The following is a 107,956-nucleotide window of genomic DNA, read 5'->3' as shown; positions in this document are numbered from 1 at the left end:
CATCGCCCATGCTCTCGGGAAGTGCAGGCGTGAGACCCCCACGAGACGGTCAGACGTGCCGCTCCCGCCGCTCTCCCTGCCGTGGGCACCCCCCGAGGTGTACAGCACAGACCCCCAGAGGGCCCCGGTGGGCGCTAGGCCGCACCCCCATAATGCAGGCGCCTCCCAGGTCCTCCGGCGTTGCTGGACGGAGGCCGTCCCCCAGCCCCAGCCCTTCGCGTGCACAACCTCAGCCCGCACAGCCCTCCTCCCGGCCTCGTGGCTGCAGGGTGAGCGCCCTGTGCCTCCCAGGCTGTCGGGTTGCAGGCTTGGCGTCTGCTCACCGGGTGCCAGGAGCACCCCACCCCCGGGGTGACAGCCGGTGGACACCGCCATCGTTGTCGGTCCCGCTTCCCTCGTCACGGGCCCTTCCGGGCACAGTGGCCGCGCTCTGGCCTGCCGAGACCTCTCCCCAAGCCTGGGACCTGCAGGAAGATACCTTTGGGCCCCTTCAGTGCTGTTTCCCCCCATAACGAGGGCAGCGCCTTACACGGAAAACCGCTGACTTGTGAACAAAACACACGAGCAGCCGTCCTCTGCCCGTGTGAGTCGTAGGGTCGGCGGGCGGCTTTCTTGGATTGTTGGGTCTTTGGGATCCCTCTCAGAGTTAGGCGTGGCGGAGTCACTGCAGCGAGCACAACGGAGAGGCGTCCAACATTCCCACCTAGATTGTGCCGGAAACCTCGGCAAGGGGCCTGGTTTCCGGACCTCCGGGGCAGGCCGGGAGGCGGGCCCTGGCAGGAGAATGCATCTCCAGGGCACGTTCACAGGGGGCTGCCCGCCCCAGCCCCTGCCAGACAAGCCCATGGGGAAGGAGGGGAGACCCCTCTGCAACTTGAGAAGCTCAGCCGGTTTCTTTCAGTGGGAGCCCTTCCCCTGGCTCCCCGCTTTGAAACAAGTTTACCTACTCGGATGCAGACCGATGCAGACTGCAGATGGACTTGCGCTCATTTCCGAGGCCCGCCTGGGGGAAGAGAACTCTCATCAGCTTGGGGGTGGGCCGAGGGCTCGGCGCGCGTGACCCGTGGGACCTGCGTCCTTCGGGGAGGCCCGGGTCTCCACGCCGGCCCGTGGCTGCCCTTGCGGGTGCACAGGGTGACAGCAGGCTCCCCGCCTCCCAAAGCCCCGCTGGTGGCTTGGCCGCGGTCCCCAGTGAGCCCACGGCCCCGCGGGAGCAGGACCCCTGTGTGGCTGCCTGCCGACACTAAAGAGACCTTGGAACTGGGCTGAGAGCGCACGGTGTTCCGGGACAGGGATGGTGGGTCTGTTTGTCCCCCAGCCGTTGAGCACCGCCCTCTGAAATCACATTCATGTTTGTTCCCCGGGGTGAGCAGACAGCTCTGCCCAGAGCAGTAGAGGGCAGAGAGCAAACTCGTCGGGGACCCGGGACAGACCGCCAGCTTCCGGGAGCTGCTGGATGTGTCTGGATTCCGTCACAGCCGTGTGCAAAGGGTCCCTCAGCTTAAAGCAGGGCGTTTCCTCGTGTTATGCTGTTCCTGAAACCCGTGGAAAGGAAGAGGGAACCGGGACCTTCTGGGAAGGAGGGATAATGTCCAACAACGGGCCCAGGCGTGTCCAGAGCCAGCAGAGCATCTGTTGCTGCTGACCGTGAAGGCAGGGGCTCTTCACCACTGGTGTGCAGCAGGTCACCCGTGGAGCCGACAGGACACACAGCTGGCCACGCTTTCACGGTAACTCGGACTTTACACACCAGCATGCCGGATGTAAACACCAAAACCCAAGAACCATCTCAGGCCCTAGGGCACAGGTCAGCCTTGGAATCATCTAGGGTGTTTTGATAGGCATGCAGCATCATAGAGGTGTGAAGTTTTAAAAAAATTGTAAATATCTGTTGCTTAATTAATTTAAAAACAATAAACCCACTATCAGCCAGCTAGCTAGACAGATGCCAACTCTCAACGGACTCCTGCAACCAGAAGCCTTGGAAGTCATCCCGAAGAGACTAGACCGATTTCACAGAATTACTATTTCCGGCCACCTCAGGGCCTGCTGGGGCTTCCCTGGTGGCTCAGGTGGTCAAGAACCCGCCTGCAGTGCAGGAGACCCAAGTTCAATCCCTGGATAGGGAAGATCCCCTGGAGAAGGAAATGGCAACCCACTCCAGTATTCTTGATGGGAGAATCCCATGGACAGAGGAGTCTGGCAGGTTACAGTCCTTGGGGTCCCAAAGAGTCAGGTATGACTCAACGATTAACATTTCCACTTCGGGGCCTGTTGCACTCTGGCCATGCACTCCTCTGGTCATTGTCCCCATGAGTTCAGGTGTGAAGACTGTCTTTTTTCTGAGAGACAGGTGAGGAAAGTCATGAGTATCTGATCCAGCATTCTCATCCTGATAAAGGTCCTCTTGTAATCAAATTTCAATGTTATGAGAGAAATTCCAAAGAGTTCCATCATGACATGAAAATGATGCCTCCTGCTATGAGCTCTCCCAGGCTGCAAAGACCAGCATCACTTCACACACAGCGGGCTTTCTGCCCACTCTCAGATTATTAATACCTTTGCCTAAGATATCACTGGGGCTTCACTGGTGGCTCAGTGGTAAAGAACCCATCTGCCAATGCAGGAGACCTGAGTTCAGTCCCTGGGTCGGGAAGATCCCCTGAAGAAGGAAATGGTGACCCACTCCAGTATTCTGGCCTGGAGAATCCCATGGACAGAGGAGCCTGGAGGGCTACAGTCCGTGGGGTCATAAAGAGTTGGACACGACTGAGCAACCGAGCACACACACATGCGGGAAATTACTGGGCTGGGGTCTTGCCTATGAGACTTAGCACCTGAAAAGATGCCTGGTTCACAGGGGAAACAGCTCGAGTGGAGGTGGGCGGGCCCACTGGGGCGTCGCGGCTGTGCTGCCAGCCTTCACAGCGGGCTGACCCCCCAGGCTGCTCCTGCCGAAGAGCACAGACTGGCACACTTACCCAGCCCAGGGGACCGGCACCTGCATCTCACCCACCCGCCACTGAAGGCCTTGGCTGGTGCTTTGGCAGAGCCAAGACACCTGGAACGCCTTGGACGCTGACTGCCTTGGGCAGCCCCAGCCATCCTTGTTGGCCCTGGAGGTGCCTTGTAATGACAGTATAGCGACTGTGGAGCTCACTGCTCTGGAAAACAGGTAGGTGGGTGGAGCATACGCACACAGGTAGGTAGACTGGTGCAGCCCCGGGGGGACCATCAGTCCCAGGCGGTTGAGCAAACGAAGGCAGAGGATGGAAGGTGGGAGGAGGCCGATGGGGACTGAGAAATGCTCCCTCCTCCAGAACGTCTGGGCCAGACAGCCCCAGGCAGCCTCCACCAACGTCCCAGGCGGTGACGCATCAGGAGAACTCCTCATCATGTCCACGTGTCCCAGACCAGACGCCTGACCCTCGGCGGGATCACTGTCCTGCACATCAGTCGGACAGGTGGGCAGAGCTGGCACGATGGGTGAGCCCCGGGGCCTGGCAGTGCCCTGACCCTGGGGACTGGGTGGCCCGCAGGCTCCGGCCGCCTCGCCTTGGAGGGCTGAGCACAGACGGCCTCCGCGCATCCTGTCAGTTCAGCTCAGCTGAGAGCCAGCCGAGCTTTTCCTGAGACGGTCACTTCTTCGAACGGGGAACCTCCGTACGTGGATGCGGAGCTGCTTCCGACCCGGGGCCCTGTAAGTACACGGGTCCTGCCGGGTTAGGCAGGAGCGCACACTGGCCCCCTGGCTGAAGCCCCAGGGTGATCAGCGTTTGGGGGGTTGTGTAAATTTGCTACTTCCTCTTGTAAGTTTGTTCCCTTTAACCCGTACTGTGCATCGGTACCGAATGGCCCACGTGGTGTGTGCTACCGCCCTCTACAGGGCTTGGGCGGTAAAGCACACACAGCACAGCCACGTGTAGAGGGCGCACGCACGGACAACATAACACCACACACGTGGACTCACTCACGGAGCTGGACGTGCACACGCAGGTTTCCACCTGTGAAAACCCAAAGCTGGAAGGTGCGTCGGTCGGGGACTTACAGTCTAATACAGAAAAACAGTGCAGGAATCCCCTGCGGGCCAGCGCAACAGGGAGGTCACGGCCGGCGGCCCCCACCCCACCCCGGGCCGAAGCCCCCCCCCCATCCCCCCCTAGAGGCTGCGACCCGGCCGTCACCCCTTCCGACCCAAGGCCCGGGGCTCCGCCCTTTCTCCACGGCTCTCTCCTTCGTTAGAGGCCGAGGCCCTCCCCGCAGCCGTTCCAAGCGGCCTCCCCTTGAGTATGATCCACGCGCTTCCGTCTGTCAGGGGTCCTGATCTCTGGGCTGCTGGGCTGCTTCCTCTTGCTTTTGAGTTTAGTTCTCTACTTAGCTGCTGAACGTGGAGTCTGTCCTCGATTATTCTCATTGCTTGGCTCAGGGGACAAGATTGAAGGATCTGTCCATTTGGCCTCTTGAAACTAGAGCCCTATGAACGTTCCAGGAACAAAGCTAACACTTGCACGCGTACAATCCCTTACCCGTAATCTCTACGCCCACAGAACACTAACGCCTGAAGTGTCTTCTAAAATTATTTGGCAGCAAAGCTTGACCAGTGTGAGTGAATCTGGAAACAAAACCTCTCAGGCATTGACCTGACTCATTTTAACCATTTTTATGTACCGCCTCCCCCGCCTTTGTTTTAAGAATCGTCTTGTACTTTGGTTTTGGCTGTGCTGGGCCTTTGCTGCTGCTCGCGGGCTTTCCTCTGGTTGCAGGGAGCAGCGTCTGCCCCTAGCTGTGGGGCCCTGGCTTCTCTTGGTGCGAAGCACGGGCTCGAGGTGCTTGCGCTCCAGGACGTGGGCTTAGTTGTTCTAAGCGTGTGGCGTCTTCCTGGACCAGGGAGCCAGCCCGCGTCTCCCACACTGGCAGGCAGGTGCTCAGCCATGTCCCTGGCTGACCCCTGGCTACGCCTGTTGACCCCTCTTACTCTGAAGGTCGACGTTTCCGAGCAGGAGTGGTGCTGTATTTTCCGTGAGTGTCACAGACTTGCTCTGTTAGAGTGTCCTGTAACAGAGGGCTGTAAGGAAACCACTTCAAATTGATAAACAGTGTACACAAACCCAGCCACACTTAACATTACACTTAGTGGTAAACTGCTTGCTACCAGAAACCTGGAAACAGGTGAGGATGGTTCTCACCACTCTTACTCAGGATAGTACTGGGAACCCCAGCTGCCACAATGGGACAAGAAGAATCGATAAAAGACGTTGGAGAGATTGGAAAGAAAAAAACCATATTTGCAGATACCGTGACTTTCTATTTTAAAAGATTTTTTCCCCTCAATTTTCAGCTCTGCTTCGTCTATCCCAGATTCTTCTATTTATTTAATTATTACGTCTCGTGGGATCTTAGTTCCCTGACCAGGGATCGTACCCAGGCCCCTGGCAGTGAAAGCACCAGGTCCTGACCACTGGACCACTGGGGAATTCCCAACATAACCGCTTCTTTAGAAAGTCCCGTGGAACTGGGTTTTCAAAACAACCGTGTACAATAAAGGGAGAGAATACCAAGGTCACAAATACCAGATCTACACAGAAGCCCGGCTGCATTTCTCTGTGCTAACAATAAGCTTGCTGAAACGGAACTTGAAAATGCCATGCCATTTAAAATAGCTCAAAAGAGGGGCTTCCCTGGGGGCTCAGTGCTAAAGAATCTGCCTACCAATGCAGAGGATCTGGGTTCAGGCCCAGGTAAGGGAAGATCCCACATACCCTGAAGCAACTATACCCAGGAGCCAGGAGTCCTGAAGCCCGAAGGCCCCAGGGCCCATGTGCTACAAGAGAACCCACGGCAATGAGAAGTCTGCACACCACGGCCGGAGAGCAGCCCCTCACGCTGCATCAGAGGAGAGTCTGTGCGGAACAAAGGCCCAGCAGCACCAAAAACAAACCAGTGGTTTTAAAATAGCTGCAAAGACAACGGAGCACCGAGGTGTGCAACTGAACTACGCACAGGCTCTGTACGCGGAAAACACGAATTCTGATCAAAAAGTGCAAGTTGCTAGTCGTGTCCAACTCTTTTTGACCCCATGAACTATACATACAGTCCACGGAATTCTCCAAGCCAGAATACGGGAATCTCCCCAACCTGGGGATCAAACCCAGGTCTCCCGCATTGTGGGTGGATTCTTTACCATCTGAGCTATGAGGGAAGCCCCCCAAAAGTGAAAGAAGACCGAAATGAATACAGAAACACAGCATGTTCATAGATTTGAAGACTCAACACAGTGAAGATGCTATATCTTACTAATGGAGGGGGAAAGTCTAATGCAATTCCCATCAAAATGTCAGCATGGCTTTTGGTAGAAATAGACAAGCTTTTTCTAAATTGTGTATGGAAAGGCACAGGCCCTAGAATAGTTTTAACAATCTTGATAAAAAAGAATACAGTTTTGTGGCTGTTAAACCAGATTTATAAAACAAGGTATATTCAAAGAAACATTGCGCTTCTGTGTTTAATGAGTGGAAAGTCAAGGCAGCCCCTAGCATCTAACCTAACAATGAGACAAAGAGGGACATTGTACAAAATTTTCAGGGAGGTCGGGTCTCAAGGATGGACATGTACCCGTGATGAGCGAGAGAAGAATAACAAACATCCACAAGCTCACGGAAAACTCTAGTCTTGATTTCTGTCTGGTGCCATGGGCTCTGCTCTTTCCAGTGGCAGAGGAAAAGCAAAGGGCTTCAGGGAGAAAAGGCCAGAGGACTGTCTGATTTTCCAGTCTCTGAAAAGAGATTTTCATCCCGGGACTTCAAATCCAGTTGTTCCAGACAGGGCTTAGCGCGTTCAAATCTCTACCTGGACCTGCGTTTCTGGTCTCAGGAGACGTTCCCACTGTCTACCCCGCTCGCCTGGGCCGCCAGCACAGAGGCCGTCCGCCTCCTCTCTCGAAGCACCTGCTTCATCAGCCAATTACGGGAAGTTTCCATTTCACCTGGAAATTCTCCTAAAATCCCTCCGCGTCCTCGCGGAGTGTAGGGACTAGGAGAACGGCTCGGGTGCTCCTCCTGGGAACCCCGGCTCCTCGATGACCTGTTTCTCACCTCGCCTCCGCCTTGCACAAGGCAGTCTCCGCAGATCGGATACCAGGCTTGACGGTCAGCCTGCAGCCTCCGGCAGGAGACGCCGGTGCCCAGCAACGAGGCCTCCGCTGTGTCCCCGCCTTCGCTGCAGACACTGGACGGACTCTCCGTCCACCGGCGTCCCTCTGTCTCACTCTCCGTCCCCCGTGACTCTCCCCGTCTCCTGCGGCGGGTTGGGGAGACGCCTCCCCCAGGGGCGCACGTCCGGCACCCTCGCGCCAGTGGCCTCCTTGCTGAGCGTCTCCGCAGTGGACCTGGAGCCACGGGGCGCGCTGACCGCCTGCCCCGCGCGGCCGCCCTCGGGTTCTCCTCGCGCCCTTCGGTCCCGGGTGCTGCTGGAACTCAAGCTCAGGGCGATGACCCTAACCCTCCGGTTCCTCCCCGCAGCTGAGAGGCGTCTGCGTGCAGAGGCGTCCGACCCGCTGTTCCCTCCGCCTCGGCCCGGCGTCGGGGGACCTGGGCGCCTCCTCTCGCGGGGATGGGCTCCCCGCCGCGCTCCAGGTGAAGGCCCCTCATCCCGCAGCCCATGGGCCCTCCAGGCGCGGGCTTCCTGAGGCCCCCTCGCCGCTCCCCGTCCTCGGCCCGGAGCCTCCGAGGCCTCCCGCCGTCTGTCGCGGTCAGCCTGGGGCCCTCGCCCGGGGCGGGCGGCCTCGAGGGTCCCCAGACCTGCCCGGGACGGCAGTCCCCCAGCGCGGCGTCTGCCCCGGCCCGAGCCCGCCTCGGCCCAGCACCCCGGGAAGAAGGGCGGCCCGGTGCCCCTCCTGCCCTGTTCGTGGCCGCAGGCCTCTAGGAGGCAAAGTCCACAGGCATCCCTCTGCGCAGAGTGAGGCGGGCGGCGGGGCAGCACGGAGCCCCGCTCCCGCCGCCCGCCCGCCGGGGCGCTCCCGGGTCCCTCCGGCGCCTGCCCCGCCTGCCTGCCGGGGTCACGGGCGGTTTCCTTGTCCTTTCAGCCCCCGTCTCTCCTGGAGAAGAGTCCTGTGCGTCCTTTTCCTGCCATTTGTCTCATCGGGTTTTGCTCCTCCGGCGAAATACAGAAATAACTTCATATTCGAACGCAGAAAGCTGCCTCCAAACCCGCGCAGGTCTGCCTGAGCGGGGCGGTGGGGAGGGCGGAGGCCCCTTCTCCTTTCCGGGCTGAAACGCTGCAGCGCCGGAGTCCGGAGCGCCTTCTCTCCGGGCGGGGCCCCGAAGCCTCGCTCTGCCCGCCCCCACCTCTTCCCCTGGGCCCCCAACAGGTTTGACTGGTCGCACCTGACGCCCCGCGAGCTGAAGAACCGCTCTCAGGGGATACAGGCTGAGGAGCGAGCCGGGCGCAACCCCTACTTCACGCTGGAGGGCCACGAGTTCCTCATCCTCGGGGGCTCCGTACACTACTTCCGGGTGCCGCGGGCCTCCTGGAGAGACCGGCTGCTCAAGCTGCGGGCCTGCGGCTTCAACACCGTCACCACGTGAGCGCGGCGCGGGGCCTCCGACGCGGGGTCCCGTGCGTGCCGTTCACGGCTCGTGCGGCTCAGCCGTCCTGCTTAGGTTGCCGGGCTGCGTCCGCGGGTGGGGCTCACGGGGAACAGGAAAGAGGCGGCTTCGCTCAGGAGCCTTCCCAGTAGGAGGGCCCCGGGCCCTGTAGGAGAGCTGCTTTGTGACAGATGCTCAAAGTAGACTTCTAGGTAAAGGCTTGTTTTTTTTAAACACCAAAACCATTTTGCATCGGGGTATGGCTGATTAACAACGCTGTGATACTTTCCGTGAAGGGACTCGGCCATACGTATCCGTGTGTCCATTCTCCCCCGAACTCTCCTCCCGTCCAGGCTGCTGCAGGACAGTCGGCAGAGTTCCCTGTACTGTACAGCAGGTCCCTGTTGGTTATCCATTCTAAATACAGCAGTTTGTATGTGACCTTCAAAGTCCTCAACTATCCCTTCCCCTCTAAATGCATGTTGTTTTAACAACAATTTTTATGTCTATGAGATGAGCGCTTAGAGGAATGAGTGTGCGTGCTCAGTCGCTCACTCGTGTCCCACTCTTGCGACCCCATGGACTGTAGCCCACCAGGCTCCTCTGTCCATGGGATTCTCCAGGCAAGAATCCTGGAGAGGGCTGCCATTTCCTTCTCCAGGGGATCTTCCCAACCCAGGGAAGTTTGCCTCTTAAGATCGCATATTAGAAAAAGGCCTGTCTTAGTGCCAGCGCGTAAAAGTACCCAATGGTGGTGTCATAAAGAAATGCAAGCCCAGCTTAGTCAGCGTGGTGTTTAACCTGACTGTGTGCTGAGAGGCGATGTGGTTAAGGTGTACTGACGACGATAGGATTTCTAAGCATCTTTGTGGCCTTACGTGGTCCTGACAACTGTGGGTGTACGGTCCCTACCCTGAGGGCTCTGCCAGCCGGGTTCCAGGGTCAGTTTTGCCCAGAGACCTGCCACAGCCCTCGGGGGTTTGAGGCTGCCTCCGAGGAAGTGGAGCAGAGGTTCCTGCCTGCAATCACCTGGCTGGTGGAGAATAAACCACGTCCCAAGTAAAAGCCGTATTTGAAAGAGGAAGAGTGGCGGTCCCTTCATAAGGGACCATTTCCACAGATGTCCTGAAGCTGAGAAAAGCAGGAGCTGATGACGATGGGGTGACAGTGAGTCCAGAGGGAAAGTCTGTGGATGTGGCCGGAACGGACTCTCAGGAGCTCCAGGAACATGCGCCGAGGGTCCGGCAGGCAGGGAGGCCCTCCTGTGGAGCCCAGAGCCCCCTGCCCCAGGACACGGGCCCGTGTCCCCCACCCTGGGAAGAGGGGCCCAGGGCGGGGAGCGTCGTCGTGGCCGCGGAGGGCCTCCTGGAGGGTCAGGCAGGTCCCAGGCCCTGCAGCTCCTCAGGACTGGACTCGGCTTAGGCAGCGGGGTTACCTGCCTGGAGCTTGGCACCCCTTCCTGTGAGGTTTTGTCCTCACAAGTCCAAGTGCCCTTGGCAGGGTATTTCATCATTTTATGATGCAGATTGTAGTTTTCTGGTTTTCTTATCTCTTCAAAGTGACAGTAACCTAAATTTATTTCCTATATTATCTTCTTAAACATCATTACCCTTGACCTAAAATCTTCTAATTGTTGGAACAGGGACTAACTGAATGAGTTATTGTCGGTTATTTAGGTCAGCGATCCCTAAATAGCTATTCAACTTTATTTTTACTTATTTAATTAAAAATATCTTTTCTTGGCCGTGCTCTGCGGCATGTGGGACCTTAGTGCCCCAGCCAGGCCTGACCCTGTGCTCCCTGCATCAGAAGCCCAGTCTTAACCACTGGACCCCCAGCTCTAAACTTTATTTTTCTGTTTCTTGATGAGACATATGTCACCAGCAATTCGAAAGGTCTGTTGTTTTCATGTTCAGGCTTTGGGGTTTTGTTTGGTAACGTCAAGAAAAAGTAAGGGCTGTCCCGAGAATCTAGGACTTCGCGTATATAGAAGGAAAGAGAAACGTGGTAGCAGACACCCTGGGGTGCCGTAATTTAACGTCCACATTGGTAACTGCATTCGTTACATTCATTCCAAAAGATTTCCATCCGCTTGCGTTCCTGGGTTAAGCCTCCACCAGTCGTTTCGGATGATTCTTATACCACATTGAAGTTTGGATGAAGCAGGGACCACTGGATGTTCCCATACCTCTGACCGGTCCCAGCTGGACCCAGAGCAGAAGCCCTTTGCACCCGAGTGTCCCCACCGCCCCCTTGTGGCAGAGCTAAGCATCGCACTCACTGAGGGGCCAGGGCTGGTCAGCACCAACCTGACCAGCACAGTGGACTAGAGGCTAGGAGCAGTAAATTGATAACTGGCTCATCTCATGTGCAGATACTTTAATAACAAAGTATTGCTGAGTTCTACTGAGGTCTTCCTGCATGCACTGAAGGGATGATACGGTTTTTCTTCACTCTTCTGTTAAAGCAGTAGTATTAGTCGCTCAGTCATGTCCGACTCTATGCGACCCTGTGGACTGTAGCTTGCCAGGCTCCTCTGTCCATGGGCTTCTCCAGGCAAGAATACTGGAGTGGGTTGCCATTCCCTTCTCCAGGGATTTTCCCGATCTCCTGCAATGCAGCCAGACGCTTTAGCATCTGAGCCACCAGGGAAGTGCGTTAAAACAGTAAGTTACATTGAAAAGTTTATTTCCTGATATTTAGCGCATCCACGGCTCTGGGATGAATTCTGCTTGGTTATGAGACATGCAGCTGTGGCACACACATGCAGATTGCTGAATTAGATTTGCTAGTGTTTTATTTCAGAGATGTACCTTTATGATGGTAACTAAACTTGACTTAAAATTTTATTTCTGAATGTCTTGCTCAGTTTCTAAATCAATCTTACAATACACTTGTGACCTGACTTTATCTTCTTTTTTTATTCACTGAAAATATTTTGCAAAAGAAGTATTTTTACCTTGAATGTTTCTTAAAGTTCACTTGTAAAACTCTGTGACTACTATCTTTTGTGGTTGTGTGGTAAAGGTTTTAGGGACAGTATAACTCTCCTGAATAGTTATTATTTAGTTCATGTTTCTAAAGGGCTTCCATCATAGCTCAGCTGGTAAAGAATCCATCTGCAGTGCAGGAGACCCCAGTTCAATTCCTGGGTCGGGAAGATCCCCTGGAGAAGGGATAGGCTACCCACTCCAGTATTCTTGGGCTTCCCTTGTGGCTCAGCTGGTAAAGAATCTGCAATGCGGGAGGCCTGGGTTCGATCCCTGGTTTTGGAAGATCCCCTGGAGAAGGGAACAGCTGCCCACTCCTGTATTCTGGCCTGGAGAATTCTATGGATGGTATAGTCCATGGGGTGACAAAGAGTCGGCCAGCACTGAGCGACTTTCACTTTTCTATTCTAACATGTTTCCTATTTTGTTCTATACTCTTTTTTCCTTTCCTATTTCAGATTGACTGGGACTTAAAAAATTCTTTCTTGGAAGTTATACATCATCCAGAGTTTGGGGACTTTTTTTCCTGAATCTTGTATAAACTTTAAGTCTTTTCAAAGAACTAGCTTGTAGATTTATGAATCTTGTCTATATAAACTTCTAATTTAGTTGCGTTTGGTTTATGAATCTTGTCTATATAAACTTCTAATTTAGTTGCGTTTGCCTGGGACCGCAGACTAGGAGGCGGGACTTGGGCCTGGCTGAGACCTCGCTTGTGTGTTACAGCTGCACCTCGCGTTCGCGTGCTAAGTGCGTGCTCTGCACGGTCGGCCGCCGCGCTCTCCACGTGTTCACTAGAGTCAGTTTTTCACCTGTCTTGTTCAAATCTATGCTCTTACCTTTCTTTTTTGCTCTTGTTGTCTTTGTTTTGTGGAGAAGTATTTTAACTCTTTCCACTGTGGCTGTGGATGGACCCTTTCCCCCTCTGGTTCAGTAACCTTCTCCCTGAAGCTGTGTATTCAGAGCCTACAACGCCGTGATTATCACATCCTCTTGAGGCTTCATTCCTTTTATTACTACTTGATGCCTCTCAACCTCTATCTGTGAGGGGTTTTCTTTGCCCTAAAATCCACTTTGCCTGCTATTTAAGAATGCTACACTAATTCTTCCTCATGTATATCTTTTTCCATATTTCTGTTTCAACTATTTTTTAGAAGTTTTCTTTAAATCACTTGTAAGCATTATTTAGCAAAACTTTTTCATTCTGTTCTCTCAATGTCTAGGTATAAACTTTTCCAGGCATATTTAGTCTTGAGCAAACCAATTTTTCATTCCTTCTCACAACAGGAGATCTTGAAATGCTTAGTCAGTTCTGCCATCACTTCAATTCAGTTCAGTTCTTGGAGGACCTTCCCCGTGGAGGACCCCCTCTTTTGCCGTTAACCCCACCCACCATAAAGCCACCAAGCATCACCTGCCTCACAAACAGCAGAGGAATTGTGCAAGTGAAAGTCGCTCAGTCTGTCCAACTCTCTGTGACCCCACAGACTGTACAGTCCATGGGATTCTCCAGGCCAGAATACTGCAATGGGTACCTGTTCTCTTTTCCAGGGCATCTTCCCAACCCAGAGATGGAACCCAGGTCTCCCACATTGCAGGCAGATTCCTCACCAGCTGAGCCACCAGAGAAGCCCAATTACACCAAAGAAATTCAATTTTACAGAACAATTGCACCAAAGAAGTTGTCGCGCTGTTAAGAAAGTTCTAGGACCCACAACAGACTTCCCAACCTGGGGATCTGGCAAAGGGACTGAGACTCCCCAGGGAATCTGACTTTGGAGGCCAGTGGGATTTGATTACAGAACTTCCACAGGACAGAAAACAGACTCTCTGAGGGCACGAACAAAACCTTGTGCCCACCAGGACCCAGGAGGAAGGAGCAGTGACCCCACAGGAGACTGAGCCAGACTTGCCTGTGAGCGTCCAGAGGCTCCGGCCTCAGGCCAACAACAAGGAGGGAACACAGCCCTGCCCACCAGAACAAGACCCAGTTTTCCCTCAGTCAGTCTTTCCCATCAGGAAGCTTCCATAAGCCTCTTGTTCTCACCCATCAGAGGGCAGAGAGGATGAAAACCACAATCACAGAAAACTAACCAACGTGATCACATGGACCACAGCCTTGTCCAACTCAATGAAACCATGAGCCATGCCAGGTAGGGCCACTCAAGTCAGCCAGGTAATGGTGGAGTTCAGTTCAGTCGCTCAGTCGTGTCCAACTCTTTGTGACCCCATGGACTGCAGAATGCCAGGCTTCCCTGTCCATCACCAACTCCTGGAGTTTACCCAAACTCATGTCCATCCTGTCAGTGATGCCATCCAATCATCTCATCCTCTGTCATCCTCTTCTCCTCCTGCCTTCAATTATTCCCAGCATCAGACTCTTCAAATGAGTCAGCTCTTCGAATCAGGTGGCCAAAGTATTGGAGTTTCAGCTTCAGCATCAGTCCTTCCAATGACTATTCAGGACTAATTTCCTTTAGAATGGACTGGTTGGATCTCCTTGCAGTCCAACGGACTCTCAAGAGTCTTCTCCAACACCACAGTTCAAAAGCATCAATTCTTCGGCACTCAGCTTTCTTTATAGTCCAACTCTCACACCCACACATGACTACTGGAAAAACCATAGCTTTGACTAGACGGACCTTTGTTGGCAAAGTAATGTCTCTGCTTTTGAATATGCTATCTAGGTTGGTCACAACTTTTCTTCCCAGGAGCAAGCGTCTTTTAATTTCATGGTTGCAGTCACCATCTGCGGTGATTTTGGAGCCCCCCAAAATAAACTCTGACACCGTTTCCACTGTTTGGCCATCTATTTGCCATGAAGTGATGGGACTGGATACCATGATCCTCGTTTTCTGAATGTTGAGCTTTAAGCCAACTTTTTCACTCTCCTCTGTCACTTTCATCAAGAGGTTCCTTAATTCTTCACTCTCTGCCATAAGGGTGGTGTCATCTGCATATCTGGGGTTATTGATATTTCTCCCGGCAATCTTGATTCCAGCTTGTGCTTCATCCAGCCCAGCATTTCTCATGATGTACTCTGCATATAAGTTAAATAAGCAGGGGACAGTATACAGTCTTGACATACTCCTTTTCCGATTTGGAACCAGTCTGTTGTTCCATGTCCAGTTCTAACAGTTGCTTCCTGACCTGCATACAGATTTCTCAGGTCTGGTATTCCCATCTGTCTAAGAATTTTCCACAGTTTGTTGTGATCCACACAGTCAAAGGCTTTGGCATAGTCAATAGAGCAGAAGTAGATGTTTTTCTGGAACTCTCTTGCTTTTTCGATGATCCAATGCATGTTGGAAATTTGATCTCTGGTTCCTCTGCCTTTTCTTAATCCAGCTTGAATATCTGGAAGTTCACAGTTCACCTAATAGTGAAGCCTGGCTTGGAGAATTTTGAGCATTACTTTGCTTGTGTGTGAGATGAATGCAATTGTGCAGTAGTTTGAGCATTCTTTGGCATTGCCTTTCTTTGGGATTGGAATGAAAACTGACCTTTTCCAGTCCTGTGGCCACTGCTGAGTTTTCCAAATTTGCTGGCATATTGAGTGCAGCACTTTCACAGCATCATCGTTTAGGATTTGAAATAGTTGAACTGGGATTCCATCACCTCCACTAGCTTTGTTCGTAGTGATGCTTCCTAAGGCCCACTTGACTTCACATTCCAGGATGTCTGGCTCTAGGTCAGTGATCACACCATCATGGTTATCTGGGTCATGAAGCTCTTTTTTGTACAGTTTTCTGTGTATTCTTGCCACCTCTTCTTAATATATTCTGCTTCTGTTAGGTCCATACCATTTCTGTCCTTTATCGAGCCCATCTTTGCATGAAATGTCCCCTTGGAATCTCTAATTTTCTTGAAGAGATCTCTAGTCTTTCCCATTCTGTTTTCCTCTATTTCTTTGCACTGATCGCTGAGGAAGGCTTTCTTATCTCTTCTTGCTATTCTTTGGAACTCTCCATTCAGATGCTTATATCTTTCCTTTTCTCCTTTGCTTTTCACTTCTCTTCTTTTCACAGCTATTTGTAAGGCCTCCTCAGACAGCCATTTTGCTTTTTTGCATTTCTTTTTCTTGGGGATGGTCTTGATCCCTGTCTCCTGTACAATGTCACGAACCTCAGTCCATAGTTCATCAGGCACTCTATCAGATCTAGTCCCTTAAATCTATTTCTCACTTCCACTGTATAATCATAAGGGATTTGATTTAAGTCATACCCGAATGGTCTAGTGGTTTTCCCTACTTTCTTCAATTTAAGTCTGAATTTGGCAATAAGGAGTTCATGGTCTGAGCCACAGTCAGCTCCTGGTCTTGTTTTTTCTGACTGTATAGAGCTTCTCCATCTTTGGCTGCAGAGAATATAATCAATCTGATTTCGGTGTTGACCATCTGGTGATGTCCATGTATAGAGTCTTCTCTTGTGTTGTTGGAAGAGGGTGTTTGTTATGACCAGTGCATTCTCTTGGCAAAACTCTATTAGTCTTTGCCCTGCTTCATTCCGTATTCCAAGGCCAAATTTGCCTGTTACTCCAGGTGTTTCTTGACTTCCTACTTTTGCATTCCAGTCCCCTATAATGAAAAGGACATCTTTTTTGGGTGTTAGTTCTAAAAGGTCTTGTAGGTCTTCATAGAACCGTTCAACTTCAGCTTCTTCAGCGTTACTGGTTGGGGCATAGACTTGGATTGCTGTGATATTTAATGGTTTGCCTTGGAAACAAACAGAGATCATTCTGTCGTTTTTGAGATTGCATCCAAGTACTGCAATTCAGGCTCTTTTGTTGACTATGATGGCTACTCCATTTCTTCTAAGGGATTCCTGCCTTAGTAGTAGATATAATGGTCATCTGAGTTAAATTCACCCATTCCAGTCCGTTTTAGTTCGCTGATTCCTAAAATGTCAACATTCACTCTTGCCATCTCCTGTTTGACCACTTCCAATTTGCCTTGATTCATGGACCTGACCTTCCAGGTTCCTATGCAATATTGCTCTTTACAGCATCAGACCTTGCTTCTATCACCAGTCACATCCACAGCTGGGTGTTATTTTTGCTTTGGCTCCATCTCTTCATTCTTTCTGGAGTCATTTCTCCACTGATCTCCAGTAGTATATTGGGCACCTACCAACCTGGAGAGTTCATCTTTCGGTGTCCTATCTTTTTGCCTTTTCATACTGTTCATGGGGTTCTCAAGGCAAGAATACTGAAGTGGTTTGCCATTCCCTTCTCCAGTGGACCACATTCTGTCAGACCTCTCCACCATGACCTGCCTGTCTTGGGTGGCCCCACAGGGCATGGCTTAGTTTCATTGAGTTAGAAAAGGCTGTGGTCTATGTGATCAGATTGGCTAGTTTTCTGTGATTATGGTTTCAGTGTGTCTGCAGTCTGATGCTCTCTTGCAACACCTACCGTCTTACTTGGGTTTCTCTTACCTTGGACGAGGGGTATCTCCTCATGACCGCCCCTCCTGACCTTGAACATGGAGTAGCTCCTCTGAGCCCTCCTGCGCCCAGAAATCCCATGTCTGTTGTTATTTTGATTAATTTTTAGCAATATTTGGTAGATATATATAGACGTTTATGGTTTTTACCTTTTCTTTGAATTTCTAATGGAAATGACAAAGGATAGGATGGTGAGTGGGATAATTTATGGATAAATTCAAGGGATTTAGAATCATAGGATTATTGGCAGCTTAGAACACAAGTGGATGACTAGAAAGGACCTACTGAAAATAACCACTGTGTGTGTGACAAGGTTTAAGTACCAGCGGAAACTTCAGCTTTTTCCACAACAGAGCTCTCTCAGGGCTTGGGACTGACCTGGCAGTTTGGAGGAAAGAAATAAAAGCATGCTGTTTGTACTTCCCTCTTCCCTGCCACAGCTACGTCCCGTGGAACCTCCACGAGCCGGAGAGAGGCACATTCGACTTCTCCGGGAACCTGGACCTGGAGTAGGCTCTGTGACCCGGCCGGGCGGGGCCCCACGGGGCAGAGGGGGCCGCGGGGGGAGCCTGTGCCGGCCCCATGCCCTCCATCATGACCCCGCCACCCCCGGGGCGGGCCTGCCCCCCCTCCCCGAGTCCAGCCCTGCAGCCGTCCCCAGGTGCCCGGCTCGCAGGGTGGTCCCTGCTGGGCTGGGTGCCTCGGGTCAGGCCCTCGGTCAGGACTTTGTGCCCCGGGGCGAGGCACTTCCTTCTGCTCGTGCCCCAGAGCAGCCGCGCCAACGTCCCAGGCTGGGGGCTTGGCGGTGACCCCGGGAGGTGTCTCTGCTCTGCGGGGGGTTGTCCTGACCTCAGAGTCCCCAGCCCCCCAGGGAGGGCCGGGCCGGCAAGGGGAGGGGGCACTGGGCGAGAGGCCCTTGTGCTCCGCGAGCCCTGAGAGTTGGTGACCCCAACCCCCTAGGGCCTTCATCCTGCTGGCGGAGGAGGTGGGGCTGTGGGTGATCCTGCGTCCAGGCCCCTACATCTGCAGCGAGATGGACCTCGGGGGCCTGCCCAGGTGAGCAGGGCCGGCCAGGAGCTGTGGCCTTGGTGGGGCTCTGCTGACCCTTTGGTCCAGTCGAGGACAGTGGCGCCTGTTTTGGGTCTCGCTGTCATCACAGCAACGCGGGTGGTGATGCTCTTCCGTTATCTCTGGAGCTGGTGGGCTCCCCGTGTGTCCACACTCCCTCCAGCGGACAGTCTGCCTCCTGGTCAGTGGAGGCTTTGCCCTCCGGGACGGGTGTGTCTGTAGTCCGGCTGAGGAGCAGGACCCACACCCTGCAGGTGACCTGGGGCTGCTTCATTCCTGCTGTCGGCTCCTCTCTGTCCAACTCCTCGGCCTCAGAGGAGCGCTAACTCTGTCCCTAAGCCTGTGCTCTGCTCACAGCACAGGTTTTTCATGAATTGACAAAGAAGGCAGGAGAGTGTTCATAGACCCTCACAACGCCTGTCCTTAGGACGCCGGTGTGCAGCTCCTCCTGGGACGGGTCCGAAAGCTCCCGGGGCCCTGGACAAGAGGGTGGGCCCGGGACCCCACCCCGCCTGCTGAACTTGCCACCCCACACCCCAGCTGGTTACTGCAGGACCCCACGTCGCAGCTGAGGACCACCAACCGCAGCTTTGTGAACGCTGTGAACAAGTACTTCGACCACCTGATCCCCAGGGTGGCTCTGCTCCAGGTGAAGACAGACGGCTGCATCCCGCGATCCTCTGCTGCAGGACCACAGCCGTCCTGGCTCGAGTCCGCAGAGAAGGGCGCTGACAGCCTGCGGCAGGAACTCCAGACCCCCCGCCCCGCGGCGCCTTTTCTAGAGCCAGCGTCCCAGCTCCAGCTCAAGAGTTGAGCGTGTGCCCCTCACAGGGGCGGCCGGGGGTCGCCCGGCAGAGCTGCAGGGCTGGAGGGGGGCGGCTGCCACTCTTCTCGCTGTGGGCTGGGCTTCAGGGAGCAGAGACTTAGAGTGGACGGCAGTGGGTGAGATCACCTTCAGCCTTGAAGGAGGTCTGCTCGCACGTCCGGGGCCCCGTTGGTGCTCAGCAGCCGACAGGGTGCTCTGAGGAGTGGGTGCAAGGGAGAAACAGAGGCTGTGAGGGCTGCCGGCGGCTCAGGGGCTGGGGTCCCTGGAGGGGGCTTGTGGGCGGAGCCAGTGTCCCCTCCGGCTCGCTGGGTGGTTTCCATGGATGGGAATCAGTGGGTCTGGTGGGGGAGGATGGGGAGCGGGAGCAGAGGGGCCAGCATGGAGCCCTGCCTCCCAAGCAGGTGGACGGCGGGGGGCGGATGCCCCCTGGTGGATGCCCGCGTGCCACGGGTTTGAGGCCCGTGAGTGAGCGGCTCCTGGACCGGGCTTGGGGGGCTCACCTGCTGGCCTGCGGTCCTGTCCCAGTACCTCCAGGGAGGCCCCATCATCGCGGTGCAGGTAGAGAACGAGTACGGCTTCTTCTACAAGGACGAGGCCTACATGCCCTACCTGCTGCAGGTGAGCCATCTGCCGCCCTCCGGCCGGGCGCCCACCCTCCGGGCCGTGGGGCCAAGGCTCAGCGTCCCTGTGAATCCGCCTGCGGTCAGGGCAGCCAGGGAGGCCGGGGCAGCGCTGGCATGGGGTGAATGTGCGGCTTCTTCCCTGCCATCTCAGGCTTCCTGTCGGAGCCGGGAGGGCAGGGGGAAGCAGGGTGGAGGGAGTGCCGAGTCCTGGGCAGTGACCGTGCCGCTGCGGCCTGTGACGTGGGCACCCTCTCTTCCGCTGTCTTTGCCGTCTCGGGGGCGTCTCAGGTCGGGGGGCACCCGTGGTCCCGGTGCTCTTCCCTGGGGTGAGACCCTCGGCCCCCAGCCCACAGGAAGCAACCAGGGCGTGAGTGTAAAGCGGGGGTCCCATGTGTCTTGCTCACTTCGGGCAGGCGCAGTGGGGGGGCCCTGCAGCCAATGTCACCCCCGGCCCCCCACGTCCGTCTCATTCAGCAAGATTCTGATTCCTCGATCTGTAGACTGTGCCTGTAGACTCACTGTGGGCCCCAGGCTGGCTTGGTGAGCGCAGGACGCACAGACAGGGTCCTCTGCCCGGGCGTCTGTCAGCTGTGTGTTCCCTGAGTAAGCATGGCTTCCAGATGGGACAGCCCCGGCCCACCTCCCCGGGAGGGTGTGCATCCCTGAGTCCAGACAGGACCCGGCTTTGCGACGCTCACCTCTCTCGGCCCGCAGTCCCGCCGCCCTCCCCAAGGCTCCCCTGTCTGTCTGTCAGTCTACACGTGTGTCCAGTGATGGCTGACTTCCTGTCGCATGTCCAGTGATTGCTCACTTCCTGTCGCGTGTCCAGTGATCGCTGACTTCCTGTCTGCCCCTCCCGCTGTCAGCCGTCTGTCCGTCATCTGTCTGTGTGTCTGTTGTCTTTCTGCCTGTATGTTAGCTATCTATAAATCTTATCATTTATCTATTATCTACCTGCCTGTATGTCATCTGTCTTTACATCTATTGTTTATCTGTTGTCTATAGGTCCATCTCTGTATGTCTCATCCATGTATCTCTCTCTCCACATCTCTCTGTCTCTCCCCCGATGTAGGAACCCCCATTCCCTCGTGGACTCAGCTCTGACCTCTTCATTTGAGCCACGGCCATAGGGTACCAGGGCTCACCCCCACCGTGTGCCCACCCCTGGGAAGACGGCAGGCTGGCCGGAGCCCCCAGCCCCCAGCTGCGGAGCGCCCTGTGCAGAGTGCCGACGCGGGCCTTCCTCTCTAGCACCCATGGTGCTATCTGAGCCCCGGCATATCTGCCTCCTACTTGCCTTGTATTTCCCTCTTTCAAGGAAAACAAGGGGGTGATGTCATCCTGTCCGACTCTCTCCACAGGCCCTGCAGCAGAGGGGCATTGGAGGGCTGCTCCTGACCGCGGACAGCACAGAGGAAGTGATGAGAGGACACATAAAGGGAGGTAGGAACCCAGACTTGTTTTAGGGGAGACGCGAGGCTGCGGCAAGACCACTGACTCCTGAAGGAGCCTCAGCAGGGCCAAGCGCACACCCACGCCCGACCCCAAGTGCCCAGATGGCGGGCCGAGGGTGATGTTGCCCTGGCGAGGACTCGGGGTCGGCGGTGGACATGGGCGTGATGTCGCCTGGTGAGGTCTTGGGGTCGGGGGTGGACCCGGGCGTGATGTCGCCTGGTGAGGACTTGGGCTTGGGGGTGGCGTGCCCGTGGGCGGGCTCCCGGGTCCTCACTCCTGACGTCTCCCTGGAGCCTCTTCCTCGCACCTTTCCCTCTTTCCCAGTTTTTCTGTGGCTTAGGGTCTGGGCTGGAGCTGGAGATGCTCAGAGTCAAGCGTTGCCCAGCCTAGGAGCTGTGTAGCAGCAGGAGGCAGTGCTGAGTGGGGCCCGGCCTCCAGAGCCAGCTGGGACCCCGGCTGCGGTCACCGCGGGCGCGCAGTGCCCCCAGGCAGCAGGTGGTGGGGGGATGTCGCCAAGCAGTGGAGGACAGAATCAAAAGGCTACAGCCACAGGGGCAGTGACCAGGGCAGCATGTGTCCAGGGCCCCTTCTTGGTGGCATGCCCACTCTGTTACTGCTGACCATGGACCCTGTGCTGACCGTGGAGTGTGCTGACCATGGAGTGTGCTGGCCGTGGACCCTCTGCTGGCCGTGGATCCTGTGCTGGCCACGGAGTGTGCTGATTTTGGAGTGTGCTGACCGTGGACGCTGTGCTGACCGTGGACGCTGTGCTGACCGTGGACACTGTGCTGACCGTGGAGTGTGCTGACCGTGCAGTGTGCTGACCGTGGAGAGTGTGTTGACCGTGGACACTGTGCTCACCACGGGTCTGGGGGTTCCAGGTCCACGTGAGTCATGTGACCTTGATCTAGTCCACTTCTCTTCACACAGCAGGCTGCTTTGAACTGCCCTTCTTCCCTCACGTTGTCCCCGAAGTGCCAGGGACGTGAGGGCATGAGTGGCAGCCCTTCCCACGTGCAAAGGGAGGAGCCGCTGCTGCCCCTTCCTCCGAGGGCGCCCCCCACCCACGTCAGGGGTGGCGAGCCCCAGCAGCCCCCCGTCCTCTCTGTCTCTGCAGTGCTGGCCAGCATCAACATGAAGGGGTTCAAAGTGGACTCGTTCAAGCATCTGTATAAGCTGCAGGTAGGTGGCGGCTGCGGGCCTGGGCAGAGCTGCTCAAGGACAGGCCTTGGGCCCAGCTTCCGGACCAGGGCCGCTTGTCTCGGGCAGTGCGGGGAGTGCCTCCCAGGAGGCCCCAAGGGACAGAGGGGGGTGAACGTGGATGCCTGGCATGGGGCCGTGGCTAAGAAGTCTCCCCGGAGGTGCGCTGGGCAGCTCTGCCCCCTGGCCCCGTGAGCCGTGCAGTGGATGGACACAGCGCCGGGCCGGCGGCCCCTCTCCCGGCTCAGCGGGGCCCGGTGCTCAGGATCAGCTCTGCTTCGCCAGAACTCTGCAGGCTCCCTGCGCCTGCAGACCCACCCTGCCTGCACCCCCTTCCAGGCTCAAACACCCCTGTTGTGGCCACAGCGCTCTCCCCTCAGCCTCCACCCTCCTCCACAGTCTTTTCTCTTTTTTTAAGATGTTTTGATGTGGACCATTTCTAAAGTCTTTATTGAATTTGTCACAGTATTGCTTCTGTTTTCGGTTTCTGTTTTTTGGCCAAGAGACATGTGGTCCCTAGTTCCCTGACCAGGGATCTCACCCACACCCCTTGCGTCAGGAAGCCAGGCATTGACCACTGGCCCGCCAGGGGCGTCCCCTCGGTTTTAGCCCTTTGCTCACTGGTTTCTGCATCTCCGGCCTCCTTGGAAGCAGGGAGCTGTGCTGAGGGCAGCGCCTCCCTTGTTGCTGTTTTCCTCTCGTTCCTTTAAAAGCAGTTTTATTGAAGAACAATTTATACACCGTTGAATCCGCCCATTGAAAATGTATGATTAGCACGGCGTTTTGCAACTGGCACCTGTCTGGAAGGCCTCCTCCTGCAGTCAGCTCCCTCCCTCCCTCCGTCCCAGGGAGCCGTAATGGGCTTTTCTGGACCTTTCATCAAAACGGGGCCTCGGGTATCCAGTCTCTCATACTGCCTGATGACTCTGAGGCCCACGTGTTGTGGCCTCAACTGCCACCGCGTCCCTCGTGACGGCGGCGCTGCGTCCCCCGAGGACAGCGGCCGCGTCCCTCCCGATGGAGGAGCTCCGGCCGCGCACGGACCTCAGGGCCCTGCTCCCCGCCTCGGTGGTGCTGACACAGGTCGCTTGCGTTTTGAATGCTGACCCCTGCTTGCATTCTGAGGCTGCATCCCCCTTGGTTGTGGGGTAGTCTCATTTTATATACTGGTTTCAGCTCGTTCAGATTTTGTTGAGGACTTTTGCTTCTGTGTTCGTGAGGAATGCTGACGCTTGGTTTTCTTTTCTCGAAATGCCTTTATTCGATTTTGGAATTAGGGTCATGCTGACCTCATAAAATGCCCTCCTTTTCTATCTCCTGGAAGAGATTTTGTAGAAATGTTAGTATATCTTACTCACCGTTTGGTAAAATTCACCATTGAGCGCATCTGGACTTGAAATTTTCTTTTTCAGAGGGCTTTTTATTTAGTTTTCCTGATGGATGCAGCATGGCTCAGGTTAGTCCCTCTTGAGTGAGTTCCAGTAGCTCGTGTCTTTATTCTGTCCTTTTTCACCTGTACTTTGAATTCATGACCGTAGAGTGTTTGTAATGATTCATTAATATCCTTTGAATGTCTTTGTTGTAAGTAATGATGACCTTTCTTCCACTCCTGTTATTCACAATTTCATGTATTTCTTCTTTTTTTAAAAATCTTGGTCAGTATGACTTGAAGCTTATCACTTTGTTGATATTTTCAGAGAACCGTATTTTGGCTTTTTTCTCTATTATGTTTTTCTTTTCTATTATTTCTGCTGTAATCTTTAACATTTTCTACCTTATGCTTCCTTAATGGATAGAATTTGCTCTACTTTTACTAGGGTTTTTTTTTTTTTTTTTTTCTGGTTGAAGCTTAGGTTACTGACTTGAGACTTTCTGTTTTTCTAATACAAGCATTTAGTGCTATGAATTTTCCTGTGTACACTGGTTTTGCTCCATCCCACCAATTTTGAAATGCTGTATTTTTTTAATTTTCAAGTGATGTTTTTAAAAATGTTCAGAGCATTAAACTTTCATTGGATTTAATTACTAAATTTTTGTTTCTTTACTCCATGTGTCCGTTGGAAGCATATTGTTTAATTTGTCAGCATTTGGGGATTTTCTAGATACCATTCTGTTGGTGATTTCTGTTTTAATGCTGTGAAGATCCAAGAACCTGCCTGGTGTGACTGTTCTTTCGTGTCTGCTACGGTTTGCCTCACGGCTTGTGCTGTGGCCATTCCTGGTGCGTGGCCCGTGCGCGTGCATGGCGGTGCTCTGCGTCTGTTTGTGCGTTTCCATCAGGTCAGGCTGGCGGGCGTCACTGCCAGGTAAGCTCTGCCCTTTCTGGTGATCAGAGCTCAGGCCATCGATTACTGACGGAGAGAGCTGACGGCTCTGGGCTTCTGCGTGGTCTGTTCCCCTCTCAGCCTGTCCTCACCAGGCCACAGGTCCCCGCCGTCCTTGTTGTGAGCGCAGGATGCCCTCGGCAATAGCCATCAGGCTATTATTTCCTTTGTTTTACTCTTTGGTTTATTTTCTGCTTTTTTCTGATTTCTTGAGATGGGTAATCAGCCCCCACCCCCGGTTTTATGTTTCTTTTTGTCCCTTTGTCTTAATACACGTGGGGTGTGTTTTTGGGCCTGTGGGGAACAGGAGCCACTGCTGTGGGTGGTTGCAGGGGTGCGCTGGGTGAGGGGCAGGGAGCGTCCATGCCCAGCAGGGACGAGTGGAGAGGGAGCCCCTCAAATGCTGACTTGTCATCTTCAGATCTTCTGATCTCCCTTCTTCCTGGCATCAGACTTAGCATTTGATTTGGTTTGTTCCTAGAGACACAAGCCCATTCTGATCATGGAATTCTGGGTCGGCTGGTTTGATACCTGGGGAATCGATCACAGGGTGATGGGTGTGAACGGTGAGTCTGCCGTGGTGTCTGACCTGCGAGGGTCGCTCACCTTGCCCCGCTCTTCGGTCAGCTCTCGGACCTGCACCTCCTGTGGAGGGGTTGCGGCCAAGCCTGAAGGCGTGGGGGCCTGAGCCACTGGCTCCACGCCCTGGAGGCTCGCTGCTCCATGGATGGACAGGTGGTTGGGTAAACAGTGATGAGTCCCCCACCCCTGACCAAGCAGGTGCGGGGACAGAAGAGGCAGGGCCAGCTGCCGGGGGGTCCCGCACGGTCTCTGAGGGCGGGATGCATCTCCTAACAGTCACAGAGGCCTCTGCAGCTGAGGGGCCAAGAGGTGAGCGTGACTGGAGATCCTGGAGCCAAAGCAGCAAAGCTCTCAGGCCCAGCTCTGTGGCCCCAGTGAGGTGGCCCCTGAAACCTCCTCCTCCCGGGAGCGCCATTGTCAGGATGAAGTGTGGCGATCTGGTAGACCGCCCAGAGCAGTGCCTGGAGGAGGCTGTTAATAGAAGTGTTTTTCTACTAACTGTATTTACAAAAGCAAGCTGACTTGTACTGGAAATAAAGACAACAATCGAAAGATAGTAGGTAACTGAGAAAGGCCTGCTTTGAACAGCAAAATAGGGAGCAAACAAGAATAACTCCAGACGGCCCCCAGTCAACACGGGTTTCCGACCACGTGTCTGTCGGGCACTGTGCGTGTTTCTTCCTATCAGTTAATTCTCATCCATGTGTGATGGGGGAGGGATGAGGACCCTGTTCAGCAGGCAAGGGAGCTGAGGCTCTGAGAGAAAGTGGGCTGAGCACGGCCAGATGGACAGCGAGGCGCACAGCCAGTGCTGAGCCACACCTGGCGAACTTCCAGCCAGGCTGCCTCCTTTAGGGCCGGCGAGGAGATGGCCGTGGGGCACAAATGAGACAGCGGCGGCCACTGCCCCAGAGGCACCATCCGAGCAGGTGGTTAGCAAGAATAGATGAATTATTTGTATAATTTCAAAAATTTAATGGACATGCGATCCTTAAGTGATGTAAAGGCTCTCAGGCTGCTATTTAATAGATGTAGCTCAGAGTCAAATTCTCTGGGAGAAGTAACTTTTGGAAAGGCTCTTAGTATTGGAGAAGGGAATGGCGAGCCACTCCAGTACTCTTGCCTGGATAATTGCATGGACAGGGGAGACGGGGGGGCTACAGTCCGTGGGACTGCAGAGAGTCGGACACAACTGAGTGACTAACACTAGCTTAGTATGGACAAGCTTAGTTTTCTAGGGTACTTGTGGTCGATTCCGCCTGCTGTCTGGTTAGAATCTCCGTGGACTCTGAGGGACACACGGTTGAGCTGGCTGTGGGGCAGCGCCAGAGAGGAGCGGCTTTCCCAAAGGTTCTGTCGTCTCTGAAGTTTTGACCTCTGCTATTTCTCGTCTTCCTCCTCTGCAGAAGTTGAAAAGAGCGTGTCTGAATTTATGAGATATGGCATCTCCTTCAACGTGTACATGTTCCACGGGGGGACCAACTTTGGTTTCATGAACGGGGCCACGAGTTTCGAGAAGCACAGAGGTGTTACCACGAGCTACGGCAAGTGCTCTCCGGCTCGGCCGCCCTGAGCCGGGGGCCCCGATCTACACTGAGCACCGAGAGTTCCCTCCTCTCTCTGCCTTCCTTCCCTCTGAGATGTGCACACTGCAGAGAGCAGGCTGACCTCGCCGCAGAGGGGCCACCGTGACCTCTCACTCTGCCCTGCCCGTCCTGATCACGGGCCCCTGACCTGGGCTCCCCGGCAGAACCCGGGGTGGTGCCGTGTGGGCCCTGGAGGCCTCCTGGGCGGCCGGGCTGGGGGCAGATGAGTGTCTGTGAAAGGAAGCGGGGAAGGCCTGGTGGCCGTGGCCTCAGACCCGGGCATGGCTGCGGGGATGGCCAGAGTGGTCTGGGCTGGGAAGTCGGCTCCCACCCACTTCGGGGGCCCCAGCCCAGCGAAGGCGGCCGGTGGGGGGGCCCCGGCCCAGCGAAGGCGGCCGGTGGGGGGGCCCGGCCCAGCGAAGGCGGCCGGTGGGGGGGCCCTGCCCAGAGAAGGCGGCCGGTGGTGGGGGGGCCCCGGCTCAGTGAAGGCGGCCGGTGGGGGGGCCCTGCCCAGAGAAGGCGGCCGGTGTCTTGCAGACTACGACGCAGTGCTGACGGAGGCCGGGGACTACACCGCCAAGTACTTCATGCTCCGGAGCCTCTTTGAGTCCATCCTGGGTACTCAGCTGCCGTTTTGCTGGGGGGCTGGCCATCCTCGGGAAGTTGTGGGAGTGGGTAGGAGAGGGAAGGGTTCCCTATGGGCAGAAACTTAAAAGTGCTTGTGAGGGCAGGGGCTGCCTTCATTCAAACCCTGGTTTTCCCACCTGAGAGCCGCGTTGTTTTTAAGCCCTTTAAGGGACAGCATCTTCTCTGTGAAGAGAGTGGTGCTTGTCCGCTAGAAGTTGGAGCGACTGTTGACAAAGCTCTCTGCATGGAGATGCCCTCATGCACCCCTGAGAGTCACCCTGTGAACTGTATCTGTGGAGATCACCTTAGGGGTGCGCCTCCCAGATGCCAGGGAGCCAGGCAGGGGCAGCGTCCGGCAGAGACCTCCCGCTCTGAGCTCCCAGGGGGTCTGGTCTCCCAGCGTCTCACAGCTTGAGGAACCCCGCCGGGCTGGGACCCCGTCTCCCGCGGCGTGAATCCGGGGAGGGCGGGGCAGCGTGGGGAAGGAGGGGATGCTTCCCGCTGCCCGTTTCCTTTGCAGTCAGGCCCCTGCCCCCTGTTCCGAGTCCCACTCCCAAGGCGGTGTACCCCTCCTTGAAGCTGTCTCACTACCTGCCACTGTGGGAGGCCCTGCCTTACCTGCAGAGGGTGAGCACCCTGGGCTCCGGGGACCGGGGGTGGCTACTGGGGACACAGGGGCTGGGGCCGGGCCGAGGCCACAGAGCAGGGAGGCCTTCAGGGCTTTCTGTGAAAGCGGGGACATGCTCCTACGTTTTGTCCACGTTTGGCACCAGCAGGCAGAGCCGGGGTGCCTCCTGGGAAGACCGTGAACGGGTGTGAACTGAAGAGTGGGGGGCCTGGGGGGGAGTGGGATCACAGAGACCCCTGCTCGCAGGCCCTGTCCTGAGCGTGGCCGAGCCAGCAGCCCGTGCAGCTGGGCTCCGCGTCCTCTCCAGCACCACCTCGTCCGACGGCGGGGCCCCCCAGCTCCCCCCAAGACTAGGGTCCGTGTCCGCGCAGAAGAGAAGGAGAGCCTTGCTTGGAAGATGCCGCTCTGCTTTTGTTCGTGTTAATCTGTTTTGCGTGTGTTGCTTTGGCCGTGCCAGGTCTTACTCGCGGCTCTTTGTTTTACTCGCCGTGCGGGGGATCTTTAGCCGTGGCACATGGGAGCTAGTTCCCTGACCAGGGACTGAACCCGGGCCCCCAACACAAGGAGCACAGCGTCTTAGGCCCTGGGAGACGTTCCCTCTTGAGCTCACAGGGTTTCTCCTGTGCTGAGCCTCCTGCCACTAGTGAGGCATGCCACGCACACTGTGGATGCGAAGTGCACGCTTGCTCGATGCGTTGCTTTGCTCCCTGGCAGTCGAGCTGGGACTCGGTTGTTGACGCTGCTGGTTCTCAGGATTAGAGCGGGGGCCCCTCTGCCCGCCCCCAGGCTCCTGGTCCGTGGAGACTAGGGCACAGGTGTCGTCACACGGAGTCTCATCAAAGGGCTCTTGGGGACCGTTAGGAGGCATAGCCAAGCTTGCCCAGGGTCTTAGAGAGAAGGGCCTGGTTCTCACCCCAGCTCCCTGCCCACCTCTCAGCCGGTCACCTCTAACGTTCCGATCAACATGGAGAACCTGCCCATCAACAACGGCAACGGCCAGTCCTTCGGGTTCGTGCTTTATGAGATGACCATCTGCTCCGGGGGCCGGCTCCATGCCAACGCACAAGATGAGGCTCAGGTGGGGCTGGGCGTCTGGCTGCAGGCAGGACATCAGCCCAGCTCCACCTTGGGGGCTGCCGTGGGCCCCTTTGCTGTTTGATATGCTTTTGAGCACCTCTGTGTGTGAGGCTTGACTGGGGTGGAAGAGGCCCACTTTACCTGTCATGCTGCAAGTCTGCTGGAGCCTCCGCTTCTGGCTGCCCGTGGACAGCAGGCTGGTGGCTGCCTTCCTGGAGACCGCCCCAACCCCGATCTCCCTGCCCGCTTCCTCTGGGTGGGCCTGTCCGTCTGATGCCAGCCCTTCTTTTGCAGGTGTTTTTGAATGAGACGAGTTTAGGGATTCTGACCGATGTTTATCGGGACATAGACATTCCTCCAATCACGGTATGTAACTCGAAAGTCGAGTTGCGGCCCTAGACTCGGGCCTCCAGCGCAAATGCGCTGTTTCTGAGGCAGACCCTCCCATCTCCCCATCTGCCGTGGGGTGATGGGCCCCTCAGGGTCCTGGCAGAAGGACTAGGGCTGCGAGTCTATGTGCACCCCCAGCCCTCATGTGTCCTGCACTTCAGCTTCTGCACTTGGGTGCCGGTGGACGTTTCCTGCCAAGCCCCTGGCTGGCGCTCTCACACCGCCGCTGAGCCCCAGGCGTCTGTGAGGGCGGGCCAGGCAGGACCCTCTGAAGCAGCAGCATTCAGGGCCCTTGGGGGGCCTCGGCTTCTCCCCTTCGCTTGTTTTCCCCCTGGGACTTTGAGAAGACTGGGCTCCAGGAAAGCCTTCCGTGGCCATATATCCCCATGAACTGGTCTGTCACAAGCAGGAATGTCAGCTTCTAAGGATCCTGGTGGAGAATCAAGGACGAGTCAATTTTTCATGGAAAATTCAAAATCAGCGGAAAGGTGGGCTCTGGTAACAGCCGTGCCCTCCCCGCCTCGTGACTTGGACCCGAAGATTGAGGGTGGGGTTGGAGGGAAGACTGAGCCCTGGCAGAGGTGGGGCCCTGGGTGTGGGGACCAGCGGCGTCTGTCCCCACCCTCCGTCCTGTCGACTCCCACTGCGGCGGGGGGGGCGTCCTGGCTGTCTGCAGGGGGACCCTGCCCCTCTGGGGAATTCCAGGGGAGGTTCAGGGCTTGGGTGGGAAGCTTTCCTGGTGGTTTGGAGACCCTCAGGCATGCAGGTCAGGCCAGTCCGTGCCCTCCCGGGCTGAGCCCTGGTCACTGATGACTCCGGACTGTGAGTCTGTGCTTGGACACCGGAGAGTGTCCTTACCTCTGCTGTCTCCCCGCTGCAGGATTGATCGGACCTGTTACTCTGGATAAAATCCCCCTGAACTGGTTCACCATTTATTCTCTGGAACTGAAAACGCAATTCTTCAAGAAGTACGTTCCTTCTAACCCTAACTCTAACCCTGACCCTGACCCTTGTCCTGGCCCTGGGTCTGGCCTAACCTTGGAGACCAGGGAGCTCGAGGCCTTCCACTCCTCCCTTTGCAGATGAGGGTCCACGATTCATGGCCCCAGAGTGAGGTGCTCAGGGTTATCTAGGATCCTGGTTCCAGCAGAGCCCCTAACAGAGAACCCCTGTCCTGAGGGAGAGGCCTGGGGTCAGCTTGTCCTGTGGGGGGGCCAGGGGTCATCCCATCCTGTGGGGGAGGTCGTGGGGAGGTCAGGGGTCAGCCCATCCTGTGGGGAAGTCAGGGGTCAGCCCGTCCTGTGGGGAGGTCAGGGGTCAGCCCATCCTGTGGGGGAGGTCAAGGGTCAGCATGTCCTGTTGGGGGGGCCCGGGTCAGCCCATCCTGTGGGGACCCGGGGTCAGCCCATCCTGTGGGGGAGGTCAGGGGTCAGCCCGTCTTGTGGGAGGCCCAAGGTCAGCATGTCCTGTGGGGGGGCCAGGGGTCAGCCCGTCCTGTGGGGAGGTCAGGGGTCAGCCCGTCTTGTGGGGGTCTGGGGTCAGCCTATCCTGTGGGGGGGACCAGGGGTCAGCCCATCCTGTGGGGAGGTCAGGGATCAGCCTGTCCTGTGGGGACCCAGGGTCAGCGTGGGCCTTGGCACTGGGAAAGGCTTTCCTGCCCCTCATGTGTGGCCCCCCAGGCTCCGCTCTGCACGCTGGAGGCCTCTCGGGGGCCCCTCCTCGAGCCCTGCCTTCCACCTGGGCACGCTGATGGCTGACTCCTCTCCACAGGACACCTTCCTCCAGCTGCTCGTGAGTGAGTGCCCCTCCACGCACGCCTGTCCTCGTGGAGTCTGGAAGGGAGGCCCCCGTGTTCTTTCCCTTCCTCATTTCAACCAAGGTTTCCAGCAGGTTTCAGTCTTCCTAACGTTTCATTGTTTAAGAAATAACACATCAGAGCACAGTGGAAAAGTTCAAACAATAATAATACGTAGACAGCAAAGATGTGGGTTCTCTCCCCGCCCCCCAGCTCCTCTCCACTTCCCAGAATGCGGTGCGGCCAATGGTTTCACGTGTGGTTTCACGAGTAACTGCCTGACACATACATGTCACCTTTTTACACTAATGGGATGTTCCATAAAGTGTATTCTCCAGCTTCCCTCCTTTCCTAGGATATTATTTTTTACCCGGTATATCCTCTATTTGTAAACACCTGCATAATACAAAGCACAAAACATGAATGCACAGATCAATAAATTATCACAGGCAACACATTATTACAATAGTGAACACTGTACGATCACCCCTGAGATGGACAATGAAACATTGCCAACACCCCTCCCAGCGTGCAGCTCCCCAACAGGTCCCAGTGCAGAGAGCAGCTAGTCAGTGAGGCTCCCTGACAGTGTTTCCAGATGAAACCTGGGTGTGTGTGAGGTGTGAAGGCTCCGCTCCGCTTCTCGCCTCCTCTTCCTGGGAGAGCCGGCGCCTCCCGTCCCGTTTCCCTGTCTTCCCCGGGGTGTTGGGCCTTGAATATCCTTGGATCACAAGCAGATGTCTAAAGCCGCATCGCTTTTATGGTTGTCAACCGTGGCGTTCATCCCTAGTACTTCGTCCTTGTTTCTGGAAGCAGAAGCCCTGCTGTTTGAAAACAGCACTGCCTGTCACAGGTTGGGAGTCTCGGGCTGCCCCCCGGGTGGCAGGGGCTCTGTGCCCCCTGGACTCCTCTCCGTGCTCCATGCCTGGGAGCCTCAGGCTGCCCCCCAGGAGCCTCGGGCTGTGCCCCCTGGACTCCCCTCCATGCTCTATGCCCAGAGCCTTGGGCTGTGCCCCCCAGGAGCCTCAGACTGTGTCCCCCAGACTCCCCTCTGTGCTCCATGCCCAGGAGTCTTGGGCTGCCCCCCAGGAGCCTCGGGCTGTGCCCCCTGGACTCCCCTCTGTGCTCCATGCCCAGGAGTCTTGGGCTGCCCCCCAGGAGCCTTGGGCTGTGCCCCCTGGACTCCCCTCCATGCTCCATGCCCAGAGCCTCGGGCTGCCCCCCAGGAGCCTCAGGCTGTGCCTCCTGGACTCCCCTCTGTGCTCCATGCCCGGGAGCCTTGGGCTGTGCCCCCCGGACTCCCCTCTGTGCTCCATGCCCGGAGCCTTGGGCTGTGCCCCCCAGGAGCTTCGGGCTGTGCCCCTGGACTCCACCCCCGCCCCGCGCTCCATGCCCAGAGCCTTGGGCTGCCCCCCAGGAGCCTCGGGCTTTGCCCCCTGGACTCCCCGCCGCGCTCCACGCCCGGGAGCCTCGCCTGTGCCGTGCAGTGGCTGTGTTCTCAGGTCTCCAGCCTGCTCCCCTTGCAGGGCTGGAATCGCGGGTGTGTGTTCATCAATGGACGAAACCTTGGGCGCTACTGGAATATTGGGCCTCAGGAAGCGCTTTACCTGCCTGGCTCCTGGCTCCAGCCCGGCACCAACGAGGTGGGTGGCCCCAGCCCCCCTTTTTGGGCTCAGACCTGCCCGCACCCCAGGGCTGCTCATCCTGCGCGGGGCTCACCCTTGCTTCCGCCGCCCTGCCTGTCCTTCCAGATCGTCCTGTTCGAGAAGGAGAAGAGCGGCTCGGGCGTCTACAGCACAGACGTCCGCAGGTGGGCGGGGCCGGGTCCGCAGGTGGGCGGGGCCGGGTCCGCAGGTGGGCGGGGCCGGGTCCTGACGGCGTCTGCACTGCCCGAGTCCATCCCCGGGTGCACTTTGAGGCGGAAGACAATATGCAGAATATCACACAGCATTGCCTACAGTAGCAGGAATTGAAAATATCCTAAAAGGCAACAGGGAAATCGTTATTTTATTGTAGTAAATTCATGTGATGCTGATTTCAGCCTTTAAAAGTCTCCACGGTCTTCAGTGATGGATGAGCCAGTTAGATGAGCAACCTGCAGCATGTTTTAGTATCTGCTCAGAAGTGCTTCTGGGGCAGATACAAATAAAGTAAAGGCATTCTATTTGCCTCTCCATACTCAGCTGGGAGAAAGGGAACTGTCTTTGGCCAAAGAGAGGGTGAAGAGAGAGCGTACTGTATGTTCTGTCTGCAGACTCCTGGTGTGTGTGTGTGCGCGCGTGTGTGTGTGTATTTGTGTGTGTATGCATGCATTTGTGTATGTGTGTGTGTGCGTGCGTGTGTGTGTGTATTTGTGTGTGTATGCATGCATTTGTGTATGTGTGTGTGTGTGCACGTGTGTGTGTGTAGTTGCAGGGGTGCAGGGGCAGTGAGCGATGTCTTCAGGCTTTTCGCTCCAGTCTCTGTGTCTCTGTGGTGGTCTGCTGGGTCATCCAGTCAGAGAAGGAACAACAGTGTGCTTGTTGGTTGTGACACGCGTGTGACAACCGTGCCTGGCATGGAGCATCCGTCTTTTGACTCCTGAGCCGTCTGTGTGTAGTCAAAGCTCTTACTGGTCAAGGACAGATATTGGTGACAGAAGCCCCACGGTCATGAATACTGCAGCCAGCTCTCTCAAATGGCAGCGCTGGGAGGCAGTCCCTTATGGCCTTCCCTCCATGTCTGAGGGGACTGATTCCAGGACCCCCGATGGTGCTCAAGTCCCTCACAAAACACGGTGAGCAGACCATCTGCATATGACCCACACACATCCTTCCCCGTACCGCACTTTCAATCCTCTCTGGATTACCTATAACACCTAACGCAGTGTAAGTGCTAAATACATAGTTACTGGCCCGTGGTAAATTTAACTTTTGCCCTTGGGAATTTTCTGGAATTGTTTTCCCGAGTAGGTTTCGATTCTCGGTTGGCTGAACCATGGATGTGTTACCTGTGGATGTGGAGGACCAACTGCGCTTATAATAAAAATACAGCACCTGGCTTGAACTCAAAGCAGAGCACCAAAACCAGACTTACCACTTTGTTATGCTGAGTAGAGGTTTCAAGAAGTTTAGCAAGTGATCTGGTGTCCAGAGGGAAGAAGGAACCATCCTGTTTGGCAGGAGGAGGAAGTGAGACTGCCTTCTACTCCACTGTTGGGAACGGCTGGTTCGACGAAGGAGAATTCTATCATAAACCACACAGCTTCTCCAAAGAACCTTATTCTCTGGGGCTTTAGACTCAAACCCATGCAGTCTGTGGAGAAAACCGGAAATCAGAACCATCAGATCACAAGAACGTATACCTCAGATACGATGTGCACATCATTTCCAAACATGAGACCTATGCCCAGATGGAAAACTAAGGCTCAAGGAGATGTGTCCTTTTTTTGATGACCATCATGTCTCTGATCCACTCTTCTGCTTTCCTATCTCTGCTCTAATTATTTTCTGTTGTTTTAAATTGTGTATCTAAATGAGGTGATGGAGGTTTACTAAACTTATTGTGGTCGTTTCATGACATATGTGAGTCAGATCATTACGGGGCACACCTTGAATGTGTACCAGGTTGATGTCAATTCTGTCTCAATAAGACCGGGAGGAAGAAAAGACGTAAGGGCCCATTTCCTTCCAGAACCCCAGTGGTGCCGGAACAGAGGCAGATGTGTCTCATCCACCAGCCTGTTCTCAGCATCCAACACGGAGCACCAGCCCAGCTAGGCGTCCGGAGCAATCTAACCACATCTCTGCTGGGTGTAAAGGACGTGAAGCATTTCAGGGGAGGGACGCAAGTGAGGGTCACTCAGTCTTGGTGTATTCTGAGAATCGCAAATAACCTGTTAGGAACGTGTCACGTCAGGACAGCTAGCCCCTCAAGCTGTGTTCCTTCCTCAGCAGGCTTAAGCAACGAACCCACTCACCGTTCCCACGTCCTCCTCTGTTGCTACTTGTATCTGCAGAGTGTGGTGGAAAAGCTCTAAAATAAAGAAGCAGCATAGTTACATTCATTATTGTCTAACACACTGTTGAACTTCAAGAAAACTTTTTGTACAGATATCTGAGATACAAAATATATATTTTGTAACATCACTGACAGGTATGTAGCAAAATATAAACTCAGGGAAAAGGTCTCCTGTATTTATATTTTGTTTCGTAGAAGGAACTTGGCTCTGAGAGTCACAGTCTGGGCAGGTGTAAGGGTCCCTTGGCAGCTGAAAACCAATTGGGAAGAAACTCAAAGATCCAACCAGTGAGTGCTAAGGGAAATCAACCCTGAGCGTTCACTGGAATGGCTGATGCTGAAGCTGAAACTCTAGTCCTTTGGCCACCTGATGCGAACTGACTCATTTGAAAAGACCCTGATGCTGGGAAAGATTGAAGGGCAGGAGGAGAAGGGGATGACAGAGGATGAGATGGCTGGATGGCATCACCAACCTGATGGACAGGGTTTGGGTAAGCTCCGGGAGTTGGTGATGGACAGGGAGGCCTGGCGTGCTGCAGTTCACGGGGTCGCAGAGAGTTGGACACGACTGAGCGACTGAACAACAAGGACCAAGCTCAAAGCTGTAAGAAATGGTCTTAAAGGACCGTGAGAACTGTGTCCTTCTGAAGCTGGTCCAGGGGGAGGGGATGTGCCTGCTCCTTGTTCACCACTTGGTCTCCGTGTGTTTATTTTTTCTGGATCAAACGCGATTCCTGATAGAGGCACCTGCACATCATCCGGGAGCTTGTCCCCTGCATCAAAGTTCCTCCCAATTTTATTAAGAATGGCAAGAATTCCAACGAAGAGCTTGTCTCCCAAGACACAAGGCTAAAATGAAATTAAATACTTAAATCCAGTTTATGAAAAGCTTGTTGTGTAATGTTAGGAAAGGTAAACACAAAACAATTCAACCATGATTAAAAACTGTGATTAAAACAATCTTTAAAAATATACCTTAATTCTTACCAATATCTTAAAATTTTACATTTTATGAATATCTAATGTCTATGTAATTTATATTTAAAAATTATATTTTAGATACATCTATTTCATATATCTCTTCTTGGTTCAAAAGGATGTCATAGTCTTCCGACACTTACAAAGCTACTGTACTCTTAACATTCCTGTTAGCTGTCAACTTATTTCCTAATGTGCTTAAGTATATGAAAAGGGGAAGAAAAGTTGCTCAGTCGTGTCCTACTCTTTGCGACCCCATGGACTGTAACCTACGAGGTTCCTCCATCCGTGGAGTTTTCCAGGCAAGAGTACTGGAGTGGGTTGCCATTTCCTTCTGCAGGGGATCTTCCTGACCCAGGGAACAAACCCGGGTCTCCCTCCTTGCAAGCAGATGCTTTACCCTCTGAGCCATAGTCCAGGCGGATAAAACTGTATGAAAATTCCTAATAGTTGTTTTTGTAGATGATATTGATAGTTTTCACAGTAATCTTTAACCATTGCTTTATTTTACTTCAACTTAATGCAGTTTTAATGGTTCACTTTGTGGCGTCTCCCACACACACACGCCTGCATTTGAAAGCGAATGTTCAGATATTCAGGACAGACTCGGAGGGCGCGGCTGGTGCTCATGCTGACAGCTCACACGGCTCATATCTGCAATCACTCTGTCACCAGGCAGGCCTGCTGCCGTGCGTGGCCCTGTCTGCTCACCCCGGAGCCCGCTTCCCTGGCCCAGCCCACCCACGACGGCCCCCAGGACGTGGCTGCAGAGATGCACCACGTCCATTCTGCTTCGCTGCCTTCCATCTCTTTAATCACGATCGCATATCCATGTCCAGTGCTGTGATTTCCTTCTCCCACCCGAGATGGAGATGAGAACTAGGCAGTGTCGTTGACTCAGGGTCATGAGCCACAGCCGCTTTCCCATTTCTCTATTCCTCTTGCCAGCAGATATCCTTGAAGGAGGCTTGTCTGCTTCCCCCCGAGGCCCCTTTTCCTCCCTAGCCCGTTCTGCTGCCCCGGCCCCTCCACACCCCCCTGCATCACAGTGGCCAGAGTCCTTGGTGAACCAAACCCTCTGCGGGTCAAACCAGCCGGCCTGAGCTGGGCTCCTGGGCCTCTGGACAGGCTGACCCTCCCAGTCTCCTCCATCCCAGGGATGGCAACCCTGGTTCCTCCTCTTTCTTAGGCCCAGCGTGACGGAGTAATTCTCGAACCTCCTTATTTTTCTCGCCCCACAAACGATCTAGGAATCAAAGAGTCCTCCCCATGCCAGGCTGCACTTGTCTTAGCGCACGGACGTCTGCAGTAGCCTCCAGTCGGTCCCCTTTCCTGTACTGCGCCCCACTCCTGGCATCCAGATGACCCCTGAAAACATGGTGGAGGGCACGCCCAGAGCCTGCCCTGGCTCCCTGAGTCCCTGAGTCAGAGCTCTGCTCTGAAAGGCCTGCCTGACAGGGTCCTGGTTCCCCCGGCCTCCTCCCTGCAAGCCTGCCCCCCTCCCGACCTCCCCGCAGGCCTGGGCCCCCGGGCATTGCCCCCTGGGGCCCTCTCTGCTTGGCCAGCCGTACCTCAACCCAGTACGCAGGTGACCGCTCAGGGCTTTGCTCGGCGACGCCCTCTGGGTGAGGTCTCTGTACACAGCACCCCCAACACCCCCTTTTCTCGTCACTTCCTTTATGCTGTGGATTCACTGCCTTGGAGACAGGCTGGGACACGGGCCTTTTGTGGTGTTTGTACCTGGACCGGCATCTGGAGCGACAGATACAAAGGAGCTGTGGCACGGGGCGAAACGTGACTGCGAGCGGGTGGAGCGAATCATCCACGAGGTACAGAAAGGCCACGATCCAGCTGCCGCTTCTGAGGTGCTGGGCGCAAAAGCGGGGTCCCTGCACACAGCACCACCAAGGAGGGGAGCGCCTGCTCCCCACACCCAGCCCACCCTGGACCAGCCCCCCAGGGAGGAGCCCCCTGTCACTGCTCTGGCTCCCCGAGCTGCAGCAGGGGCCCCGGTGGGCTCCCCGACCCCTCCTCTGGCCTCTGGTCCATTCCCGCGGATTAAAGAGCCCAGGGTCGGTGTCGCCTTGAACACACAGGACTGATTTGTTTGTGCATTTTTGCTGTTCCACTTCCTCAGCCGGGGCAGACATCTCCGAGACAGGGGCCACTGAAGCCTCCCCAGCACCCAAAACAGTGCTCCGCACACAGCGAACCCAAACGCTGTCGATCCCGTCTGGATGAACGGACGCTATTGAGTCAGATCTTGCTTTTCAGTCGCCCAGAGGCTGAGCTGCAAAGTGGCCTTTGGGAACCGCCCAGGCCAGCACTGCAGCCGGTGTCGCCCCGGCAAACACACAGGCCCCCAGTGCCCGGATGTGCCTTTCTGGGTCGGCCTTGACTGACCGTCCCGACTCGGACCCATTTTCCTTTCTCGCTTCCCAAGGACAAGGATTTTCTTCTTTTTTTTTTTTTAATTTATTTTTTAATTGAAGGCTTATTGCTTTACAGAACGGTGCTTGTTTCTGCCGAACAGCAGCATGAATCAGCCACAGGTATATACGTGCCCCTCACGGACAGCAGTTTTCCGCGTTCTTTTCGTCCGGGGCTAAGATGACGCTCACTTACTCCCAGGAGTCCCCCATGCTCCCACCACTCATGGTTTCTTGGCTCCAGACTCTGGCAGCTTGACATGGAAACTGGGCTCCTCGTCCTCTCCTCGCTTCTCGTCCACGCCTGTCTCTGCGGGGGACAGCAGGAGAGTCCTGGGAGAGGAGGAGGTCAGCAGGACCCTGTTCTTTAAGGAACACGTGTTTTGTTGTGTTTTCTGCACACCCGGCAGGAGGAAGTTGGCCTGTGCAGGTTACCATTGCGGGTATTAGGTACGATCTGCCCACACGCTACTGTTTACAGCCCCATTGGCCGGGTCACTGAACTGTAGCCTCCCTGCCCAGTGATGTGAGAATTTCATGTTCTGCTTAGGGTCAAGAGCAATCAAGCATTCTGCAAAGGAGTATCTTGAAGGCACCTCTTGCTACTCTTTTAAAAACCCGAAGTCTTGGCTCCTCAGCAAACACGTCTGGAGCAGCAGCAGCTCTGCAGTACAGTCCTGGTATCACTAAATCCTGATGAAGGAAATGTGTTCTTAACCCAGGAGTAGGGTGCGTCCACAGGTCTGTAGTTCTCAGCAGGTTAAGGGGTAAGGATTTCTTCTGTAGCACTGAGTTATTCACATTTTCCCCCATAAATAAAAACAAAGGACACAGGGCTGGCCTAAGGATTTCATGGTTCTTATAGCCCATCTGGAAAAAAAAAGGAGAATCTGGTACTGTTTAAATAGCTTAAGGATGCCCTGGTGTTTAGTGGACTGTGCTATTTATTCATTTATTACTTTTGCAATAATTTGTGTGACTCCTAGCTCACTTAAACAATATATTTGTTTATTTGGCTCGGCCAAATTTTAGTTGCTGCTTGTGGGATCTAGCTCCCCGACCAAGGATCAGACCCGGGCCCCTTTTATCCAGAGCATGGATTTCTCGCCACTGGATCAGCAGGGAAGCCCCAAGGACTGTGCTATTTGCTGCTCAGCAGCATCACCAGGAACCAGGGCAGGTGGGGCGTCTGGGACGTACCTGCATAGGCGGAAGGGGGCCTCACCTGTGACACCTTCCCCGTGTGTCTTGAGGGCTGTCTCTCATTCCAATTATACCAACACACTTTTATCAAAGACTTAACACCTATCAGGCAATTTTATGTCTTAAAAACAGTGGATAGAAGACACTGGCTTTGGGGAGTGTGCTCAGGGGGAGAGACTGCGCCCTGGAGACTTGAGGCTGGCTCCGGCCCTGGGCCAGCCCAGCCACCCCTCCCACTGCCCCAGGTCTTTCAACTTCCTGTTTGTCTCTTCCTTTCTGTCTCTCCTGGGTTTACCTTTCTCTAGCTGACAAATATTTGCTTGATGCTGGAAAAAAACTCTTCAAAGTAAATGCGCTTGTCCTTGTTCCAGAAGTAACACCTCACTGTGTTCCAGCAGCTTTCAATGTGCAGAGCTGCGCGCAAGTGCAGCATACAGGTTCAAAACATGCAGCGCCGTGTGTGCCCGCGTGTGCATTTTCTAGACTCTGGTGCTGTGGAAAACATCAGCCTCCCTAGACACGTTTCATATTTTCTTTCAGTAAACTCTGAATTTTGTTCTTGGGATGAGTTGGGTTTGTGATTGCTAGAAAGCATAAATTTGCCCTAATATCATACAACTTCCTTTGTGACATAATTCTGTGCCAAAATAAGACTTTTATTCGTCTTTTCCTAAAATGTGAGGTTTATCTGGACTTTTTTAAAATTAAAAAATTGAAAGTGGTAGGAGTGAGGACCAGAACAAGACCTGTGGACCCAAAGGCGGAGGATATTTTGGTTGGCCCCTCGCACCCGTCCCCATGCCATTCAAGTGTGTGCCAGACACACTTGTCTAAAGAAAATCCACAATGCTGTAGCTTTTCACATGATCAGTTCAGTCGCTCAGTCGCGTCCGACTCTTTGCGACCCCATGAACCGCAGCACGCCAGGCCTCCCTGTCCATCACCAACTCCCAGAGTTCACTCAAACTCATGTCCATCGAGTCGGTGATGCCATCCAGCCATCTCATCCTCTGTCGTCCCCTTCTCCTCCTGCCTTCAATCTTTCCCAGCATCAGGGTCTTTTCCAATGAGTCAGTTCTTCACATCAGGTGGCCAAAGTATTGGAGTTTCAGCTTCAGCATCAGTCCTTCCAATGAATATTCAGGACTGATTTCCTTTAGGATGGACTGGTTGGATCTCCTTGCATGTAGTTCAAGGGACTCTCAAGAGTCTTCTCCAACACCACAGTTCAAAGCATCAGTTCTTCAGCGCTCAGCTTTCTTTATAGTCCAACTCTCACATCCATATGTGACTACTGGAAAAACATAGCCTTGACTAGACGGACCTTTGTTTTTAATATGCTGTCTAATATGCTGGTCATAACTTTCCTTCTAAGGAGCAAGCGTCTTTTAATTTCATGGCTGCAGTCACCATCTGCAGTGATTTTGGAGCCCAGGAAAATAAAGTCAGCCACTGTTTCCACTGTTTCCCCATCTATTTCCCATGAAGTGATGGGACCAGATGCCATGATCTTAGTTTTCTGAATGTTGAGCTTTAAGCCAACTTTTTCAGTCTCCTCTTTCACTTTCATCAAGAGGCTCCTTAGTTCTTCTTCACTTTCTGCCATAAGGGTGGTGTCATCTGCATATCTGAGGGTATTGATATTTCTCCCAGCAATCTTGATTCCAGCTTGTGCTTTTCTTCCAGCCCAGCGTTTCTCGTGATGTACTCTGCATAGAAGTTAAATAAGCAGGGTGACAATATATGGCCTTGACGTACTCCTTTTCCTATTTGGAACCAGTCTGTTGTTCCATGTCCAGTTCTAACTGTTGCTTCCTGATCTGTATACAGGTTTCTCAAGAGGCAGGTCAGGTGGTCTGGTATTCCCATCTCTTTCAGAATTTTCTACAGTTTGTTGTGATCCACACAGTCAAAGGCTTTGGCATAGCCAATAAAGCAGAAATAAATGTTTTTCTGGAATTCTCTTGCTTTTTCGATGATCCAGAGGAAAGTGAAAGAGGAGAGTGAAAAAGTTGGCTTAAAATTCAACATTCAGGAAACAAAGATCATGGCATCCGGTCCCATCTCTTCATGGCAAATAGATGGGGAAACAATGGAAACAGTGAGAGACTTTATTTTGGGGGGCTCCAAAATCACTGCAGATGGTGACTGCAGCCATGAAATTAAAAGACATTTAAATTAAAGAAATTAAATAAATAAAAGACAATTAAATTAAAGAAATTAAAAGAAATTAAGATTACTCCTTGGAAGAAACCTAGACAGAATATTAAAAACCAGAGACATTACTTTGCTAACAAAGGTCCATCTAGTCAAGGCTATGTTTTTCCAGTAGTCACATATGGATGTGAGAGTTGGACTATAAAGAAAGCTGAGCACCGAAGAACTGATGCTTTGAACTGTGGTGTTGGAGAAGACTCTTGAGAGTCCCTTGAACTACATGCAAGGAGATCCAACCAGTCCATCCTAAAGGAAATCAGTCCTGAATATTCATTGGAAGGACTGATGCTGAAGCTGAAACTCCAATACTTTGGCCACCTGATGTGAAGAACTGACTCATTGGAAAAGACCCTGATGCTGGGAAAGATTGAAGGCAGGAGGAGAAGGGGACGACAGAGGATGAGATGGCTGGATGGCATCACCGACTCGATGGACATGAGTTTGAGTGAACTCTGGGAGTTGGTGATGTACAGGGAGGCCTGGCGTGCTGCGGTTCATGGGGTCACAAAGAGTTGGACACGACTGAGCGACTGCACTGAACTGAACTTTCAAGAGGCTCTTTAGTTCTTCTTTGTTTTCTGCCTTAACGGTGGTGTCATCTGCATATCTGAGGTTATTGATATTTCTCCCTGCAATCTTGATTCCGGCTTGTGCTTCCTCCAGCCCAGCATTCCGCATGATGTACTCTGCATATGAGTTAAATAAGCAGGGTGACAATATGCAGCTGTGAGGTACTCCTTCCCCAGTTGGGCTTCCCTGGTGGCTCAGCTGGTGAAGAATCCGCCTGCAATGCAGGAGACCTGGGTTCGATCCCTGGGTTGGGAAGGTGCCCTGGAGAAGGGAGCGGCTACTCACTCCAGTATTCTTGCCTGGAGAATTTCATGGACTGTATAGTCTACGGGGTCACAAGGACTTGGACACGACTGAGAGACTTTCACTTTCACATGACAAGTCACTATTTAAAAAGCTTTTCTCCTCAGCATTTGAACTGCTTTAAAATACTGCGTTGGCTTTGGAAGCACCTTTCGCACCTGCTCGCCCGTTCAGCGCGCCGGGGGTGACTTCAGCCGCGTGTTCAAGTGTGCAGGGGTTGCGCAGCGCGCGCCCAGGCGGTCAGCTCCTGTTTGCACATCTCCAGCCGCAAAGTGTCTCTGCCACTCAGAGCGCCTCTCAGGGCCAGGCCGCAGGGAGGGGATGGGGCGCCGGGCGGGGATGGGACGCCGGGAGCCGGGGCTGAGGACCGGAAACCGCGGACGCCGCCGCCCCTCCCCCGAGGCCGCGCGGTGGGGCGGGGCCTCGGGGGCCGGGCCTCAGGCTGCAGCCAGTGAGCACCGGCGGGCCGGGAGCGCGGCGGCTTGTTGCCCCGGCGACCGGCGCGCGGCCCCGCCCCCGCCGAGCCTCCGGGTCCGGTTCGGACTCCGGCGCGGGTGGCTCAAGCGCAGCGGACGCGCGATGCCCAAGTGGAGTGTGCGGCGGAGGCCCAGCCTCCTTCTAGGCGCGGTGTTGCTGATCGTGTGCCTCCCGGTACTCCGCAGGTGAGCTGACGCCGCGTCCCGCGCACCTGCGCCCGAGCCCGGAGCCGGCCCGGAGCCCCCCAGGGCAGTCCCCACGGGGCGGCCCCCTGGCCCCGTCCGACAGGAGCGCTGGCGCCCGGCCCCTCTGCGCCCCCGGCGCCCAGGCGCTGCACTCCCGGCCCCGGCGTCTGCGCCCAGCCGGGGCTCCCCACCCTCCAGCGCAGGGGTCCGCGCCGAACTGGCCATGAAACCCCTCTCCGAGGTGCCCAGCGTGCGCGTCCCGAGTCCTCCTGCCGAGCCCCAGGTCCCCTGCTTTTCTCCGAGGTCCCCACATTTCCTGCCAAACGAGCTGCGAGGTTGGTCAGCCTGGCTGAGGTCAGAGCTCCAGCTCCGTAAGGTCCATTTGCCCGGCCCAGAGCGGTCCCCAGGTCTCTGTCCCGCGGGTCCTCCAAGCTCCTTAGTCTGGGTGTGGTTGCTCCGTTCTCGGGATGCGTCTTCCGCTCGCCTACCAGCACCAGCTCACCCGCTCCCACTCCCCATTCCCTTATAACATGTTATCTGGGGGTGCGTTTGGGGATAGAATGCTTTACCCACCACTTGTGCGCGTGCCTGAGCCTAGAATTTTCCTACCGACTTTGTTTATAGGATTTTACAGCTGTGACCCTATCTCTCAGGTCGATGCCTGGAACTTTCCATATTCAAAACGTCCAGTGTGCGGGAAGTCAGGCAGGGACGCTGGTGCTGAAGCTGAAGGCTGAGCCAGTGGACCTCCAGCAGGCGCGCCACCCTCATCTGTTGCTTCTCTCTGTGTCTTTGACACTTCTCTGGACTTCCTCTGGGAGACAGCGATGTTTGAGAGGGAAAGAACTCTTTCCCTTTGCGTCTTTCCAAGTCTGAGGTGACACCTTTGTTTCGGAGACAACGAGGTGTCAGGATTGTTTGGGAAAAGGAAATGCTTTTCTGGGGCTCAGAAAACATCAGGGCGTCTCATTTCCCCAGCTGCTCCCAAGACTTTTCCATCCTGCCTGTGATCTCTCCCCTTCCTCTTTGAGGACTGGTCCTGGCCCTTGGAGGCACAGGGCTGACGCAAACTCCAGAGCAATCCCTCCAGGCAGAGGCGGCAGGAGCCTCCGGCATACTCCCAGGTATCCAGGAGACCACACCCCAGGGAGAAAAGCCCGCTGCATGGGAGGGGCACACGCTTGGATGCTGGAGGTCAGAGAGGCAGCGGCCCTCGCGGGGGGCCCAGACAGGTCACGGGGACGGGGATGGCTGTGAGGGGCTTGAGATGGGCCAGGCAGTGCCCCTGACAGTCCCCAGGAGGAGGCGCGAGAAGAGGGCAGGTGCTTGTTGGGGTCTGGAGGGAGAGGAGGTAAAGAAGCCGGGCTCTCACGGGCGAGGGAACGTGTGCGCGTCTGGCGGCAGGAAGGGTCGGGTCCATGGAGCAGCCGGGGACGAAGGGCGCGGCTCCTGCCCTGGCAGTGGTGTGGCGCATTTAGGAAGGACATGGCTTTCCTGCTGCGCCTTCTTTCTCGGCAGGCGAGACGGAGGCCGGAGAAGCTCAGGCTGGGTCAGGGCTGCCTCTTAGGCCCTCCAGAACACTTGTCTCCTGATATCTTCCGAGCTGTGTCTCATGGGTACCTTCTGCTCAGGTCCTTCCATCCCGCTTGGGCTGGACACCAAGGCCTGCGTCTGGAGGCCAGAGCCAGGTCCCTCCCCTGCCTGACGCCCCTGCGGCCAGGGCATCAGCCCAGTGGGGCCTCTCCCAGCTGTTGTTGGGAACGTGGGCGCAGCCCCCAAAGCAGAGGTCATTCGGGGACGGGCAGCAGAGCGGGGAGCTCCAGGTCAGAGGGGGGTGTGGTGGTGGGGGGAGGGGCTGCTTGGCTGCAGCCTTTTTTTTCCCCATAAACTTTTACCTGGATTGGTTCATGGTCAACCACTGCTGTTTACTGACATCGTATCCAAGAAATAAGAGGACCGAGGTGACTTTTGAGGAAGATTTCAACCTTTGGTTTTTTAGCTTGAACATTGGTCTTAAAAAATCCCTTGATGGTGGTACAGTCGTCGTGTAGCCAGCTGCACGGGCAGCAGGTGCGTCTGCTGGGCTCTGACACGTGCGCCCTCCGTGGAGCGGCCTCCGCAGCTCCGACAGAGTGGGGTCCACCAGCCCCGGAAGCTCACTGCTGCCCCTGTGCCCCGCGCTCGCATCTCCCCGAGAACGCTCACATGTTGCGTTTGGCCTCAGACACCAGCTGGCATCCTCTCAAGCTTACAGAGGTGTAATCCTCTGCCTTGGCTGACAGTTTCCGCTTGGCATGTTACTTGGGGTCCAGGGTGTGCGTACTGGGTGAACCTCGGCTCCAAACCTCCCCGTCTCCACAAGCACAAGAATGCCTGCCTGGTATGACGAGGGCGTGGTTCCCATTCAGGACTTTCCCTCAGAATCTGCGCCTCACTGATTAGCCCCCCCGAGAGCTCTGCGTCTCTCTAAGCTAGAGGTCAGCTGCACAGTCGGCAGGGCCAGAGCCGCGGCAGGCTGCCTGCATCGCTTCCCGAGGGAGGTCATCTTTGCTGCTCCCCGCCCTGCTGGGGTCTGGGTTCCCGAAGCTCGCTCCTCCCCTGGGAGGGAGAGGAGAAGGACCTCTCGGGCGCCCCGGGGACACAAGTCATAGCCTTGGAACCAGGCCGCTCTCTTTGGTCTCTTCTGAGGGCGTGAGTGCCGGACCGTGTCCTTCTGGGCCTCTGTGAGGTCACGGGATTTATGGACTTCCTCTGTTCTGGACGCTGCTCTCCATGGGGCCCGAGTCATCGCCGCTGGAATGCTCCAGCTCTCATGTTCTGGCAGCGAAGCTCTCAGCCCATGGGAGTGTCACCCCTGACACATGTGGGGAAGGGGGGGGCAGGTGTCTGAGACCCTGTGCTAGAGGAGAGGGTGGGTGCTAAGGTTCTGTGATCGGAGGACCGGGGTCTCAGCAGGTGCGTGGACGCTGAGGGTCAGTGATCGGGGGACTGGGGTGCCCCAGAGACCAGCCCTGAGGCTTCCAGAGCCTCGGCCCCCCAAATATCAGGACTTCGGCCGAGGAGTCCTCTCCTCTTGGAAGGAGCTGGCGAAGTAAACAGGCTTCTTTCCATGATGCGACCCCAGGCCTGTCGTGTCACCTGGAATGCTATTATGGTGAAGCAGCAGGAGACACCGGGGCTCAGAGACCCTCTCGGGACACGTGGGGCCTGAGGGCACCAGGCCCCCGTCCAGCCCCCAGCAGTGGGGGCGTTTCCTGCTCTCCACTCACTTTTATGTTTGCTTAAATCAATTGGTCTGGCTATCAAAGGCCATGTTGAGAGTCCCCCTCGTGTGGTGCCTCTCCTGGACGACAGGGCGGTGGATTCTTAGAGGCTCGTGGTAAGAGAGTGGACACTTCTCGACAGGGGTCTGTGGGAGACCCTTGGTTAATGCCCCCTGCTCCCGCCCCCGCCTCCCGCGATGGTTGGTGGGGCTGTTCCTTTCAGGAACAGCTTGTGTTGTTCTTACACAGGTTATTTTGTGACTAGGTCATCTAGGAAGGATGAAGTCTTCAAATAAAGTAAAGGGGAAAATGAGGTCCCTGGGCTCCCATCTCCCCGCCCAGAGGCGGCCCCCATCGCGGCGATGCTCAGGGGTGTCCCGTGTGTACAGAGACGGCTGTAGGCGGCTCTCTGTCCAGTTATTTAAACCACCCCCTCCTGAAAGACATCACGGCTGCAAACCAGGCTGCAGTGAACATCTGTTGGCGATATTTCTGTACTAGAATCTCTGACTCTATGAGGCGCTCATTTTAAGTCTTGATCGACATTTACAGTAAGTAAATAGCAGATTCTCTTTCTGTTGGGTCAGCCTGAGCTCTGTAGTCTGAGGGGCAAATTGGCTGATCTGTGTGTCGAGTCTGTGTCCTCTAAGAGCTGACCCAGCTCTCGTCGGTCTCAGGAGGTGAGTCCCACGGGGTGGACCTTGAAAGCAGTCTATTTAGGCTGCACTTGTTCGCTGCAACCCTTTTATTCTGACTCCTCGAGCCTGAGATCCGAGTCTTGTCATGGGGGCACCTGGAGGCTTGCTCACAGAGCTTTCCCTTCTTGGTACTTCCTCTGTTGATGCTGCCAGTGGGAATGTTCCCCAAAGTGAGAGCATGGTGTCCCGTGGCGTCTGATCACTTCCTGCTGTCCTTGTGTGCTTGAATCCGAATGAGGAGTGTAACTGCACGACGGGGTCTTGGGGTCTCCTCTAGTAGATGCTCGTTCACATACTAACTCCTGCGGGCTTTAGACAGGGCTGCCGCCTGGCCTGCGGGGCCTGGGTGCTCAGCCGACCCTGCCCACCAGGTCCTTCCCACGGGGATGGGCAGGGGTGCCAGAAGCAGTGGGCACAGGCCTGTGGATGCTGTCCGATGGACGGAAGGCCCAGCCCTCTGGAAACAGTTAATGCCTCTCCCAGCAAAGCAGGAGCCAAGGCCTGGCGCACACGGCCAAGGAGCGCATCCGCGAAGCTGGGCCAGACTCGGGACAGAGCTGCAGCTCTCAGGGCTCACCGTTGATGCAGGAGCCACTCTTCCAGGGTAGGGTGTCAGAGGCGCTGGCCAGGAACGGGGACCAGGTGGATCCCTCCCCAGGCCCCCAGCACCCCCGACTGAGGGAGGCGTGCACAGAGCTGAAGCCTGGTGAGACCCCAAGGCCCCAGGTGGGCGGTTCTGGAGACGGGGTGGCTGATGAAGCTGGGCCTCAGGAGCGTGTGGCCACGTCCGTCTTCAGAGTGATGAGGAGAAGCATGTATTTCAGTCCAGAGTGTGAGGTGTCTTCCTCGTGTCCATCTGGGTGACGGCCTCAGGCACGGCCATGTGGACTGGCGGTGTGTTTTCACGGTGAGCATCTTTAGAGCGAAGCCCTGGACACAGACTCAGTGGCGCCTCACCGAGCGGGCACCGGTGTGCGTTATGTGCGGAGCAGGACTCCCTCCCGCCTGGGCCAGCCGGGACTCCTGCTCTGGGGGTGGGAGGACTGTTCCCGCAGGCTCCCAGCTCACGTGCCAGCCTGTCCGCTTGTCAGCCCGTCGCTGGGTGAGCCTCCCTGGACCTGCTGGCTGCAGGTGCCGCTGGCCGCAGGCCCTGGCACTGACTGTGTCGTCTCTGCTGGGCGTGGGGCGCTGGCCCGTCCAGGTCTGGACGTGCGTACGGAGGACAGAGGGCAAGGAGGCGGCCGTGCCTGCAGGCAGCCTGCCAGCCCCGCTCAGCCCCAGGCTGGCGCAGTGTCCGCCCCGCCCACGGGGACCCACTCAACTTCTGTCGGGACGTTTCAGACCGATCCCAACCGCCTCGTTCAAGGAGGTGGTGGGATCGGCCGTCTCCCTCTCTGAGAGTGGGGAGTGCTTTGGGGCTCATCTCACAGGAGGAGCTGGTTGGCCAGCCACCGCACACCTGTCTGTTTCCCTGACGCCTCCGCTCAGCCGGCACATGTGACCACGTCCAGGAACGGGTAGCCTGCGCCCTGTCTCAGGCCCTCGAGCTGCAGCGGGGTGAGGCTCAGGCAGGCCCCTGCCCCAGCCCGCCCCACCCCGGGGAGGCCTGCCAGGGGTCCTGACGCGTGTCCTCTGCCAGGAGCCCCTCCATAGCCATCAGTCAGGGCCCAGGCCAGCCGCCCAGGTCATTCCGGGACCAAAAGCCTGCTCGTCCTACAACAGAGAGGTGACCGGAATCCAGAAGAGAGCGTAGGTGGGAGCTCTCGCTGGAAGGAAGGCAGCAGCCCTGGTCTCCTCGGAAAGTGTCATCAGGGCACGTCCCTGGTGGTCTGGTGGCTGAGACTCTGCCCTCAGTGCAGGGGGCCCAGGTCTAGCCCTGGTCAGGGAACAGGATCCTGCATGTGGCAACTGAATGTTCTGCGTGCCACGTTGAAAACTGAAGATCCCATGTGCCACTGTGAAGCCCCAGAGCAGCCCAACAAACAAATCTTTTTTTTTTAAGTTTCATCAGGAATGAACTGCTCACGGGATAGCAGCAGGAAGTAGGGGTTTCCTGGGGTTGTGGGCTCCGAGCTCACAGTCCTCTGTCAGAAGGCCCTGCCACAAGCCCTGGTGCCTTGCTCGATCGTGGCTTGTCAGCTGCGCGGCCAGAGGTGGTTGTTAGTGTTACAAGCAGCAGCGCTGATGATCATCGTCTGTATTAATAACTATTTACGTTGGTGTTTATGGGGCTCTGACATGCATCACCTCGTTCTCTCACAGTCAATTCCTTGGAGAAACCCAGCATTTATTTTCCTGGTGCAGCCATCCCTGTTATTAGTGTACTGAGGACTCGTTAGTTACCTACCAGAGAGTCTTCCTTGGAGAAACCCGGCGTTTATCACCCTGGGTTTCCTTGTGCAGCCATCCCTATTATTAGTTTATTGAGGACTCGTTAGTTACCTACCAGAAAGTCCTCAGGCAGCTGCTTCTCCAGCATTCGGCCTTCAATAGCAGCTGCAGTTTTGCTGTTTTCATTGTTGATTTTACCCCTCTTAATGAGCACCAAGAGGAAGGTTTTTTAATCTCCAAAATCATAGGATCTAGAGAGACGGGTAAGGAGAAGCCCCACCCCGGAGGAGGCTCTGCAGACGTGTATCAGAGGATACGCTGCAGGCTGCTCTCAGATCTACCCCGGGGAATGGTCATAGTGCAGACTCAGACTCAGTAGGTCCCAGTAGGGCCTGCGTGTCTGCGTTTCTAACGAGCTCCAGGTGTAGGACCTGCAGGGGAAGGCAGTCCTGGAGACAGACGTGCCCAATGACTTGTCATCCCCTGGGGTGCAGACCACGGAGTGTGTGTTTCTGCCGGGACTGTGTTGGGACAAGGGCTCACAGAGACCCCACCTGCACCCCTGTACCTGCTGAGTGGGGGAGGCCCTCACAGCTTTTGGGGAGATGGGGTTGTGAACAGAAGTTATGTCAGTGACTTGGGGAACTCCAGGAGCTTTTCTGTTGAAGTTCTGGCCAGTGATCAGGGATTGCTTCTTGGTGGGATGATTGCTCAGTGGGGTGTCTGTATGTGTGTGTGTGTTTGTATGTGTATTTGTGCATTCACCGCTGGACGGTCAGTGATCAGTGTGCCTGTTGTGAAGCAGAGAATCTGCATGCAGCTCTGCGTGTCCTTGCCTGGGTGAGCGCAGGGTGGTCGTCTGAGGCTTGAAGGCTACGGAAGCCTGTGCACCACCGGGGAAGATGTGGTCAGAACGCAGGAGCCCGTGCTCGGCTGTGGGTGAGCTGGAGGCCTCCCACGAGCAGCAGGAGCTAGCGCAGAGCCAGGTGTGGCCCGGGAGCCAGGTGGGGGCGGGAGGCGGCCTGGGGGTGACCATGGAGCTCACAGGCCTCCTTGTGCCGTGCTGGGGCTCACGCTCCAGGGCAGGTGGGCAGGGTCCTGCAAGGCCCAGGTGGAGAGTGTGTCCAGGTTTGAGGACCCTGCTGTCTGCCATCACAACGTTGCTGAGCCCCGAGCAGCACAGACTGTGTGTAGACGGATGGTGGGTTATCAGTAAAATTATGGATGTCGAAATGTCAAATTCAATATAACTGTTTTATGTCCCTAAGTACTCTTCGTTTGATTTTTTCCAACCATTCACAAATGTGAAAACCGTTCTCAGCTGGCAGACTGCACGCAGGCACAAGGTGGGGAGGGGGTGGAGTCTGGCGTTTGCAAACCCTTGGCTTCAGACAGCAGCCCAGCGGACAGTGCTTTCACCATGAAATGGACAACTGAAATAAGATGGCTTGGCACAACGTCCAGCACATTACATATAGTGAAATGCTGAATTAAATGGAGAAGGCAATGGCAGCCCACTCCGGTACTCTTACCTAGAAAATCCCATGGACGGAGGAGCCTGGTAGGCTGCAGTCCATGGGGTCGTGAAGAATTGGACACGACTGAGAGACTTCACTTTCACTTTTCACTTTCATGCATTGGAGAAGGAAATGAAAACCCACTCCAGTGTTCTTGCCTGGAGAATCCCAGGGACAGGGGAGCCTGATGGGCTGCTGTCTATGGGGTCCCACATGACTGAAGCGACTCAGCAGCAGCAGCAGCTGAATTAAATGGGAAAGATTGGGATTGTTCATATCAGGGACACAGAAAACCCACTGAAGCTATTCTGTTTGCAAAGCATGTTAAAATGAATTGATTTCAAACAGCGAGAAGATGCTTTTGTTGCTTGTGAGATACCTCTTTAACAAGTCGTCGTTAAGCCCTTCCCTGCGTGCCTCACAGGACAGCATGCCTCGAGGCTCGTGAGGGCCGCCTTGTCACAGGCTCTTTCGTTGCAGTTCCCTGGTGTCCGACCCTCATGCAGCCCTTGTGAGCACTTACGAGAGATGATGGCCCCAGGTGCTGGGGCAGGGCTGTGCCACGGAGCCAGGGTCCCCAGCCCTCAGTGACAGCACCACCCAGGGGAGGGCCAGGGCTCAGGGTCCCCTGCCCTCAGGGGCGGCACCGCCCAGGGGAGGGCCAGGGCTCAGGGTCCCCAGCCCTCAGGGGCGGCACCGCCCCGGGGAGGGCCAGGGCTCAGGGTCCCCTGCCCTCAGGGGCGGCACCGCCCAGGGGAGGGCCAGGGCTCAGGGTCCCCAGCCCTCAGGGGTGGCACCGCCCAGGGGAGGGCCAGGGCTCAGGGTCCCCAGCCCTCAGGGGCGGCACCGCCCAGGGGAGGGCCAGGGCTCAGGGTCCCCAGCCCTCAGGGACGGCACTGCCCCGGGGAGGGCCAGGGCTCATGTGCAGACTCTCCTCTCAAAGATACTGCTTTTGTTTCCACGTCCCCAAGCAGGTGGTCATTTGGGAAATGTATTTTGAAATTTGATTTTAAGTCACTCGGAACGTGAAACTTTTTGGGGAAGGAGCCACTGATGGGTTCTCAGTTGCCCACAGATGACCATTTCCCGGTCTCCAAGTGTGCTCCTCCCCCATGCCGCGGCGCCCATAGCTGTGTCTTCACATCCGTGACTGTAGCTCTATGCTGTAGGCTCGTTTGTACCTGTCTGCTTAGGTTCTACATCACAAGCAATGCCATGTGTCTGTCCTGGATTTACTTTCCTCAGTATGAACTGTCTAGGTCTGTCTGTGTTGCTGCAAATGGCACTATTTTGTTCTTTTTTGGCTAAGTAATATTCCTTTGTACCACATCTTTATCCTTTCATCTCCCGAGGGACATCTAGGTGGCTTCCATGTCCTGGCTGTTGTAAATTGCGCTGCAGTGAACGTAGGGGTGCGTGTCTTTCTGAATTATAGGGCTTCCGTGATAGCTCAGCTGGTAAAGAATCTGCCTGCAGTGCAGGAGACCCCGGTGCACTCCCTGGGTTGGGAAGATCCCCTGGAGAAGGGAGAGTACCGGCTCCAGTGTTCTTGGGCTTCCCTTGTGGCTCAGCTGGTAAGGAATTACGGTCCTACAGATACATGCCCAGGAGTGGGGTTGCCAGATCACACGGTAGCTCTGTTTCTAGACTTCGAGGGGCTCTCCAGACTGTCCACAGTGGCTGTCCCTGCCACTGCCTCTTGTGTCTCGCTTCCGCAGACGTGCAGTGACTGTCATTGCGGGAGAGACATCTCCGTTTCTGCCCCGGTCTCAGGAGGACCAGGTGTGGGACCAGCCGGGTCTGCACCGCTGAGGAGCACGGGCTGCGGCAATGGTCCACACTGCCTGCTCTGTGGCCCGTCAGACCTGAGCCCGTGGTGTGGAGCGGGGGGAGAGGTGGCCTCTACACATGCCTGCGGCCGGAGAGGCTCGGGCGGGCAAGGCTGTGCCTCAGCCAGCGCTGGTTGTCACGTGCCTCTTTCAACCCGAGTTTGAGTTTAGCTTCTGTTTGAAGATAAATGCGAAGACCAGAGACGCCTAGGGGCCTTTTCACAGCAGGGCCAAGGCAGCCCTGACCACTCCCCTCCTCCCGGGACGGGCTGGAGGGGAGACGGGGTGGGGTTCTGTGTCGCGTGAGGGCCCCCTACCCGCCCCGCCAGCCCTCCGACTGCCGGGGGCACATTCTATGGACTCACCTTCCTGGCAGCCCCCTGGTGGTCGCTCCCCGTCCAGACGCCCCTCGGCCACACCCCCTCCTCAGGAATGTGAGCCTTGGACGCTCGGTCCCTGAGCAGATGCTGTTCCTAACTGGTCCCTCTCTTCAGGTATCTGCACCGCCAGCCTGGGGGCTGTGACCTTGAGGTGACCCCGAGGTACCTGTCAAGTAGCTGCTGCTTTGATGTGTGTCCGGTGGCCGCTGTAGGAAGCCCCGTCCGCCCCGAGTCCTCTCGGTCCCAGCACCAAAAGGCAGCTTCTCTGCCCTTAGACCCCTGCCCGCGTGCACCCCGACCTCCCTTCTGAGCGCAGCCCCGCGTTGAAAGCCGTCTTGTCTGTTCCTCGTCTTGTCTGTTCCTCGCTGGCTGGGTGTGAGCACCGCTAGGCGCGTGAGCTGCGTGGCGGCCTCGAGTCTAGCGTCGGGCACCGTCCGGGGGCTGGAGGCGGAGGCGGGGGCCCGGCTGCCCACACCCCACGCGCCCGGCTGGCAGGCCGGCTCTGAGGCCCTGTCTCCCGCAGGCTGGACTGGAGCGGCCTCGGCGCTTCGTTGTGGCGGCGCCGGCACCTGGGGCTGCGTGCCGACGGCCAGAACTTCAAGCTGGAGAACTCGGCCTTCTGGATCTTCGGGGGCTCCGTCCACTACTTCCGGGTGCCCCGGGCCTACTGGAGGGACCGGCTCCTGAAGCTGCGGGCCTGCGGCCTCAACACGCTGACCACGTGAGCGCCGCCCCGCGCCCCGCGCCTCTCACCTGGCCCGGCTTCGGGCCGCGGGTCTAAGGGGGAGCAGCCCGGCCCCCCGTGGGTCTAAGAGAGGAGACCGGGCCCCCCCGCGGGTCTCTAAGGGGGAGGAGCCCGGCCCTCGTGGGTACAGGAGAGGAGCCCGGCTTCCCGCGGGCCTCTAAGGGGGAGCAGCCCAGCACCCCCGGGGGTCTAAGGAAGGAGCCCCCCTTGCCGGGGTGTGTGTGGACTTTCCCAGCACACCTGTCTCCATATCGCTTTCTGGAACCGTCTTCAGAAGCTGGGGCTTCCATCCTGGAACAAGCGCAGGGTCAGCACGCGGTGGCCACTGGCCTCTGTGCTGATCGGGGAATCAGTTACCACGTGTGCTCGGTTGGGAAAAAAATCTTGATCATTTTGTGGATGTCTTTTTCAGCATTTCCAACAGATATTTGGACCCAAGTCTATGAAACCAAGTGCATGATCAGGCTGGGTTATGAAAACTTCAGGCAAAAATGTGTGATTACAAGTCAAGGACGTGGGTTTTCTTGGTAGTTTATGAACCGATTTTGAAATCAGTTCTAAGGACAGTTACGGGGTGTTCTGAGCCATGACATCATAGTTGAACAAAGTATGTGATTTTCCAGGAAGGTTACCTAGCGGCATCCATTTATTTCTGGTCCTGGGGGCACATGCTCCTGTTACAGGGCTCCTGATGGGCTGAGCATTTTGCTTTTTAAGAGCAGGAGAGTCTGAGCTCTTGAGTCTGAGGTGGAAGCAGGAAGCCACCTGTTCACCTTTGCAATCAGGGGCCTTCCCCCAGAGGCTGCTGTGGGTGGCATCCAGGAGAGGGGCAGCGGGGACTCAGAGGCAGCCCCTTAAGGAACTTACATTTCCTGATACTCTCTTCAGGGTAAGAACCTCCGTCTGTGACAGGGTTTGGGACTCTGAGTACTGCATTAGAGTGGTGCTGATGAGTAGGACTCCTTTTTACCCTACTTTTGTTGCCGACCAGGGTTCTAGGACTCTAATCAGTAGGCACTGACCAGAGGCCAGAGGAGGGTCGCAGGAGAGGGTGTACCTGGGGGGAGCAAGAGCAGAAACGGGGGCTCCTCCCGGGGGTGGGGATGTCCGGGGGGCTGGCGTGGGGACGAGGTGGTCGCCACTTGGTGATGCTGCATGGAGGGGTGCTGCATGGACCCTGCTTTTGCCCCCGCACCTGGGAAATGGCAGCTGGGTTCTGGGTCTTCCTGTGTCTTGGCTGCACTTTGCCCCACGTGTGTGCGGTTGTTTGGTCTCTTATAGTTACTCTGTATTTTGTTGCTGTATTTTGTGTTTGTCCAGGCGCAGGCACCTCGGCAAGGGTTCCAGGTCTTAGCCTGCCTCACTTTTAACTGCTTTGCCCATAAAGTTACTTCTTTCTCTGGTGAAGATACAGGATGATGGAGAAGGGGGAGGGAGGGATGCCCCCCATCTCCTGGCCCTCTGCCCTTCTCCGGGGGGCAGCGTTGGGGGAGGGCTTGCCCTGCTTCTGCAAGCTCCCCGGTCTCTCCAGTTTTTCTCCATTCCAGCCCTGACGCTGCTTAGACGGCATACCTAAGAAATCCATCTTCAGCCGTCATGAGGGTTTTAGGGACGGAGGTGCTGGTCTGGGAGACAGAGTGGAGAACCACTGGGGGCCTCACGCCTGTCACCCTCTTCCCTGCCACAGCTACGTCCCATGGAACCTCCACGAGCCGGAGAGAGGCACATTCGACTTCTCCGGGAACCTGGACCTGGAGTAGGTTCTGTGACCCGGCTGGGGTGGGGCTGGGGGTCTGAGGGGCGGGGACCCATGGGCCATCTGGGCAGAGGGGGCCGCGGGGGGAGCCTGTGCTGGCCCCACGCCCTCCATCACGACCCCGCCACCCCCAGGCCGGGCCTGTCCCCCAAGCACAGTCCTGCAGTCCCTCCCCAGAGTGGCCGCGCTGACATCCCAGGCTGGGGCCCCGGCGGTGACCCCGGGGGGGTGGGGGAGGGCGTCTCTGCTCTGCAGGGGGCGTCCTGCCCTCAGCATCCCCAGCCCCCCAGGGAGGGCTGGGCAGGTGAGGGTAGGGGCCCCTGGGCCTTGTTCCCCCGGCTCTGAGTCCTGAGAGTGGGTTACTCCAACCCCTCAGGGCCTTCATCCTGCTGGCAGCAGAGGTGGGGCTGTGGGTGATCCTGCGTCCAGGCCCCTACATCTGCAGCGAGGTGGACCTCGGGGGCCTGCCCAGGTGAGCGGGGCTGGGCCTCGGCTGTGGCTGGGGGTGCCCTGTGCGCTCGTGTGAGTGCTGAGCACCCCGTGGGCTGATGCTGCTGCCTACATGAACGTTTCACCCTGTGCTGAGGCTCTTTTTCAGAATAAGTGGCCCCCAAAGGGCAGCCTCGTCAGTGACGTCACAGTTGCTGTCCTCGTCAGATTCCATGTGGCTCTGTGCCGCAGGCGCGGGCGGCCGTTCTCAGGCGCCGGGCCCTGCTGTGGGGCTCGGCCTCGGTCCGGTCCCACCCGCTCCAGACGAGCCTCACTTTCTGAAAAATGGAAGAAGTCAAACCCACCCTCCTGTTCCTTAGGTGTGCTACGAAGCATTTGTTTTTAAGGGCAAGCATTTTGATAACGTAGAGGAGAAACACGCAGTTTTAGTTTTATCTTTTGCCTTCAGATCTCAGGCCCTGATGAGCTATCTTGGGATGGGGTCTCCAGAGAAGTCAGAACCGTGCCTGTGGTTGGCTCAGGAGTCGGGCAGGATTACTTGGAGCCAGGGCCAGCCCTGGTCCCAGGTGTTACTACCACTAGTAACATTCCAGCAGAAGGGTTTTCTGTTGACAGGGTCCATGCCTGTCAATCCTGGGGGCTGAGAGAAGGGGTCTGGCTGCTAGCTGGTTCTAGCTGCTAGCTCCCTCTCCCGGGTCCGCCCCCCAGAGGGTAGCGGGCTGGTCCCATGTGCCGCCTTCTGCTGTGCAAAGGCCTCACTCTCATCTCCAGGGCAACCAGGCCCGCCCCACTGCCCAGACCCCTCCTGTCGCTGGGCCTTCAGCTCGGCGAGGGGCCCCGAGGCTCACACAGCCAGAGCAGCCTTGCCCCTCCTCCCCGCGGGTTAGAAACCCTGTGTCAGCGGTGCCCAGTTAAGTCTGAGCTCTGAAGCCCTCAGGCCGCCCTGCAGCCCCGCTCAGGTCCTAGGCGGGCATTCTCAGGAGGTGGAGCTGAGCGTGCTGCTAACAGACGGAGTCCCAGCGGGGACCAGAGACCAGAGCTTTCCCTGTGACGGACGCGGGCGTCGGGCCCAGGGGGCCGTCTCTCCACGGTCACCCAGTGACCTGACCCAGGGATGGCTTTCTCAGCCTGTTCAGTTCTTCTGGCCCAGGATGCGAGAAGCACTGGGGCCTTCTGCAGGAAAACATAAACGTTCTCAGAATCTGCATGAGAAGGAAAACACCTTGGCTGCAGTTCTGGAAGCGGTGCTCCGTGCTTACCTGTGGGGTGAACACCACGGGCAGGCCAGGGCAGGGTTAGCCTTGTCTCCAGCTCCTCCTCCCTCTCCCCTCTCCCATCCCCCCCACCCTTCCCCCACTCCCCCACACTTTCCCCTCCCGCTGCTCCCCCTCCCCCACCCCTCCCCCTTCGGCCCAGGGGCAGGGTTAACCTTGTCTCCAGGGTCCCCCCTCCCTCCCCCTCCTCCCTCCCCCAACCCATCCCCCTCCCCCCTCCCCCCACACCCCAGGTGGAGCTCTGGATGCTGAGGAGCCCGTTCAGATGGGGAGCAGCTGGACCAGAGAGGAGACCAGACCCCTTCTCTCGGCCCCCAGGATTGCTTTTTCTGCTGATAGCAGAAGGCGACCCCTGTGTCCTCCAGTCCTAGTGATCCCTGACCCCTTTCTCTTCGCCCCTCTCTGATGAGATGTTGTGTAAAGTCTTGAGACATGGGCCTTGGCTTCAATGAAAGCTTTGGTCCCTCTGACTGGCAGCCAGACACCTGGCCGTGACTCAGAACTAGAATGGCCAGTGGTGCTGGGTCCTCGGGGAGAAAGCAGGTTCTGGCCCGCGCCAGCGTCTGCCCTGCGTCCTGACTGGCCTCCAGGGTCACCCCTGGGCTCCCTGAAGCTGCTTCCTTTCAGCCATCATCCTGCTCAGAGCAAACCCCCAGATGGTGAAACTAATCACCCTCCCCTTTTCATTCAAGCTGGTTACTCCGAGACCCTGACATGAGGCTGAGAACAACGTACAAGGGCTTCACGGAGGCAGTGGACCTTTATTTTGACCACCTGATGCTCAGGGTGGTGCCGCTCCAGGTAAAAGAGCAGACTGGGCCTGTCCTCCGCGCCCCGCACCGGTGCCGCAGCCCAGTCAGGCTCTCAGCTCACGGCGCTTCCCGCGGCCGCCACCCTCCTCCGCGGCGGCCTGCCTGGTGCTGCGCTGCCGGGGCCTATGCTCCGAAGGCCGGCGCAGTGCGGGCGGGCGCGGGGCTGCGGCGCCGGGTGCTGGGGGACGGCTCGTCCGTCCCGTCCCGCAGTGCAGGGCCCAGCTCCGCTGGAGAGGCGCCCCTGGGACAGCCCCTCGCCTGTGAAGAGGGGGCCTTCTCCTTATAGTCTCCACTGATGGCGTCCCGAGTCCATCCCTCGGCTCCCAAAGGGCGCTGCACGGTGCGGGCTTATCATTCAAAACGGACGTCTTAAAATGCATTTGGGCCAGAAAGTGTCTTAATGTGGCATCTAATAATTGGAACCAATGAAAAAGCAGGAATGCAAATAAACTCTTGCTTCTGTAAAAGCAAGAAGTGTGACACTGAGAAATTAGCACAGTTAAAAAATTAGTTCATTGATAAAAACGGCTGTGAGTCAATGGTTTGGGATATTCACAGCACATAGATCAAAGGAACTGCTGGTCCTATGTAGGGCCGGCAAGTTAAACACAGGAGACCCCCGTTACATGTGAACTTCAGATAAACAAGAAATACATTTTTTAAGTATACATATGTCCTGAATATTGCATGGGGCAGTTACATTAAAAAATTCATTGCTTATTTAAAAATTATTTGTTGTAAGTTCAAGCATTATAACTGGATGTCTTGTATTTTTACTTACTAAATCTGGCAGCCTCAGTCATGAAAGAAGCAAGAAGCTAGGAAAATTCTTAGTCTAGATTTTTGCAAGGAAGATGGGCTTGCCAAGACGATTCAGTAAGCTGTCGTAGGCTGGGCAGCAGAGGTGGGGGTGGGGCTGAGGGCCGGTGGCTGTGCTGAGATGTGACCCAGAATCCTTCTTAAGCACAGAAAGGTCATACCTAATCCAGGACAGTTTTTTCTGGGTGCTGTGCTTAGGCGCTTAGTCGTGTCCGACTCTTTGTGACACCGTGGACAGTTGCCCCCCAGGCTCCTCTGTCCATGGGGATTCTCTAGGCAAGAATACTTGCCGGGAGCCAGCGAGAGGCACTCCACTCATGACAAAGGTCATGAGGAAGGAGGCTCGGCATATGCAAAGGCGGGATGGAGCCTCAGGAGACCCCCTGGATATTCTTGAGCATCTACCCCCAAAAAACCAGAGTCTGCCTACTTTATTGCTTTGTGCTCTCACCTCTGACTTTACCGGGGGCTGTCCCCCACCACCATCTTGCTCTCTCTGACAAAGAGTTAACTTACAGCTCCAATTAATAAAGTTCCTGGGCATTAGGAGTGTTTAAATCTAAATCCCTCAGATGGCTCTCTAACTCACCTGACAAGTTTACCCGGACTCCTACAGCTATGCATACGATTGTTTACAGTCTCCCAGCCTCGAGAGGCACGGGAAGCTTAAGATATTCAAATAGCTTAGAGCCTCTCAGAGAGTTAGAAACTGTCAGAATAAACTAGTAAAGGATTTCATTGATGAGCCAATGCTTGCTGCCAAGTTTCCACATCCCCTGTATTGTATCCTTGAATGTGTATTAATTAATATAGTTGGTATGTAGAAAAACTAAGTAGTGGCCTTGGTGCTAGCAACTTTAGACCCTTAAGGTAATAAATTCTTTCCTTTGTTGTAAACCCATTACACATCCGCCCTATAGGAATGCAATTTTATCTAACACCTTCGGAAGATGGCGCCAAACCTTAGAATAATTACTCTTAGAGAAAATAAGTCTTGTGGTTGACAAACCTTTGTCAAGAGTCATAAAATGTTAATCAGCCTTCTGGCCAGAATTTGATGTAAATCACCTAAACCATTTGTATACCATAAATTTGCAGGAAAGAAACCCTAGTTTTTGATAAGGATCAAAGACTGCTGACTTTGCATCCCCTATTATCCTCTATGTGTAACTTACGGTATAAAAACCCCTGTTGAAAATAAAGCTACAGACCTTGCTCACCAAAGCTTGGTCTCCCCATGTCATTCTTTCTTCTCAATTTCCAGCTGAGTCTCCATCTGGAGCGGGGAGGTCCTCTGCGACCATTTATTTGCCTGGGCTTCTAAGACCCACTCGAGAAGGTGTCTAAGGTAGGGCACCTTCCGCTATTCGAGAGGGCGCCTGCGGCCTCCGTGGTCAGAGCTAACCTGGTGTCACAGGTTATATTGATTTTCCGCATAACCAAGCTACTCAGCCTCTTTTCTCCACTGAATTTTCCTACTGAGCTATCCTCATTCTATTACTCTTTATATCTTTGATGAATATTTAAATAGTCGCCAGCGCCGTCTCCCCTTGGAATACCCTGGATCAGCCGGGGCTGGACCTCGGCCAATACTGGAGTGGGTTGCCATGCCCTCCTCCATGGGGTACAGATATCTGTTTGGGTCCGCTTTCACTTCCTTTGGATATACACCCAGAAGTGGTTTTGCTGGGTCACATGGTTTTTCTGTGTTTAAGGTTTTGAGGAAAAGTTAAGTGTTCCACAACACACCATTTTACATCCTCATGGACAATGCACAGAATTCTGATTTCTTGACACCCTGGCCCACAGTTGCTGTTTTCTGTTTCATAAAAGCCATCCTAATGGATGTAAAGTGGTATCTCACTGTGGTTTTGATTTGAATTACTTAATAATTAGTGATGTGGAGTATTTTTTCATGTCCTTACTGTCCATGTATATATCTTCCTTGGAGAAATGTTTATTCCAATTCTTTGCCCATTTGTTAGTTGGTCTGTGTGTTTTTGTGGTTGTAGGAGTTCTTTCTTCAGTGTCTATCAGTATCTTATCAAATGTATGTCTTGTAAATATCTTCTCCCGCTCTGAGGGTGTTCACTCTGAGGGTGTTCGTAAGTCCAGTGCGTCTCGTTTTTCCCTGTGGTGCCTGTGCTTCAGGTAAATCGTTGCCAACTCCAATTTCACGACGCTTCTCCCCTGTGGCGCCTTCTTAGAGTTTCATGGTGTTGCTCTCCCATTCCGGTTTATGGTCTCCTCTGAGTTAAGCATTTCAGCTGGTGTGCATAACGTAAGGCTCCAGCTTTGTTTTCTGCATGTGCATATCCAGTTTTCTTGCCATCATTTGTTGAGAAAAATGACTGTCCTTTCCCCATTGAATAGGTTTTGCCAGCCTTGGAGAAAATCCTTTGACCATACGTGTGAGTTTATTTCTGGGCTCTCTATTCTACTCCATTGGTCTGTATATTTGTCTTGAGGCCAGGACCACACGTTTTGATTACTGTAGCTGTGTGGTAAGTTTTGAAGTCAGAAAGTGTGAGACCTCTAACTTTGTTCTTTTTTTCCAGCGTTGTTTTGAGTATTTAGAGTCTCTTGAGATTCCATGTGGATTTTACGATGCCTTTTTCTGTTTGTTTTAAAACACTGGCATTTTGACAAGGATTGCATTGACTGTGTAGGTTACTTTGAGTAGTAGTGACATCTTAATAATAGTAAATCTTTCAGTCTATGAACACAGGGTACCTTTCCATTATTGGCATCTTCTTTCTTTTGCCAACACTTTGTAGGTTTCAGTGTGTAAGATTTACCTCCTTGATTAAATTTATTGCTAAATATTTAAATCTTCATGATGCTATTGTATGTAGAAGTTTTCACTGATAGTGCATAGAAACCATTGAATTCTTTGTGCATTGGCTTCATATCCTGCGGATTTGCTGTTTTGGTCACTAGAACTAACAGGTTTGTATCTGTATGTAATCTTCATGGTTTTCTACTCATAAGATCATATTGTGTGCAAACAAGAGATAATTTTGCATCTTCCTTTCCAACTTGGATGACTTATTTCACTCTTTTTTTCCTAATTGCTCTAGCTAACACTCTCTATACCTTGTTGAATAGAAGTGGTAAAGGCAGGAATCTTGTCTCAATCTTAATCTCAGAGGAAAAGGTTTCAGTGAGTATGAGGCTGGCTGTGGGCTGTTCACATTATAGCCTTTTTAAAGGTGAGATAGTTTCCTTATATTAGTAATTTGTTGAGTATTTTTATTATGAAATCATGCTGAATTTTTGAAATGCTTTTTTACAACATCATTTGAGGTAATTGTGTTTTGTTTTTTTTTTTAACCTTCATTTCATTAATGTGGTATATAACATTGATTTTATTGAATCGTCCTTATATTCAGGAATAAACTCCACATTTTCATGGTGTATAATCTTTTTAGTATGCTGCTGAATTTGACTTTTTTAGTATTATGCTTAAGATTTTTGCATCAATATTCATGAGGGATATTGGTCTGTAGTTTTCTTTCCCTGTTAACTCTTCTGGCTTTGGTAAATAGAGTAAATTTGGAAGTGTTCCCTTTTTTCAAACTGTTTAGAATTTGAGAAAGATTGGTGTAAATTTCCTCACTAGTTGTAAATCTGTTCAGATGTTTCTTTTTTCACAATTCAGTCTTGGCCTGTTGTGTGTTTCTACTTGAGTCTTTTCTTACTGTAACTAAAGGTTTGTCAATCTTATTAATCTTTTCAGAGAACCAAGAAAAGATTGGTTGCTTTTTCCCTATTGTTTTTCTAATCTTCTCTTTTCCCCCTGCTCATATTTCTTATTTCCTTCCTTCTGTTCCCTTTGAGTTTAGTTTCTTCTTTTCCAGTTGCTTAAGACGAAAAGTTAGGTTACTGACTTGAGATCTTTCTTCTATTTTAAAGTGTTTATAGTGCCTCCACTGTATCCCACAAGTTTGTATGTTGTGTTTTTATTTTAATTTGTCTCAAGATATTCTCTAGGTTTCCTGAGATTTCTTCGAGTCACTGATTAACACTGATTAAACCGCTCACAGTCTTGTGACTTTTCCAGTTCCTTTTTGTTGTTGGGTTCTACTTTCATCTTTTCTGTAATGGAAATGATACTTTATATGATTTCAGCCTTAAATTTTGTTAAAGCGTGCCGTATGGCCCGGCCTGCGGTTTGTCCTGGAGAGTGGTCCACGTGCATCTGAGGGCAGTGTGTTGTGCTGCTGGTGGGTGGGTGTTCTGTACACACAGGTCCGGTCTCACTTGTCTGCAGTGTTGTTCAAGTCTTCTGTGTCCTTCTTGATCTTCTGTCTGGTTATCCTACTGAAAATGGAGTATTGAAGTCGTGTACTGTTTTTATAGAGTTGCATTTCTCCCTTTAATTCTGCCAATATTTACTTTGGAGCTCTGTGTTTGGTGCATATATGTTTATAATTATTGCACCCTCTATTTTGACCCTTTTATTGTTGTGCAAATATGAATATCTATACACCTGTGTACACTAAATAATGTCTTTCTTTCTCCCTTCTAACAGTTTATGCCTTAAAGTCCGTGTTGCTTGTTACTATGGTCACCCCCGCTCTCTTCTGGTTACTATTTGCACAGAATATCTTTTTCCGTATTTTCTCTTTCAACCCATGTATGTCCACAGACCTAACATGAGCGTCTTGTAGACAGCCTATAGTTAGGTATTGCTTTTTTATGCATTCTGAAAATCTGTCTTTTGATTGGGGAGTTTAATACATTTATATTTAAAGTAATTACTGATAGGGATGCACTTACTTTTGTTGTTTTGTTATTTGTTTACTGTATGTCTTATAGCTTTTTTCTCCCTTATTTCCTTCATTACTGCCTTCCTCTGTATTTAGTTGATATTTTTTTTGCAGCAGATTTTACTAGTTGAATTTTTTAAGTAACAAGTTTTGATTCTTCTTATTTCCTTTTGTGTATATTCTACAGATATTTTGGTTACCATGGGGATTACATACACTGTCCTAAAGTTATGACATTCTATTTTATATTGATACTATCTTAATTTCGATCACATACAAAAACTCTACTTTTTACAGCTCCGTCCTCTTTATATTATTGCTATCACAAATTGTATTTTTATATATTGTGTAACAATTAATATAGACCCATAATTATTTTTATATACTTGTCTTTTAACTCCTGCAAAGAATAACAAATAGAGTTACAAACTAAAATTATATATTTGTTCACATATTTAACTTTCCCAGGGAAGTTTACATTCTCACCTGGCTTTGAGTTCTCATCTAGCATTCTTTCATTTCAACCTGAGGGACGCTGTGAAGCATTTCCTATAAGGCAAGTCTAGTGGTAATGCTGGAGAAGGCGATGGCACCCCACTCCAGTGCTCTCGCCTGGAAAATCCCATGGGTGGGGGAGCCTGGAGGGCTGCAGTCCATGGGGTCGATAGGAGTCGGACACGACTGAGCGACTTCACTTTCACTTTTCACTTTCATGCATTGGAGAAGGCGATGGCACCCCACTCCAGTACTCTTACCTGGAAAATCCCATGGGTGGAGGAGCCTGGTAGGCTGCAGTCCATGGGGTCGATAGGAGTCAGACACGACTGAGCGACTTCCCTTTCACTTTTCACTTTCATGCATTGGAGAAGGAGATGGCAACCCACTCCAGTGTTCTTGCCTGGAGAATCCCAGGGATGGGGGAGCCTGGTGGGCTGCCGTCTATGGGGTCGCACAGAGTCAGACACGACTGAAGCGACTTAGCAGCAGCAGCAGTGGTAATGTATTCCTTCAGGTTTTATTTGTCTGACAATGTCTTAATTTCTCCATTATTTTTGAAGGACAGTTTTGCCACATAGAGAAATCTCAGTTGCTAGTTTTTTTCCTTCAGTACTTTGAATATAGTATCCTACTGGATCTGTCCTGCAAGATTTCTGATGAGATATCCGCTGGTAATCTCACTGGGGATGGTTAGCAGACATTCGGTCCACACTCAAAGGTCCAAGCTATTTAGTGTGGGGCAAAGAGGCTCATGGACATTTTGGGTAGAACTAGATTTCAAAGACCTTTTGGCATGAACTGAATGTCATATGAACCAAATGTCTTATGGATTGAATATCTTATGGATGTTTTGGACAGGACCAAATGTTCTGCAAAGTTGGGAATCCTTTGCACATGCCAAGTTGTGTTTCTCTTGATCCTTTCAAGAATCTCTCTCTGTCTTCTGACAGTTTGATAATACGTATTGCTGTGGGTCTCTGGTTTAATGTTACTTGGATCTCACTGAAGCTTGGATCTCTGCCCCTTTTTTCTCCTTTTGGACTTCCTATAGTGAGTGTATTTGTCTGTTTACTGATTTGCATAAAGTCTCCTAGGACCTCTTCCCTTGTTTTTATTTTTTTTTTCTTTTTGTTTCTCAGACTCAATAATTCAACATGACCTGTCGTCCAGTTTGCACACTCTTTCTTCTGCCTGTTTGAATATGCAGTTGAACTCCTATGGTGAATTTTTCTGTTTAGACAATGTACTTTTCAGCTCCAGAATTTCTGTTTAGTTCTTTTTGAAATCATTTCTGTCTCTTTATTGATATTCTCACTTTGTCCATATGTCCTTGCCTTGATTTCTGTCCATGTTTTTCTTTAGCTCTTTGATCATATTTATGACAGTTGTTTTAAAATTCTTTGTCTTCTAAGTTCAGCGTGTGTGTTTCTTTAGAGACCATTTCTAGTTCCTTTAGACACTGTTTCTGGAGATTTATTTTGTTCTTTGAGCTACGTTTTCCTGTTTCTTTGTATGCCTTATTTTGGAGGGTTAGAGTTAGGCATTTGTAAAGACGTCCCCCCTCTCCCAGCGTTTCAGTCTTCTGGAAAGACCTTTAGTGTTTAGTGGGCTCCTGAGCCTTGAGATCAGCCTGGGATGCAGGCTTGAGATCTTCTCAGGTATTTTCTTGGTATATATCCTGTCTGGTTTGTGTGTATAGTTTAAAAAAAAATTCCCCCAGCTGCTTTTACATGTTGATTTCTCCAAGAGTCTCACCCTGGACTCTTCTTGTGGCCTTAGATATTCTATCATATTCCTCTGCCTGTAATCCCTTGCTCCCAGGCATCCACGGGTCTGTAGTCCCCCTGAAATGTTTACAGGCTGTGACCCATCGCTGCCTTTTGCAGCTTCCAGCCTGAGGTCCAAACCGTACCAACATTTTCTGTCTGATCTCCAAGTCAGATGAGACAGAAACTAGTTCTCTAGGGAGCCCACAAATAGCCCAGAACATTGCAAACAAGTTCCATCTCGCTCCTCCTGTCCTGACGGAGGGGGCTGGAACTCAGGCTGTGTCCTTCTGACTGCACCTTGCTACTCCAGGGAGTAGGTGGGACACAGGTGAGCAAAATCCTGGAATGTGCTACCGTTTTGAATGTGTCTTTTTCTTGACTGGATGTTCACTTGTTTGCTTAAACATTTGGCTTGTTTCCAGAGCTCCTATAAAGTTACTTTAGTCAGTGGTGCAGTTGTTTTTTTGTTATTTCCCTAGGGAGACAAAGGCCTGGAGCTTCCTTCTCCCTGTCTTACTGACGTCACTCAATTGTATATCAGACCTTCTGAGACTTGCATTTTTGAATGGGATGTTTTGCTGTCATTGGTGATAAGTGCGGTGGCGTTAGTTGATACGGTTCCCACTACACCCTCAGCTTCTGATTGCTCTCTGTTTTCTCAGTACAAGCACGGGGGACCCATCATTGCTGTGCAGGTGGAGAACGAGTATGGGTCCTACAACAAAGACCCCGCCTACATGCCTTACATCAAGAAGGTAAGAGTCAGCTCAGCTCACCTCTGCGCAGTCCCTCCACGGGCTCTAGTGTGATGTGTGGGCTTGTCACCCAGCACCGTTTACTAAGCAGTAAATCCTTTCTCCAGACCTTGATTGCAACAGGGTCCTCACTTGTGCCCTCCGTTGGCTGAGTTTAACAGGGATTTTGGTACATATGGTGCTGCGGGGGCTGAGAGTAACGGAACTGCCTTGACAGGACCCTGGAGGCCTTCTTGGAGGTGGAGGTTGCTGATCTGACCCCAGCACTCAAAGCAGCGGCCCCTCCTTCGGCTGCATGTTGGCTCCATCTGGGAATTGTTTAAACTCACTGTGCCCCGGGGCCATATGCCGTCTGTTAAGCAAAGGTCTCTGGGGTGGAGCTCAGACATCCGATTCCAGCGTGCGGGTGGCTGGAGCCCCTGACCAAGTGTGCGGCAGAGCAGGCAAGGGCAGGGCCAGAGTGACACCGAAAAGAACAGGTTCCTACTCAGAGGTGTGCTGCAGTCCATGGGGTTGCAAAGCCTCGGCTGCGATGAGTGACTGAATAACAGCTGCTCAGAACTGGCTCCTCTCGCTCGGCAGCTGAGACCTGGAACAGATGCATCCATTTCCCTAAGCCTCTGCTCTCTTCTGTGAATTGGGACTGATGGGAGGGTTGCCTGTCCCAACTGTATGTGCAGTCAAGTCGCAGGCTCAGTGCTGCTCCAGCATGCTTGGCAGCTGAGACCTGGAACAGATGCATCCATTTTTCTACGCCTCTGCTCTCTTCTGTGAATTGGGACTGATGGGAGGGTTGCCTGTCCCAACTGTATGTGCAGTCAAGTCGCAGACTCAGTGCTGCTCCGGCATCCAGCGAGCGGTCAGCACACAGGACAGTGATGACATCACTGGCACCAGCATTTTGTACTTGGGAGGGTCGGGCCCCGTGTGCGTGGAGAAAGCCTCAGTGCCTCCAGCTGATCTGATGAGAGCTTCTCCGGCCCCCGGTGTCCTGGGTGACCCCTGCTGTCACGGGGAGAGTCATATCCATCTGGGGGCTCCTCCCGTCCCTGCAGATGCTCGGAGGTCCTCACCCAGTGTCCCCCTCCTCCCCTGCAGAGGGGCCAGGCTGCCTCGGGGAGGGTGCTGTTCTTGAAGCCAGATGGGGAGAGCTCAGTCCTTGTCTGGGGCAGGCTCAGGCCAGCGGGGCGTCTTCTGCCGCAGCTCCACCCTGAGACTCCCCTGGGCCAGAGCCCCAGATGCCTGTTCTCCTGTGCCTGTGGGGCTGGGCCAGGCTTCCCCAGTCCCCGGGCTGCAGGGAAGGAAGCTGCTCTGCTGTCTCTCTTACTGGGTGGTGACCCTGGTGTCTGGGATGGGGTGCATAAAGGGACGCTTGCCTGGTCTCGAAGCCCAGGGGAGGCTGGGCTCCTGGGACACATGTTTCTCCCGGCCCCAGGGCCTGGTCCGGGCAGAGGTCAGAGTGTGACGTGGTGGGAGGTGTGAGGAAGGACAGTCTGTTGTCTGACCCCCTCGCAGGCCCTGCAGGACCGGGGGATCGCGGAGCTGCTCCTGACCTCAGACAACCAGGGCGGCCTGAAGAGCGGTGTTCTGGACGGAGGTACCTGCCAGGAGGCCGTTGGGGGTGGGGGCGGCGCCCTGGCCTGAGCTCTTGCGTGCTCGGCGCTGGAGGGGCGGACTGGTGGAGCACCAGGGACACCCAGGGCCCCGCGGATGGCAGGACGCGGGACAGCAAGGTGGGCGTCCAGCAGGGTCCCCAAAGAGGCCAGGCAGACCACGGGCTGGTGTCCGTCAGGGACAGCTCGCTCGCAGCTCGGTCCTCAGGCCCTGTGGGCACCCCCCTCTCCTGGTGCTGGGTCCCCGCCAGCCGCTCCTATTGGAGCAGAGGCCTTCGCCCCGGTGTCCCTGCGCCGCGCCCTCTCCGTGCCCTCCTGAGAGCCCGGCCTGTCCCCGCGGGGCGGCGGTCTCTGCCGGCGCCGCGCTCCCTGCGTCCACGCTCACGGCTCCCAGCGCCTCTGCTCGCCCGAGGGCCGTGGTCCTCTCTCCCCGACGCTGCCCTCTGCAAGGCCGCAGTGGCCCCGAGTGACACGTGCAGTGCCCGCAGCCTCCAACCCGGTACCGTGGGCCTCTTCTCTCACTGGCTTTCGGGCACCTCTGGGCAGCCCCTCCCGGCGCGCCTCCCGAGGGGCCCATGCGGCGGCGCTGTCTCGTCGGTTGGGAACAGGACCCGGGCCCTGGGCTGAGGCGTCGGGCCCCGGAGCGCGCTTCAGCCGCGGGGACCACAGAGGAGTCTCGAGCGGCGGGTGCGGGGTCTCCGGGGCCCCTGGTGGCCCCGCCCCGGCCCCGCCCCTCCACCGCGGGCCCCGCCCCGGCCCCGCCCCTCCACCGCGGGCCCCGCCCCGGCCCCGCCCCTCCACCGCGGGCCCCGCCCCGGCCCCGCCCCTCCACCGCGGGCCCCACCCGCTCCACCTCGGGTCCCACCCCCTCCACCGTGGGCCCCGCCCCTCCACCGCGGGCCCCGCCCGGCCCCACCCCTCCACCGTGGGCCCTGCCCCTACCACGGACCCCACCCACGGCACCGCCTCTCTACCGTGGCCCCCTCCCCTCCACAACGGGGCTCCCCTCCACCACGGCCCCATCCCTGGCCCGTACCTGCTGCCTAGAATGATTTTTTTCAGTTAGTTAAATGAGATTAAAGCAAGACTTTCACCAGGTGAAAGAAATCTTGGAAATGCTCATGAACTGAGAGGCTAGCCTTGAGGTTTATACAGAAGCACGCATGAATAGAGCAGTGAGCGGGAACCTGTGTGCAGCACAGAGCTCAGCTGGGTGCTTGCTGAAGACCCACGGATGGGTAGGGGGCCGCGGGAGGGAGGCCCAGAGGGAGGGGCATGTGTATACCTACAGCTGATCCACGCTGTTGTGCAGCAGACACCAGCAACATTGTGGAGCGGTTATCCCCCAACAAAAACTCAAAACAAAACAATGAAAGAAACACGCGGTGCAGCCTCCGCGGCCCTCGCCCCGAGGTGCCCACTTTGAGCTGTTTACCTTTCACTTTGGCTCTGCCTCCGTGATTCTAAACAACCTGCACAGAGAGCCCTGTAGTGTGCACGTCAAGTCCTCTCTCCTGCCGCCCTGGCCCCGCAGCTTTGCCGGGTGCAGCCGTCCCCCCACCACTGTCCTGATGGGCACGATGCTTGGGGCCTGAGTAAAGGTCCTTACACGGGCCGGGCAGCCCATCGTTGTTCTGGACGGTGTTCATGGCCAGCTCGCTTCCAGTGTAACCACCCATTGGTTTTCCTTTTCTTTCAAAGTTTTTTCTGTCCCTCCTCTTCTCTGTGTCTCTTACACACTTGACCAGCAGCTTCGAGCTCCCATCAGGGTGTTCTAAGACGCCTGTGCCTGTCGGAACCTGATCTAGTCCGATGCCCTCACTGTGTCCCTGGCCCGATGGTGGCCCAGGTCCCCTGGAGTCCGGGTCTGGGGACTTTGAAGTGTCGTCCGTCATTTTCTCCACATGCTGCTGTGACTCAGGCCCTGTGCCTTTGCGGAGCCCGCCTTCCTTGGCTCTCTGTCGGCTGTCGGCTGGACAGAGCAGTCCTGGAGGCTGCTGCTCCCTGCTGTGCAGTCCCGCCTCTTCTCTGGTTCCGTCCTCTGTGGGTCCAAGGCACGTGTTCACCCTCTGCACCGTGTGGCTCTCCAGCTGCCTGTTTTCTCCTTTTCCTTCTACTTTCTGGGCAATTTCCTCAACCACCTTCTCCCCATCCTTGTGTTTCCTGCACCACGTTTTCTTGAATGTATTTCTTTTCTGATGGCCTGCTTGCCAGTGGCTGTGACTAGTGCCCTTCCCTGTGGGGTGACTGGACTGAGGTGGCCGTTCCAATCAGGGGAATCAGGTGTGGGTGTTGGGGGTGACTTTCACAGGATTAAGTGACTCTGGAGGGAACCTTTGGGCTGACACGATGAGAATCTGGGGGCAGGAAGGTGCAGGAGCCATCTTCTGGGCTTCCTCTTCTGCAAGTGCTCGGACCTCTGGGGCTTGGCTTTCTTAGGGGGCCAGGCATGGGGTGAGGGGAGAGGTGGCTGAAGGGGGCCACTGGGCTGTGGTGGGTCATCACCTCTGCTCTCACAGGCTGGTTACGACCCCCCTGCCCCTTTCCTGGCTCCCCAGGTTTCCCTGTACCATGCCCTCTGCGAGTCTCTGGCCGCCCCGCCCCTCCTCACCCTCCTTCTTATTCTCTGGCTCTGGAGGGGGTGGGATGGAGAAGGTGCAGGGCTCCCTCGGCTGGTTTGACCTGTGGCTCCCAGGTTTCTGCTGGGCCGGTTCAGACTGGCCCCCTGTCAGTGTGGCTCTTCGTGTTAGGTGAGGAGATTCCGGATGTGGGGTCTTCTCCATAGCAAGTGGGCCTCCCGGGGTCCCAGCTGATGTTTGGCTTTTTAAATACTTAATTAATTTTTTATTAGAGTTAAGTTGCTCTCCAGTGTTGTCAAGATCTCTTTTTCGGTTTTTGTTAACTCACCACGTGGCCCCTGGGACCTTCCTTCCCCGACCAGGGATGGAAACTGCGCCTCTGCAGGAGACGCACAGTCTTACCCACCAGATCTCCAGGGAAGCCCCGTGATCAGGGCTCACGTTCCACAGGAGACCACCCAATGAGCATCCATCTTCCTGGGCACAGCAGAGCTCAGGCCAGGGCACGTGGGCCCCTCTGTCCAGGGACAGGAAGCAGGCAAGAGCCTCGGAGCCAAAGTCTGCCTGAGGGCTGGCCGAGTCCATGCCCCTGGGTCAAACATGACACAGTGTTCTCGGTGCGCTTTTCCCTGGTGGGAAGCCGTGGGGACTCTTGCTGGGGATGGGACAGAACACTAGCCCTCCTCTAAGGCGTAAAAGGGGAGTCTTCTTAGATGGTCACCCAGTGCTGGAGGCTGGGGGTGCAAAGTGAACGTCAGACTGCGGGCTCCTGTGAAGGAGGAATTAAAGGAAGTGCACGCTCAGGTTGTGAAAATTATGTAAGTCAAACACAGCTGCTTAGTGAGCAGATCTCTGTAAGGTCTGTGCTGAGTGGTGGAATTTCCAAGATGAACCAGCCAAGTCTCCTGGCGACAGAGGAACTAAACTCTTGGTCGGCGGTTGGAGACGGTGTCAGGGTCAGTCTACTTGCTGGTGAGCTGAGGACGTCAGGGGTGTTCAGCCCTCCAGGCGAGGGGTGATCGCTGTCCCCTGTGTCCTTCCTGCCCGCAGTGCTGGCCACCATCAACCTCCAGTCACAGTCGGAGCTGCAGCTGTTCACCACCATCCTGCTGGGCGCACAGGTGCGTGCGCGCTGAGCCTGGGTCAGTGTCAGGGGCTTCAGTGGGCGGGGGGACCACGGGGCTCGGCCTTCAGCTCTGCCCCCTTCCCCATGCACGGCCCACCCCGCCCCATGCTGCCTGCCCCTGGGGAGGGGAGCCTGGTGCCAGAAGGTGTGTGGAGGTGAGTTCCTGCCTCTTGATGAGAAAGGGGGCCTTTCTGAAGGCCTGGAACTTGAGAGCTCCATGGACTCAGTGAGCCCCCAACGTGCTCCGTGTGGGGAAGGTGCTTCACTGCCTGGGTCTGGCCTTGACCCGCCGGGACTCTCGGGGCCCAGAAAGGCTGTTGTCTGTTGTCTTCAGCTGGCTGGGGGCACGGCCTATCAGGCTGGCGTGGAGTGGCCCTCACGGACGATGAGGCTTCAAGGCCGCCCTCCCCTGCCTTAGTGCGGGTGGGCGGGTGTCCTCTCTGAGACCCTCGCCTGGAGGGGTTAGGGTGCTGGAGGGCTTGCCCCTGACCCAGCACAGATGCTGTGGGGTGCTGGGGCACCCCCATCCCAGCTGCTGCTGTCGGAAGGCAGGGGTGAGGTCCAGAGGCTCATCCACAGGAGCCCTGGGCAGTGGGAGGTCCCCAGGGCTGGCCCCGCCCCACGCTTGGAGGGATGGGCAGGGAGGAGGCAGGATGGCGGGAGGGAGGGAGGTGCGCAGGTGGGCACCAGCCCCGCCCGCCCTCCCTCCCACACCCTGTGCCATGCCTGCTGGCAGGGTTCTGAGGCCACAGGGCCTCTGCCCTCAGGGACACTGAGACCCACTTGGGAAGAGCCCTGCGAGGTATACAGTCGCCCTCAAGGTCGTCTAGGAAAAGACGGTGCTGTGACCCTCAGCTTCTCCTCCTTCTTCTGGGAAGTGGAGGTTGTGCTGGAACTGACTCGTAGGGCCGCTGGAGGATCAAGTGGGTGATGTTTGGGGAGCACCCAGGACAGCTGTGCTCCCCATGGGCACCATGGAGTTGCACTTGGAGAGGTGGCTCAGGGCCGGCTAGCCTGCCCACTGCACCCGCCGCCAGCACCAGTGGCTTCTTGCCCGCTGCTCAGCTGCATGTTTTCCTCCAGAAAGGGGCCGTGGACCCATCCCGGTTCAGGTCAGAGGCCCCGTCTGGTGCTCAGGGGTTTCACACGCACCCCGCCAGCCCCAGTCTGTGCCCAGTGACCGGAGGGTGGATGTGGGCATCTCCAGGCGCCTCCCAGGGCTGGGCCGTGTGTGCTGACAGCTCCAGCTGCCTTGTCTCGTGTGACTGTCCCAGTAGCCCTGTCACTGGCCGCTGTGCGTCTGTTCTCCAGTTCAGGACACAGATTCCAGGACAGAGGCCCCCGGCAATCAGGTCAGGGCACGCAGCACAGTTGGTGCTGAGCCAGCCCCAAGCCACAGTGACTTGGGCTGTCGGCCGAAGTCCAGCCCTGGCCCTCAGCCTGGAGCTCCTCCCCGCAGGGGAGACTGCTGACCTGTGTGACTAGCGACCCTCGTTAGTGACCCAAATGTGGTACGAGTGTCCCCTTGGGAGGAGGGAAGCCTGGAGGAAGCTGAGCCCATGGCTTTCCCGTGGCGCGGTCAGGACCATCTCAGTGGACCATGATTCTGCGGTCCCCAGATGGAACGGGGGTGCATGTGCACCGGGGACCCTGACCGCCAGGCCGCCAGCTGCAGGAGCGCCCCCTGTGGGAGGGAGGAAGGTGCGTGGGGCCGGGAGCTGGGGCGGTGTTGGTGCAGCCCCTGGGCAGCTCCCTCGAAGGTCAGCATGTGGCTGAGGAAGGGCTGGGCGGGCGGAGGTGCCAGCTAACTACTCCCTTTGGTGCACAGGGTAGTCAGCCCAAGATGGTGATGGAGTACTGGACGGGCTGGTTTGACTCGTGGGGTGGCCCCACTACATCCTGGACTCCTCAGGTGGGTGCTCGGCGGACCCCGTGCAGCCTGTGCTGGCCTCTGACGCAGGACTGAGCTCCAGAGGAGCTGCCGATGGTGTGAACTGGCTGCCATGTGGCACTCTGGGCATCTGTGCGCACAGGCAGCTCCTGAGAACGTCCAGAGTCCTCTGTCTCGACAGGGGAAGGAGCAGTCAGACACCCCTCTGGGATCTTTGTAATAGTTCTGGAGTAGTGATGAATGACCGTCACTGGCATCCAGCCGACACAGGACGTGTGTAAAAAGGAGACAAAAACCCAGAGTCCAGAACAGACGTGTCCATGTGTGTAGTGCAGGCGTTCTCTGTCTGTACTCTGCGTGCACGTGCAGGTGTGGGTGTGGGCAGGTGTGAGTGGGTGTGGGCGGGTGTGGGTGTGGGCAGGTGTGAGTGTGGCCGGGTGTGAGTGGGTGTGAGCGGATGTGGGTGTGGGCGGGTGTGAGTGGGTGTGGGCGGGTGTGGGTGTGGCCGGGTGTGAGTGGGTGTGGACGGGTGTGGGTGTGGGCGGGTGTGAGTGGGTGTGGGCGGGTGTGGGTGTGGGCGAGTGTGAGTGTGGCCGGGTGTGAGTGGGTGTGGGCGGGTGTGGGTGTGGGCAGGTGTGAGCAGGTGTTGGCAGGTGGAGCTGTGGGCAGGTGTGGGTATGAGCGGATGGGAGTGGGTGTGGGCGGGTGTGAGCGGGTGTGGGTGTGGGCAGGTGTGAGTGGGTGTGGGCAGGTGTAAGCGAGTGTGGGCAGGTGGAGGTGTGGGCAGGTGTGGGTATGAGTGGATGTGAGTGGGAGTAGGCAGGTGTGGGCGAGTGTGGGCAGGTGTGGGTGTGGGTGACTGTGAGCGGGTGTGGGCAGGTGTGGGCAAGCGTGGGCAGGTGGAGGTGTGGACGAGTGTGAGCAGGTGCGGGTGTGTGTGGGTGTGAGCAGGTGTGGGCAGGTGTGGGCGAGTGTGGGCAGGTGTGGGTGTGTGTGGGTGTGAGCAGGTGTGGGCAGGTGTGGGTGAGTGTGGGCGGGTGTTAGCAGGTGTGGGCAGGTGTGGGTGGGTATGGGTGGGTGTGGGCGGGTGGAGGTGTGGGCGGGTGTGAGCAGGTGGAGGTGTGGGCAGGTATGGGTGTGGGTGGGTGTGAGAGGGTGTGGGCAGGTGTGGGCGAGTGTGGGCAGGTGGAGGTGTGGGCAGGTGCGGGCAGATGTGAGAGGCCCAGAAGCCCGGCTTCCTGCGCTGTGAGATGTGGACGCCCCCACTGCTGTGGAGGATGCAGAGACCGCCCCCGCCGTGACCTCTCGTTTTGAAGACCTGGGTGCTTCTGGGCTTCGCTGGTGGCTCAGCAAAGAACGTGCCAGGAACACAGGAGGTCCAGGGTCTGTGCTCACAGACCACATTGCAGGCAGCCTCCCTGCACGTCAGCTGGGCGCACCTGGCATTTCCCTGGGGTGAATCCCCAGCTAGCACTGCTTCCTTCACGCGGGCGTGATCTTCTCCAGGAAGAGGACTGTCAAAGATGTCCGTTCCCCCCAGATTCATCAACAGCCAGTGTTATTAATCAATAATGGTAACATTTGCTGTCTGACAGGGGCCTTGCTTGGCTCCCCTGTGGCTCAGTGGTAATGAATCTGCCTGCAGTGCAGGAGACGTGGGTTCAATCGCTGGGTCCAGAAAACCCCCTGGAGGAGGAAATGGCGACCATCTCCAGTGCTGTTGCCTGGAGAATCCCATGGACAGAGGAGCCTGGTGGGCTGTAGTTCGTGGGGTCGCAGAGAGGCAGACGTGACTCAGCGACTAAACAGCAGCGCCTTGTTCAGCTCTTTTCCTTCAGCTGGTGCAGGGGTTTCAAACTGTATGTGATGTTCATTAACCGTGCATGTTACTCCTCCACTGATCCTGTGCGTGTGGTGGGCTTGTTCTCCAGCCCAAGTAGGGTGGGGGGGCGCTCAGACCATGCCTCTAATCAGGTCCTCCAGGTGAGCAGCGGGCGAAGCCCCCTGGGCAGGGGGTGGGGGGCGCGGCCCCGGCTGCAGCCTGGCCCCAGGCAGACTCATCTGGGAACTGAAAGCCGAGCACTGGACTCTGGGCCTCTGGCCACGGACTGCGGCTGGGGTCAGGGAAGCCACGGGCTGGAGCCGTGAGGGGCCTCCCAGGGGCTCAGGGCTTGTGACCGCTTGGCCATCAGACGTCCCTCCCTGCAGAGGTCTTGAACACGGTGTCGGCCATCGTCAAAGCCGGCTCGTCCATCAACCTGTACATGTTCCATGGGGGCACCAACTTCGGCTTCATCGGAGGAGCCATGCACTTCCAGGACTACAAGCCCGATGTCACCAGCTACGGTGCGTATCCCCGATGGGGCACTTATAGCACTCCTGGGCACTCCAGGGGTGTCCCTCGGGGACAGCGGCTGGCACCTCCCATGTGAAGGCGAGGTTTTGTCCGGACTGTCACCGAAGCTTCCAGGGTGTGGGAGACCAGTTGGCTGGGGAAGGAAGCACAGCCCAGGCCAGGAGGGGTGGCCCTTGGGGGCCTCCCGCCTGCTGAGTGGGGTCTGGACACTCTGGGGCCGTCCACGTGTTCAGTGTGTGTGGCATTCTGACTGACGGGTGGCTCACGTCAAGCATCTTGCCTGTGGCATTGCTGGGGCGAGGAGCCCACTGCTGAGCCCGCCTCCTCCCGCGACGTTGTCCTGGGGCCTGTCTGGTGTCTCGCAGACTACGATGCAGTGCTGACGGAGGCTGGGGACTACACGGCCAAGTACACAAAGCTCCGGGAGTTCTTCGGCTCCATGGCAGGTACCTGCATGCTGGCCGCTGCTCTGAGACCTCAGGAAACTGGCTTCCTCCCCTTCCCCCTCACCATCCTCCCACATCTCTCTCGTCGTCGCACCGTCCTCCCCTCCTCCTCCCCTCCCCCTGTCCTCCCCCCTCCCCCCGACCTCCCCGTCCCCCATCACCCTCCCCTCCCCCACCATCCTCCCCTCCCCCACCCCACCCCACCTCCCTGTGCAGGAACTTCCTAGAAAGGACAGGGAAGTATGAGCGACTGTTGTCATCTGAGTAGGGGTCTTGCCAGCTTCACCTCCTCACAGGTGTCTATGTTTCGAAGAGTGTGAGAAGCAAGCCCTGTCCAGCCCTCATCTTCCTGGGGGTTCTCTGTGTGGCTGGCAGGGGTGTGCTCTGCTGTGTGTGGGCAGGAGCCGGGGCCAGTGGTGGCTGGGGGCGCAGTGACTGTCGGGTCCTTTGGGGACGCCCACCGTCTGCTTGTGGTGCAGGGGCCCCTCTTCCCGTCCCGCCCGACCTTCTTCCCAAGACGGCGTATGACCCAGTGACACCAGCTTTCTACGTGTCCCTGTGGGATGCCCTGAACTTCCTGGAGCTGGTGAGTGCAAGCTGGGCCCTGGGCTCAGGGCCTCATCCCCCGCCACGGACTGCGGACTGCAGCTGGGCCCACAGACGCTCTGAGCTTCCTGCAGCTACTGAGCTGGAGGATGAAGAGAACAAGTCTCCACGGGGCTCCACCCTGGCCTCAGCTCAAAGTGCAGAGGACAGGCTGACGGGAGGAGGAGGGGGGAGGGAATGCAGGGAGCCAGAGGAGGAGCACAGAGGAGGGGGGGGGATGCAGGGAGCCAGAGGAGGAGCATGGAGGAGGGGGTAGGGATGCAGGGAGCCAGAGGAGGAGCACGGGGGGGGGGGATGCAGGGAGCCAGAGGAGGAGCGCGGAGGAGGGGGGAGGGATGCACGGAGCCAGAGGAGGAGCATGGAGGAGGGGGTAGGGATGCAGGGAGCCAGAGGAGGAGCATGGAGGAGGGGGGGGGGATGCAGGGAGCCAGAGGAGGAGCACGGAGGAGGGGGGGGGATGCAGGGAGCCAGAGGAGGAGCACGGAGGAGGGGGGGGGATGCAGGGAGCCAGAGGAGGAGCACGGAGGAGGGGGGGGATGCAGGGAGCCAGAGGAGGAGCACGGAGGAGGGGGGGGATGCAGGGAGCCAGAGGAGGAGCACGGAGGAGGGGGGGATGCAGGGAGCCAGAGGAGGAGCACGGAGGAGGGGGGGGATGCAGGGAGCCAGAGGAGGAGCACGGAGGAGGGGGGGGGATGCAGGGAGCCAGAGGAGGAGCACGGAGGAGCAAGGGGGCCGAGGCGGGGTCCACCCTGAGCCCCAGGCCCCTGTGCTCAGCTTCCTTCTGTCCCTGTCCCCTGACCCTGATGAGGAATCAGACAGGACTGTGGCACTTGCCCGAGTGACAGCAAATAGAAAGCGGTCATCCTTACCACGCCCCATGTGCTGACCCCACGAGGCCGCCCGCACCCTGTGCCCCGCGCCCTGGAAGGCGAGGTGGCCTCTTTCAGTCAGCCTCACCCCCGTCTCCTGTCCGTGCAGCCGGTCACCTCGGAGCACCCGGTCAACATGGAGAACCTCCCGATCAACGGGGGCAGCGGGCAGTCCTTCGGGTACACACTATACGAGACCACAATCACTGCGTCCGGCGTCCTCACTGCCCTTGTGCGTGACCGGGGACAGGTAGGGGCAACCCCGCACCCAGATGCTCCCACGTGTGGAGATGGCCCCACACCGCCGCCTCCATTTCCTCCCCACCCCTGGGCCCTCCCCTCTGCGTACCGGGCCGGGACCCCCAGGACCCCGCCGACGCTGTGGCCCGCACCTGCTCCTCGGGCAGGTGTTCCTGAACACGTTCTTCCTGGGGACCCTCGACTACAAGAAGAAGACGATCGTCATCCCCACGGTCCAGGTTTGTCCGGGCGGGGGCCGGAAGGGGGCCGGGACTGGGGGTTGCCACAGAGGTGGGGTGAGTGTGGCTCTGTGATCAGGGACCCTGTCCCGTGCTCAGAGTTCAGGGAGAACTGGGGCGCCACCGAGAAAGCCCGAGGGGCGGCTGGGGCTTCCTCAGGGCGCCCTGTGCTGCCCACAGGGGTTCACGACGCTGAGGATCCTGGTGGAGAACTGCGGGAGAGTCAACTACGGGGACAACATCGACCAGCAGCGCAAAGGTGGGTCTTGGTGCCGCCCACCTGGCCTTCCCCACAGGAGCACCGCGGGGCACGGGGCTGTGCCACAGGGGCTCCAGGGTGGATGGGGGTTCCTGGAGCCCCTGGAGGGGTGAGTCCTGGGATCCCTCTGGAGGGATGAATCCTAGGCACCCCTGGAGGGGTGAGTCCTAGGGACCCCTGGAGGGGTGAGTCCTGGGGTCCCTCTGGAGGGATGAGTCCTAGGGACCCCTGGAGGGGTGAGTCCTGGGAGCCCCTGGAGGGATGAGTCCTGGGATCCCCCTGGAAGGGTGAGTCCTGGGAGCCTCTGGAGGGGTGAGTCCTGGGGGTCCCTTGCAGGGTGAGTCCTAGGGACCCCTGGAGGGATGAGTCCTGGGGTCCCTCTGGAGGGGTGAGTCCTGGGGTCCCTCTGGAGGGATGAGTCCTAGGGACCCCTGGAGGGGTGAGTCCTGGGGTCCCTCTGGAGGGGGTGAGTCCTGGGAGCCTCTGGAGGGGTGAGACCTGGGGGGCCCTGGAGGGGTGAGTCCTAGGGACCCCTGGAGGGGTGAGTCCTGGGGTCTCTCTGGAGGGGTGAGTCCTGGGGTCCCTCTGGAGGGGTGAGTCCTGGGGTACCCTGGAGGGGTGAGTCCTGGGAGCCCCTGGAGGGGTGAGTCCTGGGGTACCCTGGAGGGGTGAGTCCTGGGGTACCCTGGAGGGGTGAGTCCTGGGGTCCCCCTGGAAGGGTGAGTCCTGGGAGCCTCTGGAGGGGTGAGTCCTGGGAGCCCCTGGAGGGGTGAGTCCTGGGGTCCCCCTGGAAGGGTGAGTCCTGGAAGCCTCTGGAGGGGTGAATCCTAGGCACCCCTGGAGGGGTGAGTCCTGGGAACCCCTGGAGGGATGAGCCCTGGGGTCCCCCTGGAGGGGTGAGTCCTGGGAGCCCCTGGAGGGATGAGTCCTGGGATCCCCCTGGAAGGGTGAGTCCTGGGAGCCTCTGGAGGGGTGAGTCCTGGGGGTCCCTTGCAGGGTGAGTCCTAGGGACCCCTGGAGGGATGAGTCCTGGGGTCCCTCTGGAGGGATGAGTCCTAGGGACCCCTGGAGGGGTGAGACCTGGGGGGCCCTGGAGGGGTGAGTCCTAGGGACCCCTGGAGGGGTGAGTCCTGGGGTCCCTCTGGAGGGGTGAGTCCTGGGGTCCCTCTGGAGGGGTGAGTCCTGGGGTACCCTGGAGGGGTGAGTCCTGGGAGCCTCTGGAGGGGTGAGACCTGGGGGGCCCTGGCGGGGTGAGTCCTGGGGTCCCTCTGGAAGGGTAAGTCCTGGGGTACCCTGGAGGGGGTTAGTCCTAGGAGCCCCTGGAGGGGGTGAGTCCTGAGGGACCCTGGAGGGGTGAGTCCTGGGGGCTTTCTGAACCTTCTCTCTCTTCTTATCTATCAAACCCGCGGGGTTTCATGCAGTCTGAGATAGGAGCTGGATGAGAACCCCCCAGACCCCTGGGGCCTCCCTCAGGCTCGCAGCCATGGCCTCCCCTGCTCCCCCGTCCTCCTGGGGTCCCTGGCCGGGTCACTGGTCTGCTCCATCTGGGCCGCAGAACACTGACCTCAGTAGCTGCAGGCTAAGATGTCCTGGTCAAACCCGTCATTTGGGTCTCCTTTTCTATTGAAAGCCTCAACCCCAAAGGGAGTGCCCTCCAGAAGGCCCAGAGGCAGACGCCACCTCTGGCCCCCTCATAGCCACCCCGGGCAACCCCCAGAAGACCCAGAGGCAGATGCCACCGGGCGCCCCATTAGAAGGCCCAGAGACAGAGGCCAGCCCAGGCGGGCCCTCAGAAGGCCCAGAAGCCTGGGGCTGGCAGACTCCACCCGCTGGCTCGCAGGGCTTTGGGATGGCAGGGAAGAAATTAGTGTGTGAAGAGCCCCCTGGGGAGCTGGCCTCTCCGGGGAGGGGAGTCTTTTCTGGAACTTTCCGGAAGCAGTCCAAGTATGTGCCTGGCCCGCTGGGCCCCTGTCGGCCCTCCTCGCCCAGTGTCCTGACCCCTTTCCACAGGTATCATTGGAAATGTCTATCTGAACGATTCTCCCCTGAAAAAATTCAAAATCTACAGCCTGGAGATGGACAGGAGCTTTCTGCAGAGGTCTGTCCCGCCCTATGCCACCCGAGGGCAGAAGACGCTGCCCTGCCTCGCCCCTGCCCTGCTCCGCCCCGCCCCGGGGTCCCTGGGACCCCCTCCCCAACCATTGCCACAGGCCATAGGGCGGGCGGGGGCTCTGGACACAGGCGACCCGTGAAGGGCCCCTCCCTGTCCGTCTGCCCGCAGGTTCACTGCAGACAAGTGGAAACCTCTGACGGAGGAGCCCATGTTCCCTGCGTTCTTCCTGGGAGCCCTGTCTGTCTTGGACTCCCCCTATGACACCTTTGTGAAGCTGGAGGTGTGTATCCCCCACCGGGGCGTGCACACCGCGTGTGCCCACAGGCACTCCGTCGTGGCGTCCCTGGTGGAGAGCACTGGGCGGGCTTCTCAGGGCCAAGACTTGGGGTCCAGTCTGAGCCGAGCACCCTGCGGGGGCAGCTGCAGGCTGGGGGCAGTCCTGGCTGGTCCCTCGGAAGGCAAGAGCTCCTGTCACTCTTGAGTTCAGCCAACTGATGCGTCCTTCTGCTTCTCGTAGGGCTGGGAAAAGGGGGTCGTGTTCATCAACAACCAGAACCTCGGCCGCTACTGGAACATCGGGCCCCAGGAGACCCTCTACCTCCCAGGCGCCTGGCTGGACGTAGGCTTAAATAAGGTGGGGGCTTGTCCCCTGGGACCCCTCCTCAGCCCCGCCCTCCCTGCCCCGCCGCGTTTCCCAGGGGGCCTGGGTGGGCGGGAGAGGACAGACGTTCCGCCCGGAGACAGGCTGGCCATCTCCCCCAGATCATCGTCTTTGAAGAGAAGATGGCACAACGGATAATCCAGTTCGTGGACACGCCCAACCTGGGCCAGCACGAGTACGTGCACTGAGCCGCCCAGGCCCGAGACCCCGCTGACCGCTGACCGGCCTGTGCCTGCTCCGGCCGCCCTTGGGAGTCTGCCTGCGGCTGCAGTTCACCCTTGCCCTGCAGGACCGGAGGCTCGAGGAGAGGGTGAGGGGCCCTCCCTCCCGGAGCGCCTCCCCGCTCCCCTGGGCCACACGGGGACTGTTCACTGTGGGGGCTGGTGGGGCCCGGCTCCTGAGTGCTTGCTCCTCTGCCCCTGGCCCAGCCGTGCCCTCGTCCCTGTGGCCCCAGCTCTGAGCTGGGGCGCACGTGCTGTCCATGGAGGGTGGGGGGAGCCCGCTGTCCCTTCACGACCTGCCCAGGTCTCTCTGCCATCCTGGGAGGACGCCAGTGCAGTGCAGAGCCTGCGGCCTCCTCTGCGCTCCCCAGGGTCGCATCTGAGAGTTGGGCCTCACCTCCTGCATCCACTCGTTCCCTCCCCGCTCCACGTGACGAAGCATCCACTGAGAGGAAAGGCCACTGCTCTGGGGAATTGGGGGGGGCGGGGCCGGGCAGCCTCCTCCCACATGTGCATCCAGACCCCCGGGTGTGCCCAGGGGTGAGTCCTCTGCGGGGCTCCAATTCACTGCCCTGAGTTGCAATAAAGCCACAGAGTTGATTCCAGGCCTGCTTGGCAGTGTCTCTCTGACTGGGTCTGTGTGCGGGGAGCTGAGACACGGGCTTGTGGGGCTGGGCACAGAGTCAGCCCAGCTGGTGGGGAATGCAGACCGTCTGGTGGGCAGGAGGCGGCTGGGCCGGCGGGCGCGCGTCCTCACGGACCTGCATTCTGCCACCAACGGAGGCTCTTCTGTAATAGCCCCAGTCCAAGGGCGGATTCCTCCCGGGAGTGGGACACGGCTCAGGTCTCCCGGGGGCACCAGTGTGCCGCCCCCGGGCCCACAAGCCGGGTCAAGGGCAGACGGTCACGGCGGGCTGAACCCCGTGGTCCTGCTGGAGGCAGACAGTGGAGCTCACTGAAACGAACCTGTGGGCCATGGCGGGCAGCGGGGAGGTATCCAGAGCACGTCCTGATCTCGTCCAAACTAACCAGCCCTTCCTGCCCCGTGTTCCGCGGGAAGCTCAGAGCTGAGCACCAGGAGCCGAGGCCCCAGCCGGGCCCCATGAGGCCCGTGGGTGCGAGTCCACCCGGGCACGCCTGGGGTCTGCAGTGAGCATGCCCTGCATGGCCCTGTGCCACCTGACACGCAGCCCTTCCTGGGCGAGGTCCCTGGCTCCACCCATCTTCATGACTTCCCTGCCCGGTGACCCCAGCTTGTCTGTCCAAGCACCTAGGCAGGACATGCCCTGCTGCTCACCCAGCCTCTGAGTGCTGGGCGTCTGAGGCCCTCCCAGGCCTCCTCCTGCTCCGTCTGTACTTGCTGCTGAGGCCGTGCATGAAGGGCTTGTCAACAGCCTTCAGGCTTGTTCTCCGCAACGTGCATCCCCGTCTGAGCTCAGGGGCCCCAGCCGCTGGCTGCTCACCTCCCGTGAGTGTGTGAGTCACATGACCCCACACTGTTGTCGCCGCGTGGACCCCTGCAGTCTGCCTGGAGCGATGGACAAAGCTCTCTGCTCTGTCTGGCTCTCCTCGGCTCCTCTCAAACCCCGTACCTGGCCCAGCAGCTCACCCCGCCACGCGCCCAGACCTGACCCGCCTCGCCGGACCCGCCATGGTCTCCAGCCGCCTGCCCTCGTCCTGTTCGTGGGGAGCACAGGAGGCAAGCGATTCTTCCAGAAGGCCGGCTGGACCAAGCCCACCCTCTGCTCCGAAAGTCTGGCAGCCCCTCCTCCCACTCCCAGGCCGCCTGTCCAGTGTCCCCTGCTCTCGTGTCTGACACCCCACCCCCCAGAGTCAGCTGCCCTCAGGGCCCATCTGCCAAGCGCCTCCTGCTGACGGAGCGCTCTGCCCCGGATCCCGGTCTCTGCGCATCTGCCCAGAGGCCGTTCTGATGCCACCCGCGCCCACCCCACGCCCCTTGTCCGCCTCCTGGTGCGGATGGCGTCTGCAGCGCCAGGGCTTTGTGTTCGTGTCCTCGTGGGAGGTGACCCCAAGGCTTTCGGGGCCCACGTGGCACCTGGAGCAGGGAGTGTCCAGAGGGGCACCTCACAGTACAGGCTGGGCGCTTAAGTGATGAGAAAGCAGGCAGGGTGGAGGAGGGTTAAGACGGTTAAAAACCATAGTTGACTTTTAATTTCGAAACAAATTAAATACAGTTAAATTAAAACAGACGACGGTGCAGCTGTGGGGGCCGCCCTCCCCACTGTGTCCTCCGGGCTCTGCCCCGCCCCCCCACTCCCGACGGGGGAGCAAACAAGCTGTGGTCACCGACCCAACCATGGCTCATAACGAACTCATTCCCAACGAAGACGGAAGCTGCAGTCCACCAGGGTTATAACTAAATAAATACACATGCAGCGAAGAGAGGGTGTTAGGTGAACAACTGAACTAGTATCTGCCAAAAAGAAACAAAAAGAGACGATCCCGTTTCGTGGTTCATCACCAATTTCCTGAAAACCAGCCCTGGCCTTCTGGCCAAGACAGTTGTCCAGCCAGGCGAGCTGACCCAGCGTCCAGGGTTGGTCCCGTGAGCGAGGCCACGGTGCCCGGCGCAAATTCACCCACTCAGCTGGTCACTGTTACCCCCGTGGTTCCCGGGCCCTGCAAGGCGGCTCAGGGCTCTGGGTAGGGGGTTGTGGGATGCTCTCCTGACCATGGTGAGGAGGTAAACTCCCTTCAGCACAGGCGGCGATGCTGCTTGGCACTCTGGGTCGCTGCGCTGAGGCCACGGCCCCCCCCCCATACCCAGGAGCGGGCTCTCCACAGCCCTCGGGCCCATCCGGCGAGTTTCAGGAGGGTGGGGGCTGTTAGCGTTAAAAGTAAACACCTGTTTCGGGCGGGGCGCGAGCCGTTCCTCTGCCTCTCAGGGGATGAAAATTGTGCTTCCAGCCGTCAGGAGCATGAGAGGGGGCTGGCAGAGGGCTGGCCCGCGGGGAAGGCAGGGGGACCAGCGCCTCCCTCCTGGCGGGAGGCTGCGTGGTTGGGGGGGATGGGGAGGGACGGGAGGCCAGCTGACTGTGCGCCCCATTTGGGATAAGCGAGGTTTTGCTTCCCACTCTGTGTGTAAGTCACGATTTGCCAGCAGTCTGGGCTCGGTCTCCCGCCCTCTGGGTTCAGGTCACCTCCGTGCCCTTCTGTCGACCCCTCCGCTAGGCCAAAGCCCCGGCCGGGGCGGGGAGGACACCGCCCGGCCCTTCCTCTCTCTGCTCCTGGCCCACCTGCACCTTGAGCCCCGGCGGCCGCTCTGGTGGGGGCGTTTGCCTCCCCAGTCCCGGCCCAGGCGCGGCAGTGGGCGGGCGGCTCCTTCCGCGCTGGGCGGGGGGGTGGGGCGAGGGCCTGGAGGGGCTCTGCTCCCCCCGCGAGGCGAGGTACAGCCGGGCCTGCCAGGCGCTCAGGCGGCCCCAGGCTCTGGAGGCGGGAGCAAGGAGGCGGGAGCAAGGAAAGCCCGCTAGGGCGCCGACCTCCTCTCCCGGGAGCAGCTTGGTCCGGACGCCTGGGGCTGGGGACCACCGTCCGGTGGCCGTGGGGCCCCATGGGGCCAGGGGCCGCTCTGCCGGGCTCTCACCTCCATCCCAGCCGGGCAGTCCCCTATTTCGGGGCCCATGGCGTCGACCCCGCAGGATTGCCGGGCGGGTGGAGCACAACAGGTCTGGGGGTTCTGTGCTTTAGGGTCTCCGTCCTTCGTCCCGGCATGGGGCCGGGCTCTCTCTGAAGGCCCCACAGGGGAAGGGAGGGTGGCAGCGAGTCCACGGGAGTGTGCCTCAGAGGGACACGGCGTGGGGAGAGGAGGCGGCCAGGAGCAGGTCTCAGAAGGCGCTCCTGAGGGGAGAGAGCGAGGGAGCAGCGTGAGGGGGCCGCTGGGAGCTGGGGTCCACGGGGCCCCCCCAGACGCCCGAGGAGCTGGGAGCGTGCTCTGTCTGACCCACTGCGGTCTGGTCGTGGCCCAGGTGATCTGCCATGCTCAGGGTCATGACCCCCGCGGTCTCCTGCAGTTGGGCTGTTGCCAGCGAGGCACAAAAGCTGCAGCCTGACTCCGAGGCCTGAAGACCAAGAGAACCCCACTCACAGCAAGCCTCCAGCTCAGGAAGGGCCTGGCTGTGCGGGTTACTGGCACAATCCACTCAGCTTTTCTGAGTTTCGTTCCTGTATCTCTAAAGCGTAAATAGAGCCTGTGAACTACTTCAGTACAGGATTTTTAAGGACCAAATAAAAGCAGCAGCAGTTGGGCAGTGCCAGAGACTATTTCTGGTGCCCCAACAACCCATTTAGCAGATGAAGAAAATGAGGGAAATGGGAGCCTGGGAACTGGGCCAGAATCTGGAGTCCACGCTTCTACCTCAACTGAGGAGGAAACCATGCAGACAGAGCCCGGGTGAGTCCACCCAGCAGGGCCTCATACGAGGACAGGTTTGTGGCCAGAATGAGATGGGGAGACAGGGAGCCGTCACGAGGCGGTGCTGTGAGGTGAAGGCCTCCAAGCAGCAAGGAAGGGCCCAGGTGTGCAGGGACCCAGCTGTGTGGGGACCCAGCTGTGTAGAGACCCAGCTGGGAGGCCCAGGTGTGCGGGGACCCAGCTTGGGGGGGTGCAGGTGTGCGGGGACCCAGCTGGGGGGCCCAGGTGTGCGGGGAGGTTGCCACCTACTGACTTCATCTCTGCCTCCTCCACTCCATGGGGCCTTTGCCGTGACTGTCATGATTAAAGACCAGGAGGAAACGCCTTGGCAGATTTACTCTACACCCAAGCTTGGAGGGGGGGCTGCTCAGGGTGTCACCGGCTCGCATCCCCTTACCTGTGTCCGGGGCTCAGATCTCCACCGTGGGGTCAGTGAAGCCTTTCTTCCCCTCATTCACCAGCACTGGTTTCTCGGTCCGCGTGTGCCAGACCAGGATCTGTGTGTCCAGAGACATAAGACCACATGGGGCCGGCCCCGACCTCGCCCTCCCACCCTTGCCCCTCCCCTCCAGCCCTGTTCCAGCAAGACTTTCTCCATTGTTCTGTATTTCTGCCTACCCCCTCATTCTTGCTCTTTGTACATAGGCTGCCTTCACAATATCTATTGGAAACAGAAAATCTGCAGCTACAAAGAAGAGAGAAAGTGGTCCCAAGTTTTCCTCTTGCTTCTCAGCCTCCCCTGTGCTTTTTGATGGATCTTGAGGGAGACAGTTCTGGGGCCTCCAGCTCAGCTAAGTGCCAGCCTGGTCCCCAACTGGAGAAGTCCAAACTGGTAGGAAGACGTATCTATGCATGTGTGTGCATGAGCATATGCACGAACATGTGTGTGCACGCCTGTGTGTGCGTGTGTACTGGGCACATACACTCGTGCTCGTGTGCACGTGCATGGGCGTGTGTGCACATGCATGCACACACATGTGCCCGTGTCTGTGCATGTCGGTGCATGTGCACTGGCATATGCATGTGTGTGTGTGCATGTGTACACATGTGCCCATGTGTGCATGTGTGTGCACACATGTAGGTGTGTCTGGCATGGAAGTATGGAGCCCAGCTGATGCGTGGTGAGGGAGGAATTCATTCCTAGGCTCTGCCTGCCTGGGGGCCCCCTCCTCGTCCCCCTGCCCACCTTTAGTGTGGCTGCCTGAAGGGCCACAGACCCGCCACCCTGGAGGGAGGCTGGCTGTCCACTGGCTGTGCAGGTCCCTGATTAGCAGGGAGCCTCGCGGGCAGGAGCTGGCCTGCGCCGCGCTGCGAGCTTGGCGGGCGCCCACCTTGGTGCAGTTGGCCGCCTTGGGCTCCAGGTCGCTGAGGGTGACGAGCTCGCGCAGCAGGCTGCTCTCCTGGTAGCCGCCCTTCACGCCACGCAGCTTGAAGTAGGCCTGGCTCCGCTGCAGGATGAGCCGCAGGTTGACTGCAAATCCCGCCATGTCTATGGCAAACGGCCGGTGGGGGTCGAACACCGTCTTCCAGCCAACCACCTTCCCTGCCCCATTGACCCTCGGGGCCTCGTACCGAAGGCCACCGACGAAGGCGACGGGCCACACAGACACCCTCCTGGTGCTGCGCATCTAGAGGGGAGAAGAGTCAGGACACCTGGGCCGCCCAGGGCGGGCGTCTGCAGAGGACTGGCCAGGGCTGTGAGCAAGGCCACCCTGCAAGCAGCTGGTGCTTCCCTTGTCACGTGACCTGTGCTTTGTCCTTTGCTGCAAAAGCTCTGTCTCCCCGATTTAGAGTCTGAAATGACTCCCTCCCCTCCCCCACTGTCCTGATTCCCAAACTCGGGGGATGGGAGTTGGGGGGACACTGAAGGTGGACGGGGAACCCTCCTCCCCTCCCCCACTGGAAGCCCTCCTCCAGACAGTGCCTGAAGCCAGGGCTGCGGTGGGTTGGTCGGTCTGGGAGCCCATGCAGGCCTCCTCCCCCTTCGCCAGGTTCCCCGCCCTCCCTGGTCTGCATATCCGCGTACTCCGTACTGTGTAAGGAGTACTGCATATAAGTACTGGGTACAATGGTACTGGGTACAAGGGTACTGGGTACAGGAGTACTGGGTATAAGTACTGGTCCCAGGGGTACTGAGTACAGGTACTGGTCTGTGTATCCGCGGCCCGCACCTCCTCGAAGAGCTCCAGGCTGTAGGTGTTGTCGTCGTCCGCAAAGTACACCACGCCAGGCTGGCTGGAATTGCGCGGGAAGGTCTCCCGCAGCCAGCGCAGCGCCAGGTTGCGCTGCATGGTGCCCCGGGGGATGCGCGGATCACGCGCATCCCCCCGCAGCTTGTAGTTGCGTGGCGTCTCCACGTGCAGGTGCGTGTAGTTGAGGCCGGTGTCGCGCAGCAGGCGTGCCGTCAGCGGGGTGCGGCGCGGCGCATCCTCCACCACCAGCCAGTGCAGGTTGGGCACATGCAGTAGCGTGTTGGCCAAGCGAGTGAGCTCTGCCTTCTGCACCGGGCGACTGTAGGTGGGCGTCACCACGTGGATGGTGGGCAGTGTGTCAGACCAGGGCGGGGGCCGCGTGTACACGTACTCTGTGCGCACCACCTCCACGATGTCCCGGTCGGACATGCAGTACTCCCTGGGGTCCGTGCCAGGGGGTGCCTCGCGCCGGGGGTCACCACTGTCATCTGCAGATCAGAGGAGGGGGTGTGGGGACACTGGGCACAAGTGCTGGGCACAGAGGCACTGGGTACAGTGGTACTGGGTACAGAGGTACTGGATAAGGTGCTGAGCATAGGGGCACTGGGTAAGGTACTGGGTACGGGGTACTGGGTAGAGGTACTGGTTACAGGGTACAGTGGTACTGGGAACAGGGGTACTGGATAAGGTACTGAGTACAGGGGTACTGGGTACAGGGGTACTGGGTACACGGTACTGGATACAGGGGTACTGAGTATAGCACTGAGGTACTGGGTATAGGGTACTGTGTAAGGAGTACTGCATATAAGTACTGGGTACAATGGTACTGGGTAGAAGGGTACTGGGTACAGGAATACTGGGTATAAGTACTGATTCCAGGGGTACTGAGTACAGGTACTGGAAACAGGGGTACTGGGTACAGGAGTACTGGGTACCGACGCTGGGTATAAGGGTACTGGGTATGAGCACTGGGTACAAAGGTACTGGGTACAGGAGTATTTGGTATAAGTACTGAGTACAGGGGTACTGGGTACAGATGCTGGGTACAGAGGTACTGGGTACAGGAGTACTGGGGTACAGGTACTGGGTACAGGTGTACTGGGTACAGGTACCAGCCCGCCCGGCTCTCCTCTGCTCCTGTGGGAGAGTCAGTGCACACCTCTCTGGGGTCCTGGGGGCTGCCGCTGATGGTTAAGGCTGGCTGCCTGACACCCTCGCCCTGGGTCCTCCTCTTTCTGACCCCTATGCCTGGCTTTCGACAGCTCTGAGCGGTTTAAGGGCAGCTGGCCAAGCTGCAGCATCGCACCCGGGGCTCCCGTCTGTGCCAGGCTTTGTGTGGCGAAGCGCCCACCACACTGCCCGCGCCCTTCTCCCCAGAGCTGCTGAGGAGCCTGGGGCACTAGCGCTCCTGCCTGGGGCAACCTTAGTGCTTTGGTGCCATGCGGCCTGTGGCCCCAGAGTCCAGGAGCACCTCACCTGGGTTCCAGATAGACTGGACAGGATCAGAGCCTCCCTCTCAGGCCGTTGCCCCCGTCCTCCCCTCCCTGTCCCCCTCCTGCTCCCCCGGGGGGAAGGGACCTGTGGGGGTTGCCCCAAAGGTGCTCTGGGGCCTGACCCAGAATCTAGCTCCCAAACCTCGCTGTGGAGTGTGGGGCTTCACCACAGCACTCTGTCCTGGGGGCTGTCCATGGTGGGCAAGATGCTTCTGGATCCCGAGCCCATCCCTTCTGACTGTCGATGTCCCATGTTTGGGCCAAAGGGCGGGGTGGAGACCCGCCTCGGCTCCTCTGGGCCTGTGTGTCTCCTCACATGCACGTTCCTGTCATGCGTTCACAGCCCCTGGGGCCTTGCCTGTGCCCCTGCCCAGCCGTGCGCCCAGGAGGGGTGTGTGTGGAGCCGGGCAGAGGCCCACCTCCATGACACGCAGGCATGGGAGCCCCTGGAGGTGCCCTGCTCCCGCCAGGGCAGCTCTGATGGCCAGGCTTTCTCCCTTATCTGCATCCCCGTGGGGAGCCAGCAGCCCCTCATGGGGGGACCAGCCCACACCCCTCCCGTTCTGAAAGCGCCCCCCGCCCCCAACCGAGGCCTGTCTGGCCACGTGAAGGACTCTGGGTGCTCGCTGCTCCGGGGCCATCTCAGCCGGAGGTGGGATGGTCGGAGGCCAGACCTTGGGGTCCGAGCTCCGAGGCTCAGACCCGGCCAGCTCTGCACTAACCACAGGACCCTGAGCCAGGGGCCTGGCCTCTGGTCACTACTGGCAGCTGCGAAGGGGAGCTGATAACTGCATCTCCTTGTGGGTTTAGGGGCTCGGAACACAGCCCGGGCTCACAACATCTCTCCTGTGCAGAGGCGGACAGTAAGATGTCCAACTATGGAAAGGGTAGTGGGGGCAATCCCGTGCAGGGGGTGAAGGGGGTCCCGGGAGGCTGGGCTTCCTACAGCTCTAGTCAACACGCAGGTGTGGATGTGGGTGCTGGCCTGGGGCTGGGCACTGGGCTCCGCGGTGACATACAAGTCCCCGGCTCTCGGAGAGTTCCCACGGGCTAATGACCCCCACTGGGGACACACAGCCCAGGTGGGAGCCTGCCCCCGGGCTGCGGGTGCAGGGTGGGGAGACCGGCACAGGCAACCAAGGGGACTTTCTGCAGGAGTTTTAAGTCAAACTGGGAAAAGAAAACAAGCTTCCAGAGAGCAGCTGCAGACCAGGACATAAATAAGGGTTAGTGTATCCTGCCGCGAGCAGAGCTCTGGAGCCCAAGGCTAGGGAAGGACCCTGAGCGTCCGCCCCCCTCCCCCTGCCCTGTGATCACACCCCCGCAGGCAGCTCTGCGCCCTGGAGGGTCTGCGAGCCTAAGACGGGCTGGGTCAGGGTTGCCGCCGCCTCCGGTCCTCAGGGCCCCCATCGCCCTCTGGTGCTGCCTGTGTCACCATCGCGGCTGCCCTGGGGCCAGGGCGCCAAGTCCCGTCTCTAGGCATGACCGGCCGTGCTGAGCGCGGCAGCCTGGCGTCCCTGAGCCCAAAGCACCGCTGAGAACAGAAGCACGTGGTGTTACATCCCACGCGACAGACCTCGTGAGGTGCCGCGGTGACGGCTCTACAAGGACAAGCAGCAGGGCTCCCTGGCGGTCCAGGGTTAGGACTTGGCGCTCTCACTGCCATGGGCTGGGTTCAGTCCCTGCTCAGGGAACTAAGATCCCACGAGCCACTCAGCTCAGCCAAAAAAAGATAAAGCACCAAGGAGCGAGGGGAGGAAATGCTGGGAGAGCTCCAGGCGCCCGACGGACGGTGGGCGCTGAGCCACGCTCGGCCCAGTCCTCCTGGAGGAAGCTTCAGGCCCCTGCAGCAATGAGCAGCCTGAAGCGTCACGGTGAGGGCTGCCCGCACCAGACTGGGGCTCTTGGCCCTGCCTGCTCTGGGGGCTGGGGGCTGCGTCAGGGCTTCCTGACCAGGAAAAGAAGACGCTCGCCCTGAAAGGCTTTCAGTAACACAGGCTGGAAATCCCACCACCCAACCCCAAGCCCTACCACAGTGCATGCCCCCCAACCCTGAGGCCTCCCATGCTGCACCCCCCAGCCCTCCTGTGGGGTATGCACCCCCTAGCCCTCCCATGGTGCACGCCCACCACCCCTGAGCCCTCCCATGGTGTACCCCCCCAGCCCGTCCGTGGTGCATGTCCTGGGCGTGGGTGCAGAAGAAAGCCCGCGAGGCTCTGAGCCTGGATGCATGGCACCATCCAAGCCCCAGGTCAGCCCCCAAGGGTGCAGTCATCAGCCAAGTCGGCCCCAGGTTCCCACTGGCCAATCAGGGGAGAGTCAGCCATCCAGGCTGTGGCCACTCCGTCAGGGGAGTCAGGCCTCCCTCCAGGCTGTGGTCACCCCGTCAGGGGAGAGTCAGGCCTCCAGCCTCCAGGCTGCGGTCACCCCGTTAAGGGAGAGTTAGCCTTCAGGCCGTGGTCACCCCGTCAGGAGTCTCAGGCCTCCAGGCTGCAGTCACCCCATCAAGGGAGACTCAGGCCTGCAGGCTGTGGTCACCCCGTCAGGAGACTCAGGCCTCCAGGCTGCAGTCACCCCATCAAGGGAGACTCAGGCCTCCAGGCTGCGGTCACCCCATCAGGAGACTCAGGCCTCCAGGCTGTGATCACCCTGTCAGGAGGCTCAGGCCTCCAGGCTGCGGTCACCCTGTCAGGAGACTCAGGCCTCCAGGCTGTGGTCACCCTGTCAGGAGGCTCAGGCCTGCAGTCTGTGGTCACCCCGTCAGGAGACTCAGGCCTCCGGGCTGCGGTCACCCTGTTAAGGGAGACTCAGGCCTCCGGGCTGCAGTCACCCTGTCAGGAGGCTCAGGCCTCCGGGCTGTGGTCACCCCGTCAGGAGACTCAGGCCTGCAGGCTGTGGTCACCCTGTTAAGGGAGACTCAGGCCTCCAGGCTGCGGTCACCCTGTCAGGAGGCTCAGGCCTCCAGGCTGCGGTCACCCCGTCAGGAGACTCAGGCCTCCGGGCTGCGGTCACCCCGTCAGGAGACTCAGGCCTCCGGGCTGCGGTCACCCTGTCAGGAGACTCAGGCCTCCGGGCTGTGGTCACCCCGTCAGGAGACTCAGGCCTCCGGGCTGTGGTCACCCCGTCAGGAGACTCAGGCCTGCAGGCTGCGGTCTCCCGGCGGGGCGGGACTCACCCTTGCGTGCGGCGAGCAGGGGCGCGACGGTGCTCTGGTGCCACACGGTGACCAGCAGTGTCCAGGGGAGCACGATGAGCACGACGGCGAGGACGTCCCGTCGCTTCGGCATCTCCAAGGCTGGCTGGGCCCACAGCTCCTCGTGAGCTGGGCAGCGGCCGCAGAGGGAGAAAAGCATACGAGTGGGCCGGGTGGGCCAGGCACGGGGCCACGGGGAGCCGCACGCCAGCCCACGGGCCTGACCGCTCAACCCACCCATTGCCGACGCAGCTCTGCGGAGTCCAGCCCGACCGGAGTCTGGGAAGGGGTGCTGTCTGCAGTGGGTCAGGAGCCCTGTGGGGTGAACACCTGCAAGAGGGGACAGAGAGGCTGGCCAGAGGCCTGGGGTGCCGCCCCGTGGGGCCGAGGACAGGCGGTGCCCCCTCGGTCCAGACACCCCTGCCTGGGTTCCCCCGGCTTACCCCCAGGCCCGTTTATGAAGAGGGCACCTAGTTTCCAAGGCTTTAATGCCCGTGGGCCTTGCAGCCTGCCTCTGGGAGGACACAGAGAGTGCTCAGGCTGAGGTGGCTGTGACGGCCACAGCCTTGTGCTCGGACCTCGTTTTACAGCCTGGATGAAGGCATCTGCGCCGAGTGAGTCCTCAGAGGACTGGCCAGTAGTGTTTGGAAGTGGACTCTGGGAGGGTGCACCCTCAGCAAGCCTGGACGGGACAGGGCCCAGGCTGGAGCCACAGCCGGGGGCCAGCCGAGGGGGCTGGGGGCCAGCCAAGGGGCTCGGGGCCAGCCGCCCCGGGGGCCAGCCCAGGGGGCTCGGGGGCCAGCCGAGGGGGCTCGGGGGCCAGCCGAGGGGGCTCGGGGGTCAGCCGAGGAGCTCAGGGGCCAGCCGAGGGGGCTCAGGGGTCAGCTGAGGGGGTCGCGTGCCGACAGCTCCCCTCCGGGCCGGCTGAGCTCATGATGAGGGATTGGCGCCCTGCCTCCCAGCCTCCTGGGAGCTGTCACCCCCCTCCCCCGCCCCCACTTCTGTGCTGAGAGCCCTGCAAGACACCTCTGGGTCCACAGGGGCGGCCTGGGGGGGGGACAGCCATGGGCAGCCCGCCTGTCCCTGCGCGTGGGCCCCCCAGGTGTCCCGTCTGGCAGGCCGAGCCCCCAAGGTCACGCCCACCAGGCCGCAGGCAGGCGGACGGCCGTCTCTCCTGGCTGAGAGCCAGGCTGAGCAGGACTCTTGGAGGCACTGCGTCCCTCCTCCCGACCTGGTCCTCTGGCCTGCAGCCCTCCCGGCGGGTGGGTGCGCGCCAGTGGCCGCCCCGGCCTGTCTGCACGGCCTGCTTGGAGCAGATGGCGGATAGGCCTTGGGGTCAAACGATGCAGGCTCAGGGCGGGTTCCTGGACCCCGAGCTACCTCCACGCTCCTGGCCGCGGCCCCGCGGGAGGAGCCCAGAGGCTACGCTGCCTGCCCGTCTGGGTGTTGGGCCGCCTCCCCGGCCAGCCCCACCAGTGCCGAGCCCCTGGGTAGGACGCCAAACACTGGATTGGGACCTCGGTCTGGTTGGCCGCCGCAGGCCACACAGGGAGGCCTCCTTGGGTTGTGGGGTTCCCTGGGGCTTTTCCAGGCGTCTGGCCGTGGGAGCTGGCCTGGCCTGGGCACCCGGCCCCCGCCGTGGCCTCCCCCAGGGATCACTCGCCGCTCTCTGAGTCCTCCTGCATCCCCTTCCTCCTGGTGCTTGCCGAGGCCACAGGGGACGGCTTGTGCTGGGGCCAGGCCTGAACCCAGACAGGAGTGGGGGAAGGGGGTCAGGCCCCAGAACCCCTTGGGGGGCAGCCCCCTGCAGGTCCCGATCCCCCGTGGAGTAGGAGGGGACAGAGGCAACGGCCTGAGGGGGATGATGCTCTGATCCCGTCCAGTCTATCTGGTCAAAACATCTATGGTGGGAAGGAGGGAGAGGCAGGAAAGCTCTAAAAATAAACTTAGCCATAAACCCAGTTGTGCATTAATTACTTTGGAAGCCATTACGGCTTGAAAATCCCATAACTTTAATGGAGGCTATTATAAGCACGGCGGTGAAGTCATGAAGCTAATTACCAGGCGGTTATGAAGTGAAGCGGGGAGCCCCCAGCCTCCAAGGGAGCCAGCTGGCCAGCAGGGGTCTGTGCGGGGCAGGCCTGGGGCTGGGTGGCTGGGAGCGGGGATCAGGGGGCCTGGGGTGGGGGCATGGAGTGGGGCAGGCAGAGCACCCCAGACGCAGAGGCCTGAGTCTGAGAGGGGACTGCAAGGATGACTGCGGGCCGTGGCCCGGGAGGGGTGGTGGGCAGCCGGCCTGGGGTCCAGCCTCAAGCAGGCTGCCCGGAAGAGGCTGGGCGAACTTGGCTATGAGGCTCACGGCAGCCTGCCTTCTGAGACTGCAGGGATTCCAGCAGAAAGCTTGCCCACGCCCCACACCTGGGGAGGAGCTGGTTTAGTCCCACTGGTGGTGGGAAGGGCCCTGCTGGATTCAGGGGCCATGTGGTGGCGGCGGTGGTGGGTTGGGGGTTGGATGCGCCTGGCCCGCAGGGAGGGAGGCTCACACAGCTCTGTCCTGCCACTTAGGGAGGTATCTGCAGAGCTGGTGCGTGCACGTATGTGTGCGTGCATGTGTACACGTGTCTGCATGTGTGCGTGCGTGTGCATGCTGTGCATGCACATTGTGTGCGTGTACACATGTGCACAGGTGCACACGTGTGTGTACGTGTGTGCATGTGTGTGCTGCATGTGTGTGTGCATGTGCAGGTGTGTGTGCACGTGTGTGCGGGCATGTGTACACGTGTGTGCATGTGTGCGTGTGCATGCATGTGCATGCCTATGTGTTTGCGTGTGCATGCTGTGCATGTACATTGTGTGCGTGTATGCATGTGCACAGGTGTACACGTGTATGTGTACGTGTGTGTGCACGCGTATGTGTTCGCGTGAGCGTGCTGTGCATGTACATTGTGTACGTGTGTGCGTGTGCACAGGTGTACACGTGTGTGTGTACATGTGTGCATGTGTGTGCCGCATGTGTATGTGTATGCATGTGCACGTGTGTGTGCGCACGTGTGTGTGTTTGGTGGAGGTCAGTTACACACAGACCTTCCCCCCCAAGCCCTCGAGCAGGGCAAGGGCCATGGTGCCCGTAGGCCTGGGATCGTGGCTGGCAGGCGGGTCGCAGGAGGCCACGGGGAGAAGAACCCCCAGAGTATTGTGTACAAGCTGCGCACACCCTGACCCCCGCCCAGCCGAAGTCCTTTCCCTGATCGAGCGCCCACTGCCAGCCAGTGCGACTCTGCCTGCAAGGCCAAGGATGTCCCGGGAGCTCACGGCCCGCGGGGAGTCATCCCCCGGGCACAGCGCCCGCGGCCCCGACCTGACTTCCCCAAAGTGGTCCGCGACCAGGGGACGCTCAGTGAGTGACCTGCACGGCGTCCTTCAGCGTTCGTATGATGTTTCCCACCGGTCTTCACCTCTCCTGAAGAACGTTTTCCCGGACTCGCCTCATGGAAGCTTTGGAGAGCATTCAATGTAATTCTCATAGAAACGAGGGCTTTCTTCCTTTCCCGCCTGTATTTCTTTTTTTCTGCCATATTCTGTGATGATAAGGGGCTTCCCTGGTGGCTCAACGGTAAAAAATCTGCCTACAGGGCAGGAGACGCAGGAGACTCGGGTTCAATCCCTGGGTTGGGAAGATCCCCTGGAGGAGAGCACGGCACCCTACTCCAGTCTTCTTGCCTGGAGAATCCCCATGGACAGAGGAGCCTGGAGGGCTGCAGCCCGTGGGGTTGCAGAGTCAGACATGACTGAGTGTGCACAGAGATGACGAGAGCACGCAGGGCCGTTGCGGACGAATGAGGAGCAACCTTACATACTCTGGGGAGGCCGCAGCTCCCTGGCCCCGAGAGGGCCCCCCACCTGCCTGCACCACACAGACAGGCCAGGGCATTGGTCCTGAATGGGTGGAGGTGACCCTGCTGGGCTGTGAGGAGAGCAGCTGCCCCCTGTCCCTGGGAGCCGAGTGCCCTGGGGCTGGACTAGGGAAGCCGAGCGGAGGTCAGCAGAGTTCAGCAGAGGTCAGCGGGCAGGACGCTGGGAAGGGCCGGCTCACCCTCGGCCTCAGATGGTCTCTGAGACCTAATGGGACCCCACGAGCCCTAACAGGACTCAGCATCAACCCCGCAGCCCCTGCGCAGGACAAGCCTGAGGCCACAGCTAACTGGCTCCCTCCCTGAGGGTCCACATGCATCAGCTGGCCCCATGCCTCACTCCCCAGCCTCCCCACCCCACTGGCTCTGCGGGGAGAGGGCAGCACGTGGCAGCTGCTGACCCCCGGCTCTGCCCTCACTCCCGGAGCAGGTGGAAGAGGGGGCCTTCCACCCCAGGAGGGCTCGGACGACCCCCGGGGCTGCAGCCCTGCCTTGGCAGGCTGGGTTCCTTCTCTGCAAGCCACGGCGGCCTCTGAGACAGGCAGGGCAGTCTTGGCCCCATTTCACAGGCTAGGAAACAGGCCTGGAGGGCCTGGGTCAGAGTCTCAGAGCGCTCACACCCGCTCCATGCATACTGCTCCTGCTGGCAGACCTGGCCCCTCGGGCAGCACCAAGGGTCCGGGTCAGCCAGGAGGGGCTCTCCACCGGCTCACACGGTGGGGGCTGGAGCGACCCCGGGCCTGGTGCCATCTTCCTCCGCTTTGGCCGAGACCCCAGCCCCTGGCCGGGGCGGAAGGACACCCGCTCAGCACAGGCTGCGGTGACGGCTTCAGGTTTCTTCCACCCAGGAGTCAGGAAACAACAGTCCGTCGGTCGTGTATGAAATGGCTCCTTGGTTTCTCTTCCAGTTTTTCAGAAATAGCCTTGGGATCGGGTTTGGATTCTGACTCAGTAGAGAATGGAGAAGGGTCTGATGTGAGTGGTCCCCTGCGCTGCAGGAGTCCGAATGGCACAAACCCGTGGCACCAGTGGCCTGACTGACGTCCCCGTCTTCATGCGGAGGGTCGTCCACGTGCCCCACGGCCCCTCGCAGGAGGGTGTCACCTGGGGTGTGTCCTGGGTGTCCTGGGCTGGGCCCGAGGCACACGCGTGACCTGCAGCGTGGCTCCAGGTGGGGACACAGACCAGAGGGAGAGTGGCCCACCCAACAGCGGCCGGCCCGGGTGAGCGCCCCCATGAGAGCCGTCGCGGGAGGGCCTTGGGCAGCTGTCCCGTCCACGAGGCCTGTCACAGCCCTGCTCGGGGGTCTGAGTGTCCCCAAGCCCGCTGGCCACCTTGCAGGAAGCCTGGGCACCAGCTGGGCACTGCGCTGCACCTCAGCACCATCGATTGTGATGCAGCCCCACAGAGGCCGAAGCGCCAGCTCCCTGCCCCCGGACGCAGGCTGAAGTTTCACTAGGGAGGCGGCGGCGCTAGGTCCATTCTGCGAGCCACTCGGAGCCAGCCCCCCCTCCCCAGGTGATATCATCATGTGTGCACGTGAGCTCGCGGCCAGGACCGCCTCTGAGTGAGTTCCTGGGCACACGCATGGCCTCAGGGCGCAGAGGCCTCTGAGGAACGTCCCCCAGGAGAGGCTGTGTGGACGCAGCAGACGGTGACCCTGGCCCTGGGACACGGCCTTGCCTGAGTCCAGCGCGGCCGCAGCAAACACCCTGGAACATGCTGCCCCTCAGCGCCCGGCTCGCTGCACTGCCCCGGGCCCTGGAGGCTTGGGGCAGCTCAGGACATGCTGGCACTCAGCGCGTGGGGCCCCCGGGCACCGGCCTGGGTGGGCGGGGGCAGGAGTCGGGGCTCTGATGGGAAACGGAGGGCAGGGGCCAGGGGCCAGGGCCCGGGGGCTGGGCGTCCGAGGACGCGCTGCCTAGGACAGGGTGCAGAGCCTGCAGGCCCCGGGCGAGGGTGCGCTCAGCCTTGCTGGGGTGGCAGCGCGTGGCCGTCTGTCCCCACTGCCCTCCCCCGCTGTCTGGGCATCCTGCTTCTCTCTGCCTGTTTCCCTTCGAGCTGCTGGCCTGCGGTTTGGCATGGGGGTCCCACCCACCCTGAAGTCTCCAGGGGAGGCCACCTGGCACTCTGAGCCCTTGGCCTGACCCCCGAAGCTTGCCAGGCCCCACACACTCTGCGGCCAGCCCACACCCTGCGTGAACCCACCGGTCTTGCTGGTTCTGTGTCCGTCTGCAGCCCCCAGGCCAGGGGCTCCTCCGGACTCCTCTGGGCCCTGCACGCTGTGGAGGCTGCACTGTGTCTCTGGCACTGAGTCTCCTTCGCCAACGCTCGTTGGGCAATTTGGGATCCGCTGAGGGGTCTGTGGAAAACCCCAGTGCAGGGCCTGCCCCGCAGAGAGCGCCACGAAGGCTGCAAGACGTGGAATATCGTAGCGGGGATGGCAGCAGCCCGCTCGTGACTCCAGCTGAGCGTCCGCGTCTGGCAGAGACGGGACGCAGGGTCCCTGGCTCCTCTGGGCCTGGCCAGCCTCAGGCGGCTCTCACAGCGGTTCCTCCCTCCCCTAGACGAGGCTGTGCCTGCAGGTGGTGCCCGTGGCGTGGACTCCAGGGAGGGCAGGGTGCCCCGTCTCCCTCCGTCTCCAGGGTAGGCAAGCCGAGGCTCCTCCTTCGGGCTCGGGGCTGAGTTCGGAGGTGGGAGGTTGACGCAGGGCTGCCCGTTTCCTGCCAGGCTTCTGAGGCTGCTCTCACTGCCTCTGCCGCCTGTCTCTCCTGCCGCCCCGTTCCCTCCCTGGGGTCAGCCGCCCCCGCGCTGGGAGAGACACTGGGAGAAGTGTTGCAGGAGGTGCGGCGCCCGAACGGGCAGCGACAGCACCCCAGTCTCAGCCCCAGGCCTCACCTCGGGGGGTGGGTGATGGACCCAGAGTCCCTAGTCTCAGCCCAGACCCCACCCTGGGGGGGTGAGGGACCCAAGGTCCCAGTCTCAGCCCAGACCTCACCCTGGGGAGGGGGTGATGGACCCAGAGTCCCTAGTCTCAGCCCAGGCCCCACCCCGGGGGGGTGAGGGACCCAGGGTCCCAGTGTCAGCCCCAGACGGTGATCTAGACAGGCTGAGCCTCACGAGGGGCGTGCAGAGGGCCGCCCCATGCACGGGGCTCCGGGGCCAGTGGCCCCACCCCAGGCTCTGCAAGGGGCCGGCTCCTCGCCTGGGGTCCTGGCTGGGCTGCCCCTTTGCTGGCCCTGCCTGTAGCCTCAGCCAGCCATGCTCTTGCCTCCCTGTCTCCCGGGGGCTGTCGAGCACGCCGGCCCTGCGGTCAGCACTGGACTGTCGGGGAAGGTGGGGCTCCAGGCGCCTGGTTCTCAGAGCACAGAGGCGTCTGCATCCCTGGGCAGGAAGGGCAGTGGGGAGACGCCACCGTGGACTGCCTCCCCCCCACGGTCTGGCAGCAAACGGCCTGCCTGTCTGAGGACCGGGCCGGCAAGACGCTCCACATGGAGTGACCCAGCCCAGCGGAGACCAGCGCTGATGCTGCTCTGACACAGAGACCTGGAGGACTCTGGGCTCAGGGAGGCACGGCACAACAGGACCAAGCCCCTGACCCGCTCACAGAGGCACAAGGTGGTCGGGCTCGGGCAGAACGGGGGCTAGGGAAGCACACAGCTTCCAGCGTGCACAATGAGGAGTCCTGGAGCTGGACAGGTGCGCAGTGGGGATGTCCTGGGCGCCCTGAGCACTTGAGAGCCGTTAAGGTGGTGCACCTAACTGTGCATTCTATGAATCTCTGCCACAGAAAAGGACCTGCCACCCAACAGCCATGCGTGGGTGGGTCAGCAGCGACACACTGGGGACTGCGCCGGGCGGCACCTGTGTGGGCCCAGCGCCAGACCTTCCTGCTGGCCGGCAGGGGTCTCCATGGCGAGACACACAGCGGGCACGTCCAGGGGATGCGCCCCAGGGGTTCCAGGCAAGGCTCTAGGCGTGCGCAGGGCATGGTGAGAGGCTGGCAAGCACACACACACGTGCACGCACACATGCACACAGAGCTGGTGTTTCCAGCCAGGGGTGTGGGGAGGGGTGGAGGCGTGGATGCTGGCTCCCAGCAGGAGGTTCACGGGGACAAGAGAAAGTCCATGTCAGCACAGGGTGAGTTAGGCGAGCAACACTTCCCTTCACCTCAGAGGCTCAGAGGATGAAAGGAAACAGAACAACTGCTCAGCACAGAGGCTGGGGGCAGAGGGTGTGCACACACCGTGTGGTCAGAGTGTGGTCAGACTATGTGCACACACCATGCAGGCTGCTGATTCACTGATCTAATTAAAGTTTCCTGTGTATTTCCAATGCGCTGCCTGTGGCCTGAGCCAGCTGACCTTCCCTGGGGCCCTGGCAGGACAGTGTAGGTGCGTCCTCCCGCCAGCTGTCACGGGAGGACAGCGGAGGCCTGGCTGGCTGGTGGGGGAGGGCCTCTCGCCCCCTGCCTGGGGGCCTGAGACAGGGAGGGCAGAGTTAGACTCAGGCCACAGTGCGGGGCCAGGCAGCAAGGTCCTGCATGACCCAAAACAGAAGCAGAACCTCTGCGGGCAGCTTTCTGATCTGCAGAAAGAAGGCTGCATCTACAGATGCAGAACCCTAACTCTGGGCAGATGGTCTCCCCAGCCACTGCTGGCTCCCAGACCTGCTTGCTCTGCCCCCTGTCCTCTCGGCAGGTGGGCGCCCCACCCTGCTCCTGGGGTGTTGATCACGGGGGCTGACCGAGGGCAGCAGTGTGGTTGGGGCCAGACACGGGCACATGCCTCACGCATCTGTCATTTTAGATAAGGAGACGAGGCCCCTGGGACTGAGTCTGCAGCGAGCGGCCGACACAGCAGGGCCTGGAAGCCAACAGCAGCTGGTTGCTGGGCCTGCCTGGCCAGGGGCTCCTCTCCCTCAGGACCAGGGCTGGGAGCCAGGTAGAGCCCTCCCGACCCTGGCTGCCCCTGCCTGCCCAGACGCCCTGGAGGCCGGAACCTCGTGTGCTCCTTTATCTTGAACGCACGGGGCTAAGCAGGGCCCTTTGGGGGCAGGAGGGGGAGCTGTGCTCACTCGCAAAGGCGAACACGACCCGAGATGGTGCCGGGCTTACCGTGTGGCCACGGCCCCACCACAGGGAGGAGACAGGCTCAGGGCGGTGGGCGACAGAAGCAAGGCCACAGCTGGGCCCCTCCGTGTGCCAGGCAGACTTCGTGTCGTCCAAATGTAGGTAGATGGAACGTTAACTACCATGGAATGAATGATTTAAAAATTGCTGGGAGTTCCCTGGCGATCCAGTGGCAAAGACTGCACGCTCCCAATGCAGGGGCCCTGGTTCCACCCTGATCAGGGAACTGGATCCCACACGCAGGAGCGAAGAGTCTGCACGACGTAACCAAAGATCCGGCATGCTGCAACTAAGGCCTGGAGCAGCCAAATTAAAAAAAAAAGAGGCAAAAATACCTGCTGAGCAAAGCACTTACTGCTCCTGTTCCAAGTGAGTAACACGATTCATTGTGATTCTCATTCCCACCTCACAAGCATCCTGTTATCGTCCCACTCAGAGACAAGACACGCGGGGGCACAGGGGGTCAGGGGTGGCCCCAGGGCACACAGCGTGGGCACACAGCACGCGCGTCCGCAGGCCCCGCTCTCCGCGCTCGCAGGCGCAGTGCCAAGCCCGGGGCAGCTCTTGCCAGGGGCACTCAGGGACGCTGGGCTCGTCCCGGACGCGTCTGTGCCATCCTGCGGGGCAGCCACAGCCCCGTGCGCGCCTGAGCTTGCAGAAAGCGCTGGCGTGACTGGGGGATGCCCACCAGGGGAGGGGGCAGCTGCTCCACGTCCCGCCAGGCTCTGAGGCTCCGAGCGCCGGGCGTGACAGACCAGTGCTCACCACTCCCCAGGGAAGGAAGCGAGACAGGGAAGGAAGCGAGACGGGGCAGGGGGAGGAGGAGGCAACGGCACTCGCTCAGCAGCGCGCAGGGTCCATGAGGACCTCAGGCTGGGTCCCTCCTGACACCTGCCCTCTGACCCCCATGGCCCTGCCCCCTCCCCCTCCTTCATGAACAACGACCAGGGCCCCCCATCTCCCAGCTGCGGGGCGGGAGACCCCCTGCTCAGGGCTCTGATCTCAGGGAAGACATCCCCAGTCCAGCCAGCTCTTAGAGGTCCACCCTGAGACTCCCCTCCATTGAGCTTCTGGGCGGCAAAGCCCTAAGCCCTGCCAGGCGCTTGGCGGGGAGGCCACTGCCCTGCCGTCAGCTGCTGCGCTCGGGGAGCACAGATTCATTTTAATATTGGCTGCAGCTAAACCTCATTAGGAAAGTAAATTTGCTGTAGCTGCAAAAAAAAAAAAAAGGCAACCCACACAGTCCTTCCTTCCAAAGCTAAGCTAAACAGAAAACCTGATCTGACTGGGGCCCGCTTGACGCCTTACCTCCCTGGGACTGGCCCGGGGCCCGGGACACAGTAGGTGCTCAGTGAGCAAGTGTGGAGCAGGGTTGGAGCGGCCCCCGCCCACCTGGCCAGCTGGCAGCACCCACACCAAGGGGCCACCGGCCTGGGGTTCCTGTCGGTTGCACGTATTTTGGGGGGACACTGGCCAAGAAATGCAATGATCGCACCAACCACTGATTACGCACGGAAACCGTGTTGCTGCCATTCAGCAGGGGGACACTCAGTGTGTCTCCCTCAGTGGAACGGCAGGGGCAGGACCAGGCCCCAGGCCTGGAGGCGGAGGTCTGAACGGAGAGCCGGCAGCAAGGCCGGTGAGGCGGCCCCAGGGTGGGAGAACGGCTACTCCATTCAGAGGCTTCCGGATGCCAGGGGCTCACAGGGACGGAACAGATGCAGACACGATGTTGATGCCTCTCGAGTGCTTCACCTACAGACAGCCTGGCTAGAGAGGCTCCTGGGTCTACAGACGTTCAGGAATCAGGGCCTAGAGGCCTCCGCTTTCCCCAAAGTCCTCCCAGCCGATCACAGAGACCGAGGCAGCCTCGGCCTGGCCAGCCTGTGCCCTGCATGGCACCACCTCCGCGTGCTGACCCCATACGCTCAGCAGGCCCCGCAGAGGACTTCTGGCCTGCAGGCCTGGGCTGCGAGCAAGCTTCCCTTCTTCTTCTCCCCAGAAGGCGTGGGGGTGGGCACACGCAAGACAGTCCCTTCTGCCCGGGGCTCCCCTGAAGCCCACGCTCCCCCGCGTTCCCGGGGGGCCGGCCCCCTGCACTGGCCGCTGGCTGCCGACACAGGCGGGCATCTCGGAAGGAGGCCCGAGGTGGCCCCACTCTGCTGGACCCCGGCGCCCATGCTTCTGCGTCTTTGTCTGCCTTCTCCCGCAGCTGCTCCACCTGCCTCGGACTCTCAGATTCTCTTCCCTAGCCCGGCCTCTCCTCCTGTCCAGCGCTCAGCAGAGGGGGGCACTCGGGCAGTTCCCGGCCCGCTCAGCCCCTCCTCTGACCAAGCTGGACCAACACGCTTCCCTGACCCTAGAGCCTGGTTTGCGGTCAGCTCACCGCTGGACCCGCCACACTTGTGCAGCTTCCGCCCTCCTCATCACCCTGTGCTCACAGCCAGAGAAGGCCAGCCACCCGTGTCCCCTCTCCCCTCGCCCCTCAAAACCATGGGGGAAAACCCAGGTGCATCCAGAGACGGCGGCCAGGGGCAGGCTGGCCCTCCGCTTCTTCCTCTGGAGCCCCCAGTCTCCACCAGCCCCCCTTCAGGTGGGCCCGTCACTGCTGCTCATCCGGAACCTCTGTGCGTGCATTCAGTCCCGTGCCGGTGAGCCGCCAGCACACCCCAACAAGGAGGGGCTCAGCCATGGGCAGGCACAAAACGGGCACAGCAGCCGCCTGGCACTGAAGGGGGCATGGATCCATCAAGCCTCCCTGCTCCACACCCGGGCAAGCCTTCTGCATCTCCCCAAGATGGGGAGAGGGGGATGAATGCAGCTCCAGAAGCTTTGGGGGTGCTGGGCATGGACTGGGTGCAGTGCAGTCTCTTTGAGGGTCTCATGGGGGAAGGGTCTTTGTTCTAAACAAAGGAAGGGGACTCGATGTTCGGTCCAGTGAGGCCACTAACAGCCCCCAGCTCAGCAGCTTTAGAGGGGATGCCTCTGTCTCTGTGCTGGAGGCAGGGAGCCCTGGGGGACAGAAGGTGGATCTGGGGAAGCGGGAGCCTCCATCCGGTAAAGTCACACGCCCACAGCCCCGTAACTGGGGGAGCCGTGAGCCCCACCCTGACACAGCTACACACAAGATGTCACCGGCTGCTCCGGGGACATCCCCACCCAGTCCTGTGCAGCAGTGCATGTCAAGCCCCCGGTGGGTACCCCACCCACCCACGCAGAGCTGCCCCCACCAGCCTGGAGCGACCAGCCGTCTGCAAGGCCGGCCTCAGCATCCAGGCAGAGAGAGCCCCAGAGCCCTGCTGCCCAGCTTCTACAAGAATCCATGCAAGTGGCGCCGGGCTGGGACTAGGCCTGGCCGGGGCAGGACAGGCAGAGGGCTGGAGAGGGTCTTGTTTTTGCCTCTGCGTGCGCAGGGGCGGGTTCTCTCAACCTCAGCTCCAGCCCCAGGCCGTCGTCACCTCCTTCCTGGCCTCCCTTCCATCCTCTGCTGCCTCACACCTCAGTTTGCTCCCCTAAGCTGTGGGCTCTGGTTGGGAGGGACTGGGGCCCCAGGCCTGAGTCCGGGTGTGGAGGGCAGGCAATGAACTCGGTCCTGACTCCTTCTGCCCCCTGCACACCTGTCCTGACGCTGGGCCCCCTCACCACTGCTCAGCCCCCCGCCTTGCGGGAGAGTTGTAGACACTTAACTTGCCAGTGGCTGGAGCCTCTGGGCTTGGGGACGACCCTGGGGGACCCGGAGCATTGGTGCTGACCCCCAACTCCAGGTCGCCAGGAACCACCTGCTGAGGTGGGAGGAAGGGCCCCAGGGAGCTAAGAGCCTGGCCTGAGGCTGGCAGGGGCTGAGAACCAGCTTCCCCTTCTCGATGCGAGGAGGGCCAGCACCACCCAGGTCTTGTCTCGCAGCAGCCCCTCGACTGCGGCGCTTCCTGGCCCCGGCCCGATGCTGGCCGACTCTCAGCCGCCCCGCTGCGCGCACCACCATCCACGCGCGCGCGCGCACACACACACACACACACACAGGCACACACGCACACAGGGGCGCGCGCACAGGCGCCCGTAGCACATGCCGCGGGCGCCGATGCGGACGCATAAAGGGGCTCTGTACGCGGCGGCGGCGGGGCCACTGACCTGCGGCGGCGAGTCCGGATCGTCCCCGGCGCGCTCCATCTCGGCGGCGGCCCCTAGGCGCCGGTCCCCGCGCCCCCGGGCTGCTGGCCCCGGCCACGCGCGCCTCCGGCCCCGGGGGCTCTCGGGCTGCGGGTCCCCCGAGGCCCCTTCATCGCCGCGGGGTCAGCGCCGCCCCGGCCCGGCCCTTCTGCGCTCGGCGAGGCGGCGGCCGAGCCCGCGAGCGCACTGGGGGCGCGGGGCGGGGAGCCGGGCGGGGAGGACGGGGGCGCGGCAGAGCGAGCAGAGCCGGCCGGGCGCAGGGCGGAGGCGCGGGGCCGGGGCGCGCGGCCGGAGCCAGCAGACCGGGCCGGCGCGCAGTCCCCTCGGCGGCGGCGGACGCGCCCGGGCCGCCGCGGCTGTGACAGCGCCGCCAGCCCCGCCCCCGGCCCGCCCCCGGCCCGCCCGCGGCGCTGGTGCCCACCGCTAGCCCCGCCCCGCGCCCCGCCCCGCGCGTCCAGCCCCGCGCGCGAGCTGCCGGCGGGACCCGCGCCGCGGACCGTCTATACATCCCCGCGGGCGGGGCCGGGGGCGCGAGGAGGCGCGGACCCCCGGGTGGGTATCGCCCCGCGCCCTCCCAGGCGCAGGCGGCCCGGCTCTGTGCTCTGAAGCGGGGCTGCGGGAGGGGGCGACACCGCCAGGCCTCGCTCCGGGAGTTAGAGCCCCCCGCCCCCAGCCCCGCCTCCATCCCGGCCGTTCCTGGCGCCCAGTTTGGCTGCCTTTCTCAAAGGGTGATTGTTTCCGGGCGGGCAGTCGGGGGCGGTTCTCTGGGCCTGGGAGGCTGAGCGCGAGGGCGGAGAGGGAGATGGCCGGTGGGGACAAGGGGCGCCTGCCCGGCCGCAGGGGTGCCTGGTGCGTGGAGATGGGGTTCCTCGGGGTCTGGCCCAGGGGGCCCCCGTCGGGGCGCTGCTGCCTGGTCGGAGGCCAGACCCCACCTTCCTTGTCAGAGGAGCCTGGACTTCCCCGGAGAAAGACGCGGGCCAGGCGGTGTG

General features: G+C 58.3%; 3 protein-coding genes and 1 long non-coding RNA gene across 7 annotated transcripts; 2 read left to right on the top strand and 2 right to left on the bottom strand.

Moving 5' to 3' along the window:
- The first annotated feature begins 7,550 nt into the window (after window positions 1–7,550).
- On the top strand, window positions 7,551–35,240 carry GLB1L3 (galactosidase beta 1 like 3). The gene is made up of 21 exons (XM_027562176.1): window positions 7,551–7,631; window positions 8,081–8,212; window positions 8,366–8,578; window positions 17,457–17,525; window positions 17,977–18,072; window positions 18,625–18,733; window positions 19,436–19,528; window positions 20,895–20,976; window positions 22,106–22,170; window positions 24,994–25,078; window positions 26,501–26,638; window positions 27,218–27,298; window positions 27,828–27,934; window positions 28,873–29,013; window positions 29,307–29,378; window positions 29,812–29,890; window positions 30,283–30,370; window positions 31,082–31,193; window positions 32,724–32,840; window positions 32,949–33,007; window positions 34,149–35,240. Exons 1-21 carry the CDS (start codon window positions 7,609–7,611, stop codon window positions 34,168–34,170), a joined length of 1,983 nt encoding a protein of 660 aa, XP_027417977.1. The 5' UTR covers window positions 7,551–7,608; the 3' UTR covers window positions 34,171–35,240.
- On the bottom strand, window positions 31,294–32,893 carry LOC113905205. Its single transcript, XR_003514613.1, has 2 exons — window positions 32,805–32,893; window positions 31,294–32,003 (listed from the first exon to the last, which is right to left on the bottom strand). It is a non-coding gene; the product is annotated as an uncharacterized LOC113905205 (long non-coding RNA).
- An 8,166-nt stretch (window positions 35,241–43,406) lies between the features above and the next one.
- GLB1L2 (galactosidase beta 1 like 2) lies at window positions 43,407–83,050 on the top strand. Its single transcript, XM_027562175.1, is given in 20 exon segments — window positions 43,407–43,558; window positions 54,100–54,297; window positions 56,009–56,077; window positions 56,454–56,549; window positions 58,494–58,602; window positions 67,134–67,226; window positions 68,742–68,823; window positions 72,469–72,539; window positions 74,373–74,427; window positions 74,430–74,456; window positions 76,644–76,781; window positions 77,157–77,237; window positions 77,717–77,823; window positions 78,822–78,962; window positions 79,120–79,191; window positions 79,372–79,450; window positions 81,461–81,548; window positions 81,732–81,843; window positions 82,081–82,197; window positions 82,326–83,050. Coding segments are annotated over 20 exon segments (1,905 nt in total). The 5' UTR covers window positions 43,407–43,475; the 3' UTR covers window positions 82,413–83,050.
- A 1,535-nt stretch (window positions 83,051–84,585) lies between these two features.
- On the bottom strand, window positions 84,586–107,134 carry B3GAT1 (beta-1,3-glucuronyltransferase 1). 4 transcript variants are annotated; one of them, XM_027562172.1, is made up of 8 exons: window positions 106,929–107,133; window positions 102,786–103,096; window positions 93,993–94,085; window positions 93,738–93,884; window positions 89,049–89,557; window positions 88,209–88,505; window positions 87,275–87,374; window positions 84,586–86,303 (listed from the first exon to the last, which is right to left on the bottom strand). In XM_027562172.1, exons 3-7 carry the CDS (start codon window positions 93,994–93,996, stop codon window positions 87,288–87,290), a joined length of 1,044 nt encoding a protein of 347 aa, XP_027417973.1. In that variant the 5' UTR covers window positions 93,997–94,085; window positions 102,786–103,096; window positions 106,929–107,133; the 3' UTR covers window positions 84,586–86,303; window positions 87,275–87,287. The 4 variants fall into 4 exon arrangements, with proteins under 4 accessions (XP_027417973.1, XP_027417972.1, XP_027417974.1 ...); XM_027562171.1 differs by lacking the exon at window positions 102,786–103,096; XM_027562173.1 differs by lacking the exons at window positions 102,786–103,096; window positions 106,929–107,133 and adding an exon at window positions 99,875–102,740.
- Between the last annotated feature and the right edge of the window lie 822 nt (window positions 107,135–107,956).

The sequence above is a fragment of the Bos indicus x Bos taurus genome, chromosome 15 (genome assembly GCF_003369695.1).
Source record: "Bos indicus x Bos taurus breed Angus x Brahman F1 hybrid chromosome 15, Bos_hybrid_MaternalHap_v2.0, whole genome shotgun sequence".
Taxonomy (NCBI): domain Eukaryota; kingdom Metazoa; phylum Chordata; class Mammalia; order Artiodactyla; family Bovidae; genus Bos; species Bos indicus x Bos taurus.
The sequence above is the reverse complement of the archived record's forward strand: the minus strand, read 5'-3'. Positions and strand labels throughout refer to the sequence as shown.

Coding starts and splice junctions, on each gene's coding strand:
- GLB1L3 (XM_027562176.1), top strand. CDS start 7,609: ATGGGCTCCCCGCCGCGCTCCAG. Junction 8,579..17,456: donor GGCTTCAACACCGTCACCAC/GTGAGCGCGGCG, acceptor TCCCTGCCACAG/CTACGTCCCGTGGAACCTCC. Junction 27,935..28,872: donor CCCTGCCTTACCTGCAGAGG/GTGAGCACCCTG, acceptor CCCACCTCTCAG/CCGGTCACCTCTAACGTTCC.
- B3GAT1 (XM_027562172.1), bottom strand. Junction 89,558..93,737: donor CCTGCTCGCCGCACGCAAGG/GTGAGTCCCGCC, acceptor TCTGATCTGCAG/ATGACAGTGGTGACCCCCGG. Junction 87,375..88,208: donor AGGCGGCCAACTGCACCAAG/GTGGGCGCCCGC, acceptor CTGGACACACAG/ATCCTGGTCTGGCACACGCG.